The following is a 143810-nucleotide window of genomic DNA, read 5'->3' on the forward strand; positions in this document are numbered from 1 at the left end:
AAAGGACACCGCCTCATAAATTTACGGCGGTATCGAGGGAACGCTCTTACCTTGTCACCATGGCAACTGGAAACAGCCCCTTCCTTTTTCCTTAGCAACGGGGTAACAATTCCTCCACCCTAACTGATCACAGAAAGAACAACCATTTACACCTGATTCCATAGTAGCCAGATGACGAATTCTTTTTTTTTTTTTAACATCTTTATTGGAGTATAATTGCTTTACAATGGTGTGTTAGTTTCTGCTTTATAACAAAGTGAACCAACTATACATATACATATATCCCCATATCTCCTCCCTCTAGATGACGGATTCTTATCTGTCTCACGGCTACTGCAAAGGAGAAAAGGGAGAATATTTCTTCTTTTTTAGCAACAGGAGAGAGCTAAGGCTGGGTTTTCTCTCCTCTCTTGGTCTATGGCTTTCAATCGCAGCCTGTTACTCTAATCCCCAAATTCAATTTTCCTCTGCCTGTCTTAAGCATTCCTTTTTGTCTCCTGCCAGAAAGTCTATACCTTTACCTCTAAATGGAGCTAACAAAATCGTCTATACACGTCACGAATTTTTATCAATCTTATTGTCTCTGTCCCAGTGCATTTGTAAACGATGCCTGTTTCTTCATCTTGCCCACTAGCTGGTTTAAATTCTACCCTCTCATAACTAGCTCCCTCCTTGATATGTTCATTGGTGTTCCCGAATTCCCTGTTCTAGGTCAGCTTTTATGGATCTCCCCAGTTCTTCTAGATCTCTCTTCTTCCTGTCCACACCTACTGTCCTTGTCCTCCAGTGCTCCACCCAGGGCTCCACTATGCTCACCACTTCATGATTTCATTAGCTTGGTTCTCTTTGTGCAAACTACTTCTGGGTCTCCTTCCCTCAGCCCTGACTCCCGTGGATATCGTAAGGTCACCTCTGTACCCATCTTGTACATACCTCCTTTTGTATATCTCCATACATATCTTACAGTATTGTCCTTGGTTTGCATGCGTCTCTTCAATCAGACTACATGCCCCTTGTAGGCAGGAATTCTGTCTTATTCATCTGCTCCCTCAGCATCTAGCACCCAATATGAAACACAGTAGAGTTCCAATAAGTGTTTATGGAACTGGATCAAGTGAAGACAAAGATTTTCTTCAAAGAGTCTTCAAAGAAGAATCTTCTTTGACCCCAAAGAAATAAGTGAAAGGAGTCAAAAGGTTAAATTTTTTTTTTGTTCATCCTCACTTTCTCTGACCTAACTGCCTCAGAGTCTCCACTAATATTTTCCTTATGATCTTTGCACATATTTAATCTTTAAGTACCACTGATACTATTACATCTCTCTCACTCCCTTAGCTCTCCATCTTAATGCCAAAACTCTAGTCATCTATTAATTGAGACTCTGGCATTCTCTATTTCCTGACTCCTCACCTGTAGCTAGTCTCCCTTCTACACTGTCCCTAATGTTTCCACTAAATAAATTTTCTCACAAGGTACTGACCTCTTCAATGATTCCTGTCACCCTCTATAACCAGTACAAGCTCTTCATGCCTTACTCTCCTACCATCTCCTAACCCAGCTCAGATCCAGCGCTTTTGGTGAACATCACTGGATTCTGCTGGGTTTGTTGACATGCTGCATTCTCTTTGAATGACTCAGAAGTAAGAATTCATAGGCTAGCATTCTTTTCTGAGTCTCCTTGTATAGCTCCCAGAGATTCCACCCCAGGACTATGGGTGTCAAAGCACTCTGACTGAGCCCATTTTCTCAGGAGAGAAGGAGAAAGCAGCTGACTACAAATAGAGAAGGAAAAGAGAGGGACACAGCGTATGCTGAGTCAAGACGGTCTCCACCCATCCAAGGCAGTTCTCAGAAAGGAGAGGGTTTCTTGTAGAGGGTAATTCCCAGGGCAAATCAAGGGGTTAGGACAGTAAAAATGCAGGCTACACTTTTCCTAGCTACAGAGTTGGAGAACTGAAGCTGTTCCTAACTGTATCTATAGGGTGTCTGGGTGCCACAAGGACAAGGGAAAATTTTCAGACTCAGTTTATTTTGTTTCTCCATTCTGAAGTTCCAGCACATCTCCATGGTTGTAGGTGTGGATCTGGATGGTAGCTGGCATCAGAGGTAGCTGGCTGGTCCTGAGTAATCCCGAGAAGAGACTATGGTCCTTGTAGCCCCACCCATTTGTCACACATGGGATAAAGGACCATTCTACAAAGGGTTTCTGTACACCCTTCATCCAGATTCTCCACACGTTAACATTTTACCATGTGTCAGTTATCTATTGCTGCAAAACAAATCACTTCAATTTAGTGGTTTAAAACAACAACCATTTCATTATCTCTGTTTCTGTGGGATGGGAATTCAGGAAGAGCTCCGCTGGGTGGTTCTGACTCGGGGTTTCTCAAGTGGTTACAGTCAGATGGTGGCTGGAGCTTAAAAACAGCAGGGGGCTAACTAGACAACCCTCTCTCTTCATATTGTCTCAGGGCTAGCTTTCTCACTACATGGTGACTTTGGGGCAGTTGGAATACTTACATGGTAGTTGAAGGTTTCAAGGGTGAATATAATAGTAAGAGAAAAGCTGCATCTTTTTTTTTTTAAGATTTTTTTTGATGTGGACCATTTTTAAACTCTCTATTGAATTTGTTACAATATTGCTTCTGTTTTCTGTTTTGATTTTTTGGCTGTGAGACACGTGGGATCTTAGCTCCCCAACCAGGGATTGGAACCCACACCCCTGGCACTGGAAGGTGAAGTCTTAACCACTGGACCACCAGGGAAGTCCCTGCATCTCTTTTTATAACCTTGCCTCAGACATCACTTCTACCATATCCTATTGGTTGAACAACATCACAAAGTCTACCTAATATCAAAGGAAGGGAACATAGGCCACACCTCTCAAAGGGAGCAATGTCTAAGTCACGTAATAAGAGCATGTGGATGAGAGATATTGTTGAATCATCTTTGGAAAATGCTATCTGCTACACCCTACCACCTAATGACAAGAATTCACATGCCACTCAATGCAAAATACACTCACCCCCTCCCTCAAGACCCCCAAGTCTCATTCCATGTCAGCACCAACTTGAAGTCCAGGATCTCAACATCTAACTCAGGGCCCAGTGTGGATATGGCTTTTCAGGCCCAGTTCCTTGGATATAACTCCTTGAGTACCAGCCCTCTTGATCTGAAGACCTGTGAGGTAAAGAGACACATCATCTGCCTTATACATACCCAGCATACACTAGAGGCACAGGCATAGGATAATTTCTATGGACATTATCATTTCGAAAAGGAGAGAAAAAAGGCACACACAGCAGTTACTAGTTCATAGCGTTTCTGAAATCCAATGGGCACACATTGCCAGTTCCTGGTTTAGGGTTCAGACCCACTCCCATTTATTTATTTATATCAGTGTTGACAGGGATTTTTTCCCCCAGTGGGTTATAATCCTTTCTTCTTATTATTTGTTTTGATGTTCAGTGTGTCACAGATCTGGCCAGTGGAAGAAACTTCAAGTTGGCTCCTGTGTCCTTTGGATTTGTCCCATTCATTCTTTGAACTTTCCCTTGCTTTCTGGTAAAAGATGTTCCAGGCTCATCTTGTACTTTCCCTACCTCAGCCCTGGAATTGGCCATTCACCAAGAAGTGATGAGTCCTCTTGACTTTTTGACATTCCTTTTTCCATTCTCCCTTGCTTTCTAAATCTGCCCTTAAACATCCCCGGGATTCCCATCTCATTTCTCTCTCTCCCTCTATACATACTTCCTGAGTGGCCTCAGGTATTCCCATGACTTCTGAATCTGTATCTCCATCCCAATCAGCTCTTCCAACTGTCAGACCTGTATAGGTAATTGCCCTCTAGATATCTCCAACCCTATGTCCCACAGGCACCTCAAACTCAATAGGCTTAAATTAAACTTATTTACCCTTCCCCCCTCACAAACCTAACTTTCCTATATTCTCTATTATTGTTAATGACATCACTATCCAAGAAAAACTGGAGGGTGATCCTAACCCACATCTTCTCCCCAACTCCTTATACCAGAACAGTTTTCCAACACTATCAATTCCATTTTTAAATAGCTCTCAGTTCTGTTCTCCTTCTTTATCTCCATCACCTTTACCATCTCTTGCCTGGGCTATTGCAGAGCCCCCCACCTGGTCTCTCTTCCTCTAGTCTCTCCCACTTCTGACCCATCCTCAACACCAGCTAGGAGCCTCTTTCTAGAAGATAAATCTTATCAACATAACTCCTCTGCCTAAGTCCCTATGTCTGCCCTTCTCAAACTGGCTGGAACAACTTCTGGGCATGGGGGAGTCATGTAAGGAAACAGAGTGAGGACCTATAAAATAGTTATATCTTCCTCAAGCTTCCATTTTATTTAGAGATTCAGGAAAACATTTTAAAATATTTTTTAAAAACTCAGACATATGATGAAGTAGAATGCAAGAATCACATGATTTTTGTTTGTTTGTTTTTTTGTTTTTTGCGGTACGCGGGCCTCTCACTGTTGTGGCCTCTCCCGTTGCGGAGCACAGGTTCCGGACATGCAGGCTCAGTGGCCCAGCCGCTCCGCGGCATGTGGGATTCTCCCGGACCGGGGCACGAACCCGTGGCCCCTGCATCGGCAGGCGGACTCTCAACCAGTGCGCCACCAGGGAAGCCCAAGAATCACATGATTTTAAAGACAAGACGTTTAGAGGGTTTGAACTCAAGATACCTCCAGGCCTGAACTCTCCACACTGCCTCTTGGGGTACTTTAATGGAACGTTTGAGAAACACTGGCTTGAAGGAGAAAAGTTCAGACTCTTTCACATGGTACAGAAGCTCTGTTCTAATATGGCCCCTACTAACCATTTCCACTTCACCTTCCACTCCTCTTATGCCCCCAACCTCATTACCTCTCACCATATATGTCAGCCGCAAAGAGGAAGCACTTGTGGCTGGCCAAGAAACCCGTTCTGTTTCACAGCTGAGCCACCGTTACGGGGTTCACCCTGCTTGGAGTTCCCCTTTCCTCTCATTCTGCAAACTCCCACTTATTCTCCAAGACCAGCTTTAGTGTCATCTCCTCTGTGACACTGTCAGGGACCTCCTCCAGACAGTTGACACGTTCTCTTTGGTACCAGGTACGTTCTTGTCATGGCCTCACATCGCCTTGTGTTACGATACCGCGCTTATTCACATCTCTCCCCACCCGAGATCCTTACTCTCAGAGACCATATCTTATTTACCTTTGTACGCTTAGCACCGCACGTGGGACTGAAAATAGCCAAGCAAGTTAAAAACAACTTGACCTTTTGTGCTTTGCCCAGGGTGACTGGGGAAGCCAAGTGGTTGAGGGAGTCTGAGAGAGTGGGTCAACTCTGGCTGACAGGGGGCTAGACTTTAGATGGGCACTTGCAGGGCTGCCCTAGCTGTGAGGTGAGGGCAGGGAGGAGCTGCAGTGCTGGTCACTGTTACTGACAGTGTTCGTTATTCATTTGAAACTAGCTAAAAGTGGAACAGGACACTCAAATAGGACTGATTCCCACATATAGGAACCCTTGACATGGTTTTAAACTTTACAAGGGACCCATGGAAACAGTATGTCATTTCGCTGAGGAATAACTTTTAATCCCAAGACTTGAAGCAGGTGACCTTATCTAGAGAGCGAATCTAACACCATCACCCCTATCCCCGCTGGAGCTGCACAAGCCTTGGGTCCAATATTTCCTCTTTTATGTGACCTTGGGCTTTGGTTTTTCTCATTTGTTGTTGTGATGGTTAAGTGAGATAGTGTATGAAAAATGACTGGCAGTGCCTGACACACAGTAAATACCCAATAAATGGTAACTATCAATAGTGACCAAACTCTCATTAAGGTCAAGAGGTCACTTGATTCTCCCCCTCAGTTATACCCTGATACATTATATAGGAGCAAATATGCAAATCTAGAATTTGCAAACGTCTTAAGACAAACCTCCTGTGAACATTAATTACCTATTGTGTCCAGATTGAATAGCACCTTTAGACCAGCGGCTTAGATTGCAAGATGTTACCCTGCTTTTGGTGGAAAGTGCCCACTATGATGAGCAGGTGGGTGATAAAGGCTTGGATTAACTTGGATGAGTCTGAGGTGGCCTCCAGGCCCCAGGACTTTTTTTTTTTTTTTAATTGGCATATAGTTGATTTACAATGTTGTGTTAGTTTCAGGTGTACAGTAAAGTGACTCAATTATATGTATACGTATAGCCACTCTCTTTAGATTTTTTTTTTCTATATAGGCCATTACAGAGTATTGAGTAGAGCTCCCTGTGCTATACAGTCCTTATTAGTTATCTATTTTATATACAATAGTGTGTATATGCCAATCCCAATCTTCCAATTTATCCCTCCCCCTCCTTACCCCCTGGTAACCATAAGTTTGTTTTCTACATCTGTAACTCTATTTCTGTTTTGTAGATAAGTCACTGGAACCCTTTTTTAGATTCCACATATAAGTGATATCCTATGATATTTCTCTTTCTCTGACTTACTTCACTCAGTATGACAATCTCTAGGTCCATCCATGTTGCTGCAAATGACATTATTTCATTCTTTTTAATGGCTGAGTAATATTCCATTGTATATATGTAGCACATCTTCTTTATCCATTCCTCTGTTGATGGATATTTAGCTTGCTTCCACGTCCTGGCTATTGGAAATAGTGCTGCAATGAACACTGGGGTGCATGTATCTCCCAAGACTCTTCTCTTTCACCTGCCCCAGCTTTTGCATCAGCATCCGCTGTTCCTGCAGCTCAGTGGACACAAATCGTGCTTCTCTTTGTAGTGATCCCCACCTCAAATGTCAAGGGTCAATTCACGCGAAGACAGCATTAAACAGAGGTTAAGGCAAGGTTTGGGAGCTACGTGGACTTGAGTTGAAATACTAAATCTATCACTCCCAAACTCTATGGCAAGCTATTAAACCCAGTTTCTTCATCTGTAAAGTAGGGATAATAATAGTAAAAACCTCAGAGACTTAAGAATTAGGTGGGAGCTTGTTTATCAGGTGCTTAGGACAATGCTTGGCATGCTGTGGGCATTCAATAAACAGTATCAGTTGTTATTTTTATTTAAAAAGAGTTACATTCTTTATAGAGACCTTCTTAAAGCAGGTAAAGCTCTTTGCTACTCTGGCACTTTTATTTGTCTCTCTCTCATAGTATTTCTTGTTTACAAAGGGGAAATTAGCATTTATTTAGCTGCTACTATAGCCAGGCATGAAATACGTACCATTTCCTATAACTTCCCTGGTCACCTCCTGAGGTTGGTATCATGCCCATTTTCACAACAAACAGTAGAGGCCCAGAGAGGTTAAGTAAAATCACACAGCTAGTGCACATCAGGAGCAGGGTTGGAACCTAAAGCCAACACCAAAACCTAAACTGCCGGGCTTCCCTGGTGGCGCAGTGGTTGAGAGTTCGCCTACCGATGAAGGGGACGCGGGTTTGTGCCCTGGTCCGGGAAGATCCCACATGCCGCGGAGCGGCTGGGCCCGTGAGCCATGGCCGCTGGGCCTGCGCGTCCGGAGCTGTGCTCCGCAACGGGAGAGGCCACAACAGTGAGAGGCCCGCGTAAAAAAAACCTAAACTTCCACTATCCCATGCTTCCTATGCCTTCTGTACTACAATTATTTCTCAATACATACTTTCCCCAAACTAATCTCTAAATGCAGAAGCTGCACTTGATTCATTTTTGTAGTATCTAACACATGCTTGGCAGATATTCCATAAGCACGCATTACATGGAAGATGTAAAACTCCTGAATGTAAACCTAGAGTTGCCACATAAGATGCCTAGTTAAATTTGAATTTCAGGTAAACAACAAATAATTTTTCAGTATAAGTATGCCACAGACACTATTTGAGACATATCCACACTAAAAAATTCTAAAAATTACTTGTTATCTGAAAGTCAGATTTAACTGAGCATCCTGTATTTTTGTTTGTTAAATCTTGCAACTTTAGCTTAGACATTGGCCTTGAAAGGGACAACTTCCCCAGGGGTTCTCCTGGTAGCAGAAGGGCTGCTATGGCCCCGCACTTACACTCAAGGTTGCCCTGATCCCAAGCTGCTCCGGGGGCTGGGACTGAGGCCATGGTGACCTGGACATATTGGCCTTTCTTGGGCCTTACCAGTTCACCTAGGTTAGGTCAGCTTTGGCACCTTAAGCCAAAGAAGCAGGCACTGATAAGCTTAAAGCGCCATCTGGAGGCCTTTATGGGTAGTACTGTGGCCAGGGGCCATCTCATGTACCCAGGACTTTGGGGAGCAGCGGAAGGCTGAATAAGGCAGAGAGAGGATAGAAGAGGAGGCCAGCCCAACAGTGGAAAGGGGCAGGGGAAGATATACCTTCCTGGCATTTTCAGTGTAGAGCTGCTGCTCTGGCCCCTGCAGGAACTGAAGGCACTCACTCTCCAAAGGATGTCATTTCTCAGGGCTTTACTTCTCCAGGGCCCTCTGCCCCTCAGGCTGTTCCTTGCAGTCTCCAGGGAGTCATTGTGGGTTAAGACGGGAATAAAGACACAGACCTACTAGAGAATGGACTTGAGGATATGGAGTGGGGGAAGGGTAAGCTGGGACAAAGTGAGAGAGTGGCATGGACATATATACACTACCAAACGTAAAATAGATAGCTAGTGGGAAGCAGCCGCATAGCACAGGGAGGTCAGCTCGGTGCTTTGTGACCACCTAGAGGGGTGGGATAGGGAGGGTGGGAGGGAGGGAGATGCAAGAGGGAAGAGATATGGGAACATATGTATACGTATAACTGATTCACTTTGTTATAAAGCAGAAACTAACACACCATTGTAAAGCAATTATACTCCAATAAAGATGTTAAAATAAATAAATAAATAAAAATAATTTGGACCAAAAAAAAGAAACACCAGAACCTCCATTCTGGAGGCTCGGTGCCACATTTCAGGATGAGTGGCATGAAAACAATGCCACGGACCGACAGCTGACAGAAGGGGAGCTGTTTGCTTAGAGCAGTGGTTCCCAAAGTTGGGTTCTCAGCACACCTGAACTTGTAGAAATGTTTGGCCCGCAGCAGACCTACTGAGTCAGAAGCTCTTGGGGTGGGGCCCGGTGAGCTGTGTTTAAATAAGCCCTCCAGATGATTCTGATGCAAAGCCAGAGTTTGAGAACTACTGGCTTAGAGGAAACCTGAGTGGGGTGGGCAGGATGGAGCCCACAATGAAGTGCACCTATGGGAAGAGCTGTTACATGAATGGGGTGGCTAGTTGCTCTGTGCTCCTCCGGAGGGAACAGCTATAGGGCACACGGGCACGAGGTGCAGAGGGACAGAATTCCGTTTCAATTAGGGACGTAATATTGAACAAACAGAGCTCTGGGGGAGTGGGATAGTATGCCTGGGGAAGGCACTTCTCTGTCACTGGACTAAATGTCCTGGATCCTGGGGGCTAGACGATCTGTCAGGGATGTGGTAGAAATTTCTGCAGAGGTTAAATTAGATGTGTGTAAGGAAGCTCCAAACTCAGAGAATCCATAATTCATCCTTTTTGCAAATCATCTTTTCTTCTTCTATTCTCTTTTATCAAGAGTAGGGCGATACTTTTTGGTTGTTCTTAGCTCTTTCAGCTAAGTATTTATAGCACATTGTGACAAAAGGGCAAATACCGCACCAAATGGATTTTCTAGCCTCCTGGTCAGGGTTTTCTCAGGGCTGCTCCTTCCGGCCCCATTGTCTTCTAGGCTGCTGCCCAGCTGCGTTCCAGGGGTTTCCCTCTACACCATTTCGGATCCTCTTACCTACGCTGAATCTCCTATTCCCTTTATCCCATGTCTTTCTATTTTTTATTACAGTTTAATACGTTGGAGCACACCCTCAAATGGATTCCTAAGAAAGGGTGCAAGAAAGGTCAAACTTTTCAATCTTGCATGTCTAAAAATGACTTTTCACTGATACTTGGTTGACAGATTGGTTGGGTATAGAAATCTTGGTTGGAAATTATTGTCCCTTAAAATTTAGAAAACATACTCCGTGATCTTCCATCTTCTAGTATTTTTTTTTGACAAATCAGCTTTTAGTTTCCAATTCTTTGTATGCAGCTAGTGCCTTTCTCTTGCTAGCTCTTGATGCATTATTTCCATTAATTAGAAATGTCTTGATTATGTCTGGAAACTCATATACAGAATCACTGGGCTGTACACCTGAAACTAAAAGAACATTGTAAATCAGCTATACTTCAATTTAAAAAAAAAAAGAGAGAGAGAGAGAGAGGGTCTGAGCATATTTGGTAGTTTATGTCATACTTGTAAAAGAAATTTTGGCCTATTACGGTGAGCGCCCCAGAACTAATTTAAAATGTGTAACTTATGGGCTTCCCTGGTGGCGCAGTGGTTGAGAGTCCGCCTGCCGATGCAGAGGACATGGGTTCGTGCCCCCGTCCGGGAAGATCCCACATGCCTCAGAGCGGCTGAGCCCGTGAGCCATGGCCGCTAAGCCTGTGCTCCGCAACGGGAGAGGCCACAACAGTGAAAGGCCCGTGTACCGCAAAAAAAAAAAAAAAAAAAGTGTAACATGACTTTACGTCGAAAACTTACTAAATTTATGCTCAGCAGAGAAATATCTAATAAACCTCTAAGCTCACTATATTTCTAAGTTTGTCAGATTGGTAATAATTATTTAGTACTTGGGAAAGGTAGTTAAAAAGGAAATCGAATTTTAAATGTAATTTAAAATGTTGTAATGTGTTTAAGTTTATAAATTGAATCAAAGTCCCCTTAAAAGTAAATGATAAAATTTGGTAGGCTTACAACTTTTAATGGAATAATAAGGTCTATATGCTAAACTGAAAAGCTAGGAAAGTGCCCCCAGGCCTTTACCACTCTGCTGCATCCACAGCCGCCGAGACCTCACGAGGCCTCGGAGGGCTGTGCGGAGATTCAGGGCTCGTCACCAGAAACTCCAGTCCTCACCCATGAAAAAGGACCCATTTTCCTCGCCTCTCACCATGCCCTGCCCATCTTTCAGTGATGGAAAAACTTTTGACGCCTGACAAGCATATTAATAAACTCATGAATATATAGGCGTACCTAAGATGCCCAAAAAATTCATTGTCCAAACCAAGACACATTTGAAAGTGAAGGGGGCGCTATTAATAATTATCCTGGAGGGCAATAGACTTAAACCAGGACTGTCTGGGCAAACCCAGACAAGATACCTCTAGGTATAAATGTGTGGTTTGTAAATATATGAGGGGAAGCAGGTGAAGAACTCAGCTGCCACCATTAGAAGTTGGTATCAAGTATCAACAAATGTTAGATCCTTGAATGTTTTGCTGGAAAAGTACTAAGAGCCCTTTCAAATATATTATCAGCAACACGGTCAAATAGCCGTTTATTAATTTAGGACTAGAAGGTCTACGCTCCCTGTGTATCGTGAGGTTTCTTCTTTATACCTTGGGTGTCATGAGGCCCATCCTCCTCCACTGCAAGAACTGCAAGGCAATTCTTAGTGTTAGGTTGTACCTGTATATAAAAGTCAGCCTGTAATTGGAGTGAAGAAATTGAGGGTGATGGTTGCTTAGCTGCTGGCTGGTTCAGTTTCCGCAAATGCAGATTCTTACAAACGATCAAGTGTTACTTTTAAAGTCTGAGTCTGTGGTCTTTTGTTTTCCCACAACTACATACGTACAAAGGCAACCAGTGTCTTCCTGGGTATCTTATTTTCTATAAACCACCTGGTACCGTGCACATGACCTGCCAAATGAGTGGCCATGCCATTTTTTCATTCAAACACTTACAAAGGATTTTTGGCAGTTAATCAAATTCTGGTGTGCTCCCGTGCATGCTATGGGGAAACAGGGTAACACAGGCGCTTTGGCCCAGTATCATCCCAGGGACTTGGCATCCTTCACAAGCCCAATAATGGTGTTTCCATCTGGCTCCGAAACCCCAGTAGAACTTATACACACAGCTCATTTCACTACAGTGAAGGGCTCTGTCCTAACTGCAGTGTTCTGGGTATTTCTTTTGGTCATGGGCTGCCTTATTTGCAGGAGGGTTGCTTATTTGGTGAGAGCTCGGAAGGTTCTCCGGCTGCCAACTATTTCCCCATTCTACCTAAAATTCCCTCATTAAGGTTTTGTTTTTGGGGCTAAGAAGTACAAGTGACCCCATAGTACTGGTAGCAACAATTTCCCTCACTCTTTAGTGAAAGTGTTTGATCAGATAACCCCCCAACCTCTGGCTGAGATCTAAGAGAAGGTAGATTAGTCTTGATGCAGATGGAAGGGTTTGAAGGCACAGTGGGCCAATCCAAAAGGTGGGGTTCCGGAGAGCCAGAGAGCAGCCTACAGGTCCTTCAAAGACACACTGGCCTTGTACAGTCCTTTGAAATGTGATTTTGTGAGACCATGATTCCAGCAGCCAAGGGTTCCAGTGTGAAGACGGGGCTATGGGTTTCCAAAATGGTAACCAAGAGAATAGGTGAAAAAGGGTGGGTGGGGAAAGCCTAGTCCCATCCCCACTCCTGCCTGCCTTTTGTATCTGATGTTTTCCCCTAATTATTCCTTTTTCAGATAACTCAGCCCAAACTTGTCCTGGGATATTTGGCGCCAAAAACCTTGGTTTTGTTCCCACCAGGAGAGAGGACTGGCTACTAGCTGTTGGGCCACTGAGGCTCCCATCTCTTAACTTTTTTTTTTTTTGGCGGTATGTGGGTCTCTCACTGCTGTGTTCTCTCCCATGTGGCCTCTCCCATTGTGGAGCACAGGCTCCGGACGCACAGGCTCAGTGGCCATGGCTCACGGGCCCAGCCGCTCCGCGGCATGCGGGATCCTCCCGGACCGGGGCATGAACCCGTGTCCCCTGCATCGGCAGGTGGACTCTCAACCACTGCGCCACCAGGGAAGCCCCTAACATTTTTAATCTTCAGTCTCTGCTCAGGCCTCCCAGTGAGCTGTCACCTGCCACCTAACACAAGTGAAGACCCAAAGCTGACTTTTTTAGCAACTGAAGCCTCATCCCAGCCACTGTGGAAGAAGAGGTTCCCTTACCAAGCTTCCTCTTCTTTGAAGAAACACAACTGAGACCAAGTGAGAAGTAGCTACAGTTTAATACAAACCTGCACCAGAACACAACGAGTCGGGCTGTTTTGTTTTTGCCTCAGTCAGGTGGCCAAAGCACAGGACCACGTGTCATCTTGGGGTTGACACAATCTTAGCACCATGACATTTACAGAGGAGTGAGGAAGTCACTTGGGTGCTGGAGGCTCCATCCCGACCCCAGGCTGTGCCTGCCACCTGGGCAGCTGGAGGGGGTTTGGGTTTCCGAGTGGTTCTGTGGTTTCTGGGTCAGTATCGGAAAAGCCCTCATCACGGCATTGGCTTGACTGAGACCTACTGTGGACTCCTAGCACTACACACACGCGCACACACACACACACACAGTAGCACAATTTTCTGGTAACTTAACCCCACAAACCTAGAGAGCAGCTAAGGCAAGAACAACAGTATTTATTCAGCAAGTACAAGACCAGTTTGAGAGCTGCATTCAGTGCAACCAGAGACCCTTTTCATTCCAACCAAGAGCCAGTGGGGCTGGCGATGGGGCTGGCTGGAGCTCGGCACAGGGGCAGGGAATGGGTGGCAGGGGGTGACCTTTCATTTGGTTCCTTGAACCTCCTTCTGATTTTCATCTAGAAGCTCCTGGGCAAGGGTGGGTCTATGTAAGGGTCGGGGGTGAATGAAGTGGAAGGCCTTCGATGGACCACACCACCATGTGGTCTCCCAGAGCCATGGACCATGCATCTCTCGGGCGGAGGCACTCAGAGAAGGTAAAGCTTTCCTAGCCCAAGCAGGGATGCTCTGCCCCCTGGCCACCACCACTGCTTGGCTCTTTGGCATCTGCCCAAGGCCCATGACCCAGCAAGGGCTGAAAGGGATAAAGATGATGCGCACTGTACCACGGGGTCAGTGTCACACAATTTCCTAGGCTCAGATCCCCACCAACTGTCCCCATGGCCACTACCCTCCATGAGTGTCTTTGTTGCCTCTGCTTCCTGGGTTACTGTCTCAGTCCTCTCAGCCCCTAAGTGAGGAAGAGGGGCATGAGTGGAGAAGTGAGGATGTGGAGACAGCTCAAACCACAGGGCAGGCCTCCAACAAGTAACTGGCTCTGGCTCAAACAGTGATATGCGTCAGTTTGTTTACAAGAAAAATTTATCTACCTGTGCAAAACAAAGCAGAATGCCTACCGGGAGGGTAAGTCTTTTAGTTGGTTAAACTCTCAGGTGGGATCTGCAAGAGATGTCACTCCACTCCTCCTGTCCACAGCTAGGGTACACAGCCAAGCTCTTAAGGGCAGCCCTGGACATTTCTGGAGTCAGAAGGCCTAAGCTTTCTGGGCCACAGCTGTGGAATGGGGAGAATAATACACACTTTGTGGTCATGAGGAGCAATTGAGAGCTCATACATGAAAGGGCTTTGACAACGTGAAAAGCACTACAGAAATGTGCCGGGTATGACCACCGGCCCAAGAGACCAGGAGCCGCGTGTCAGCCCGGGTGCTCAGACCAAATGTGCAACATGATGTCGCTCCCCGAGGGGGAACAAGGCTTAGCAAGGGCAGCCTCTAGTGTTTCCATGGAAACCACCTGGAGCTTTGGAGGCAGGGAGGGCCCAACTGGGAGGAGATGGAGGCCACAGGCAGGTTAGGGTGAGGTGCTGACCACAGGAGACTGCAGCCCCTGAGCAGCGCTGTGGGCTACAGCCAGGTCCTGCTGGCCTGGCCTCCCACCTGGCATCTAGTCCCACCCCCATCTCTCTTAGCAGGCATAAGGCCTCTCACCAATCACACGGATGAGCGGCGGGGCCTCGGTCCAGTAGGCGGAAGCCTACAGGCGGCTGGATGTGTGTGTGGCGTTAGTGCTGGGAGTGACCAGGGCCAGAGATGGGAAAGGCCACCCTGCTCCCTGAAGGTCTGCAGGGCCAGCATCCCGGGCATCCTCTCAGGATGCAGGAAACTAGACCAGGAGGGGAGGGAGGGACAGGAAGACTCCAGGAAGGGAGAAAAAGGGCCTGCGAGTCCAGTAACCCCCTCTCACCCCTGTCATCGGTGCCCTAGGCTGTCTGGTTGGTGTAGATGCAGCATCTCCTAAGGTCCACATCTATTCCTGTTTCTATGCTATGCTAGTGACACGAAGCACCGTCATTTTTCACAGGATGCACAAACAAGTCAAACCAAACCACTGCGCAAACCAAACGTGCAAAACAAAATCATATACACGCGCCTGGCACCAGCCTCATGCCCGCCCAGCCAGCCCTTCTGGGCCTGGGACTCCTGGGGGGTGGCGGAGAGGAAGCAGCTGGCAAAGGGCGCAGAGTGTCCCAGCCACAACCAAACAGGGGCGGGAGATGAGTGGGGAAAAACCGGAGGTCCTGGGCATGGCTGGGATGCTAACACCTGTCTGACTTGGGGAAAGTGACCACTGGGCCGAAGGGGATAGGGGAGGGAGTCCTTTTCTTTTAAAACACATCTGCTAAAGTGCTCTGGACAGCTGGCGGGTCAGCCAGGGGCAGGGCACTAAGGTCGGGCTTTCCCAAGGCCAGCCCAGAGGCGGGTGTGAGAGGAGGGGCGGGGCCAGGCTCTATGCATTGGGCTCAGTGCATAGCATGGGCCCCTGGGAAGCCTGCCGAGGCCAAGGCAGGAAAGGACTGCAGCAGGTGGAACACATCTCAAAGTGCCTGTTAGGGTCGGCTCGAAGCACAGTGAATCACGTGTCAGACATGGGGAGGGCTCCCCATGTCCCGGGGCCCCCTCAGGTGGTGCGCTGCCCAGCCCGGCCTCTCCCGCCCCCTGCAGCTGTGGCCGGAGGGCGTGTGGGCTGGTGGCAGCGGTGCATCTTCACTTGGGGGGCTGGTCAGTGCCTTTACCAAATGCCACTTGACCTGCCTCCAGGGGGAGCGAGGATCCGAGCTGAGGCTCTCTTTGGAACATGGTCATCGATCTGAGAACCTGTAAGGTAGGAAGCAGAGGGTGAGCTCCCTTGGGTAATAAAACCAGGTCCTCCATGCTTAGGATCTAATTTAATTCTCAATTCAACTCCATCCCATTTTACAGGTGGGGAAACTGAGGCTCAGGGAAGTTAACTTGGCTAATGTCACACAGCGTATAAGTGGTAGAGCCTGGACTTGAACCCAGGTCTTCCTGGTTCAGAGCTTCCATGATTAACTGCCTTGCTACGCTGCCTTCACTGCTGCCAGCCCTGGGGGTATGGTCTCTTGCCACGCACATGGACCAGGGAGCTGCCTGTTAGCAAGTGGGCCTTTGCACATATGCCTCAGTGAGCAAGAGAGCGAGAAGAAAGGGTGCGCCACTGCTTTGGAAAATCAAAGAACAACACCCCAAAGGCCCCCACGTCTCAAAGTCCCGAGACTTAGAAAAGAAGGCCTGGGGACTTCCCTGGCAGTGCAATGGTTAAGACTCCATGCTTCCACTGCAGGGGGCATGGGTTCGATCCCTGGTCGGGGAAATAAGATTCCCGCATGCCCTGTGGTGCAGCCAAAAATAAATAAATAAATAAATAAATAAATAAATAAATAGAAAAAAAAGAAAAGAAGGCCTGTGCCCCAGGGAGTGTGGTGGGACATTCTTCAGCCGGTCCCATTTAGAACAGATGAGGTTTGGGGCGGAGGGAAGGTGAGAGGCTGTCTGATGTCTGCTGAACCTGAGAGCAGTTCCGCCCAGTCTTGGCTCTGCCCGAGACTTGGGTGGGAGCAGAAGCCAGGGGCCAGAGGGGGCTCGCGGCTCTGGGGGCCTTGCTGCTTCTCCCGGGGCTGGCGGCTGCAGGAAGGGGCGGGCCCAGGCAGCCGTGGGGAGCTGCACCTCCTGGACTGGCAAAGCCGGGGCTCCCACTGACACTCCACCCCGCAGATCCCTTTCTGACTCCCTGCACTCGGTCCCGTCGCTGGCGGGAGTAGCAGTGGCCCTCAGGGTGGGGAAGAAGTTATCTCCGTAATGAGATTGGCTCTGAGACGATGGGGAGGGTGGTGGAGAGGACCCCTCTCCACAGGTGGTCAGCTCCTCAGTCAAGAACCACCTGAGCTGCTGCCAGCACACGGCTGGGCACAGAGGAAGCTCAGCGGGCAGCGGGCCCCTCGGCTCCCCTCTGGTTTAGTTCTCGGCCTCTCATGTTAGGACAGTTTGCGGCTGCGTCTTACCTCCCCCAGGATCTTGCTCCTCCCACCTTCCGGCCCCAGCACGGCTCCGCTGCAGAGCGGAGGCTCGGTCTGCGCCAGGGCTAGTCGTGAAGGCCGTTCAGTGAGACCCGGCCCCTGCCCCTTTCAAGTAGGGATCATGGCTTCCAGCAAAGCTGCTTGCAGGACCAAGGCATCTTACAGTCTCTGCCTGCTCTCCCGTGAGGCTCGCCGTTTATGCCGCAATGACCCCCACCTTTAACTACGGCCGAGCACCTGGGACACACGCTGTCGACGATAAAGTCTCTAAGCATAGATACACCCCATGTATTCTATATTGTATTACATACAGTACAATTCCTGGCAGAAAAGAAGGTGGCAGAGGAGCAAACCTGAGGTTAAGATGAGGGAGGAAAGGGTATAAGGGAAACACCACGTCTTTCAGCGAGGCTGGTAAGGAGCGGGGTGGGAAACGGGGGTGCAGACCCACGTAGCACAGAGTTAACGCTTCTGCGCTCAGATCGTCTCTGGGGCATCCCTATGTGCAGGGCCCTCAAGGTGTCTCAAGGGATGAAACTATTTGAACTTAGAAACCATGCGGAAAGGCCCAAAAGGGCCACGGCCTGCTAGAGTGGCTGGTGCCCAGGGACTGGGAGAGCCCTCCTTCCCCGCCCGCCAATATTAGTGTGTCTATAACATGGGGCCCAGCAGTCATCACCGGGCAGGGGACCGGGGAGGGAGGGAGAAGATGGAGAGGAAAGCAGCATAAACCCCTCTGCGCGGGTGGGGTTCCTAGTCCCTCTGCCCTCCTCCTGTCCCCTCACTGGGGTGGAGATGCAGGTGCCAGGCCAAGTGGCCCTTGCTCTTACCAGAGAGGCTGAAGCTGGATTCATGAAGGTCCCTCATGCCTCCGTGTCGGGTAACAGGCCGGGTAGGGGTGTCTGCGAGTGGCGTTCCCATCTCTTTTTTCCCAGGATGCACAACGACAGCTACATCCCCCAGGTAGGGAGTGCGGTCCACTCCCCTCACCTTTAAGGTCTAGTGAAGGTGGAGAGCAGAAAAGGGGAAAAGATGATGCCGTCATCTTTTTTTTTTGTCTATGGATTTGCTTCTTCTGAACATTTCATACGAATGGAATCATATAATATGTGGTCTTTTGTGACGGGATTCTTTCACTTAGCATGATGTTTTTAGGGTCATGCATGTTGTATGTAGCATATATTAGCACTCATTCCCTTTTATGGCTGGATAATATTCCATTGTATGGATATACCACATTTTGTTTATTCAGTAGTTGATGGACATTTACATTGTTCCCACTTTTTGGCCTTTATGAATAATGCTGCTATGACATTCATGTACAAGATTTTGTGAAGACATATATTTTCATTTTTCTTGACTTTGTATATACCCAAGAGTGGAATTGCTGAGTTATTTTGGTGACTCTATATCTAACATTTTGGGAACTGCCAAACTGCTTTCCAAAGTGGCTGCACCACTTTACATTCATTTGACGATGAATGAGGGTTCCAATTTCTCCATATCCTCACTGACACTTGTTATTTTCCTTTTTCTTATTTTAAATCATTGCCACCCTTGGTCAGGTAGTCTTGTGTGTGAATGTGTCGCTCTTACAGTTCTTTGTGGCACGTCCCCCAGAGGTGGGGCTGAGGTCTCCTGCCATCGTCTACATCTGGGAAGCATACTGGAGATGGGACCATTCACCTACCCGAGAGATCCTGAGTTCGCTTTTGAATTGAATACTGGGATAACTAAAGTCATGCTTTTTTTTTAGGTAATCCAAGTCTTCTCCCTGATAGAAGACCTGCATTTGGGCTGGGGCTCCCAGGCCCTTGGTCATGATATTTCTAAGAACACCCACCCTTTCTAGACAGAATCTGGAAATAGCTAGGCAGGAGCATTTTGAACCATAATAATATTGCTTTAGGCCAGAGGAAGGGAAGGGGAAACCTCACGATGCTTTCACCTGTCAGTTTTGTCAGATTTGTTCTTTTCTGATGATTTGGGTTCTCCACCCAGAGGCCAGGGCTGCAGTTGGTTCCCAGCACCCGGAGTTGTCAGGAAGGACAGGATAGCTCTCAAAGATAAGGCTGGACAATCAATCCCCAAGCGACGAGGGAATAGCCAGTCTTCTCTTGGGTGAAACTCTACCCAGAGTTCGGTATCCCTGGGGATAAGGTGGAGCCCCAAGCTTAGTGAACACCCAGGGTGTTTATGGAATCCGAGGACTGGATGAAACTCTCACAATAAGACCTCAGGCCACCCCCGCACGGCAGTGAGCTAGACCTGGCTTGACCACTTCACTGGGGTGCCCAGACTCAGCAAAGCCCACCCAGCCTACTGCAGTTACAGGGCGGCTGTGGGGAGTTTGGGGAAAGAGCATCTCCAGGGCAAATAGGACAATCCAGGCCAAGCCAGGAGTCCCCTGCCCCTGAGGGACGACAAGAAGCCTGGATGTCAGGGAGAGCTATGAGCACCTCATAGTATCCCCGGGCTCTGAGGGAGTTGGGGACCCTTCCCAATAAACTTTACTTTGTTACAGGTGCTCCTTTTCTAGAATTTTGATTGTTCCCAAAGTGACTACTCAGGCAATAAGACTTGGTGGAAAGACAGAGTGAGAACATCTTTGAGATTTAAAAGTCATATAAGATGTCGCCGCCAGGGGCCTGCAACCTCTTCCCACGCGTCTTCTCCACGCACCCCCCCACCTTACCTTTTCTCTCTGGACCAGCTTCTTGTAGACAGTGTCTGGGAAGGACCTCAAGGGGCAGAATTTGCCGGTGCCCTCAGCGCACATGAAGACGCCGTTCTCGTACACGACCCGCCCCCGGCTGATGGTGACCAGTGGGACACCATGGCAGCGCATGTTCTCGTACAGGTTGAAGTCTCCTCCCTGCACCTGGGTGCTGGCTGAGATGGTCCTGGTGGGAAGGCAGTGGCAGGAGAGAACGCTCTGAGAGGAGGTAAAGATGTCACAGCTCAACAGAAGGGAAGGTACTTAGCGGGAAGGGATGCTGCTCAGTGGGAAGGGAAGATGCTCAGTGAGGAGGAATGACCCCCAAAGGCTAGGATGGGCTGTGTCCCCCACAAATTTATATGTTGAAGTCCTAGCCCCCAGTACCTCAGAATGTGACTGTATTTGGAGATAGGCCCTTTAAAGAACTAATTAAAGTGAAATGAAGTCATAGAGGTGGACCCTAATCCAATCAAGTGGGTGTCCTGAAAAGAAGAGGAAATTGAGACACCAGAAGTGCACACACAGAGGAAGTGCCATGTGAAGACAGAGGGAGAAGATGGCCATCTACAAACCAAGGAGAGAGGCCTCAGAATGAAATCAGCTCTGCTGACACCTTGATCTTGGACTTCTAGCCTCCAGAACTGTGAGAAAATAAATTTCTACTGTTTAAGCCTCCTATCTGTGGTATTTTGTTATGGCAGCCCTAGCTGACTAATACACTGGGCTACACTCTAGGGGTCTTTCTGCCAATAGCAATCACTAACAACCACACCTGCAACAGCAGCAGGGACCAGCCCCAGGCTGGATGCAGAACCCGGCTTCTCAAGTGCCCTAACGGAGAAGCAGTGTGGGAATCCCAGCAGGGAGGTGCGTTTCTTTGCAATTCAACTTTAAAAAAAATTTTTTTTTGCGGTACGCGGGCCTCTCACTGCTGTGGCCTCTCCCATTGAGGAGCATGGGCTCCGGATGCGCAGGCTCAGTGGCCATGGCTCACGGGCCCAGCCGCTCCACGGCATGCGGGATCTTCCCAGACCGGGGCACGAACCCGTGTCCCCTGGATCGGCAGGCGGACTCTCAACCACTGCGCCACCAGGGAAACCCACAATTCAACTTTTTATCTTCAAAATCCCAGCACATTTTTGTCTCTCTTGTTCACTGCTAGCTTGTGCACTTAGAAAAGTGCTCAGCAAATGGTGGCAGTTCTCTATTTGTTGAGTGATTGAATGAAATTTAACATTAAAAAACAATTCCCATTACCCTGCTCAAATCTCTGAGTAAAGATGATGCCCTGGGGCTTCCCTGGTGGCACAGTGGTTGGGAATCCACCTGCCAGTGCAGGGGACAGGGGTTCAAACCCTGATCCGGGAAGATCCCACATGTCACGGAGCAGCTAAGCCCGTGCACCACAACTACTGAGCCTGCGCTCTAGAGCCCGCGAGCCACAACGACTGAGCCAGTGTGCCACAACTACTGAAGCCTGTGCACCTAGAGCCCATGCTCTGCAACGAGAAGCCACCGCAGTGAGAGGCCAGCGCACTGCAAGGAAGAGTAGCCCCCGCTCGCCGGAACTAGAGAAAGCCTCCGTGCAGCAACGAAGACCCATCTCAGCCAAAAATAAATAAATTAAATAAATTAATAAAAAAAAAAAGATGATGCTCATAACAGATGAGTTATCCTGTGGCTTGATAACTCCTGATGCACTTCATTTACCCACTCAACTTGTGTTCATTAACGCCATGGGTGTCAAGCACTGTGTGCTCAAGGGGACCCACACCCTCAACGGGAGAAGCAGAGTGTTGGTGGAAGAGTCCGGAACTGAGTGTCAGGACAACTATCTGGTTCAGCCAATTATTAGCTATGTCATGTGGGGAGTCCCTCTACTCTCTGCTCTTAGTTTCTTCAACAGTAAAATGGAAATAAGAACTTTAGGCTTAAGTGCTTCCTGGGGCTATGTGAAAAGCAAACGAGATGGTTGATGTGACCTAGCTCTGAAAAACTGTAAAGTGCTGTCCACATTGAGCTGCACTATAGCAGATCTTCAGACCTTCTTGTTCACTCTTGCATTCCTAGTGCTTGGACCATGGCAAGCCCTCAAGTATTTGTTGAATTGAACACACCTTAGGGTCATCTTGCTCTATGCTATAAGTAGTGCAAAGATGATATGCTTTTGGAGTTCTGTAATATAAGGCCCTTAAAATCCCAAGTCCCTCTAGCCCTGGAGACTAGCAGCAGGTTTTACTTTGTAGCTTCTGGGTCCCACACAACCACGTCAGCATCGGCTCCAGGGATGATGCGGCCTTTGCGGGGATACAGGTTGAGAATCTTCGCTGCATTGGAACTGGTAACAGCCACAAAACGGTTCTCATCCATCTTTCCTCCAACCTGAAACATTGCAAAAGTGTTAGGTCAACTGAGGCCCTGTGTGTGTGCCTCAAACCCCGGGTCACGCTTGACCCTGGCCTGAGGGCTTTTAGTTGGTCAGAACAATGGTGCTGAGAAGGACAATGCCACGGGCATCATCTCAGATGAGCCAACCTGCTAGGCTTGGTTCCATGCTATTCCTCTCTCCTTCTTGCAGCAGTGGGGGAGGGTGGGCCCTTGTTCCAAAAGGTTGCTTTCCTGGTGCAAATCTACCTCCTGTTTGTAAAACCAGGTCTACTCGGTAGTCACTCTGGATAAATCAGGAGCTTCCCTGCATCCATGAAGGGACATATATTCTCTCCTGGAAAGGCATCTTATGGTCCCACCCGCGAAGGTACCGTGGACCCTTTTCAAAGGGGATTCCGGAGCTGCCCATGGGTCTTCCCTGAGCTGGTTGTTTAGGCTTGAGGATTTCAAATCTCTTTGGCCTCATACTCTACGCTGCATCTAATCTGTGATAGGTCAAGATCAAAACTACTTATTCTTCATGGGCAGAACAGGAGATATTCAAATGAAGTCCCAGTCTCTATCTTTATTATTGGACAAAAGATATCAAGATCTTTAAAAAGGTTCATATCCCTTGGCCCAGAAATCCGCTTCTAGGAATCTGTCCTCAGGAAATAATTAGAAATGCTGATGTACACTCATGAACAAAGAGATTCTCTGCAGCATTATTTCTAAGAGCAAAAATTTGAAACAGCTGAAAGTTCCAAACATCGTGGAAGGATTAATTAAAGTATGGCACTTCTTTTGGAGGGAATATTATTTAGCCATTAAAAATATGTTTTTGGGCTTCCCTGGTGGCTCAGTGGTTGAGAGTCTGCCTGCCAATGCAGGGGACATGGGTTCATGCCCCGGTCCAGGAAGATCCCACATGCCGCAGAGCGGCTGGGCCCATGAGCCATGGCTGCTGAGCCTGTGCGTTCGGAGCCTGTGCTCCACAATGGGGAGAGGCCACAACAGTGAGAGGCCCGCGTACCGCAAAAAAATAATAATAATAATAAAAATAAATAAATAAATATACGTTTTTAAAGAATTTTTACTGATATAGGAAGACACTCAAAATACACTGTTATATGAAAAGAAGATGAACCCAGTAATTAAAATAATGTACAGTACATGCATAGAGCTGGAAAGAAATATACCAAAATATTAATAATTTCTCAGTATGGAATTATGGGTTTTTTTCCTAATACTTTTGCGTATTTTCCAAATTTTTATGCTAGGCCTTATTACCTTTCCGGTCAGGAAAAAAAAAAGACGTTTTCTGTTTTCCTTTTGAGTGAAACAGGAGCTCTGGTTGACCCAGCCCTCCTAAGGGTGAAAATTCTTCCGAGGCCCAGAGTGGGGAGGGGTCCTGGGAACGTACCACGCCTCTCTCCCAGATGACGCTCATGCGGTCCTGTACGCCGCTCACGCCGTGTGGGATCTTGGTGAAGTCCTCCTTGCCCATGGCTTTCTGCTTCGTGGTGAAAGGCCGGTGATCTGACGCCACAATGTTCAACGTATCACTGGGTAGAGAGAAGGACATGACCAGTAAGGGGAGGGGAGGCCAGGGTCCCAGAGGGTGGGGACAGGGACAGGGAAAAAACCTTCACTTGGAAACCCGGCAAAGCTGGTTTCAATCTCGGCTCTGCCACTTCATAGCTGTATGACCTCCAGTGAGTTATCTGTGAGAACCTCAGTTTACACATCTGCAGAATGAGCATATGTGCCAACTGTGGCACAGAATGCCAGTGTCACGGGAGACCCTGAGAGTCTTTGGATGTTAAGAGAGCTAACGGGTGGAGAAAAATTGAACTTAAGAGTTTAGCTAAGGGCTTCCCTGGTGGCACAGTGGTTAAGAATCCACCTGCCAATGCAGGGGACATGGGTTCAAGCCCTGGTCTGGGAAGATCCCACATGCCGTGGGGCAACTAAGCCCATGCGCCACAACTACTGAGCCTGCGTGCCACAACTACTGAGCCGGTGTGCCACAACTACTGAAAACCACGTGCCTAGAGCCCATGCTCCACAAGAGTAGGCACCACAATGAAGCCCGCACACCGCAACGAAGAGTAGCCCCCGCTCGCCGCAACTAGAGAAAGCCTGCGTGCAGCAATGAAGACCCAACGCAGCCAAAAATAAATAAATTAAAAAAAAAAAAAAGTTTAACTAAAATGAGAGGGTGGAGGTAGTTTTACTTCCATAGAACCATATGCCGACTCCCTTTCATCTCCCTCCTCAACCCGCACCAGGCCCTGCTGGCAATAAGCATGTGCTTGGTAAAACACTCAAGTTCCATGTTAAGCTTTGCTTGGATGTGAGGGCCCTCCTGGCCCGGCAGGGAAGAGGAAGGACAAGACGGAAGAGAAGTCTGCCTTGATCAACCAGCAACGACATGCCAGTGGTTCATCACCGCTGCCATCCGTGAACATGGTCCTCAGATGGTTGCTGAGGCTATGGTGGGTAAGGCATGGCCAGGCTCTCGAGGGGTTCCCAGGCCAGCTCAGAACTCGGGGCAGAGACTTACATCGGTGAGAGTGCACATAGCATGCCACTCTGTGGCATGGGCTGGTAGCTCCCTGCGCCAAAGGTGCTGCTCTGGGCCCTCTCAGAGACTGCGGGAGGGGCTCTTCCACAGAGCAGAGGGTTTATTCTAGGGTCTCCTGGGGATCCCCACATCCCCCAGACCTGCAGAACCCACCAGAGATAAACAGAATCTTCAGGTTTTCACTTTCTCCTCAGGGATCCACCAGACACCCGGGTAGGGCTCAGATCAGAAGATGCCCATCAGAGTCATGGGTTGAGGGTCTGGGATCCCAGGACCCCATGTTTTAACTGACAAGTCTTACTGAGCACCCACTTTTCTAAAAAGGCCCCTACACAAATAAGTGCTCACTAGGCAAGAGTGAATGGGGGGGCACATTCCAGAAGGGCTTTTGGGGTCCCCTGATGCTGCCCTGAATCTGGGAGGTATGACAGACCCATCCCTACTCTTTAAAGTTTAAAACACCACTGCCTTTTGTTAAGTACTTTAAAAATATATATGTTCAAATGAAAAAATTTCTGATCCCTTTGAGAAGTCAGATTTTAAATAAAGGACAAATCCTTATATCTATAGATTGTACCTGGTATATTCGAAGAAACCACATCCTAAAGTAGGTCATTATGAAGCAGCTCATATTTTCTTATAGAAATATAATAATTTGTGTCTGGGTTTTCTATCAAGTATTTTGCATAATACCAATTATCACCAACAATGTCATAGAAGCAAAATTATAGTAATCATAAATTCCTAAAAATGTAAAAACTATGCTCCAAATTCTATAAAACTGCACACGTTTACAATATGCACTGATTTAAAAAGGGATTCGGGGACTTCCCTGGTGGCACAGTGGTTAAGACTCTGAGCTTCCAATGCAGGGGACCTGGGTTCGATTCCTGATCTGGGAACGAAACCCCACATGCTGCAACTAAGAGTTTGTGTGCTATAACTAAGGAGCCAGGGAGTCGCAACTAAGGAGCCCATGAGCTGCAACGAAGGAGCCCGCCTGCTGCAACTAAGACCCGATGCAACCAAATAAATAAATAATAAATAAAAAAATAAATATTAAAAAGTGGGATTCAAACTATTCTCCTAATAGTTCACATGAAATTATAATTCTATTTAAATGAGTAGAACTTAGTTAAATAATTTAAATAAATTTGACAAAATAGGCTAGATATAAAAACTTAAATTATTTGATTAATAATACTTTTCTTCCCCTGCCTATTTAAATTTGTGTGGGTTTGGGCACTGTAATTTGGGTGGGTTGGGGGTTTTACTACCTTTTTTTTCTTTCAGTAAATTTGCTTGTGGCAAGCAGAGGTATTTCAAAAGATTCTTTGACCTTAGAACTGAGCCCAAATTCTTATAGTGGGTTCTTGATACTTGTTTGTTTTTGTTGTGTTGATAATGATGAAAAGGAGGCTGGTTTTTCCCAACAAGAAGCATTTTTTTTTTTTTTTTGCAGTACGCGGGCCTCTCACTGTTGTGGCTTCTCCGGTTGCGGAGCACAGGTTCTGGACGCGCAGGCTCAGCGGCCGTCGCTCACGGGCCCAGTCGCTCCGCGGCATGTAGGATCTTCCTGGACCGGGGCACGAACCCGTGTCCCCTGCATCGGCAGGCGGACTCTCAACCACTGCGCCACCAGGGAAGCCCCCAACAAGAAGCATTTTTAAAAGAAAGAGCTGATTTAGCTTTTCTCCCTTTACTCTCTCAAATCGGTTAAGTCTGTCAGAGCTGCCACTGCTCAGAATCACAGCAAAACTATGGGGCAGGCTTTAATTACTGCCACTGTGCCACATCATATCCTGCCCCTCCAGGGGCCACCTTCGCCCCGGGACCCTGCTGCCTCACTCCAGGTGTATTTGGAAAGCCCCACACTGCTCTTTCGGTTGTTAACATAGCAGGATGTGGAGTGGAAATTTTCCAGTTGTTAGCCAACCAGGACTGAAAGCTAAGGACATGGATGAAATAAAAGCCCCATTATCTAACGAAAGCCACCTCCAACTGGGGCTGGTCACTTCCCTCAACACCCCCCCCCACCATCACCCTAACAGAGGTGTATCACCACCCCCAGGTCTTGTAAAAGCAGAAGACAGGGAGGGCGACTGAGGTGTTAGCAGAATGGTGAGTCCTGCAGTCTCTCCCTTCTTCCTCTTTTCATGGGTTGAATGGTGCTTTCCTCTCCCCCAACTAGTCTCCTCAAGAGGGGACATTTCAAGAGGTTCGCCTGTGGAGAACAGAGGTGACAGCAGCGGGCACCTGCCTGAGCCTCTGGGTGAGGAGAGCCAGGGGTGGGGGCCAGCCTGCCCTCCCACCGTAGGGAGTGGCAAAGCTGTGTGAGCTTGCTCTGGGCCCCAGATACTGTAGAAAATGGCCAGGCTTAAGCTGCTTGGCCAGATTCTTGTTCACAGGGAATTGCTAGTTCTGGAAGCCGGGAAGGTACGGGAAGAAGAGGTCAAGCTGCACTCTATCTCCTGTGTCAGAGGATTGCGTGAGGGTGACTCAAGAGAGCCTGTATCTGGGCACATGTCCCATACAAGGAGGGCCCCAAAGGCCAGTCACTTTCAGCCAGAGAAGCAGCAACAATTAGTGCAGGAGTTCAGATCGTGCTTGGGTATGGAGTGGAATTCCCCACCCTTTAATTCTACTAACACCCCTACTAATTCTCTGAGCTGGGGGTGGGGAGGAGAAGAGACTGACTTTTAAACTGAACTGGACTTCAATAACCAAAAGAGAAGAAAAAGCAATGGCCTTTACCATTATCACAGTGTCACTAGGGGCAAGAAAGAATTTGAAGCAAAACGAAACAAAATCTTTCCATGTTTGTGTCCCACCAGACTATTCATTAAAGCATCTTATTTAGACCTGGATTGAATGGGGAAAAGCAGTGTTAGAAAAAGAGGAGCCGGGGAAAGGGAGGTCTGGAGGAAGATGTTAAGGGGGAAGAGGGAGAAAGTGCAGAAGAAAAAGGGGAAGAGGAAAGAAAGGGGGGAGAAACACACAGAAGGAGGGAGGTACATACAACGAGAGAAAACCGCATGGGACACAGTGAGAAGAGGGAGAGGTGAAGACAAAAGAGAGATAGAAAGATGCCCAAATGTTCTAGGGTAAGTCAGAGGCCACGTCCTGTAGTTCCCCAGTGGTCTCCAGTGTAAGGTATCAATGTCCTTTGAAATTCTGAATAGCCACTGTTCACAGTTTTATATATGCTCTTTACTTGTCACCTCAGAAGCTCTCATCCAAATCAAGTGGTGATAGGAGCTGCATGGATGGCAATTCTCTGATGGGCTTTGGAGAAGCTAACAAAAGCAAAATCATCCTCTGGACACAACGAAATCAAACTTAGGTCAGGTTTGGGGCCTCTACGATATCACCTTAAAGATCTACAAATTCCCGGGATGGCGCGCATTGTGAGATAGTGCCATGCCGTGGTCCTGCTGAAACACCTTACTTGGCCAGCAGGCTCATGAGGTAGGTTGAGGTGTTGGTGTCCAGTCTCAGGGGAGGCACTGTGACGTAGGCGGCTGCATGGGACCAGTCCTGGTGGTAGTAGTGTAAGCCCGTCAGTGTGGCGTGCGCGGTGGTGGTCTCGGCCAGCACGACCTTCCCTGAAAGAAGAGGGTTCAAACCATCACCAGGAGGCCAGTGAACCTGGGAGATCATTGGTCTGAGCCTCTCATGGGGAAGGTGAAGGAGCTGAAGTCAGAAAGGAAGGGACTTGCCCGAGCTCAGCTGGGCATTTGAGCTCAGCTGGGGTCAAGGTCAGACTGCTCTCTGTCCCCGTGCTGACTGCAGGCAAGAACAGAAGGGTGAGGCGCTGAGGCGCGGCAGCACTGGTCTGTTTTCTGAGCAGGCGGCTGCTGGGAGCAGCTTCAGGAGAATACTGGGGGTGGCACCGTAGCAGGGGATGGAGGCAGGGAGACGGAGGTGGGAGGCTGGAACAACAGCGCAGGAGAGACAGCGAAGGGGGTCCCGCTAAGGAGAAGCAAGAGGCAGGATTTGGAGGGCAGTGTGGTGGGAAGGCTGAAAGCCCTTGCTCCTGATTTATATCCTCAGGTTTGTGACCGTGACCTGTTTCTCCTGTTACTGAGCCCTCACTGGCACCCCGAGCTGGACTGGGAGTACAAGCACGTACAAAGCCTTCAGGTGCTGCCAGGTGCTCCGACACACAGGTGCCCTGGGGCTGGTACACTGGGTTCCTGAAAGGGACATTGGGCCCTCACAGTGTCGTTTCTCCAGGGACTTCCCAGGCATTTCCCCCCTGAAATGTCCGTTGGAACTGGTCCAGGATTTCATGTTGGTTACCAATGCAACCACTAGCAAAACCCAAGAGACTGAAAAAAATACCAGTTAATGAGTTGATTGAAAACTTGGAAAATTTTACCAGACCCAGGAGACGTGATGGACACTTCTGTAAAGCTGTTATGCAAACAAATGTGCAGAGGAAAACACTGGTGCTAATGGACTGAACCCAGGCCAGTGCAGGGTGCTTGTGAGGAAGACAGCCAGAGAGAAAAGGGAAAGGCAGGCTCAGGGCCTGGCCCCAGGAGCTGGGCTGGGAAGTGCATGGGCCCCACCACACATGGGTGCTGCTCAGCCCAGCCTACGGACTCACCTTGCATCTTAGCAGCTGCTATAACGTCACCGGCCGAGATGCTGGACACGTTGACCAGGTAGATGGGACAGTGAGTCTAAGGACGGGAAACACGGTGGGAAGGAGAGAGCATCAACCCCATAACCTAACAAGGACCAAGGTGACTGGACCAGCCCAGTCCTGGCCCCAGCGCCGCCCCCTGCATCGCTTAGCACTCCCCTCAGGGTGGCGGTCTTCTGCCGGGAATGCAGGGCTGGTGGCTGCAGGCTGGGGAACCCCACGAAACAAGGAGGGGACAGGCAGTGCCCAGCACCAGAGCCCAGCAGGGGGACATCAGGGCAAGATGTCAAGTGGTGAACCTCACATTTTCTACCAGCCAACAACAAGACTATTTACAACTTGAAATGAGGGGCTCTTAATTTCCTATTCATGAACGTGATGACCTAGAGACAGTTGTGTATTATATCCCATATCTAAAATGATGATACCTGCCATCTGAGGGCTGCTTTATCAGTAGACAGAATGTACCCTGGAGAAGAAACAATACACAAGAGGTTCAGGGCTCACAGTCTACACCAGACAGGACCGGTCTTGCAAATGGACGCCTGGATTATAATACTGATCAGCTTTTCCTCTATCAAGCTGTGTGACCACGGTCCATGGCTTCACTTCTCTGGGCATGTGTTTGAACTAAGAAAATGAGGAGCTGCCCTTTTGTTATTCAGAACTTTCCTAATTCTGGGGTAAGTTTCCATCAGGAAGTAATTGATAGCATAACTATTGTTATGACACTAAATCAATGTCCTTGTCCAGCTCCTGGACTTATAAAGGGCTAATGGGAAACTGTTTTCCCAAATGTTATTCTAATGCCTTCTTTGTCTATCAAATTAGGAGGATAGAGAATTTAGGGGCTGGCCTGACATTTGAGGTGCTTGGCACAAGTTTCCTGGCTAATTCTGAGGCCAACTGGACCTCCAACCTCTGTGTTCCCCTGGTGTTCCTAACGCCACATCCTCAGCTCACAGCCTTCAGGGTAGCCTAGGTCTTTCCGGAGGAGGAGTTCTTAAGTGTTAGCGCCCATTAGGATCATTAGCGGGCTTGTTAAAACACAGATTGCTGGGCGTCACCCCCAGTTTCTGATTCAGCGGGTCTGAACAGGCCTGAGCATTTGCATTTCTGAGTTCCTATTTCTAACAAATGATGTTGATGCAGCTGGTCCAGAGACCACACTTAGAAAACTAGAGTTCAGATTCTCTGAGCACATAGAACACTTAATGATGGTTTAGGAGGAGGAAGGATCTTGGTACAGTGTTCTCCTGTTTTTAAAGTGCTTTTCCTTCCACGACTCCTTGGATCCTCAGAACCGTCCTGTGAGGAGTGGGTGATATTATCATTCCAATTTTAGATAATAAAATAGTCTCTCGGAGTGGTTGATTGACTTGCGTGTGGCTGGAAGCTTGTCTTTGGTCAAGGCCCCAAGGTGTGTGCTCGTTCCCACCACCACACTGCATCAGCGCCCCCCTACCCTGAACCATACCAAGGAAAAATCATGAATGGCCCAGAGGCGGAGATTTGAATCATGGTTCTCTAAGCAAACGTCTCTCTGCTCCTCTACAAGGAACAGATTCCAGCTGCCATGAGGCTCTGTGGTCCCCACCTTGCCCTGCCTCTGCTGGGAGGCATTTCCATTTGAGCAATGAACCAGGTCTCAGCAAGCTCAGCAGGGTAGAACGGAGAGCCGGTGGCAGGGAGGACTCCTGCCTGGTCTGTGGGAATAGCAACGTTCATTCAGCAAACGGTGTTCATTTGCGGTCCTGTGAGCCAGGCATGGGGCTGGCACCCAGAGCAGAATGGGATTCTACTGTACAGGCTGGGTTCTGACCCCAGAGTGGAGAATGGGCTGAGGGTGAGCTGGGGTCTACTTACTCTGTTTGCAATGGTGATAACTCGGTGAGTGGCTTCTGCTTCCAGCTGTTAGAAACAGAGAACAGGAAGAAAACAAGCTTCACCATCTCCCCAAGCAAGCTTATATCTCCCTGACACCCCACCTCGTACGCAGAAAGTGCTGGAATGTCTGACTCAGAGCTGGAGGGACAAACAGCACCCACAGGGGCTGGCTCGAGGGAAACCCTGGGCAGGGGCACCAAGCTCCAACCACCTCTGCTCACACTGAGAGAACCCCGGGACTTAGGATTCTAGGCATGTCTTTGCTGGATGCTACTCAGGGCTTAACTAAAAGACAAGAAAACAAGAGCAAACGAAAACCTGCAGTCACATCTCTCCCTGGTTTCTGGTGCATTCTCTCCATAGCCATCTCAGAACTGTAGCAAAGGAGCAATACTGATTGATTTCAAGCTGGAAACTAGCCTAGATCGGGATTTCTGAACCTCGGCACTAGTGGCATTTTGGGTGAGATAATTCTTTGTGGTAGGGGCTGAATGGACATTGCAGGCTCTTTGGCAGCATCCTTCACCTCTACCTAGTAGATGCCAGTAACATCCTCCCCCCAGGTTGGGATAACTCAAAATATCTCTGGACATTGCCAAATGTCCCTGGGGAGCAAAACCTCCTTAGATGCTCCCCTTTAATCAGTAGATGGTGAAGGTGGTATTCTTGCTGTTACTGCCACTACAGTCAGCACCGCACTCTTCCCCTCATAGACCTCCACAAAGTCCAGTTCTGTGCGCATCTCCCCACCCCTCTTCTCACAGGCACTCTCAGTGCCTTGTTGAAGCTGGTGTGTCTTTCTCTATCAACTCTGAGGTGCCCAAACAGGAGCTACATTCAAGGGCTCTGGCAGACAGAGACAAACCCACGGCAGGCGTAAGGTGGGACCCCCGCCCACACCAGGCTGACCCACTATAGGCTGACTTGGTTCCTGTCTGATGACAGAACTATCACATCCTGTCTCCAGCTCCTCGTCCCCCAAGGCCTCCCCATCAGTCCCTCATGGACATCCAACCACCACTCTGCATTTAAGGCTTTGAAGAAATGGAAAATAGCTCTCCCCTCACCACTGGTTAAGGCATGTCCGAACAGGGTCATAGGGCAAGAACACATTATTTATCTAATGTGATCCTCCAGAGCCGAATTTTTCAGCAAGAGGGACCTGGGGGCATTTGTGTCGACACCCTGCAAAACTGTGCAAGGATAAAACCAGAGGGCAGAGGGAGAGCAGGGCTTAGCCACCATCTCAGCAACGAATAGGAAAAGGGGGAAAGAGCACAGACACGCATGTGCCTCTCGTTTCTGGTGGGAAGAGTCCAAAGTTTTCCACAGATGCTCAAAGGGATCTCAGCCCCAAAATGCCAATTCACTGGCTTATAGTCTGGAATTTCTTCTAACATCTAAAGGCCCTTTCAGTCTGTCTTTTCTCTCCCGATTCAATTTTGGCCAAAGCAACCCCTGGCATGTTCACATGGCCTCCCTCAGACCCTTGAAATCAGCCCCCAATGAGGTGGGTCTGTTTCCCCAAAGTTGTCTTCCCCAAGGGAGCTCAAGGCCAGGTCGGCTGTAGCATGGAGGAAGCTGTTCCCTGGGAAGCTTCCAGATGGGAATTTCACCCATGAAGAAAGCAATACCATACAACTCGTATTTACTGATGACTCTTCTATCTTAAAGGTTCTGTGAATCTATAGGAAAGATGATGACAAAGAACACGGATATCTTCCTCACCTCCTCTGGACGGCTGATCTCAATTCCTTCTGGGCCTGTGATACCCAAATCTAGCGCCTCCTTTGCACCCTGAATAAGAGCAAAAGAAAGAAAATTGAGAGAATCATAGAGATACAAAAAATACTGAACCCAAGGGACAGTAGAATATGCTCAGCACAGCCCATTCCAATAGGCTTGCTGCTTTTCTCACTTCTGTGATACTCATCTTATAAAGAGGGCAGGATTAGTACAGGGATCCCCTGAGCCTCACTTCATAATGATTGAAAATATCTTTTCCTCTTAAAAATACAGTTCAGTCACCAGCCAACAGGCCTGGGACACTAAAGACAAACACTGTTTATTGATCTGCAAATCAGAATTTCCTCACTGGAAATCTGGTTAAATCTCCAGCTTCCACAGATGCCTAGATTAACCTTTACTCCAAGTATCCTACTTAAGACCCAGTAGTACAAAGGGGCTTGTCTCTCTTGGTACCAGTGAGAAGATCTCTATAATACCTCAGGTCCGCTGAGGAGGTACCAGAAAGTGGAATGTTGACCCTTATTTATTCTGTACCTCACATCTCATTAAAAATATTTCTTAGAGGTGCTCCAAATTCCTTTGTGATAGTGGGATTTAAGTGTCATATTTGAATGAAGACCTCATCATCCAAGACTTAGAAACCCTTTTGGACTATACGGAGAGATTTGTTTTTTACAGACACTAGAAGAGTTTGGATTTTTGGACAAAGATCTGTCATCTGGGCTGCTAACATTTCACACTTTCTTTTATAATTTGTTTTATCTGAACCCTGTAGGGAGGGTCATGGGTGGTCAGGAATCCCCCAGAGAATTGTCTCTATTGGTACTCCCCCAACTTCCCCCAACATTCTCTACTGCCTTGCCTCGGCCACGAGCTCCCCATTTTCAGCATGGACCCGGGCGATCGCCCCAATATCCTTGCAAGCGTGCAACACTTGGTACAGTTCGTTGTCCCGAAGCATATACAAGTCCTTGTAGGTCATGAACATCTGGAACGAGTTGACACCCTTCTCCCTCACCAGGGTCTCCATTTCTGCTTTCACCTGGAGAGCAGAATGCAAAGGCAATGCCACGTGAGTACAGAGGGCCAAGAGGCTGACTGGCAGACGCTGGCCCAGTGCGGAGGAGAGGTGGCTCCGTCGCCACATGACCACCCGCAACCTTGCAGTATCTCACTCTCCTCTCACTCCACAGGCTGCTGTGAGGTCACATGAGCAAATGGATGCGGAAGTGTTTTGAAAATTGTCCAGCGTGACACAAATATAGAAACGAGATGTGGGCATGTTTCTCCTATCACATAAGCTTGTCCTGTGTTTCTGCCTCCAAATCAGCCTTATTGGTAAATGCACTAATGCCTTTTACACCTGTGGTCAGTTCCCTCTGCCCCCATAACAGAAGGGGTGTTACAGAGAAGGCGTACTAATGCTAAAAATCCAGAGACCTGGGGAAAATCTAACTTAGGGACAAAGCCAAACATGAAGCAAAGCTATGTGAATAAGGAGATTCATCCCAACATTATTTATACTAGGAAAAAATGGAAGAAACTTTGGTCCAACAATAGGAAAATAAATTGTGATTCATCTACTTGACAGAACATGAGGTGGCCATGGCATTGATGGTCATGAAGACCGTGCAGCCAGATGGAAAATGCTCACACTTAAGCTAAAGAGTTACTATGTAAAAAGCAGGTATGAAAAAAGACCAGAAGGAAATAAGCTAAAATAACAATAGTGATTGTGTTGGGGTGACTGAATTATGTGCTTCCTTTCTTTTCTATTTTTAAAATCTGTAATTAGAAAAACAAATTTGGTTATTATAAAAAAGAATTAAAAATTCTAGATGCATGAAAATCCCCACAACCTTTGGGGACTTAGGGATAGCTGACTTGGCCTCAATGTTGCTGGAAATCTGAGCAGACGCTCTCTATTCCAGGCCACTGGAGGAGGGAAGGGAGAGAGGCTCAGGGTAGGGGTCGCCCATCCAGGAGGGTGTCCGAAGTGGACAAAACTTCCATCTGAGATAAAGGATGGCTAACATTCAGTGTGGTCTGCACCTTTTACCCGGTACCAGGAGGGGGATCTTCATGTGTGAGGTTGGGGGGTTCCAAGGCCTTTCATAAGCACCAGTTTGGATAGAATGGAAGAGACTGTGTAAGCCTCACGCTCAAGGCTGGTACCTGAGGGCAGAAGTACAGCCAGGCTTTTAGTCACTGTCTCAGAAGGGGGTCAGGCCCTTTAGATCAGGATCCACAGCTGGAGAACTTTGTAAACTCTCTTAATGTTTATTTATTTTTAAGATTCCAGGGCACCCACTCAAGTACTGGCACATGGTGATTAATGAGCACTTGATGAAAGAATGAATACCCAGGTTGCTTCCCTGGGGTAATAAGCAGTAAAACTCCAGAAGTGAAGCAAAATCTAAATGCCTGTATATCTGTATTCAGGAAGAACAAGGAAGAGGGAATCCGGGGAGCAGGGACTGGACTCTGGCCCTGGGGCCTGGGCAATGGGAGGCCAGGAAAGCCAGGGACACAGAGGCTGAACTGAGAAAGGGCCCAGTGGGAGCCACACACCAGGAGCAAACTCAGGGTGCCCAGAGCAGGAGCTGGGGCCAAGCAGGAAAGAAGCACCCCAATCCATTCTTACCAGGTGGCACTGAGCCAGGACGGGACCCTCCGTTCAGAGACCTCAGTGCTGTCACTCCAAGCACAAAATGATGTGACCCTCAGGGCTGACCCTTACTGAGCTTGCTACTCAGCAGCAACCCCTTAGGGCTTGCTACATAAGTGACACCTTAGGTAGAGCATCAGGACATGCTGAGCGCCTTGTGGTCAGAGCGCTGGAAAACTGGCTCTTTAAATTAAGCAAAACAGGCCTCCCCCCTTATAGAATCATAAGTATTTTTTCTTTTGGCATTTGGAGGAGTTAGGATGGTGGTGGGAGGGGTGTTCCACACTGCAGGACAGCATCACCCCCCCAGCTGGCTCTCACCAGATGGCCCCTCTGCCAAAAAGAGCACTGGTTCTTCTTTTTGGGGTTCCACCCAGTGCTGTTACCTTGGGTGCCCACCAGGGGATCCCCACATGGAGGGCGTAGTCACAGCAGACCTTGGGGTCAGCCAGACCCCGGCACTTCTCGTAGGCATCCACAAGGGAAGTCTCCTTGTCAGGCAGGACATGGCCGATGATCATGGTGGTACCTCCAACTAGTGCTGCCTGAGGGAGATGGGAAAAGCAATCTCGTCACATCTCTACCCACACCCAAGTCGCTGACGTGGGGACACTGGGTCCTCAGGGGGACCTTCAGGACAGCCACAGACTCTCCCACACAAGAGGCTGGGAGGTCCAAGTGCAGCAATGTTTGGGAACATGTCAGGAGCTGTCAACACAGGAGCCAGTGTGTAATCTTCATCATTACTGTGGATCCAGCACACAAACCTGCTTCTTCCTCATCTTGGGTTGCAGCTCAGTGCTTGGAAAAAAACCACTTAGTGTGTTACCAGTGCCTATATTTCCAAATGAGAAGATTCCCCCCAGACAATTTCTGACCAACTTGAATACATAGATGATGTAATCAAATGTCTACCATAATGTAATATAAGTCTGTTTATAATATTATTTTAGTTACACATATATATGTAAACCATAGTAAAATGTTAATTGACTCTATTGTTTTGTTTTATTCGCTCACATTTCATGAAACAATTCTATTCAAAGTTTTTATAGGCATCTTCACATCAGGGTCTTTGTCTTCAGTTTTTCCAAGAACATTAACTTCATTTCCATCTGTCTTGTTTGAGATAGAGCATTTTAGGTCCCCGTACAATCTATCAGTGAAAAAATGATCCTATCCACAATCTCCACCAGATACCACTTAAAAAGAAATCTTTAAAAGGTCTCATTTGCAAACACAAACAATGCTCCCAGGAATAATTACTAAATCTGTATTAAAGGTCTGCCCCCACGTACTTTTTTAAAAACCAGTTTGGTCAGGTGACCTCCATGAGCTTCCTAAGCTAGCATTGACCAAAGGCTATTCCAGGCTAATGGGTTGTTCTCCAAAAAAAACTTTATTAAAATAAAAATTGAGACAGGCCCCATAATATGTGAAACTTTGTGAGGGCTTTAATATAGGTGACTCTCTTTTCCTGATGAATTAAAATTTGGACAAAACCTACTCTTTTATTTGGATCCTAACAGTGACTGGAATCAGCTCCAAGTTCAAGTCCCTGCTATGCCACCTCCCAGTTGGATAACCTCAGCCCGGGTTACTTGACCTCTGTGATGCAAGAGGTCAAGTATGTTTTTTCTCTTTTTTCTTTAAAAATTTTTCATTTATTTATTTTTTAAATATTCTGTTACAGAGTCTTTACCTGTACCATGGGACCAGCTTCCTTGCTGGAGAGCTGTGAAAGTCAAGAGAATCATCACTTTGTAAAGTTTTGTCCTAATATGTGTGTTTAATTATTCAGAGTTTAGTTGTTTATCTCTGTTTTCTGTATGGGAGGAAAATAGCACAATGAAACTGTCTTGATGATTTCATGCTTCTCTATTCAGTTAAATCATTGATCACGAATCAGAAATATTGCTGGAGAATGAGGGACTGAAAAAAAAAAATTAGTTCAGTGGCCAAGCAACAATTACAATGAAAGCTCTTGCAACACTGATTCTCCATGCTGACCCTGGCTGGGCGGGTGAGACTAGTCCCCTTGTCCTGGGAAACCCAGGGGCCTGACTTCTTGCGTAGCTTAAAGCAACCAACAGAGGGTGCTAGTTCTGCGGCTCAAACGTAGGAATTGTGATGTGGGAGATGGAGAGAAGGGGGAAGAGCAGCAGATTGTAGCTTTACTAGCTGGCTTCTATTTCTGATTTTGCTGGATTGTGCCAGAATGATTCACCCTCGTAGCAGGTGGTTGTACTCTATTTTGTCCTAAAATGCATTTCTTGCTTTTATGTGTGGACACGGGGGTGTCTGGTATATTGGGATGTTACACACTAAATTGTCTTACTTCTGTGGTTCTAGATTGTTTTCCTTTGCACTCCCTCATCTGTCTGTAGACTTGCATAGAAAAGAAAAGGGAACATGGGGACAGCACAGTGCAATAAGAGAGCCAAGACCGTTCTTAGCATCTGTGGGCCTCTGAGAGTAGAAAAGGAGGCCTATCTGCTGAATCTCTAGTTAAAAGTTACAGGTCAAGCTAACAAATTGTTACACAGAGTATATTCTGTTCACCTACTCTAACAGATATATGTTCATAATGACTCAGAAGGCCAGGCTTGAGTTCAGAATTCTCAGAATGCTTGCAGTTCTGAGCTACACTCTAGGGGATGTTGGCCTTCAGCCTCTGCGTCTGCCTCTAGCCCATACTCTCCAACTCCGGTTATGTGTCCTGCAGCCCGTGGATCTAAGCTCTGCTCACTCCTGCAAGATGCCGCCCTGGGGCTAGGCGTGCACAGAGTGGTGGTCTGGCTCCCAGAAAGACAGATTCAGGCTAATGTAGGCCCTGGCAGTGCTCAGGCCCTTTGTCAGGGGATTCCAGGGCCCCAGAGTGTGGTCCAGGATTGGGACAGTGGGCTCTGGGCAGACGTGGGGGAGTTGCCTGTAGTCCAGAGCCCATGGCAGAGACTCCTCTTGCCTGGGTCCAAGGATAGAAACTGAAAAGCGTTCTGGATGGAGTCAGAAGCATCCGGCAGAGGTCTTGACTTTCCCAACTGCTGGTTGTAATCCTGTGTGCCTGCTCTCCTCTGCACCTCACTGCTGGGGGCCCACAGCAGCTCAGGTGGCAGTGGATGTAGGAACCTCTGTAAGCTGGGAAGGGGCATATAAACATCTGGAATAATCATTACTGCTGTTACCCTAGGCCTCAAAGCAAAAGTTTAATGGGATCAGTAAACACTTTCCCAGCTGCGGGTTCAGGATCCCAGACCAGATGCTGGATACACTAGTGCTGGTTTCCTCCCAGGCAAGATGCACACAGAGCTGGCTTCTAAAATATGCACAGTTCCCACCCACGGGATGAATGCCGACAAGCTCAGTCTTCGCAGGAATGTGATATCACAGATGTGACAGACCTTTTTACTGTCATTCCACACAAAACAGCCTTGTACAAATCAACAGCAGAGCGTGATGAAATCCTGTTCCGGAGGCTTTCAAAAGGATTATATTTACGATAATCAAGAGGAAAGGTGACTGTGTGACTGCTGAATGTTCATAACTGTCTTTATGCAAGAAAAGTAAGCTGTGAAAGATCTTAAGAATCAATAGAGGGCTTCCCTGGTGGCGCAGTGGTTGAGAGTCCGCCTGCCGATGCAGGGGACACGGGTTCGTGCCCCGGTCTGGGAAGATCCCACATGCCGCGGAGCGGCTGGGCCCGTGAGCCATGGCCACTGAGCCTGTGCTCCGGAGCCTGTGCTCCGCAAGGGGAGAGGCCACAACAGTGAGAGGCCCGCCTACCGCAAAAAAAAAAAAAAAAAAAAAGAATCAATAGAAATGATGCTCATGGAGGCTAAGTCTTCACATGGAACAAGGATGATGCTATAACGAGTAAAGAAGACAATTCAATAAGCGTACCCAAGATACTTAGAAGTATGTTTAAACACACACACACACACACACAAAGAAAAAAAAATAGAAGGAAATATACCAAAACATTAACAATGACTGTTTTTGGATGATGAGATTCTGAGTAATTTATTTTTTCTAATTTTCTGAAATTTATTTCATAGAATATATTACTTTCATAATATGTGTACATAAAAAATTAATTTGGAGGAAACTAAAACTACTTAAAATTTAGTTAATCATGTTTATGTATTTAAAATACTTTCTTTTAAAGTTATGTATGAAACATTTCAACCATACAGTAAAAGTACAGAACATAATACAACACATACCCATGAACCCACTACTCAAATTTAACAGATGTTAGCTTTTTACTGTATTTACCTTACATGTTTTTTAATTTAAAAAAATGAAAGAAAATATTTCCAATGCAACTGGAGCCCTCCATCCTATTCCCATCCCTTAACCCTGAGGTTGATATAAATTTCTCCCATCCATGTTTTTAAGCTTTTACTATATTTGTCTTGCAAATCTGAAAAATGTACACAAGTGGTATTATACTGTCCATGTCCTTTTGCAACTTGCTTTTTTTATTTGACAGAATTAAGATTCATTTATGGAGACAGACATGACCATGGAACAGCTAACACACTAGGGCCTACTGGAGCCTGGTGGCTGACTGAACTGTCCATTTATCAACCCAGGTCCTTGTTTTTTTGACATAAACTACTATCCAGCCAAGCATTCCCCACTGTGTATGTGGCATTCATTTCTATTGTGAATGTGAGACTTCACATCTCTCACTGTTAAGTTAACATGGACTTTAGGACCATTTGTCTAACCAACAGATGCAGCATCATCACACACATTTGGCAGGATATGAAACATAATTTTACTATTTCAAAGGGTTACCATTATTTTGTTTTTGATATTTGTGACATACCGCTGGGTAAATCTGGGTTTATTTGATGCCCAGTCATGTCACATCTACTTGTTCCCTAAGAAAAACCAGTATTCTTTTTTTTTAAAACATCTTTATTGGCGTATAATTGCTTTACAATGGTATGATAGTCTCTGCTGTATAATAAAGTGAACCAGCTATATGTATACATATATCCTCATATCCCTTCCATCTTGCGTCTCCCTCCCACCCTATCTCACCCCTCTAGGGGGACACAAAGCACCGAGCTGATCTCCCTATGCTATGCAGATGCTTCCCACTAGCTAGCTATTTTACATTTAAAACCAATATTCTTAATGGTAATCCATTTTATGTCACAGTTTCCAGGCATACGCTTGGCAGGAACTTGTACTGAACTCAACCTAAACCTGTTATTATAAATGTCATCTTTATGCTTCAGAAGTTATCAGACCACTGTGGGCACATGGGGGTCTCCGTATTGACCAGGGACCTGCTCAGCAAGTTGGAAAGAAATTTCAGATAGAATTTATTTGCTGACATCACAGCGTTGGAAAGCACAGTGCATTGGCCCTTCCTGGTTCTGTCAGGACAAAGATCTTTGGAGAGTCATTCTCTACCATCTTCTGTGTTGCTGTGGCTCTAATCACATTTTGCTGAGTTCCCAGTAGCGATGGTTTTTTCTCTACCCCTCCACCCTGCCCCCCAAAGGGAAAGGCTTTGTTCTCTGGCTCCAAGGCCAAGAACCAACAGGTCAAGGCACAAACTTTGTACCCTGTTGTTGAGAAGGCACTTGGGCCAGAGCTTATCTCTGGGGTTTTTCATTAGGGGTGGCATAGGGACTTCCTGTGAGCATACTTTCACACTAGTGCTCAGAAAATGGGTGTGTTTGGGGGGAGGTGATTGGAATCATAATAGCAGGGTCTGGAGTATCTAGATGTATAGATTATGGGTGACTCAATCTTCACAGAGGGAACAATCCTACACTGAGAATCAAATAACCAGTATTTGGATGTGCTTTGTAAACTAAGTGCAATGCAAATGTTTCGACATTTCTTAATGCAGTTGAGAAAGCATCACTTGTTCAGATGGATCTGCTTCTCTTGGAAATTGCTGAACCACTTCCTTTTCTTTTCACATCGAATGTATCTTCCATCTTTTATTCATACTCACTCGAAGTAGAAGAGAAAAAAAAAATAACCAGATCAGTGGTTTCTCTCTTGCTCTGAATAACTTCCTTGCCCTTCAGGGATCTTGTTGGCTGCTCCCTGGCCCTCAGGAAAGCCAGCTCTTAAGCAGTACCACTCCTTGGGATGTGAGAGACTCCCCAGAGAAGGGCCTGAGCATTTCGTCAAGTGAGATGATGTATGTATGGTACGTAGAACCATGCCTGGCACTCAGTAAACACCTCTCTCATCCTGAAACATACGCCCACCAGCCAACACCAGGTCCATGGTTATGTGGCTTGTGCAGTCCCACAGTGCCCTGTGTTCAGACTGGCTCTGTCCTGGTTTAATCTCTGCTGTCATCCTGAAATTCTTAATAGTATTGAAACAAGGAGTCCATTTTTATCAGCTACATTGACCTGATCTAGGGAGATCACGCTCTTAACAGGCTTACGCTGGCTTCACTGCCAATCATCCAGCTCACACTGGGGGCTCAGGACCCTGACCCTTTCTCCGATAATTCCCTTCAAGGCCGCTTGAATGCTGACCACTGCTCCAACCTCTTTTAGAGTCTCCCCAACACCTTTTATTAAATGCCCCTTTTCTCTGAAAAACAAACAAAACAACACAAACCCTCCCTGCAACCAGCTTTTCTCCAGGACACCAAGTGATACATGATTGTTCCTTGGGACCACCCACCATCCCTCTGGCTACATACAGCTCCCCAAGCCTTTTCTTGACCTGTTGAGCTCATTCTTCAGCTGACTGGTTTTCTCTAAATTGCACATTTATAATTAACTGCACTTCTCAATTTCCTTTTACTTTTCACTCCTACCTTCTGGGTGCCAGCCTCTATTACTTCATCTAGGGCATGGTCCCACTTCTGACCTTGCAATGCTCTCACTGTAAGCATTACCATATCTAAAACTCACCCTTCATTCTTTGAATTTTCAGCAGAGGAGACAGGCAACACTCAATCCGCAATATACCTTGGGAAAAGGACATTTTCCCACACTTAACCTGCTTGCCATTTTAAAAAAATTTATTTATTTTATTTATTTATTTTTGGCTGCGTTGGGTCTTCGTTGCTGCATGTGGGCTTTCTCTAGTTGCGGCGAGCAGGGGCTCCTCTTTGTTGTGGTGTGCGGGCTTCCCATTGCGGTGGCTTCTCTTGTTGCACAGCACGGGCTTTAGGCACGCAGGCTCAGTAGTTGTGGCTCATGGGCTCTAGAGAGCAGGCTCAGTAGTTGTGGCACGTGGGCTTAGTTGCTCCGCGGCATGTGGGATCTTCCTGGAACAGGGCTCGAGCCCATGTCCCCTGCATTGGCAGGTGGATTCTTAACCACTGCACCACCAGGGAAGTCCCCGGCTTGCCATTTTTAAAACACATTAATGCTATATTTAGAGGCAAAGTAGTAGAGTGACAAGAACCAGACTTTAAGGCAGGCAGATCTAGGTTTAAATCTTAGCTCCATCACTTACGGTTATAAGATCTTGGGCAAGTTATTTAATCTCTTTGAGCTTCATTTTCCCCATTTGTAAAATGGAGTAATAATACACCCCTTCTGGGGTTATCATGAGGATTAAATGAGATAATGCACGTAAAGCACCTGGGACAGCACCTGCACATAGTAGGAGCCCAATAAATACTAGTGATTTATACAACCATTTTTTTTTTTTTTGCGGTACGCGGGCCTCTCACTGTTGTGGCCTCTCCCGTTGCGGAGCACAGGCTCCGGACGTGCAGGCTCAGCGGCCATGGCTCACGGGCCTAGCTGCTCCACGGCATGTGGGATCTTCCAAGACCGGGGCACGAACCCGTGTCCCCTGCATCGGCAGGCGAACTCTCAACCACTGTGCCACCAGGGAAGCCCTATACTACTATTACAGCTATTATAGTTAATAAACAATAAGCATAATTTGTAGGTAGCATGAATGTGCACACCGTGTATGTGTATCAGATGCTCCAGAAGAAGTGAGAAATATAAGCACCTTAGAGTCTAGTTAGCAAACAGGACAAGAAAAAAGTTCATTTCGAATAGAAATGACTTCAAAATAATGAGAGTACAAAGCAGCACAAGATAACATTCCTCAGTGGTGACGGCAACATCAAGTTCAACAGACCAGGGGAGGGGAAGGACACAGTAGGATGGGCAGGCTGAGGGCTGGAAGGGGACAGGATGAGACACTCTGGGGTAGGAAATGCTGTGGGCAGAGCCGGGGACACAGCCAGAGGACAGAGAATAGATCTGTTTGGTCTTGGCTGAGGCCAACTGCGTGGACCTTGATGAACCTGGATTCCATCAGTCAGCAAAGTTTAGCAACTTGTGTGTGTGGAGGTGGTGGTGATGAGGGGGCTTCGGGAGTGTGGGGTGTAGGAGCACATTTACAGAGAGGACTCTGGTCACCCCCATCCCTGGACGTGTCTGTAGTCACAGCAGGCTTCTGGGCGGAGCAAGAACATGAAAATCAGACTCCAGAACATGGCCCTGACTGCTCAGTGCAAACTCGACTACAGTGCTGAGATGATGGACCTCAACCTGGGGACTGGGATGACTGACATATGTGAAACCTGTTTCGGGGAAGAAGTAGCAGCCAGGTTTGATGACAGAAGAGGAGAGGATGTAAATAACAGGAGAGGTTTTATGCCTGTGTGGCTGAGAAAATAGTATCAGGAGAGGAACAACCAAATTTAGGAGGGAAGGGAGTCTTTAGAAATCTTAATGCAGAGCTGATGGAGGGACAATGGAGCAGATGAAAATTGCTAATTATAACCAACATCCATTGAGCACATACTCTGTGGCTATTTAATTCTCACAACAGTCCTGTGAAATATGTATTATTGGGCTTCCCTGGTGGCGCAGTGGTTGAGAGTCTGCCTGCCAATGCGGGGGACGCGGGCTCGAGCCCTGGTCTGGGAGGATCCCACGTGCCACGGAGCAGTTGGGCCCGTGAGCCACAATTACTGAGCCTGCGCGCCTGGAGCCTGTGCTCCACAACAAGAGAGGCCGCGATAGTGAGAGCCTCGCGCACCGCGATGAAGAGTGGCCCCCGCTTGCCACAACTAGAGAAAGCCGTCGCACAGAAACAAAGACCCAACACAGCCATAAATAAATAAATAAATTTAAATCATATGGGCTTCTAAGAAGACCTCTGCTTAAAAAAAAAAAGAAAAAAGAAATATGTATTATTATCCCCATTATTCAGATGAGGAAACTGAGGGTTGATATTCATATCTATTAGGCTGGGAAGGACATCTCTTCCCATCCATTTAGGAGGGGGGTGGATAGAGGAGGAGATGAGCTGAGGTGACATGGAGGACAGCTGAGGGTGCCCAGGCCCTTGGTCCCAGACTTCTTAGCAAAACAGAAGAAAGGTTTTGGGAAAATTAGGAGTGTCAGTCTGAGCCAAGACGAGGTTTAAGAAAACTGTATGGGGGCTTTCCTGGTGGCGCAGTGGTTGAGAGTCCGCCTGCCGATGCAGGGGACGCGGGTTCGTGTCCCGGTCTGGGAAGATCCCACATGCCGCGGAGCGGCTGGGCCCGTGGGCCATGGCCCTGGGCCTGTGAGTCCGGAGCCCGTGCTCCGCAACGGGAGAGGCCCCAACAGTGAGAGGCCCGCATACCGCAAAAAAAAAAAAAAGAAAACTGTATGGGAAATGCACTACAGAATCAACGAGGGAGGGCTGAAGTAAACTTGCCATATTATAAGGGGTCAGTTCCATGACGCCAGGAGCTGGGACAGAGAAAGCAGGCTGGGATTGCTGAGGGAGTGGGGAGTCCAGGTACGGGCTGACAAAGGCATCCAGATGGAGGTCCAGCACAGCCAAAAATGGGGAGGGGTCCCACAGCAGAGTTTGTCTGGGGCTTAGAGTGACATCTGAATTTTTATGTTTGTTAGAAATACAGTTGGATTCTCCGATGGTACGTGAAGGCAGGGTGCTCTGGTGGGAGAGGCCTGAACTCTGGAGCCTGGCACACCTGGGTCCGAGGTCTGGCTTTATCGCTGAGGAGTCCTGTGGTCTTGAGCAAGTAAGCTCTGTCTTGGGAGGATGGGGGTGCCATTCCTGGAAGGGGGGGTCTCCGGGAGAGGAGTGGGGTTGTGGTGGATGTGTTGGGTTTGGGGCAGGTGCATGGAGGTGTCTAGGCTGTAGCTGTAAGCCTGGGAGTGATCAGTAACAGATCACCTGGGGAGAGAAGGTGGGGACGGGGAGAAGGCAATCTGGGATAGGATCCTGAGAAGCAACCACAGAGGAGAGGAGTAAGACGAAGACAAGACCATGGAAGGAGGCTGGGAAGGAGAGCCAAGAGGCAGGAGGAAGAGCAGGCTGGCATGGGGTTATGGAAGCCAAGAAAACCCTGTCACCAACGCAAGAATCTCCCTGGCTCACTGACTTCAGGAAGAGGTGAGCTGCCCTAGAAGTTAAGAAGCCTTTGAGGAAAACCCAAGCTCCCTTCCCAGACGTGAGCATACCAGGGTAGCCTTCCGGTCTCAGGGACAGTGAACACATCTGCTTGGGAAGCCCTGATTTAAGCCTGCCTGGCTCCTGCTCAACAGGTAGACCCTGGGCACACAGGACACAACCAGCTGCAAGCGCTGCTGAGAGAAAGGTATTCAGTGTGAAATCCCCATCTGCCCTCCTCCCTTCAGCGCCATCAATAAAGAACAGGGCTGACTGCTATGCTGTGAGGAGCAGCTGGGTCAGGCGCAGGTCAGACCAGGCTGTGCAAGGGCTCTTGCTCCCCCTTCCCTTCTGTTGCAAATTCCTGAAGACAAAGAGGTGCTGGCTGTCTCCAGGGCTGCTTGTGCAGTGACCTTGTGGCAGGAAAGCTGATTTCAAAGGACCCCGCAGGGAAAGATGGCTCCTCGGCTCTGGATTCTCAACCCTGGAGGGGCCCAGGGCAGCAGGGGAGTACCCCCACTATAGAAACTTTGGGGTGAAACTAGACCCAGAGAAAATCTCCTGAAGGGATGCAGACCGACACAGGGACCTGGTCCCCACGAGGTGCTCCAGGAGAGGGTCACCTGCACAGCAAAGTGCTGCCCTCACCTAATCTTCATGACCACTGCGTTGGACAGATGTTTTTACCATCTCAGTTTCTGAGACATAAGCCAAGACTGGGATCCAGGTATTTTTATTCCAAATCTCATACTCTTCCATAACCCTGAGAATACATTTGACACCAACAAATAGTAACTAAGCACAGAGCTTCATAGCCTGGGGCAATCCTAACTGCAGATTCAGGGTCTCCCACCTGGTATACTTAAAATAGACAACAGATAAGGAAGTATATACATCAGCCCTAACATTTTCTCATTTTAGAACTAGGAATACACGAATACCAAATGGTGGGAGAAATATAAAAAGCATGCATGGTTTTTATCATGAGACAATGCACATTTCTGTGGTTAAGGCATTTCCTTTAAATCTGGGAATAAATTGTGTTAATTTCCAGACACAACAGACTAGCATGTCCCAGGGACACAGAAGCTAGCAAAAAGTGACACCACTCCCGTGGAAGCCATTGGACCACTGTGGCAGTTAGCACCTAGGCTGAACTCACGTTCAGGAGAGAAATTAACATTTACTGACAGCCTGCTTTGTGCAATGTTCTTAATATTGTTAATACTTATTATCTTATTTGATCCTCAGAATGACTCTGTAATTTAAAGCAAGGACTCAAACAGATATCTGTATACCCGTGTGCATAGCAGCATTACTCATAATAGCCAAAATGTGGAAGCAACCAAGTGTCTATCGACAGATGAACGAATAAACATAATGTGGTACATACATAAAATGGATGTTATCCAACCTTAAAAAAGGAAAGAAATTATGACACATGCTCCAACATGGTTGAAACTTGAGGACATTATGCTCAGTGAAATAAGCCAGTCACAGATGGACAAAAAAAAATGTATGATTCCACTTCTATGAGGTATCTAGAATAGTCAACTTCATAGAGATGGAAAGTGTAATGGTGGTTGCCAGGGGCTGGGAGGAGTGGAGGATGGGAAAGTTAGTATTTACGGAGTACAGAATTTCAGCTGGGGAAGATGAGAAAGTTCTGGAAATGGATTATTGTGGTGACAACATTGTGAATGTACTTAATGTCACTGAACTGTACAGTTAAAAATGATTAAAATGATAAATTTTATGTTATATATATTTTATCACAATAGAAAAATTAAAAATATATGATTCTATAGGGTGGAGGTTATTCCTCTCGTCTTACAGATAAGAAAAATAGGTCTCAGAGGAAATCATGCAGCCAGACTGAATGAGGGTCTATCTGCCGCTAGCACCTTAGGTTTCCTTTACATTATGCCGCCCCTTCTAGAGCTCAGGATAGCCCTGGTCTGACTGCGGGGCTCCCTGGCTCCAAGATTCCTCTGTCAAAGGATGGAGAAAAGCCCAAGTGAAATTGGACCTAACTGCAGTTTAGAAACAGAGGGGTAGGTGTGGCTTGGGCTTGAATTACAGAGCTAAACCTGAGAATTGTGCCAACATCTAAAATTATGAAATGAGGATCTCCAGGCGTCTTTCTAATCCAGAATGATTATCTTCACTGCCGAGCATCCAATTTAAATCATTGTGTTTAATACAAAGCCACAGAACAGAGCAGGCTGTCTCCCGACATGCAGTTACCATGGAGACTGGAGATGATCCTCAGAGGGAGTTATGTGGCAGAGAGTACGTGGCTGCCAGCTTCTGAGAAGCCAGGGGGCCAGGGGAAACCGTTCTAAAATAGAGCCCGGAGACGCCCTTTGTCATCTTCCTCCTTAGCAAAGCCCCTTCTAATCCCAAAGCGGGAAAGTTTACAGGCAAGCAGGTCATGACCATCTTTATTAAAAGTCCAGGCTGCCCAAAGATGCCAGACAAGAGGGGTTTGTCAACAATCTAGAAATAAACCACATGTAACCCCATCTGCTCTCCTTCCCTCATCTACTCCGGTGTTGGCGAGTCTTCATTTTGGTCCCAAAGCTCAGCGATAATAGTGCCATCAAGCTGCCGAGGAAGGCTGTCCTGAGGCCGTGCTGGGTGCTGATGCTGGGGAATGCGGGCTGGCGTCTGCTCTGGAAGGCAGGGAGGCCTATGCCTGTACTTACTAGCTTGGAAAGGCATTTCACTCCCTGAGACTCAGCTTCTCCACCTGCAAAGGAAGGAAAATAAGGCCTGCCTGAGGGGGGCTTTAAAGATCACGATACGTGTATAAGGGATACAGAAATGCTAGGCCTGACGGCAGTGCAGCCCTCCTGGAGGGGACAGCGGCTGGAAGCTTAGCTGCAGGTCCTACGCAGAGTCATGCACTGCCAGATGCCACCTGGGGGTCTAGGAACCCAGAGCCTGTGAGAGGCTCCACATGCTCCAGGCTGAACACTGTATTTTCCACACAGCAGGAAAAGTAGACTCTTTGATGGGCCACTATGTCTGGGGCTTAGAGATTCAGAACAAGTGTGCTCGCCCAAATATAAGTCCTGGTTATCTTAAGCCTGGCAAAGTGAGAGTCAGGGCACCTAACTGGGAAAGAGCTACAGCCCAGGCCTGGTGGTAACAAAGGGTACCAAACAGAATGGAAACCTGACAGAGGGAAGGGGAGAGGGTGGAAACAGCTCAGTGGTTAGAATTTCAGTTCATGTAAGTTTTTTTTTTTTTTTTTTTTTTTTACGGTACGCGGACCTCTCACCGTTGTGGCCTCTCCCGTTGCGGAGCACAGGCTCCGGCCACGCAGGCTCAGTGGCCATGGCTCACGGGCCCAGCCGCTCCACGGCATGTGGGATCCTCCCAGACCGGGGCACGAGCCCGTGTCCCCTGCATCGGCAGGCGGACTCTCAACCACTGCGCCACCAGGGAAGCCCAGTTCATGTAAGTTTTATCCTAACCTAGTCCGCTCAGAACTCCCGGCCCACTTCTGTTCTCCACTGACTCTAACTGTAAGACAAAGAGGGAGCAAGAGGAAGCAGAATGAACTCTTCCCTATGACGTCATCACAATTTATTATACATAAAGATATGGATCATGTGAAGAAAATATATTGAGATCAATATGTAGCCAAGTATCATGGAACATCCTCATGGACGTCATCTGAACCCCCAGCACCCAGTTAAGTTCCTTTTAACACACACACATCACAGATTTCTCTCCAAATAAGTTTAGAAAATTCTAAAGAAAATTCTTAACTTTTGGCTAACAGAAAGGGACCATGCTAAGGGCTGAGAATGTTTATCAAGTGCTTGGTTAATGCACTCAGTTTACTGTTCTCTTAAGTTTTTGGTTTACAGCCTGCACTAAAAAAGTTTGCTTCCAAGGAGATAGAATGGCCAAAACAACTTTGAAAAAGAAGGACAAAGTTGGAAGACTTACACCACCGGCTTTCAGGACTTACTGTAAAGCTATCATAATCAAGACATTGTGGTATAGGTGTAAAGATAGATACATAGATCAAAAGAACAGAAAAGAGAGTGCAAAAATAGACCCACACATATATGGTCGACTGATTTTTGACAAGGGATGATCTTTTCAACAAATGGTGTTAGAACAATTGGATAGCCATATGTAAAAAAAACTGAACCTCAACCCTTACTGGATACCATATATAAAAACTAACTTAAAATGAATCATAGACCTAAATGTAAGAGCTAAGATTATAAAACTTCTAAAAGAAAACATAGGAGAAAATCTTAGTGACCTTGGATTTCACAAAAATTTCTCAATTACAGCATGAAAAACAAACTATGAAAGAAAAAGAATTAATAAATTGAACTTCAAAATGAAAGACTGTTGCTTTTCCAATGACATTGTTAAGAAAATGAAGAGGTAAGTCATAGCTTGGGAGAAAATATTTGCAAAACACGGACCCAACAAACGACTTGTAGCTAGAACATATAAATAACTCTGACAACCCAATAAAAAGAAGACAAACAGTGCTCACTTTGGCAACACTAAATTTGGAACAATATGGAGAAGATTAGCATGGTCCCTGCACAAGGATGACACACAGATTCCTGAAGCATTCCGTATTTTTCAGTTGTAAGGTAAATAAGTACTAGGGATGTAATGTATGACATGATAAATATAATTAACACTGCTGGATGTTATAGGTGACAGTCATTAAGAGAGTAAGTCCTAAGAGTTCTCATCACAAGGAAAAAATTTTTTGCTTTTTCTTAAAAAAATTTTATTTATTTATTTTGGCTGCACCAGGTCTTAGTTGTGGCACACAGGACCTTCATTGCGGCATGCGGGCTTCTTAGTTGTGGCATGCATGTGGGATCTAGTCCCCTGATCAGGGATCGAACCTGGGCCCCCTGCATTGGGAACGTGGAGTCTTACCCACTGGACCACCAGGGAAGTCCCTCTTTTTCTTTTATTTTGTATTTATATGGGATGATGGATGGTCACTAAACTTATTGTGGTAATCTTTTCATGAAGTATATAAGTCAAATCATTATGCTGTACATCTTAAACTTATACAGTGCTGTATATCAACTATATTTCCATAAAACTAGAAAGGAAAAAATAAAGATTTACCTATTCTTTACATTTCATAAAAAAAAAAAAAAAAGACCAATGACTCAAAACATAGGGAAAAGATGTGAACTCTTCACCAAAGATATACAGAGGGCAAATAAGCACATGTAGAGACATTCAACACTAGGGAAATGCAAATTAAAACCATAGTGAGCTACCACTGATACAACTGTTACCTGTCTAAAATTAAAAAGACTGACCATAACAAGTGATGGCAAAAATGTGGAGCCTGGAAGGAACAGAAAATGTTACAACCACTTTGGAAACCAGTTTGGCAATTTCTTAAAAAGCTACATGTACACCTACCATATATTCTAGGCCTCCCACTTCTAGGTAATTACACAGGGGAATGTAAGCATATGTCCACACAAACACTTGTACCAGATATTCATAGTCAGTTTATCTGTAGTTGCCAAAAACTTAATAATGCTAAGTCAGAAACCAGACCAAAAAAGAAATACATACTGTTTTTTCCATTATATAAAAATGTGAGAAAATGCAAATTAATCTATAGTGACAGAAAACAGATCAGTGGCTGCCAGCGCAGGGAAGGATTACAAGGGACACCAAGAAACTTTGGCGGGGGGGAGGTGGTGATGGATATGTTTATTATATTAATGGTGATGGCTTCACAGTATATACATATGTCAAAGTGTATCAAACCATACACTTTAAAAATGTGTGGCTTATTGTATGTCAATTATACCTTAATCAAGTTGTTTAAAAAAAAAGCGTACACATAGATTAAAAAAAAAAAAAGTGGCTTCCTGGGCTACCCAATCATGACCTTCTTCATTCTGTACATACTCTTCCCAAGAACAGAGTTCACCAACATTCATCAAGTTTAATTTTATTTTTAAATATTGAGAACACTGTAGAGAGTTTAAATCTAAAGAGGAAAGTTATTTATAGATGAGGGTTTGAATTCATTAATCTCCAGTGGCACTTCCAGCTCTAAAACTGTGTGCACGAGTGAGTGCACATGTGCGTATGTGAGAGTGCGTGTGTACGTGTGCGACTGTGAGAGTATGTGAAAGTGTCTAAGTGTGTGAGTGTGTGTGTAGTGTGAGAGATAAACATTTGTGAATGAGGGACTTCCCTGGTGGTGCAGTGGTTAAGAATCCACCTGCCAATGAGGGAGACATGGGTTCGATCACTGGTCCAGGAAGATCCCACATGCCACGGAGCAACTAAGCCCGTGCGCCACAACTACTGAGCCTGCGCTCTAGAGCCCGCGAGCCACAACTACTGAAGTCCGCGCGCCTAGAGTCCGTGCTCCGCAACAAGAGAAGCCACCACAATGAGAAGCCCGCGCACCACAACGAAGAGTAGCCCTGACTCGCCGCAACTAGAGAAAGCCTGCGCCCAGCAACAAAGATCCAACACAGCCAAAACAAACAAACAAACAAACAAACAAAAAAAGAACCACACTGGTGAATGAGAAAGTTCTTACCTATAGCTGGCCTACAGCTTTATCCTCACATAGTCACTAATTAGGGATCCTTACAGCTCCTAATTTTTAATTAACAAGAAATAAAAAAGGATCAGAAGGAGAGAAAAACATGGTTGGCTACAGGGATAACCTGAGGGAAGAGTGAGGCAGAAACCACTTAAGGGAGAAGATACAGCGTCTACACACATTTCTACCTGCCAGTGAACCATTCTAAGATGTGTACCTGACATTCAACACAGAAACATGGCCACTTCAGATAGGAGGCAACCTCAGTGCAGTTTCGGAGAAGAGATATTTTCAACTGAGATTTTTGAAGCCTTCCATAAGGCCATATTCAAATATTTCTTGAAATATTAAAAAGTATTCAGTCTTTAAGAAAAGAAATAGGATGGGGCTTCCCTGGTGGCGCAGTGGTTGCGAGTCCGCCTGCCGATGCAGGAGACGTGGGTTCGTGCCCCGGTCTGGGAAGATCCCACGTGCCGCGGGGCGGCTGGGCCCGTGAGCCATGGCCGCTGAGCCTGCGCATCCGGAGCCTGTGCTCCGCAACGGGAGAGGCCACAACAGTGAGAGGCCCGCGTACCGCAAAAAAAAAAAAAAAAAAAAAGAAAAGAAATAGGAGGAAGAAAAATACATCATTCAGGTACTATATGTATCACTGAAGTATACATACAATACACGATGTATTTTTCTTCTATCTTTTTTTTAAACCCCAGAGATGCTGGATGAGAGTATAAAAGCAGAGCTAGTATGAGGTATGAAAGGTTTCCAAGATGCTTGGGTTTAATCACAAAGGGTACATTTATCTCTATTCTTGAACCAAAGGTTTTAAAAAGCAATAATCTCTCTGTATAGATCAATTCTTTGCAAACACTCTTATTCTAGGAAATGGGGAGCTGCTTGGTCACCATAGGAGATTTTTTTCCAATGCTAGATGTAAAAATTTGTAAGAAATGATAGATCTCTCTTATGTTTGTTCTAAGAAGAGTCAACCTGGCCTACATGTTGGCCTGCCAATGAACATAGATGTACAGTGAAAGTTGCCAGCAAGGTTTTGTTATACGAGATACCTGATTTGAAGCAGGACATCTTTAAATAGCTCCTGCTACCTGCTGAGTTTATGACTGGATATTTCTGTTTTTAAGAGAAAGAAAGGAAAAAGAAAATTATCTAGAAGTCATCACCAGTACTATTTAGGCTCCATTTGAAATCTATAACACACACAGTCAACCCTGACAGTAGAGACAGAAACCAATTTTGTAATTCCTATTTGATGTCTAACACTTTAATACGTATGCCTGTGAGGAAACTTCACAAATGGATTTTTCAGGGGTTGGTCCTCAATCATCACGATCTATTTATTTAACAAACACTCATATAGTGCTTAGTAAGCACCAAGTACTTTTTTTTTCTTTTTTTTGCGGTACGCGGGCCTCTCACTGTTGTGGCCTCTCCCGTTGCGGAGCACAGGCTCCGGACGCACAGGCTCAGCGGCCATGGTTCACGGGCCTAGTTGCTCCGCGGCATGTGGGATCTTCCCAGACCAGGGCTCGAACCCATGTCCCCTGCATTGGCAGGCAGATTCTCAACCACTGCACCACCAGGGAAGCCCAAGTACTATTTTTTAAATATATTTTTTATTTTAAAATCTTTATTCATTTTTTATTTGTGGCCACGTGGCTTGTGGGATCTCAGTTGCCCAACCAGGGACTGAACCCTGGCCACGGCAGTGAAGGCTCTGAGTCCTAACCACTAGACTGCCAGGGAACTACCAAGTACTATTTTAAGTTCTTTACCAGTAGTATCTCAACACACATAAAGTATTATCATAATCTCCATTTTCCAGAGAAAGAAACTGAAACACAGAGAGAGATTAACTCATCCAAATCACACAACCAGTAAATGTGGAGCTGAATTCAAACTTTGGCCGTCCACCCCAGCCTGTGCTCATGACTGCCACCCTATGTAGACATTCCTCTATTTCTTGAGCATCTATTGTACTACATGTTTAAATCTTTGTGAGTCTGTGGTGAGTCACGAGTTAAATATAAATTGTCATCTCTGCCCCTCAAAGTTTTCAATCCAGTTGAGAGACAAACTTTACATAGGAAACAATTTGAAAGCCCCAGGATGACACTTTATTTCAGCTGAGGAGAAGAAAGTGGATCCTGGGCCTGAATTAGCTGGAGGAAGAATGTGACGTGAGCTTGGTAGGTTGTGAAGGCCTTCTGTGGACGGGTGGGAAGGGATGGCAGGAGGGAGCATGGGACATTCATAGCGAAGGGGGCTGAGAAAACCCCCTTCCTGATGGATGGGCACATGTGGGCAGTGAGGATTGGATGGAGAGGTCAAGGTCAGATGGGGAGCTGTCCAGGGTGAACATCTAGGACTCCAAACTAGACAACAGGGAGCCACTGCAAGTTCTCAAGCAGGACATGACCCTGCTGGCAAAGCCGGGGACATAGGCAGCACGGGCACTAGATGGACAGTAGAACAATCTCATTGCAAAGCCAAAGTGGGTGGATCAAGTAACCCAAGAAACCAGACAGAGTCAAGGCCAGGCCTAGGGTGGAAGCAGGTACTCACAGCCTGGGGACTAACAGTTATCATGCACGTACCCTGTGCCAGGCACTGTGTGAAGTCTTTTTCATGCATCAGCTCATTGAATCCCCGCAACAACCATTTGTAAATGGTAAAAACTGTCAGCTCTAAGGCACTGACATCAGTGTTATTCCTCTAGGGACAGTGGAGCGTTATAAAGCCGCCATCTTGGGGAGGCAGAGAGCTTACTCTGCTGTCTGCCTGATGCATCAGTTCCTTGATGCCTTTATCTGGTTCAGGCAAGTTTGGAGCCACACAGTGTCGAGTTAACTATTTGCATGCAGCCTACTGAGAGGTCATAGGCTGTCTGAAAGGGGTGACTGTCCAGAATCTGGGGTTTCAGGATCCTCTGAGTGGTGTGGTGAAAAGGGCCTCAGACTGAGAAACATACAGTCTGGTCCAGCTACCTCGGGGACTTGGGGCAACTCATTCACTCTCTCTCCCTATCAATGGGAGGGTGGGGCTATATTTCTAAGGTCCCTCCAGTTTTTTACCGGAATGAAGTGAACTTGGGAACATCAGTTAATAAGCAAGACTGTATGAGTCTGGATCCCGATAAGCAGGAAATGTTACTGCAGAGCAAAAAGACTGGAAAGACATTTTGGCTAGAATTAAACAGAAATGGACAGCATAACAGAGTCAAGAAAAAAGAAGAAAGGAAGTGAGCAGCATTGAAAGGTTTAAAGCCAAAAAAGCAAGTTTCAAAGGCAAAATAGCAAAAACAGTCTGCTCAATGGATAAATGGGCTCCTTGGTAAGAAGGCTGGCAGGCTGGACAACAAAGGGACTTTATTTATGTCCCAGCGGGTCATATCCCAGGACTTTGATAGGTTTAGTCCTCTTGCGGTGGGAGGAGGGAGGGAGGGTCAGGACCCTCCACCGGGGGCGGGAAGTGGCAGGCCACCTAGCCTGTACCACTGTACATCTGCTAGGCTGATCCTGTTCTAGACAAACACTCTTTGGGTTAGGATTTGGCTCCCCTTGTGGTTTGACTACAAGAATAGATGTCCTGCTGCTGATGGTTTTGAGTTAGTGGGAGGCTGTTTCAGTGACCAGATGGCCCTGGCATAGACAAGAGAGAGTCTCTGGGCCCTCAAAGAAGAGGGACAGACCCAGCCGGATTTCCATTTGATGACACCTTGACCATGGCCAATTCGCCGCTCATTGATGATGTCTATGCGGTACAGACAGGAGGGCAGAGCACAGCACCAGGGACACTTAGCAAGTACAGGGGTTCTAGGCCCCAGGCTGGGGCTTGGGAACCCAATAATGGGACCCTATAATGTAAATAGGAGGAGAGAAACAAATAAATAATACTGGCAAGGGTGAGGCAAGATAAGCCCAAGTTTTCAAAGGGGATTCGGATGTCATCCTGGCACATAAGGAGAGGGTCAGACAGGCAACAGGAGTAACAGCCAAGACAACGTGCCATTCAAAATAGCCGAGAAAGTTCCTTAATAATCCACAAGCTAGTGTTAGGATCATCAAGGATGCTTAAAAAAAAAATACATGGGCTTCCCTGGTGGCGCAGTGGACAAGAATCTGCCTGCCAAGGCAGGGGACACGGGTTCGATCCCTGGTCTGGGAAGATCCCACATGCCGCAGAGCAACTAAGCCCATGTAGGCTCTACCGAGCCTGTACTCTAGAGCCTGAGCTCTGCCACCACAATGAGAAGCCTGCGGACCGCAACTAGAGAAAGCCCGCGTGCAGCAGTGAAGACCCAACACAGCCCCAAAAAAAAATTAAAAAAAAAAAAATACAGATGAGGGAAGAGGCAGACCTAGAGACATTGATTTCATTAGTCTGGGGTGGAGGGTGCAGGCAGTAGAGAGGAGGGGTCTGGACATGTATTTCTAAAAAATTCCCCAAGTAGTTTTACTGTAATTTGCTTCCAAAGGTTGGAAACCATTGGCCTAGACAGTGGTTCTCAGTCTATTTTTGGAGGAGTGGGAGGCAGAAAAGGCATCTGGGAAGCATTTCCCCATTGTCCCTGCTGCCCCCTCTATCACCATCTTAGTGAAGGGGCTGTGCCTGTAGTTTAAAAAGCCTGATTCTGATATTCCCACCGGGCCACGGAGAGCCACTGGTGGGGTGGAGCTCAACAGCCTGCATTAACATTCTTATTAGGTAATATTAGATTCACACCAAAGAATAAGCATAACTTATGAGTAAGCTAAGTAGGATAATGATAAAAGACCCCCGTGACCCGAGTGAAATCCTAGACCTTTATTAACACAGTTGGCGTCACTGGCTCTCCTCCCTCCCCTCCTGCCCCTGCCATCCCACAGGAGATAACCCCCTTCCTCCATGGGGGCATCTTTAACAAGCAGGGCGTCCTGGCATCTCTGGAGACCAGGTTCTGGGCCTCTGGGAGGGAGGGGCCTGCAGGTTGGAGGTGTGGAGGAGGTGGGGAGGAGGATGGAGTGCCCGGGCTGTGAGCAAGGGGGCAGAGAGGCAGGGGAGGCAGGCAGAGCGTGCCCCGGCCTCTAACAGAAGCAGAGGCGGGCAAAGCATGTGTTAAAGAAGCGCTAGAGAAACCCCTTCAGACCCAGTACAATGGAGACCCAGATGCTCTCAGAAAAGCCAGGCTTTCAACGGTTTTGTTTTCCCAGTCGTGGCTGCTGCTGTCCAATTGACAGGCAGGCCATAGCTCAGGGGGTGCAGAGAGTTCAAGGCCCTTCGGATCTGTCAGACGAGAACAAAAAGGCGCAACTTGATCTCTCTTTCTCTATAGGCTAATCACAAGGGTGAGCTTTTCCTTGGGGTTATTATTCTATTATAAACCCAGATGCTTCAAGCAGATCAACTGTTACCTTTCTTAGAAGGTGCAAAATAGGCCAGCGGCAATCTATCAGGGTGCACAGCCTGGGCCTGAGTGCCACAGGCTGCGTGAATAATTAAATCCACACATCCCTGACATCAGCAGTGCATCAGGAGAGCATTTTCTCTCCCCAGGAGATTGTCAGGAATTAAAGATAAGAGGAAGCCAAAATATCCAGCTGTCGGAGCACCAACAGGGAGAAGCAACCCAGGAGTGGAGGGGAGGGGCGGTGGGGCAGGAAGCCAGTTCTCGGGAGGCTGGGATGTCTGAGGCAGGACTCTGGGCAGGGTCTCCCAGAGGGGTCTGGGGAGGACTGCGTCAGGGGCTGTGTTATGAAACAGACACTCAATACGTGCTGCGGCACAAGGGCAAGGTCTGATCTTACGTAGGGGGTGGATATAAAAAAAGGTCAGTTTAGGTGACACGGGCAGCCAGAGTGGCTTGGGGTTTATGGGCCTTAAATTTCCTATAACTTGGGCCTGGCGTGGATTGGGGGTGTCTGATCCTGCAGGAACTGGGAGAGGTGGGAGCCTTAATCACACAGGGGCTTTTTTGTATTTTTCCAGAGACAGCTGCTTCCATGGATGAGAAGCCTGGAAAAGATCAAAAGTTACCCCACCTTGCACAAAGATGCACGTGCAAAGGTCTTCATTTGTTATAAAGAGCTGAAGGCTCTCAGGGGAAAACTCGTCACTCCTGGCTAATGAGGCTCCGGCAGATGACAATGTGGAAAATAAAACAAAGAAAGGCCAGCCTCCTCTCCCAGAGGCTGGTAGGCAGCACAGTGACAGTGTGGCATCCGACCCTGGACTAAAGATCTCCCAAGTGGGGAGAGTAACCAGCAAGCTACAATTTTTGGTGCAACGCTGCACACAGCATACAATTTTTCGTGCACACTGCAAAATGGACCCCAGCATGGATTGGTGTGGTAATCAGAGTTATGTTGGTGGTAAATACTGGGTCCTCTCTTACTCTCTTGCTGGAAGTATAAACTGTTACAACCAAACTGGAAAACAATTTGGCAGTCTCTCCTAGAGCTAAACATGTGTGTCTTCCATGACCCAGCCATCCCACTCCCAGGAACATGCCCAGTAGAAATGTGCACACGCGTTTACTAAAAGACATGTATGAGAACATTCAACATTCACAGCAGCAGCATTTGTAATAGCCCCGAAGTAGCAACCACCCAAATGCCCGGTGATAGCAGAATGTCTAGGTACTCTGTGGGCTCTTGTACAGTAGAACACTATGAAGCAATGAAGTACAACATGCAACAACATGGCTGAATTTCACAAAAATAATGTTGAGCAAAGGAAGCCAACGCAAGGGTACAGGCTGCCTGATTTCATTTACATAAAGCAAACAGTCAAAACCCATGGTGAATATACTGAAAACCACCCACTTCTGCACTTTAAATAGGCAAATTGAATGGAGGGTGAATTACATCTCCATGAAGCTGTTAGTTTTTAAAAACTATGGTATTAGAAGTCAGGATAGTTGTTATCCTTGGTGAGAAGTAGTGACTAGGAGGGGGCACAAGGGGGGCTTCTGGGTGCTGACAATGTTTGGTTTCTCAATTTGGGAGCTGGTTACAAGGGTGTGTTCAGTTGTGATGATTCTGTGTACCTTAGAACCTGTGCGCTTCTCTGTATGTATGCTCTACTTCAATAAAAATAACCACAAATGAAGCAGGCCTGGCCTGGCAGGGCTCAAGTGCATGGGGATGGTGAGCTGGGTGTGCTCACTCTCTTCAGAAAGGCCCCGACTGCCACCAGAGTCCCCCCAAGAGGACCCTGCAAGAGTTTATGAGGATGGGGCTCCCCATTCATGAGTGAAGCATCACCTGCAGGGCCCTGGAGTAATTCTCAGAGGAGAAAGTAGGGCAGGTCCACCAATCACTTCTATTCCCAGGGCTTGGCTCAAGTGGGCAGGTGTGGCCTGGGATGCCAGAGTATTCAGTAGGCCTGGCGGCATCCTTGCCTCAGCAGAGGCTGGGCCATGGCTACTGAGACTCCTCACAGCTCAGCCTTCCGGGGGTCTGATCTGTTGCGTCTGGACTGGGAAGGAGGCATATCCTCAGGGAGACCTTAAGGAACATCTGCCTGAGGTGGGCCAGTCTCTGCCCGCCTGGCAGCCCCAGCCAGGCTCTTCAGGGTGGGTTTGGGGAGTCTTATCCGTTGCTGCCTAACAGCCGGAGCACTGGAGCCCCCAGGAAGATGGATCCCAGGGGGAGTGCATTGAGCACGGGAGAGGGGCTCCCTGAGAATCCCAAGTAGAACAGAGGTGAGATTTTAAGGTACAGGGCCAATGGGGATTTGAGGCAGTGGGCCAAAGTAGGACATAGGACTGCTGCCACTGGTGGACTCCTTTCACCCAGGGAGCATTAGAGGCCAAGTCCTTTATAAATCAGACAGTACAGAGGGCTGCTGCCAGGGTCAGGGACTTCTGACCCTCAAGATGCTGATTCAACACTGCATTTGAAAAAAAGTCTTCATAGATGAATCTGATGCACAGCTGGATGTAGAGACCGCATGGATAAGTATCAATCACTTATTCATTCAACAAACAATTGCTGGCCAGCTACTCTCATTCCAGGTCAAGGCCAGGCTCTGGGAAAGCAGAAGAATACAGTCAGGTCTTGCCCTTAAGGAGCCCATAGTCTGGTGTCCAGGGAGAGGCCTACGTATTACAGATAATTACAACACACAGGGATGACAGCAATGACAGGATTCTGGAGCACAGAGAAAGGGTGAAAGAACCTATTTGTGACTTTTTGGCGAAACATAATTTCCTCCTGATTCATTTGTTTCACAGGTCTGAATTTTTGTATTTTGCATTTAGGGACATAAAGTAGCTCAGGCCCAGCTCAGTAATTCTTAAATATTGTCCATGATAATTCACTCTGAAAAGAGGGCCTACCGCCAGTATCTTTCAAGCTGTTTTTAAAAAGAACAAGCTAGGAAAGATAATAAAAGATAGTTAACTATGTCTGTTTCATAATTCTACCATTAAAATCATCTAGAATAGGCATATCTATTTTTCACAATTTTGGGGAAATTAATTTAGCTTATCATACATAAAGCAGTCCCTCAGACCTACCCCCACACACACACACCTCCTGCCCCACACATGCACAATAACAAACTCCAGCTAATTCTCCTCTTCCTCTAGGTCTGTACTACATGACATAAAAATATAAAAATAAAATCAGTTCCTGGCCTGGGTACCTCAGTAAGTGATGTGATCAGCAAAATAGGCTTAAATGCCTCCTTTTCCATAATCATAGAAATCTATGACATTTAGCCTGAAATTTCCTATTTTAGTTGCCACAGTGGCCCCTTCAAGAGCACCCTTCTCCTTTGAGCAATACATACAGCAGGAGCACCCTGTTCATGTGGATCTAGTCCAGAGCAGCCCCAGAAACAGAGAAAACCACCGAGGAAGGCATCTTCCCCAAACAGAAGCATTACCTTGGTCCCGTGGTAGAAGTCGTCCACGCATGTGGCGTTCATGAAGGTCTGGTGGAAGTGGGTGCTGGTGTCGATGCCTCCAGGGATCACCAGTTTCCCAGTGGCATCAATCACCTTGGCACCTCCGGGGATCATGAGCTCACGGCCCACCTGCTGGATGATGCCATTCTCAATGTAGACGTCAGCCTCGTGGGTGCAGTCATCATTCACAACCTTGCCTCCCTTGATGAGAATCCGCACACTGGCTGAATTGGCAAGCATGTTCCTGTGAAAGGTGAGAGGGGGCGCTGGTCAAGGTCAAAATTCCTTTTCACTGTCACCAAGGTCCCACCCTTTCCTGTGAGAGCCCAAACTCCATGGGCAGAGTAAGTGAGCAGGGATGGGGAGGAAGTTTCTCCACAGCCTGAGGACACTGGTCCTATAGCCAGCTGGGGTCACAAGCCTCCTCCCACTGACCTCACAGCAGGACTCATCGGGAATCATGACACCACAGCAGTAAGGGTGAAGCTGGGGCCCAAAGAAACATCAATTTTCACCTTCTCAAAAAGTTGTGGTGGTTCTAAAGCATTTTCATATCTCTTGTCTCATTTTATTCCTAAAACAACCCAAGAAGTGGCATTTTTATAGACGAGAAAACTGAAATTGCTAATAAGGAATTTATGGCTATTAAGTAGCCAAGTCAAACCCAGATGTCTTGTATGACCAATGTCCCCACTATACCATATGGTCCTGAAGATATCAGAGGCTCCTGGGACGTGTCTCAGAGAGCCAAATTCTCCAAGCCTCACAGCTGCTTAATTCATGTCATTCTTCAGATGGATTCTGATTCAGTTCACCCTCCTATGTTTGTCTCAAGAAGTCCACGACCACACTGAAGCTCCACAGCTGGCTGCACATTGATAAGCTCATCTGATATGCTCAAGTCCCACCCCCAAGATTCAGCTTTATTTGGTCCAGACTGCATCCCCAGAATCAACTTTTCAAAAGCCATAGAACTCTACCATACACTTAGAGAATTAACCCCAATTTCTTCCAGAAAATAGAGAAGGAAACCTTCCCAAGTCAGTTTATGAAGTAAGTACTGCCCTGATACCAAAGATAGAGAGAGACAGTACAGAAAAAAGACAAACAAACAAACTATAAAGTAATATCCCTCATGAATGTAGATACAAAAATTTCTAACAAAATATCAGCAAATAGAATTCAGCAATATGTAAAAGAATTAAAGGATCCCACTATGCAAATGGAATTACTTCCAGGGATGCAAAGCTTGCTCAATATTTGAAAATCAACCAATGTAATCCACCATATTAACAGGCTAAAGAAGAAAAAAATCACATAATCACATAAATTGATGCAGAAAAAGCACTGGACAAAATTCAACACCCATTCGTGATAAAAAAAAAAAAAACGCTCAGGAAAGTAGGAAAAGAAGTTAACTTCCTCAAGTTGATAAAGAACATCACCAGGGACTTCCCTGGTGGTGCAGTGCTTAAGAATCCGCCTGCCAATGCAGGGGATATGGGTTCGATCTCCGGTCCGGGAAGATCCCACATGCCATGTGCTGCAACTACTGAAGCCTGTGCACCTAGAGCCCGTGCTCCCCAACAAGAGAAGCCACTGAAATGCAAAGCCTGTGCACTGTAACGAAGAGTAACCCTTGCTCAGTGCAACTAGAGAAAACCCACATGCAGCAACAAAGACCCAATACAGCCAAAAATAATAAAAAATTTAAAAAATTAAAGAACATCACCAAAAAACCTACAGCTAATATCAGAATTTATGAAAGACTGAATACTTTCCCCCTAAGCTGAGAATAAGGCAAGGATGTCTACTCTCACCACTGTTATTCAACAAAGGGAGTTCTAGCTAGCACTATAACAAAAGAAAATGAAATAAAAGGCATATAGACTGAAAAGGGAAAAATAAAACCATTCTTATTTGCAGGTGACGTGATGGGGGCTATGCAGAAAATCTCAAAGAATCTACAGAAAATCTCCTAGAACAAATGTCAGTTCAGCAAGGTCACAAGGTACAAGATCAACATACAAAAAGCTATTGCTGGGTTTCCCTGGTGGCGCAGTGGTTGAGAGTCCACCTGCCAATGCAAGGGACATGGGTTCGTGCCCCGGTCCGGGAAAATCCCACGTGCTGTGGAGCGGCTGGGCCCGTGAGCCATGGCCGCTGAGCCTGCGCGTCCAGAGCCTGTGCTCCGCAACAGGAGAGGCCACAACGGTGACAGGCCTGCGTACCACAAAAAAAAAAAAAAAGAAGGTTTTGTTTTGTTTTGTTTTTGTTCTTTTTAAGCTACAAAGAAGGCAGAAGGAGTCCAATGTGACCCTTCATTCAGGTCCAGTGAGCTCAGTCCCTCCCTCTGCCACTCGCCACGCAAGGAGATGAAAAAAGAACCTGCTACCACCAGCCATAACACTGAATTCTTCTCTAGAACACTTGGGCTGCCACCATGACTCACCCGGTCGTTTTCCACTTCCTTGTTGGAAATCCCTGAAAGCTAACCAGGCTCTGAAAAGGCTGGGCTCCCTCAGCAATACTGGGGAGTCCTGGAACCTCTCTGGTCTGGAGATCCCATTCACACAGCCTGACCTAGTCCTGGAAATCCAGGCTGGACTGGACTCCCAGGACTACCTTAGAGGGAACTCATTCTCAGAACTTGGAGGGTGCTGTTAATGATCTTAACAGTTAGTAAACATCTACTGTATACTGGGCCCCTCCGTAAGCCCATCAGATACATTATCTTATTTGATCTTTACAGTACCCTGAGATAGGTACCATTATTGTCCTCAGTTTCACCATGAGGAAGCTGATGCTTAGAAAAGTTAAAGGAACTTCCTCAAGGTCACGCAGCTAGTTTGTAATAGAGTTGGAATTGAAACCCAGATAGTCGTTTTCAGAGCAGCTATGAACTGAATGTTTGTGTCCTCCCAAAATTCATGTTGAAGTTCCAACCTCCAGAGTGGCTATATTTGAAGATGGGGCCTCTAAGGAAGTTTTTAAGGTTAAATGAGGTCATAAGGGTGGGGCCCTGACCAGATAGGATTAGTGTGCTCATAAGATGAGACAACAGAGAGCTTTCCCTGTCTCCCCTACCCCCTCTCACCCCTGGGCACCATGCTTATGTGCAGAGGAAAGGCCACGTGAGGACACAGTGAGAAGGTGGCCAGCTACCAGCCAGGAAGAGAGTCCTCACTGGAAACCAACTCTGTAAATAATGGCTTCAGTGTAAATAGTGGCCTGGCTGCTAGGTCTGATTAGGCACAATACTGTCAGCTCCCTCCAACCCTCTGGCAGACTATCACCTTCAGACTGGAGGTTGTTGTCATCATAGCTACCTGCAGGACTTCAGTCTTTTGGGGTTACCAAGGCCTTAGAACACTCCAGGCCTGGACAGGTGTGGTTAGATAATATCATAGCTCCCTGCCCAAGGTGCTTTTAGAGAATATCTTTTTAAAGTGAACATTTGTGTGCATGAAAATATTCTATAACTTCACTCCTTCTCAGTGTCAAGCACTGGAGACAATTCTGAAGGCACACAGGACTTGCTCTCAAGAAACTCAGTCTAGTGGCGAGAGAGACACAAATAATTGCATTACTAAGTGGCTAAAGTGTCCAGGGGGCACTGGGTGTCTCTCACCAGGTACCAGACACTACAACTGTGACTGGATGGGGCCAGCAGGTTGGTGATGGGAGGGGTGTCTTTTTACACAAGTATCCTCCCCACGTTTCTACATTTCCAGATTGTCTACGTCACCAAGATGTCTAATCCCTCCTGGTCCCCCCATGCTGTTGACTTGTGTGATGGTTGACATTCATTATGCTTCTCACCTCCCCCAGTGACCGCATTAGCACCTCATTCCTACAGCTTTCCCTGCTAGTCTTTGCTAAACGAAAGAAAGGAAAGACACACTGGCATCTTTTCCCACAGTGTGCCTGCTGTCTGTGAGTGTACTATGCATGTATGAACGTTACAGAGTGAGGGGGTGGGTGAGTGAGGAGATACTTTGGACTTCTTTGGAGCGTCCCCCAAAAAGGGAAAGGATTTGAGCACAGTTGTTGAAACACATGCTTAAGCAGTGCAAACGCCACTGGCTATGACTGTCTTTCCCTCTGCTCTGGTTGGGGCAGCACATTCAAAGAACATTCTTGTCAATGGTCATGGTCAAGAAGGTCAGGATCAGTTTTACTAATTTATGATTCTTTGAGTCACCGATTTTATCTCCAAACATCATAACTGTATAGATAGGGCCAATAGCCCGCCCACTGGCTTACTACATGCTATGGATTGAATGTTTAGGCTCCCCCTCCCCCAAATTCATATGTTGAAGCCTTAATCCCAATGTGATAATATTTGGAGATGGGATCTTTGGGAGATATTTAGGTCATGAGGGTCATATAGTGCCCTTATAAGAAGAGACACAAGATCTCTCTCTCTCTCTCCCTCTCTGCCATATGAAGACACAGAGAGAGGATGACTGTCTGCAAGCAAGCAAGTTCTCGTCAGGAGCGGAATTGGCTGGCACATTGATCTTGGACTTCCCAGCCTTCAGAGCTGTGAGGAGTGAGCTTCTGTTGTTTAAGCCACCCAGTCTATGGTATTCTTATTATAGCAGCTCAAGCTGACTAAGATACCACATTAGATAGAAATAAACATTATAATCAAATCATCCTTAAGTAACAACTGGGCCTTAAAATAAATACACCTCCTTTAAAGACTTCTGACTGTATCCCCACACTCCCATTTGTTTCACCAAAAACTTTGATCATCCACTTCTTCTGTTTATTCGAACAAAACGATTCAAACCACATATCTGTCCTCCCAGGAAGAAATGGGGAAAAACTGCCAGATAGTTCAATGCTATTATAAAAAATAAATCAGAGGAATGGAATTCTAGAGCTGCATAGATTCAAGTTCCCTCTGACTTTCCCTCCAGTCCTGGACTTTACCAACAGTGACCTTGAATCAAAGGGAACCAGTCCAGGACTAATGGGGTGGTGTTATGCTACAAATATTAAGGATCTTAAGCATTTTACAATTTATTCAGGGAATGACACCTTCCACAGCAAGATGGTGGATATCTCCAATATGCAAAGATTTATCCAAGTGTACCCAGCTCGTATCCCCCAATTTCCTGGTCCTTATGTTCCTAAACCAGTGGTGGGTCAGAGCTGAGGGGATGTGCAGGCTGGGGGAAACAGGGACTTCCGGATGGGAGGGACAGCGGAGTAAGCTGGGAGCTCAGTCTTTCATGAGAAAGCCTCTTCATGTTTAAAATAGTAGCAATTATTGCTATCTGCCCTCCAACAACTGTCTTTCTGGATGACAGTACATTTCCCGCACCGCCCACCCTCCTGCTCTTTTTCCCGCTGCTGAGCAGCTTCCAGGGCAGAAATGCACGGGGCCAGGGGTGCATCCTGCCAAGTGGACAGTCAAGGTTACGGGCAGCTCTGCTTCTCATTCACGTAATGCACACGCCCCACACTCCTAGAAGGTGCACAGTGTTCGTTCCGCCGACCCCAACACCGTGTTTGGAGCTGCCTGCTTCTGTCATCACCTTCCACACTTCCCCGAGCCTGCAGGGAGGCGTGAGACGAGAGCGGCACAGCTGCCTCCTGCCGGCAGCTCAGCAGGGAGGACGCCGGGTGGCTTCACGCTGGGCACAGACACACAAGCCAGAAGACTGCAAAGGGACACTTCGTACAGAAAGACCTTAAAACGAACCTGACAGTTATTGGTTTAAGATGTGTATTTCCTCTTAACAGGCGCTGGTTTAAGACTCATATTTCCTCTGTCAGTAGAATCCACAGGAAAATGTATGATTTTACACACACTTGGTCACTGTGATAGCCAGGAATATGCAAGAGCTACACACTGCCCCGTGACATGAAGGGTCTGTGGCATTTAAGCCGACCCTAATGGCAACCCGGCGTAGAAGCTGGAGGGGAGGTGAAGCCGCTCAGGTCACAGGGGAGACGCTAAATGAATGTCATGACTTGTCCCTTGCTCCAAGCAGATAACATTTGCTAAAGGATCAAAGGGCAATATATGTCACGGGTTTGGAAAAGAAAACAAAACCATGCAGCTGTTTTTCTTCTTCTGATCAGCACACAGGGAAGAGAGACGGAACAATGGGAGAGGGGTGTTTGCGCTTAGAGCACCCTGGGATGATTCCAGAAAGGGGTTCTCTTGGAGTTGAAAATGAGAATAAATTAAAGGTTCAGCAGAACACAAAAACCAAAAAAAAAAAAAAAGAGACGTTTGAGGTGAGTGGGAAACAGCTAAGTGTTTAAGTTAATAAATTTATTTTTTTTTAAAAGTAAATTGTTTTCTAAATAGTAAAGCACTAAACAGTTCTTAACTAATGCTAAAGCACAGTGTAATTTTATAACTAATTCTTAATTGGCTTTATCAACTCTTGAGTAGATTTTAAATAACATTTATAACCTACATGTAAGGTACAGAGAATAATGACGCAAACACGTGTGAACTCAGCGTTGTCACTACCGCGTTCAAGAGCCAGCACCTCCTTCATCCCAACCCACATTCCCCGCCTCGGAGGTAACTTCTCCCCTAGTCAATTTGTATGAATTAATGACTACTAACAATTAGGTGACAAGTCAGAAAAACAAAAGGACAAGGTCACAGCTGCTCCCACCCCATGACCACCTCTCCCCACATCCCATAGTCACACTTCACCTGCTCTATGACTGATTTCTTCACCACCTAGTTTTCTGCTTGCCAAGGTAAGAAGGAAGCTGGGAAACTCCACTATGCTAAGAACGAAGGAGTGGGGGAGTTTTACCATCATCCAAATGCCCACTGGACCACTCCACTGGGATGTCCTACAGGCAGCACCATTCACCTGGCCCAAAACCAACTGCACTGTCCCCATCACCCACCCAGAAATCCGGGACTTTTCCTGGATTCCTCTCCAACCCAGGCCAGTATCAGTGTCCAGGAGGGCTGGCACGCACCTGGGAGTTTTGTGCAAAAAGTTTTGAGGGGTTCTGGAAGTAGAAGTCAACCGTGGGAAGAGGAACTGGGGGAGGTAAAAGGGCAGGTCCTCCGTCTCTCATCTGGGGCTCTCCAAGGACTGGTGGGGACCTGGAGGCCAGGGACCTGGACAGGAAGAATGGCTGGTCAGGCCAAGGGGTGGCTAGCTCAGTGAGGGCAGAGGCTAGAGAGGCTGTGGCCGATGTTACACCCACCCTGAGACACACTGTATCCTTCATCTGCTAGCAACACACTGTTTCTGCATCTAACTGGCCAGCCAGGAAGCCTCTACCATCTCAGGGGCCCTGTTTCCTTTAACCCAGGGGCTGGGCAGGGTCAAGGCTATGGGTGGCAGGTGAGGGCTGGTCCAGGGTATTTGTAACTGGGGACCATCTGTACAAGACCATGAAGCATCTGCATCTGGAATATTGCCACCACCTTTGCTACCACATGGTACAGAAGGTAGAATTAGACCAGGTAGGACGGGAAAGGGCAAGACTACTGGTGAAAGCCAAGCACCGGGGCAGCCTCTTCAGGCAGTAACAGGAAAGGGGATGACCGCAGTCTGTCAATGTGATGGATGTGAATGTGGTGACCAAGGAAGGGCTTGCCCCTGAGAAAGTATAAAATACCAGCTTAGGACCAGGGAGTTGCTACAAGTAAAGTCCAAGAGGTGGGCATGGCTTCCGGGAAAGTGTATACAAATCCAACAGGGGTGAGTCCTTAACAGTCTAAGATCAAGTAAGTGGTTTTAATCCCATGGGTTCATCTGGCCTGGCCTGGCCCAGCAGGGTGCGGCTTACCAAGCGAGCACCATCAGTGCTCAAGAGAGCAAAAGCGAAATTCCAAAGGATTAGCTGTGAGAGGGTGGTAAGAAATGGAGCCGCAGGCCACTTGTTCGACAAGATTAGCTATGAGAGAAATTGGGCAGTTGTTAGAAGGCAAAGCTGAGCGTGCATGTGAGTGTGTGTGTTGCTGACCCGGAACAGGCTTCTCTGTGCGCTGACACACGTGTGTGTCTGTGTGGGCATCCCGGCCCAGCATGCCCAGTTTCTGGCATTTGGGCAGCAATGTAGCTCCTTTCAGGTGCCCACTTACTCACTGAGGTCAGGAGGGTCATTTGAGACCCGGAGAGGCTGAGCACCAGCAAACACCAGTAAGTATGAGTTAAATCCCCCTTCCGTGAGTCCAGCTGCTCCAGGGCCCTGGAAGGAGGGCAGAGGAAGGCGTGCACACACTGGAGACAAGGCTTCCTGACTCCTGACTGAGGCTTTAGCCGGAGAACACCTGGCTTTTCGTGCCCAGTAGTGTCACCACCACCACCAGAACCCTCCCGGTTCTGGCCAATCCTCTGGCAGATTCCTCAGCCCTGCTGTGCTTTCCATGCTCTCGCCAGCTGTCTCCAGGCCCCAGAAATAATTCCAGCAACTCCCTTGGAAGGACGGCAGCTGCAGCTCAAGGGTCTCCAGCGGCCCACAGAGTGGCTGCTTCCTAGAACGCCAGCCAAATGGCAGAGAGGGCCAGCGCCATGGCCAGAAAAAGAGGAATTGCTCTTCTCACTGAGAGCTACATTCTCAGGCAGGGGTTGGGGAAAGTCACAAGCAGGGGAAAGGAATGAGTTTTCCCGACTATAAAAGCATCACAAACCTGGGTTACGTGATAAAGTCTAGATTTGGGATAGAAACAGAGCAGGAAAATAAAACTACTCTTTTAAACTGAAAATGAGTATGAATTAACTACAGCCCTATACAATGTCTTGAAAACAATAACTGAAGGAAAGAAGCAAGACACAAAAAGTAAGTAAGGTATGATTCCATTCATATAATGTTCAAAAACAGGTAAAAGTGAATTATAGGCACATAGTGGTAGAACTATGAAGAAAAGGCCAAGGAAAAGGTTCTCAGAAAAGTCAGATTGGTGGTTCTCTCTGGGGGAGAGGGGTTGTGTTTGGGGAGGGCCACAAGCTTCTTGAGAGCTGCAAATACTCGAGTCTTTTACCTGGGTGGGAGTTAAAATAATTTAAATTATTCTTTAAACTGGCCATATATTTTCTGTGCTCTTCTGGATGTATCCCATAAAACATTTCACAATTAAAAAAAAAAAAAAAACAAACAGAACTGCATGCCAGTATACAAAAATGGTATGTCAAGTACTATTACAACCATGTGAAAATACGCATTCAAAAAATAGACCAGATGAAAATAAACAACAAGGTTTGTTATGGGATTGTAGGTGATTTCCCCTTCTGATTTTTCAAATTTTCTATATATTAATTTTATAATGAAAAGTAAATATGGTTATTTAAAATGACATAAATACTTCTATATTGTTTGAAAAAAATTGACATAAGGTGAAAGACGTTCTCTCTTCTTTTCAGTAGGTGTTACCATCACCCTGCCACCTTCTGGAAGATTTCCTAAAAGGACTGGGCTTTGAAACAAACCAATCTCCTTCCTTATATCGACTCTTAAGTAGATTTCAGAAGGACACAAACTTTTTTTTTCTGAGATATGACTCCTTTAAAGAGGTACCAGATATTTCAACTTGGGCTTAAAATGTGCTTCCAGGCCTCTCTCCCAAATGCAATGCTTTCACCTGCCATTGACTTAACACCACTAGTGCTTCCACTCAATCAGTGACCCTCTTCCTGTGCCTGCTTCTGCCAGCTGCCTTCTCATGGACCAGACTCACCTCCATCACTGAGGCAGATGGGTATTTTTACCGCAATCCAGAATTCCTGGAGCCTGAGAAGCAAACCTCATCAGTGCCCATGGACAGACATGACTAATGGAACCCAACTTTGGGGAGATGGACAGCAAGGCGGGTGAGCCACAGTGAGCTTATCAACTCCTTCCTAGAGACAAACTCACATGGGTGAGACAGCCGGGCACTTGCGGGAAGCACCTGGAGTGGCAGGCCAAGTGGGCACGCTTAGGAGGCTTAAAGAAAGGACTAGGGATGAAAATGACCAACTTCCCCTTGACTGGGGCAGTGATGCCATTAGCCTGATTGTGTCCGTATTTCAGAGACCTGTTTAAGGGAGCAGTGATTGAGAGTGAGTGGGACACAAAGGAAGCAAGGGGGGATATGAGGAGGAGATGGAGTGGGCGACGGGGTAGGGCCGTGCTACAAGCACCGAACTTGGCTTTGTCTCTCTAGCCGTGTGACTGTGGGCACATCCTTAACAGCTCCAAGCCCGTCTTCACAGCTGTAAAGTGGCCATCGGCACCATCCATCCACATCATTGCTATTAAGCTCTTTTTGTGTCACACACAACTTCATATAAATCTTACAACAACTCTGTGAGGTCATTAAACATTATCATCCCCATTTTATGGCCAAGGAAACTGTGGGTTGGAATTCGTACTTACTAGACTGGAGCTCCTAGAGAGCAAAGGTTATACCTTATTTTATCCTTCCCAGGGTTGGTATGCAGAGTGGACTCATTAAATGCCAGTTGAAGGAAAGCAGGAGGACTGATCATATGAGACAGCGGGGGGAAAGCGTTTTATGAGTACAAAGTGTTAGCCACAGTAATGGGCTGTTAGCAATGGCAAGGAAGGCATCTCAAAAGAGAGTTCTGTGCCAGTTGTGAGGGTGTTTGGTGCAAGCCTGGGGCAGAGGAACAAAGCAGGCATTCTGTGGGATGAAAAAAAGACAAGAGGCAGAAGTAAGCAAAGATGGGCTGGGAACGGCAAGCCGACCAACGGCCTTGGAGCAGAGAGGCTAGGCTGGGATGAGGAAGCAGCCTGGAGAGCCAGGGTGTGCAGAGCAAGAGGCTCAGGCTTCTGAATGAGATCCGCAGGGCCTGGGAAGCCCTGGAGCATTCAGAGCAGGATGCTGAGTATGGTCAGGGGATATAACCATGATTCGGGGGCTGGACTTCCTGCTTGTTTACCTGGCACAGGTTGAATGGAGGCTGGGAGAGCAGTGACTGCTGTGATCCCGGCATGAGGATGCAGTAGGTTAGTTACGTAGTGCTCACGGAATAGAAAAGGAAGGAGAGCTTGGAAAGGACTGAATGCTGGGAGGGTCTCTGGAGGAAAAGGAAAACAGACTGGGGATGACAGTAAGAATGGCAGCATGGGCAAACAGAGCGAGCAGAGAGCTGTGGACAGATGGAGAGCAGCTGTCAGGGCACGCCTGTGCTTTGTGGAAACGCAATAACAAACGCTGATTTCAGCTTCTCTCTCTAGGAATCCCTTAGGTCAGTCAGAAGATGGCAACTGACCCAATCACCCAAGGTAAGCAGGTGGCGGAGGCCAGACTGTTAACATTTACTGAGTGCTACTATGTTAGGGGCTGTGAAGGCTCATAACACATGGCATTTAATTGAAACAACCTCACAATTGCCCTTGGAGGTGATAGGCTATCTCCACTCGACAGATGATGACTGGAGGTGATGACTAGCCAACATCACACAGCTTCACGGAAAGGAATAGGAGTTGGGGTAATTCTAAACACCAAATACCAGAAGCAAAAGGTCTGGACGGTGCTAATAGGCTAACATTTTTATTTACTCGTTTGTTGAACATTTAGGAGACACTTCAAACAAAACACTCTACTCAAGCACTGTCCATTCTACCCACTAAATCTGTTTCTTAAACTCCTTTCTCCAAACCCACCACCTCAGTCCAGGTCCTTGTCAGCTACCTGGATGAGGACATCACTATTACCTGGATAATTCTAATTGGTCTCCCAGCCTCCACACTGTTAGCGCATTGAGCTTGCTAAGATGCAAATCAGATCACAGGGGCAGGCTTAGCACCTGCTAAATGGTGCTGTACCAAGTGCCAGATGCTGCACACCCCCACCCCCCAGCCCCGGAGCTCACAAGTTTGTAGTGGAAAGAAATGCATAAAGAAAAATTCCAACATGAGTTAAGAGAATAGCTGTGTCAGTCCCAGGAGGCGCAGGAAGCACTTAACATTGACTGGGATGAAAGGCTGCTTCGCAGAGGAAGTGCCCTTGAGGTGATTCTTGATAATTGCTTAGGAGTTCACCAGACAGTGGGGGAGAAGACAAGCATGGGCGTTGCAAACAGAAGCAGAGCAGTGCTCTTGGGATGGTTGATATATTTGATTTATGAGCATGGAGTACAGGCAGAGCCCAGATCATCCAAGGCCCAGTGGGCTAGGCCAAGAGTATGGCCTAGCCACACTAAGTGCTACGGAAGTGCATCAGGAAGGCTCGCTTATATGGCAAAGAAGGAAGTGACATCATTAGATTTACATTTTACATAAAAAATAAAAGTATAAAGTACTAGAAGGAAACATAGATATTTTTATAAATTTTGGATGGGTTACGATTTTCTTAGCATAATCTAAAGCCAGAAACTATAAAACATAAGATTGATGTAGAAATGACTAAAATAACAATGAAAAACTGTGATGCAGCAAAAGATACCACAAACTATACTTTTAACAAAGACAAATAAAAACTAGCTATGACATGTTTGCACCATATAACTAACCCTAAGGATAACTGTAATACGTAAGTGCACTTATAAATCTTAAGAGAAAGACAAACACTCCAGTACAAAAAATAGGCAAAGGATATGAATAGGTAACCCACAGGGGTAGGGGGAATATAGACAGCTAAGAAGCAAATGAAATAATGTGCATCTTTATTAATAATCAAAGATATGTGAATGAAAACAATGAAATTACATTTTTCACTTATCATAATGGCATAGATAAAAGGGAACAAAGCCCAGAGCAAGTGAGAAAAGCATGTACTCACTCTCAGACACCATTAGTAGTTCAAATTAGTACAATCTCATCAGAAGGAAATCTGTATGAAATCTGTCTGTATGAAAACTTAAAATGTGCATTCCACATCTAAAAACTTCTTCTAAGAAAATAGTTGGACCATTGCACAAAAATGTGTTATTTATGTGGGTATTTTGTTGCATTGCTGTTTAAAATAACAAATATTTTGAGAACAAGCTGAATGTCTATCAATCTGAGGACTGTTTAAATAAATAATGGCATATTCACACAATAGAAGGCTATGCAGCCATTGAAAAGGATTGTTTAGATCTCTAAGTACTGACATGGGAGGCTGTCTGTGATTCAGAGCTAAGTTAAGAAAAGCAGGTTACAGAACAGGACCTGTGGTGTGTGTATCTACTTGTGTATTTACATATAAGTGAGATTTCATATATATATGAATATTAAATCTCATTTGTATGTAAATCTCATTTATAAATATTCATCTATATACATAAAATAACACATAAATGAGCTTTCTGCGTAAAACACTATTAACTGCAGTTGTCCCAGAGAAAGGGAATTGCAGCAGGACTCAATCTCTCGGTACTATTTGATTACATAAATATTTTTATAACAAACTAGCTGTGGAATTGACGATAGCCCTGGTCAAGCGAGCAGCAGCCCTGGAGTACACTCTAAGGAAGTCTGTGCCAGCACAGGCAATCTACTAGCAAGTCAACATCTCTTGTACATTTATTCAACTACCATTCATCAGTACATCTCATGGCTTATGGCATCGCTCTGCTCTGATGTCTCACTGGCCCTTCAAACTCATCACATCTAAAACTAAGCTCATCATACTCTTTCTGCACCTGGCTCCTCTTCCAGTGTCCCCTATCTCAGTGAAAGACACTCCACCTCCCACCTTGGGACCAAGCCAGCACAAGGGGCATCATCTTCAATGAAGAGAGCAAATGGGGGCCACCTCCACAGGCAATAGCGAATGGCCCCCTTCCTCCACTCCGTTCACCGGGGCCCCAGACAAGGCAGAGTCTTTTCAAATGGCTGCAAAATAGGCGCTGAACACCCTCTCTAACCCTGCCCATCTGGCTACTGCCTTCCTTGAATGAACAGTTGGAGAGAGGGTGCAATGGATTGTTCGGGGTCCAAAGGCTTTTCCTGGTGGTTGAGTCTGAAAAAGCAGAGATACCTTCATTCACTTAAACAAAAAGAGCTAATGAGCCTTTCCTTCAGCCCTTGCTGGGCTGTGGAGCACCTGCTGTGTAACTGCCAACAAAAGGGATGAATAAGTCTACATCTCTTGAAAGCAAGTAAATGGGAGTAATGGGAAGTCTGGTTGTCTGCCCATCTAATTCACCCTGAATGCCAGCATTTCCTCTTTTTCTTGTTCATCTGCTCATACTAGAAAAGGGGAGGGGTTGGATCTGATGACAGACTCCCAATTACCTTTATAAACACAATTTATTTCCCTTTCCTTCGCAGAAGGGCTGGCCAGATTCCCTAGGTTCCTAGTCCCTGGCAGCCTCCTCTCCAGCCCCAGCCCAGGCCAAGGACCAATCCCTGAAGACAAGTCTAAAGACTAGAGTCCAGCATGCTAAGACACCCAGTTAGGACACCTGGCTCTGGACAAGCCCTGAATGTGCGCTCTACGTCTTCTGCTGTAGAGGGTCAGACCCCAGATTCCACATCAGGTACCAGATACCTTGCGCCCAAGCCCTGCTTGGTAAAGTGTCCTCTATCTCATGCCTGGTAGGCTGGCATGCTCTTCCTTCTTGTTGCTTATTGCCTTTTCTGGGAGTCAAGTCCTGCCCATCTGTGTCTGAGGCCCCTCCACCTGTTGGCACACTCTTCTGACACCAACTGCTTCCTCTCACCACCTGTGCCCACACTTCCATCACTGTGCTCTACCTGCTGTTTTCAGACACATGACTGGGTTCCTACCAGCTGTGGTCTCTACCATCATGGGTATGCTGAGCAGTGGAATGAAGGTGCTCCAGTGTCTGTGGCTAGTTGTTCCCTCACCCCACCCCCACCCATTCCAGTTCTAGTCCTTCCCAATTTGCCTGCTTCTGTTGAGGGTCATCAACTGATCCACAGAATGAGGCAGCTTACATGATTAAAACATTTATCTCATTTACAATAGCACCAAAAGCATGATGAATTTGAAAAAAGGTGAGCAAAACTTGTACAACGAAAACTACACAACATTGTTAACAGAAACTAGAGAAGAACTAAGTAAATGAAATATTTACTTTTTTGTTTGTGGATTGGAAGACTCAACATTGTTAAGATGACAGTTCTCCCCAATTTGATTTAGAGATTCAACACAACCTCAATCAAAATCCTAATAGACCTTTTTATGGATATTGATAAGCTGATTCTAAAGTTATATAAAAATGTGTACAACCTAGAATAGGCAAACTTATTTTGAAAAAGAACAAAACTGGAAGACTTACATTACCTGATTTCAAGACTTACTATAAAGCTACAGTAATCAAGACAGTGTGGTACTCGTTTAAGAATAGACAAATATATGGATAGTGCAGAATGGAGCATCCAGAAATAGGCCTACATATATGTATGGTCAATTGATTTTTGACAAAGTAATTCAATGGAGGAAAAGGTAGTCTTTTCAACAAATGAAGCTAAGCAAATGTACTTCCATGTGGGGAAAAAATGAATTCAAAATGGGTAATAGACCTAATCATAAATACTAAACTATAAACCTCTAAAAGAAAACACAGGATAAAGTCTTTAGGATCTTGGGTTAGGACAAAAAAAAGCATGAACCCTAAAAGATAAAATGATAAATGGAACTTAATCAAAATTTAAAACTTTTACTCTTCAAAAGATACTGTTAAGAAAGTGAAAAGTCATAGACCGGGACAAACTATTTGCAAAACATATACCTGCAAAGGACATATCCAGAACATGAAGAGAATTTCTTTACTCAATAAGAAGACAAACAATACAATAAAAAATGAGCAAAAGATTTGAAAAGACACTTCACAAAAAAGATACAAATGGCAAATAAGCACATGAAAAGATGTCAACATCGTTGATTACCAGGGAAATGCAAATTAAAACCATAATGATATATCACTGCCCATTAGAATGGCTAAACTTAAAAAGACCAATAATATCAAGGTTAGAATGGGTGTGGAACAACTGGAACTCTTGTGCATTCCTGGTAGGAATGTAAAATGGTGCAATCATTTTTGAAAATATTTTGGCAATTTCTCATAAAGTTAGACATACACTTACCATACTACTCAGTAGTCCCACTCTATAGATACTTGCCAGAGAGATATAAAGATATGTGCACACAAAGAATTATCCTTGTAATAACTTTTTTCATAATAACCCCAAACTGGAAACAACCCTAGCATCTACCAGCAAGTGAATGGATAAACAAATTGTGAGTACAGTACTAATTCCAAATAAAGAAGGGAATAATACTCATTAATAAAAAGGAACTAACTCCCAGAGAATGGGAAGAAGATTTGCAAATCAGATATCTGACAAGGGACTTATATCTAGAATATATAAAGAATTTCTACAACTCTGTAATAAAAAGACATAACCCAATTTAAAAATGGGCAAAGGATCTGAATCAACATTCCTCTGAAGAATATATATGAATGACCAATAAACACATGAAAAGATGCTCATTTAGCAATCCGTGGGATGCAAATCAAAACCACAGTGGGATACCACCTCACACCCACTAGGATGGTTATAATAAAAAAGACAGATAATAACAAATGTTGGCGGGGATGTGGAGAGAAACTGGAACCTTCATGTACTGCAGTAGAAGTGTAAAATGATGCACCTGCTTTAGAAAACAGTCTGGCAATTCCTCAAAAAGTTATCACTGTATGACCCAGAAGTTCCACTCTTAAGTATATTGTATACCCAAAAGAAATGAAAACATATGTCCACACAAAAACTTACACAAGAATGTTCATAGCAGCATTATTTATAATAGCCAAAAAGTTGAAACAATCCAAACCTCCATTAACTGATGAAAGATAAACAAATGTGTCAAATCCATGCAATGGAATATTATTCAGCAATAAAAAGAGAAGAGGTATTGAGTCACGCTACAACATGGGTGAACATCATGCTAAGTGAAAGAAGCCAGTCATGCTGGAGTACATATTGAACCCATTCCTAACTTATGGGCTGCACAAAACCAGGCAATGAGGCTGGATTTGAGCCGTAGGATACCATTTGCTTGCCCAATCTATCGCTAGAGTAGGGTTTCCTAGTCTTGGCACGACTGAAATTTTGGGTTGGTTAATTCTTTGTTGCAGGGACTATCCTGTGCATTGTAGCATATTTAGCAGTATTCTTGGCCTCGACCCACTGACGCCAGTAGCACCTGCACAGTTGTGACAACAAAAATGTCTCGAGACATTGCCATATTGGCCCCTAAGGGGCAAACTCTCCCCTGGTAGAGAAACACTGATCTACAGTGATAGCAAATCACTGACTGGGGAGGGAGGAGGAAAGGGGATGGAACAGAAGGAGGCACAAGGGAACTCCGGGTGGTAATAAAAATATTCCATATTTCAATTGTGGTAGTGATTACTCAGGTATATAAATATGTCAAAACTCTTAAATGAACACTGAAAATGGTTATGTCTATTTTATGTAAATTACACCTCAGCAAAGTTGACTTAAAAGCAACAAAAACCCATTAAAAAGAGGACTGCTAGGGCTTCCCTGATGGCGCAGTGGTTGAACGTCCGCCTGCGATGCAGGGGACACGGGTTCCTGCCCCGGTCCGGGAAGATCCCACATGCCGCGGAGCGGCTTGGCCCGTGAGTCATGGCCGCTGAGCTTGCGCGTCCGGAGCCTGTGTTCCGCAACGGGAGAGGCCCCAACAGTGAGAGGCCCGCATACCGCAAAAAAAAAAAAAAAAAAAAAAAAAAAAAAAAAAAGAGGACTGCTAAATGGAACTCAGAAAAAGAAGAGATATAATTTAGTAGGAATTATATTTAATGTCAAGCTTCCCGGCAGTTAGAGCAAAGGGGGAAATGGTTTGGGAAGGAAGGGGAAAACTCTTCTTATTATTGGATAAAAGGGAAGCTCCGATTCACCCAAAGGAAAGGCATTTTGAATCCCAAATAATTCCCTGCTCTCCTCTACCTAAACGAACATTCAAAAGAAGGTCTTAGAATGTTTTCGAGAAAGCAGGTCTGCTCTCTATGCAGATAATTCTAGAAGGAATTTATTGGATTACTCTTTAAGGAAAATAAGAAACAGATCTATATATTTTTTGTTTGTTTTTGTTTTTGTTTTGTGGTACGCGGGCCTCTAACTGCTGTGGCCTCTCCCCTTGCGGGGCACAGGCTCTGAACGCGCAGGCTCAGCGGCCATGGCTCACGGGCCCAGCCGCTCCGCGGCATGTGGGATCTTCCCGGACCGGGGCACGAACCCGCGTCCCCTGCATCGGCAGGCGGACTCTCAACCACTGCGCCACCTGGGAAGCCCGAAACAGATATATTTTATTGCAGTTTTGCAGAAGGAGCAGAAATATTTTCCCAGTGGTCATTTTTAATATAGAGCAAACATCAATAAAAGGCTGAGGAAATATCATTAAATTTTAACTCAGCAATGACATTTCTGTGGAGGTTAAAGTGATATGGTCCAATTATAAATTTACATCTGGTGCTCTAACCTAGAGTAAAAAGTGACACAAATGTATCTTGTACACCCTTAAACTGGTAATGGTAAGGAAGGTGTCTAAATATTGCTCCTCTAGTTAGGCCACCCCAACTCCAGCCATCGCCTATGCCAAGTTCATGCTCCCTACCTACTCTCCCCTCAGCCTAGTGTTCCAAAATTGAGGAACACCACAGGTGATTCCAGAAGGTACGTGTCCCTCCATCCCCCATCGGAAAGTAGAGCATTCCTATGAAAACCTTCTAAGCAAAGTGGCCTAAAGCAAAGAAGCAATTACCTTAGGACACATCTTGCTAATGGATGCACAAAATAAATCTAGATAAAGCGCAGATGCTCACAGACACAGTTCAAAGCTCTGGCAGCCTGATGCTGAGATGCCGAGTGTAGTTCCCGGGGAAGGAGCTTGGCGGCGCCACTCCTATCTTGAGGTGCGCGTTGCCTCTGGAAAGGGTCTCAGCAAAACAAAAGCTGAACACTGTTTTCGCTTTTTGCCTTTGTTCCTAAAAGCAGAAATCCTCTTTCTGTCGGTTAGCGAAAACAGATACTCATGCAGGTCTTTCGTAAAACTGAAGCAGCCGTAAAATGAGCTTTTGAAGCGGGAGACACCTGTACACGTCCCCGGACATAAGTGACCTTGAATCATGAGTGAGGCGGCGGTTTCTTTTTCAGTTCTCTTTTTCTACTTCTGATTACATCATGGAACACCTCTCAAGTGGTGGATGTGTCTCGTCTAATACTTAGCACTTGCTAATTTCTCTTTTTTAACAAAAGAAAGAGCAAAGTCTAGTTTCTTATTGGAATTTAATAACATCGGGTGGCTTTCATTCTATTTATTTTTCTAGTTATTTATTTATGGCAAACATTTCCATTTACGGTATTGATATAATGTTTCTTTTTTTAAAAAGTCAAGTTTTTTAAAGAAAAATATTAAGCATCTATCTCATAGATGATATTGTAATAAGAAAAATGGAAAGAAGGTATATAAAAATGACTCAGTTGGAGAGACAATACTCTCGACCAGGGGTCTCCAAACTTTTTCTGTAAAAGGCCTTTGGACCAATTTGGGTTCTGTCACATATTCTGTTTTGTTTTAAGTAATCCCTTAAAACTGTAACCACCACTCGAAGCTGGTGGTGGTTTGCCCACCCAGGGTCTAAGAACTGTGCTGTCCAATGAGGTAGCCACGAGCCACGTGTGGTTACTGAGCACTTGAAACGTGGCACTTGAAACTGAGGAACTGAAATTTTAGTTGTATTTATTTTTAAGTGGCTAAGGCACTATGCAGTGCAGCTAATGATTAAGGAAACATATAACTATTTCATACCAGCCTTAACAGAAATGGCAATGGAAAGGTAACTCCCTCTCAACCTTCTTTTGACTTTCCCTGCCTCTGCAGTTCATCAATAGTTGTCAATAAATTACATTTTAATGGCAATTCATAGTCATTACAATCAGGAATAAAGCAGGGATGCCTTCTCTGACTACGATTATTAAATGATGTTTGCAATTTGCTTAAAAATGCAATAAGAAAATTAAATCCTCAAGATAAAATGGAAAAAAAGAGATAAATTATGTTACGATTGTATACCTAGAAAACCTATGAAAATTGGTAAGACAACAGATTGTAAGATAAATAAAATCAAAATATTTTTTTCCTATGCTAGCAGTCAGCCAGCTTGAAATAGAAACAGGAAAAGATATTGTGTTCACAATCGTGAAGAACACTGGAAAACACTTAAGCATAAAAAAATAAAACACTAAGAATAGTCCAGAAAAGGCAAATCTAAATATAAAGTATTTTCTCTATTTGGATCTATTTTGTTTAGAGGCTGCCCAAGGTGGGGGGTGGAAATGGGAATAAATGCAAATGGGCTTGAGTTTTCTTTTGGGGGTGATAGAAATTTTCTAAAAGTAAATTGCATGATGGTGGCATAACCCTTTAAATATACTAATAATCAGTGAATTGTACACTTAAAGTGGGTGAATTTTATTGTATATAAGTTATATCTCAATACAACTTCACACAAAAAGAGACCAAAAACAAAAAACTAAGACAGGCACAGACTCCTATAGAACTTCTCAAAGTACATAAAATAGGATGTAAACACAATGAAACAAATATATTCAGACAGGAAAAGCTAATATCATAAAATGTCAATTATCCCAAAATTAATAGATAAATGTCATGAAATTCCTATTAGAATTCCCAAAGGGTTTATTTTGAAACAGATAATAATGGAATTGAGAAGAGTCAAGAAAATTATGGAAAGGAATACTATGGGGTAGGTAAAGGACTTCCTTAGAAATAATAAAAGATACTATATGAAATTACTGTAATTAAATCTGTACAGTATCAGCATATGATTAGACAGAGAAGTGGAAAAGAGTACGGCAATTGGTAGCAGATTTCAATTAAATCCAACAAAAGAGATATTTCAGTTCAGCAGGGGGAAAAATGATTTACTTAATAATAGATGGTGCTGGCATCACTGGCTATTTGTCTGGAAGAAAATTAAGCTGGCTCCCTACCTTACAGCATATACCCAAATCTGTAATCCACCTGGAATTTATTTACATGTAAAACATAAAACAGTTAAAAATATTAGAAGAAAGCCCAGGAAAATACATGTATAACCTAGAAGCAGGGGAGAACTTTTATGTCAATCTAGAAACCCAGAAGCCATAAAAGTCACATTTCTGACCTTATAAAAATTTTTAAATGTGATATTACAGAAGATGATCTCATTTGATATAAAAATGATATCATAGAAATAAAGTCAATAAGCAATAAATAGCCTGAGAAAACATGTGCAGTGCATATGACAGCTATGAACTCTTACAAATTGATAAGAAAAATACAACCAAGAGAAAGATGGGCACAGGATATGGATAAGTGATACGTAGAAGAGCAAATCTAAATGAACCACAGCATATAGAAAGGTGTTCAACCTCGCCGGTAATCAAGGAGATGCAAATAAAAGTCATGATGAGGTGCCACTTCATATCCATCAGAAATGGCAAAAATTCCAGAGTGATACCTGATGTTGGCAGGACTTGGGGGAGGAGGGGTGGGGGTTGTGAGAGGTTGTGTAAGCGTTGCTGATGGAAATGTAAATTATTACACACTTTTGGGAAATAGTCTGAAAGCCTCTATTAAAATTTTAAAAAGCTCTCTGGCTCAGCAACTCCACTTGTAGGGCTCCATCCATAGAAATAAAAGCATGAGAACATAAGGAGACATGTACAGAGAGTCTACTGCAGCACTGCTGGTAGGGCAAAAAACCCAGAAAACTGGAAGCAAATTGAATGCCCATCAACGGGGAATGGCTGAAAACCTGTGGTACTATCCAAAGGAAAACTGTTTCTCTATTCACAACACTTCTGACACTAACCACCGGAAGTTAGTGCAGACTCTGGAAGCTAAGGGCTCAGTCCCACAAGATTGTCCCCAGCTGCAGATGCAAGTTGTCACCGGTACTTCTGACCATCCAACTATAAGTCTGGGGTTCCCACAATGCCCTCTTGGAGTTTGCTAATTCGCTAGAACAGCTCACAAACCTCAGAGAAACACTTTACTTACTATTACTGGATACAACTCAGGAACAGCCAGATGGAAGACATGCACAGGGCAAGGTATGGGGAAGGGACTTGGAGCTTCCATACCCCCTCTGGTGCACCACCCTCCCTGCACCTTGATGTGTTCACCAATGTGGAAGCTCTCTAAACTCCTTTGGGCTTTATGAAGGTTCCATTACACAGGCATGAGTGATTAAATCACTGGGCCTTGGTGATTAACCCAGTCTCCAGCTCCTTTTCTCTCCCTGGAGGTGGGGTGAGGGGTGAGGGGTGGGGCTGAAAGTTCCAAACCTCCATCACCTAGTTGGTTCCCTTGACAACCAGCTCCATCCTCAGAGTCACCTTATTAGCATAAACTCAGGGAAGGTGGAAAGGGGCTTATTATGAATAACAAGACACTCCTCTCACACCAATCACTCAGAAAATTAAGAGTTTTACGAGCTCTGTGCCAGGAATTGGGAATGACGACCAAATATATATTTCTTTATTTTATATCAAAACAAAAAAGGGTAGATTGTGGACTAGGGTGCAGATATTGCATTTTTAAAAAAAACTTTTGGCTGTGCATATGGGATCTTAGTTCCCTGACCAGGGAATGAACCTGCATCCCCTGCACTGGAAGCATGGAGTATTAACCACTGGTCCGCCAGGGAAGTTCCTGCATTATTATTATTTTTTTTTTCTTTTTTTTGCGGTACGCGGGCCTCTCACTGTTGTGGCCTCTTCCGTTGCGGAGCACAGGCTCCGGACGCGCAGGCTCAGCAGCCATGGTTCACGGGCCTAGCCGCTCCGCGCGGCATGTGGGATCTTCCCGGACCGGGGCACGAACCCGTGTCCCCTGCATCGGCAGGCGGACTCTCAACCACTGCGCCACCAGGGAAGCCCCTATTTTTTTAAGATTAAAAAAAATGAAGCTTCAACAGTCACAAAAGGTCTTCTCTGTTGGTGCAGTGGTTAAAAATCCGCCTGCCAATGCAGGAGACACGGGTTCGAGCCCTGGTCCGGGAAGATCCCACATACCGCGGAACAACTAAGCCCGTGCACCACAACTACTGAGCCTGTGCTCTAGAGCCTGCGAGCCACAACGACTGAGCCCGCGTGCCACAACTACTGAAGCCTGTGTGCCTAGAGCCCATGCTCCGCAACAAGAGAAGCCACCGCAATGAGAAGCCCGCGCACCACAACGAAGAGTAGCCCCCGCTCGCTGCAACTAGAGAAAGCCCGCGCGCAACAAGGAAGACCCGTCGCAGCCAATAAATAAATAAAATTAAAAAACAAAACAAAACAAAAAACGGTCACAAAAGGCCACATTTGATTCCATTTATATGAAATGTCCAGAATAGGCAAAGCTATAGAGATAGAAGGTAGATTTAGTGGTTGCCAGGAGCTGGGGTCGGGGAGGGGAATGGGAAGTGATTTAGGGGTAAAGGGTTTCCTTTTGGATGATGGAAATGTTCAAAAATTAGAGAATGGTGAAATCATTGAATTGTACACATTACATGGGTGAACTTTATGGTATTTACATTGCGTCTCATTAATGCTGTTAAAAAAGCTTCAAAGCTATTTCAAACTTGCATCAGGTGCTTCAAGCTAAGGCTACAGGGCCAGCTTTAAGAAGCAGTAATAGGAAAGAATGGACACTTCAGCCTGACTCATAAGTCGAGAAACAGGTCGGAGTGGATGTGCCAGATGTTCCAAAAAAGGGACTGAAATGGGAGAATGCCCTCAACAAGCACCCTCTCCACCACCAAAACAAAACACAACAAAAACAATGGAGGACAGACTGAAACAACTTCTGGAATAGGTTACATACATTGAAAAGGGCCACAAAATGGAGTGTTGACCACCTCCACGACTGCTTTCTAGTATATTCCCAGGCAGAGCTCTATCCCAGTCACCCCTCCCCACCAACTTGGGCAAAGTGCTCTCTCCCACTCTGCTGGACCTCCACCACAGGGGCCAGAAGTGCCCACTAGCCTGATGACTTCCATCAGCCCTGTCAGGGTCAGAGCACAACTCCTCTCCACCTCTATCCCCCAGAAGTCAGGAGTCAGGGGGCGGGGGAGGGCGAGCAAAGACTCAGAAAGAGAATGATGAACAAATGAAGCAGTGGGTTCATGGGGTAAAACGCGTGAAGAAAACATGGACTAGAACAGTGATGCAGGAGAGGTGTGAATTAGTTTTCTATGCTGTTTAACAAATTACTACAAACTTAGTGGCTTAAACTGTGCATATTCATTACCTCCCCTTCTGTGGGCCAGGAGGCCTAAGGTCTCTGCTTTAGAGCCTCACAGGCTGCAATCAAGGTGTTGGACAGGCTGTGTTCTCATCTGGAGGTCTGACTGGGAAGAACCCACTTCCAAGCTCGCTCAGGTTGTTGACAAAATTCATTTCCTTAGGGTCATAGGCTTCTAGCTAGAGGCCACCCAGCTTCTAGAGGCCACCCAATCTCCTGCCAAGTGGGCTTTCCCAGCACAGCCACTAGCTCATCAAACTGCGCGTCTAGAGAAAGTTTGCTAGCAAGACGACAGGGTCTTTCATCACATAACAGTCATGGGAATGACATCCCCATCATCTTTGTCATCTTCTATTGGTTAAAAGCAAGTCACAGGAAGAGATCACACAAAGGTATGAACCCAGGAGTTTGTCTTCACAGCCCTTACAGAGAAAACATGCCCCAAAAGTAACCAGAATGCAAAACAGAATGGAACCAACACTCTACTCTACATGAGGGAACTAATTCTCCAGGAGGATCCAGAGGTCTCTTAACCTTCTCCAGTTTTCTCGAGTCTCTAAGAGGTGAGCCAGAACCAACCAGGGCTGCCAAGTTATTGTTATTGTTTAAACAGGTAAAATATACACATGATAAACATTTAAAACTACAGAAAGAGTGAAACGTTCCCCAGTCCCCTCCTCCAGAGACAAGCACCATCATGGATTTTCTTGTGTTTCTTTCCAAGGACAGTCTGTGCATATTTAAGCGTATATGTATATATTTTATATCACATAAATGGCAAACATGCATTAAATATTGGTCTGCCTGCTTTCCTTTCTATTCACTGATATATACTGGATGTTGTTCTTTATCAGATCAGAAATTATCTGCCTTATTTTTTTCAAATGGCTACATAATATTTCTTTGTAAGGATGGATCATAATGTATTTAACTAGCTCACCAATGCTGAGAATTTAGGTTGGGTCTAATTTTTTTGCTAGTACAAATAATGCTACAATAATATCCCTTCCTATTTTTCGTCGTGCACATATACTTGTACATCTTTAGGATAAATTCCCAGAAGTGGTACTGCTCGGTTAAAGGGTGTGTGCAGTTTTCGTTTTGATAGATGGTGCCAAACTGCAAGTCTGCTGGTTTGAGCTGGGAAGGAATTGTGACAGCCTCAGCAGCAACATAGCACGGCTGTCACAGATCAGAGCTGCCGATAGAATCTAGTCTCCATCTCCTCACTGTACGGAGGAGGGACCTGAACCATTGTGACTGAACTTCTCAGGTGCTCTCTATTCCCTCTGCACCAGCTATCCTATTGTCCAGCCTGTTCATTTGACAATCATGTACTTTGACAATACTGTTCTATACCGTCATGTAGCTCAAAGCACCTAACTTTAGCACCTAGAGAATACCATTAGCTCCACTTACTGAGTGCTTACGACGTACACACCAGGCTCCCTGCATGTTTTTCCTTAAGTCCTCCTTATAAACCTATGAGAAAGATATTAACAATCCTTTAAATCACAAGGAAACCGAGGCTTGGGAAGATTAGGTGACTTTGTCCAAGATCTCTCACGTCTAGAAAGTAGCAGAGTCAGGATTCAAACCCCATCTCTCTCCCACGTGCAAGCTCCTTCCTGGAAATTGCACTGTTCCTTGCAGGCACTCAGGAAATATGTGAGAGGAGGTTTGAGCCCATCTCAAATAACAGCTCAGTGCAACTTAAGTCCAGTTACTGGATGGTTAGCAAACCTCTCTCACTTGCTAGGCTGCTCCAACAGTCATTTCTGGTCCTGGCTATTTGCATTCTACTGGCAGATATTTAGAATTTAACTAAGTATTGGATGCTTCTCATAACTGTTTCATCTCTTTGCAACTTTCATTTTTTTTCACTATGGCCAACTTTTGGTGCTACCTGCTATTGAGACAACACAATTTTATAGAATTTATTGGTAAAATTGGCTTAGCTTGGAGTCCTTTGTGCTCCAAATTATTATTACATGTCCTGCTTGTAAAATGATTGATTATCTCAGACAATATTATTCCTACATTTACAAAAGTTCTTTGATAAACAACTTGCCAGCTAAGACTGATTAGAAGGCATTCTCTGATCAGGGAACTTTGTGACACATACTATGCATTTCAAGGAATTAACACATATTTATGCATTTCTCTTTATGTGAGAACTATCAGGTATTATGAGTAAAACTGCATCCCCCACATCAAAAGCTTTTTTTAAGGGAATCTCAATTTTCAAAAACATATTATCAGCTGGGTAATAAAATCATGTACGTGATTTTCACAAAGATGTAAACACTATCTAAAATTTTAAAAATCGGGGACTTCCCTGGTGGGGCAGTGGTTGGGAATCTGCCTGCCAATGCAGGGGACACAGGTTCGAGCCCTGATCCGGGAAGACCCCACATGCTGCGGAGCAACTAAGCCTGTGCACCACAACTACTGAGCCTGTGCTCTAGAGCCCACGTGCCACAACTACTGAAGCCCACGTGCCTAGAGTCCGTGCTCCGCAACAAGAGAAGCCACTGCCTTGAGAAGCTCGTGCACCACAGCGAAGAGTAGCCCCTGCTCTCGGCAACTATGGAAAGCCCATGCATAGCAGCAAAGACCCAACGCAGCCATAAATAAATAAATAAATGTATTAAAAAATAAAAATCGAACATAATTTAAATGTTCATCAGTAAGTAAATGTTTAAATATAGTACATTCCAATGAAATGATAGGCAGTCAATTAAAAGTTTACATTTCTAAATTAGGTAGAGACACAGAAAAGTTTTTTTTCTAATGTCAGATGACAGAACAAAATACAAAATAGTATCCATGTTGTGGTTACAACTCTGTAAAAATTACATTGAGTGTATGGACAAGGATTTGATGAAATGCAAACATTACACTAGCTGTATTAGCAAAATGGTCTATAAGTGGTTTTATAATTGATTAAATATTGGAATATACATTTTAAAGTACAAAATTAAATCCTATATTAAAAGAGATATGAAATATCTAAGTGCTTAAGGGACTCAGAGTTCAAGCAGTAAATCTAGGTTTTAAAGCAGTGATAAATCTGATCTCACTCACTTGCTTATATGAGGACCAATACCAAACATGAAAGGCCACATGACAGGAAAATATTCTTTATCAGGAACAACTTGGGCTGTGAATGGGTCTCATAAGCAAAAACCAGCCAAGTTAGGAATTCATGACTGCCTTGTTATGCTCCACCTAAATCTCTGATCTTGATCTATACTGGCCAAATTTATCACTGCTATCTCTTCTGGGCCAACAATGAAGACCAGCTATGGAGAGGAGATGGGTTTGCCTATATCCACAATCTGGATAGAGGCTACTGCACATATCTTTGTGCCTCATCTTTATCGTTTTTCAGTAGTTGCAGGGGTTTTTCCGTTATAATCACATTGTAATGGGAACTATACTCAATATTTTATAATAACCTATAAGGGGAAAGAATCTGGTTGGTTTTTTTTTGGGAGGGGGCACCGTACCACATGGCATATGGGACCTTAGTTCCCTGACCAGGTATGGAACCCACACCCCCTGCAGTGGAAGCGCAGCACTGGACCACCAGGGAAGTCCCAGGGAAAGAATTTGAAAAAAGAATGTGTGTGTGTGTGTGTGTGTGTGTGTGTGTATATATATATATATATATATATATGAATCAGTTTGCTGTACACCTGAAACAACATTGTAAATCAACTATACTTCAATTATAAAAAGAGAGAAAAATAAATAAATAAATAAATAAGATTAACACCCCCCATAACATGTGCATTTTAAGTCTTTTTAGAAAAACCCACAAAAAATGAGATACAGGCTATACTTCTAATTCCCAAATAAGAAATATGAACTTTGCGATTACAAGCTGACAGTTTAGAGGCGTTTTTTAAGCCACAGAAATCACACAATTCAAAACTGCTGTCTGGGGCTTCCCTGGTGGCGCAGTGGTTGAGAGTCCGCCTGTCGATGCAGGGGACACGGGTTCGTGCCCCGGTCCGGGAAGATCCCACATGCCGCGGAGCGGCTGGGCCCGTGAGCCATGGCTGCTGAGCCTGCGCGTCCAGAGCCTGTGCTCCAGAACGCGAGAGGCCACAACAGTGAGAGGCCCGCGTACGGCAAAAAAAAAAACCCAAAAAAAACCCTGCTATCTGACTCAATACAAGAAATCCCAAATAGTTAACCGAATAAATATCACTTGTTAATCTTGTTTAAGGCTGACACGACATCTCTGGAATGATCTTTGGACCCATGTTGCAATTATAATCTGATTCTCAGCTTTTCCTTAAGAAACAGGAGTAAGGAAATTGCTGTAGCAAGACCAAGGCTGAAGCACATCCTTGGTCTTTAGTTTAGAAATGTTCACTTCAGCTACTGTAGAGTCAGACACAGCTAAAGTTCTATTTTTTTGCTGAAGAATAAGAGTTGAAAACCAACCTCTGATCAAGCCACTAAATTATGCCAGCATTTAGGGCGTCTAAAAAAAGTTTAATCACAGCATTGCATGCCTTGGGATTGACTTTTTTTTTTAAAAATTCACCAGTAATCTTACTATTTGGTGTGGTCTACTAAAACACAACATATGCACATCCTTGACCTGAATTCTACTCCTAACTATATACCCAAGAGAAACACACATTTGTTCACAAAAGACAGGTACTAGAATGGTCACAACAGCACTATTCATGATAGCACCAAACTAGAAACTAGCCAAATACCCAATAACAACATAATGGATAAACAAATTGTGGTACATTTACACAATGGAATGCTATATAGCAATGAAAATGAGCATATAAAATGCAACAAACGTAACATTGAGCAAAAGAACCTACTTTTTGAAAGAGTACCCACTATATGATTCCATCTATAAAAAGTTCAAAAATAGGCAAATCTGATCTATGCTGATAGGGGTTAGAGAACTTGGAGGAAGAGTAGTGACTGGGAGGGGACTTAAGGGGGGTTTTGGGATATGCACTGGTAATCTGTTTCTTCATCAGTTGCTGATTACATGGCCATGTTTAGTTTGTGAAAATTCAGTAAGCTATACACTTACGATTCGTATACTTTTCTGTATATCTGTTATACTTTACTAAAAAGTTTAAAAAATAAAAATATTTTAAAAATACACTCTCAATCCCCAATGTTACTGTTTTATGTATGTGTGTGGCCCAAATATTTGGCAATATGCCAAACTTAAAACATTCCGAGCAACTTTCTTAGAGTTGAGTTTCACGTCTGTTGGAAACAGGAGCAAAAAGGCATTAAATGAAAAAATTGGGGGCTACATTTGAATTTTATAACAGAATGAATATATTGATCTACAAAGACGAAAATCTGGTTGAAGCACTAAAAATGGGAAAGGAGGCGACTTCTCCATCAACAGTGGTCATGCTCTGGGGAAGGACAAAGGGAAGGACAGGACCGGACAAAAGCAGGGAGAATAAAGACCGGAGGCTTGAGAAATTAGAGGGAGCCCATGGCGGATTTGAAATCAACAAAGGGAATGCTTGTCCGTGGACAACAAAGGGACACAAATATGGTGTGACTGAGTCCTGGGCACTGCTAGTGTGTACAGGACACATTCACAAGGAGTTGAGGCAGTGACAGATCCAAAAATCTTTGCTAAAGCCAATGAAAATGGACAGCTGTCGGGGGGTGGGGAGCTCAATCCAGAATGCAGATATTCTCCTGTCTTTTTTTTTTTGGCTGCACTGAACGGCACGCAGGATCTTAGTTCCTGACCAGGGATCGATCATGTGCCCCCTGCCTTGGAGGCGTGGAGTCTTATCCACTGGGCCACCAGGGAAGTACCTCTCCTGTTTTGATTCAACAGAGTCTAGCCATTCATAAAACCTCAACCTCACTTGGGCCAAATGATTTTAAATTTAAATGGGGAGTTAGAGGTCTCAATGGCTGGAAAATCCTGTAAAATATCATCTCAATCTTTCAGTTGGTCATTCTTTCAATATTATCTATTGAGTGCTTGCTCTGAGCATTATTTTGTGCTAGAAGCTACATGGATGAAAAAAGAGGTCCAAATTCTATTTTTCAACAAGGTAAGGAGCACCATATTGTAGCGGGATAAATAGCCCATTGCTAAATTCTTTAGTTTATTGTAAATCTTATACCCAACAAGTAAGGTTCTTATCTTGGGGTAGTGTTTAAAAGCACGGACCCTGTGATAGTTTTTTGTGTCAACTTGGCTAGGTTTTAGTAGTCAGTTATTCAATCAAACACACATCTATATGTGTTGCTGGGAAGGTATTTTATAGATGTGGTTAACATCCACAGTCAGTTGACTTTAGGGTTTTCCCCAATAATGTAGGTGGGCCTCATACAATCAATTGAAAGACCTTAAGAGAAAAACTAAGGTTTCCCAGAGGAAGAAGAAATTCTGCCGTAAGACTAACCGTTATGGGGCCCACGCAACCTCAGCTCCCACATGAAAGCTTCCAGCCCGCTGGCCTGCACTACACACATCAGACGCACCAGCCCCCACAACCACAGAAGCCAGTCCTTATTGGTTCTGTTTCTCTGGAGAGCCCCGACTTCTACAGACTCTGAGCAGGCCCTTTGGGTTCGCAGCTTGGCTCCACCACTTCTCTAGCTGGCTGCTTTCTGTACCTCCGTTGCTTCATCTGTAAAATGGGAATAATGACAGTACTGTACTTGACTCACAGGAACTAGAACAACCCCTAACACAGAGTTAAGTGTTTTGAAAATGTTTGTTAAATAAGCAATTCTGTGCTGCCAAATTTATTTCTTAGCTGGAAAACTTGAGCTAAGAAATAAACTCAACAATTTTTATTCCCAACAACTTGCCACCAACAAAACATGATCGCTCTTTCCCACACCAAGAACAGAACATCCTCAGAACAACAGCATCTCACCAGTTCTGGATGCCTGATTGTTCTTTAGACGGTGTAGGAGCAGGGTGAGTTGCCAGGCCAACTCTATACACAGGGACAATTTGGCAAAGCTGGGGTCACAGCACTTCTGGAACATTCTTAACTCTGCAAGTTCTCAGCTGCTCAAAACAGCTGTGCTTAAAGAGGCTCAGACTCAGCCCAGAGCTATTCCTACTATTTATAAGGGTGGGAGCTTCAGAAAGGTGTCCTAATCATTCTTTCTGTTCCCCCTATCGATACCCTACAGCAGCTTGCCCCAGACCCTGGTGATATCCACACCAGCTTGCCCCGGATGAAAGATTAAATGGGGAATCAAAATGTTTTTATGGGCACACATTCTGGGGTAAGGGTATGACGATGGTGTTGATGTTGATAACTAACATGTATTGAGCACTTACTAGGTGCCAGACTCTGGTCTCAGTGCTATACGTATATTAACTCATATAAACTTCCTTGTACAGAAGAAGAAACTGAGTCCCTGAGAGAAAAATAACTCATCTAAGGATAGACGGACAGAAAGTGGCAGGGCTTGGATTTGACCCCAGGCTTCCTGGCTCAGACCAAGGCTCTCCCTCCTGTGTACATTGTCTCTGAGTCTGGATTGTGAGGAGGGAGTCGAGGTGGGAGGAGACAAGGGAACGAGCACAAAACTGGGCTGTGATTGATGGGAGGGTATGAGAGGGTCAGGGGATGCTATGGTTAAGTCCATTTATTTTAAATGGAAGAAATTTCGAAGATTGAGACAGAACAAATCATATACAATATTGTTTCACAAATTTTTTTTGTTAAAGTATATAATGTGTCTGCTTTTATGCATATATATCAAAGTTCATTAAAGATTCATGCCACAGTATTTGAACCTTTCATCTTCATATAAAAAATTTAAGACAGTGATTTTAAAATTATTTCTTATTTATTCACTAGCAGTGCAGGAAAATCAAACACCTTCTTGTTATTCTCATTTGACTTTATTTTATACCAACTTCTCCCTACAGGTTCTCACACTGATAAAGATTTCTTATATTATTATTCTTCTATAAGCTCCTGTCAACTAAGTCTTAGAAGACTTTTCTGAAAAAATGTTCTTATAGCTCAGAAAACAAAAATGTATGAACAGGATCAGATTCTATCAGAATTTGTTTACTTTTGACACCAGAAAGATATCTTACATACTCTTTTCTAATAATACCAACTTCTCTGGCTCTCAATATTTATCTAAATCCTAATTTACCCCAGAGATTTGTCCACAGTTGTGATGGCCTTTGGCCTACAGGGAGAATTCTTAGATATCCATGGCAGGACAAGGAGAGGTGGAGGTACCACAGATGAAGTCAAACCAAGTCCTCAAACCAAATTTTGGCCAGTTGTGCAGACTTGCCTTGCTGGGTAACTGTTTCCAGAGGTGGAAACGTGCAGTGTATTGAGAATACTGAAACTACTCTGGCTTACATCTACATCTTGGAGAGGCTATGCTGAAAACAGCCAGTTGTTCATGTCCCATGAACATCTTTTCTATACCTAGCTGAGCTCCCCAAGGGCACCCTGGAATTCTGGGTACATAAAGTCCTTCTCTGGAGCCACTTGTCTCTCCCCTCTGTCTGCCAGGCATTTTCACAGGAGGTGGGAGGGGGGAGTGCTGCTTTCTCTCTGTCTTCCCTATAGAAATGGGCTGGTCATACTGGCATCCCTCATCTATGAACTGACTCCCCATGGGGAAAAAATTGGGTTGGATATTCACACAGTGCTTTAACAGGATTACACCCTTAAACAAATCCATAAGTTCCTTCAAGAAGAATAAACCAACAAAACATTCCCTCCTGAAACTTTTCCTTTGGGAAATGACATGAAAACACACTTCCCATTTGAGTTTTTTCATAAGAAAAAACTTTCAGCATCAGATTTTGGGTGTTCTAATACTGAGAGTCCTGGTTTTCACTTACTCTGGAGACAGATAGGTCTGTTAATTTAATTAAACACATCCAATGAACAACATTCCAGCTAGTCCTTTGTAAATTCTGAGAGGCACCTCCTCAAAGCACCATCCTTTAAAAGCAGCAGGATATAGCCTACTGCTGCTGCCACTGGGTACAGCCCAGATAGGAGGACTTCACGTTGGCAGCAACCATACGTTTTGGGCAAGAGCCAACAGTCACATCACAGTCCCTCACCTTGTGCATCAACCCGAGTAAAACCCTGAGGTTTCAAGGCTAGGCTAAGAGAGCCAAAAGGCTCATCGGTCAACTTCATGCCAAATATGTCATATCGATTTGTCCTATGATGCTCTGACCGTCATTTAGCCAAGCTTCCTCCACTCCTGGAACAAAAATGCTTCTGCCTTGCTTTTTTTTTTTTCTTTTCATTTTTTTAAATGAATGACCATTTAAAAGTATAAATCTATGCTAAAGAGTCACCTTTAATATCAGCTAAACAATTATCAAAGAAAACCTATAAAACAGAATGCTAGTTTCTGGCTGTCATTTCACATGTCGAGATGCTGCACGTGGCGTGAAAGATGCTTAGACAGCAAGCAAGACTATGAGTGCATGGAAAGCTCTGTTGAACCCCTTTTTGTGTTTCCATTTCTGTCCATTTGCTTTCCCATGGGCAAGGAGATGCCTCCTATCACAGAGCCATCCCTGTCTTAGGTCAGCAGACAATACCAGCGAAAACTGCAGGATGGATACGCTGGCTTGGGTGTGGTCACTGGTAAAGGGAAGCACTGGTCCCCTGGCTGCCGGCTCTAAGGCCAGGAGTGGCACCCGTGGCAGGTAATCTCCACGACAGCTTCTCCCCATTTTACCACAGTCCGCACCAGCCCTGACTACTCCCTCTAGGAACACATCGCAGACCTTCGATGTGGGCCGCCTCGCCAGACAAAGCCGGGTACTCAGGGAGCCCGCTCAGTACCGAGGCAACCTCCACAGGTCGCCCCAGACTGTCTCGGTGGTTGGTCAACAGCAAGGGGCAGGGGGCGGTGCCGCAGCCAGAAGGTACCAAAGCCAGGGGCGGCGACTGTCTGCCGGTGCCACAGTCTAGGAGGATGCGCGACTCACACCAGGGAATTAACGGCGGGGCTCGGTTCCCCAACACAAACCCCAAGAGACGAGCACGTGCCCTGTGATTTCTCCGGGAGCATTTTCTGCACCAGAAAACTGCGCACTTCAGTTCTGGTGGGGGGGTGGCCCTAGTTCGCTGTCGGGCGGATACCAGTGTCGGCTATTGTTCTCCGGGTCTCCCGGGCGGGAGGCGTCCCCCATTCCGCCTCCCTGGCAGCATCTGCCGCTGGACCAAGCCTTTCAGCTCTGCGAAGAAAAGGGTGTGCCTGCGGCGCTGCGGATTATCACAAAACCCTAAACGAGTCCCTACGGGCTGGTGTCAAGGCGGGAGACAAAGCTCCTCGCGGGGACAGCCAGTTCGGTCCCGGATCCGCCATCCTGGGTCCGTCGCCCAGTGCAAGAGCCACGCCCAGCCAGCCACAGGACAGCCAGGCCCATCGCCAGAGCTGAGGGTCTTCAGGTCCGAGACCCGCGACCCCAGCTGCCTGCCCCTCCCTTCCCCGGAGACCTCCCTCCCCAGGGAGACCCCTCCTCCTCACCGCGCTGGTCTCCTCCTCCCCAGCGTCTACCCGCCTCAAACCCAGGCAGTCTCCACCCTCCAGCATCCCTCCTCCCCTCCACATTCTTCGTCAGCCCCAGCCTCGCCTCGCGCCACCTGCTCCAAGCTCCGTCCCTCCCTCCTCAGACCCTTCTCTTTCCTCCTCAAACCCTAGTCTCCAGTTTACCCCTCTTCCCAGATCCAGTCACCTGTCCCCCCACCCAGCTTCCCTATCTCCCATTTCCCCCCATCTCTGCTCAAACGCAGGCCTCGCCTCCGCCTCTCTCCATCCCAGCTTCTCTCCAGCTCGGACCCCTGCCTCCTCCCCGGGCCTGGGGCGTCGACGTCTCTCGCTCGCCAAGATCGATGCAGCCAGAAGGACTCCCGCGCTGGGCTCAAGCGAAGGGACCCAGCTTGGCGCCCGCCGAGAGGGCCGGGCCGCAAAAAGCGGCCTTTGTGGTTCAGACAGGTGCCTCGGAGGCGGCTGGCGAATCGTCCTCAGGCGTCCGCTCCGTTAGCCGGACGGGTGGACGGGCCGCCGGGTCCGGTTCAGGCTGGGAGAACCCCAACCCGGAGGGGAGAGGGACAGAGGGTGTCTGCGGATGGGGGTGGGGGCAGAGGACGGAGCCGATCTAGAACTGGGGCCGGACGGGCCCACGGCCAGCAAGCCCCCACCCAGCCTTCCAGCTATTCACTGCGCCTCGACGAGTGAGGCTGGGCGTCTACTGTGTGCTAGGAGTGAACCCCCTTCAACCAAGCCGCCTCCTCACCCCAGTTCTTTGCAATCCCACGAGCACCTATTAAACGCCTACTATGAGCAAGGCACCGCTCGGCGCTCTGGGAGCTCTGTGGGCTTACAAAGAGGAACCGATTCGGGCCCCAGTTTAGCCCGGGAAGGCTGCCGCCATTCCCAAACCACACTTCCCGCCGCGTCCCCCGCAGCCGGCCCCCTAGGCGCACCCGGACCCCGGCCCTATTGTGCGCCTCCCAGAGAAACAGAGACTGTGTGAGATGGATGTCCCAGCCCGGGGAGAATAAGCCCACCGCCCACCCTGCCATCACCCACTCCTCCGGGATGCCGCGGCTGCGAGGGTCCGTCGGTCGGTGGGTTCTCCTCCGGTCTCGCCGCGGCGCCGGAGCTGCGGGTGCTCGGGGCGGCGGCGGCTGCACGCTCGCTCGCTCGATCGCCGCCTTGGCGCGCCGGGCGCTGGAGTCAGAAGCCGCGAGCAGGGGAGGGGTCTTGGGTGGAGGCTGGAGGCGTCCTCGGCCAATCACCGAAGCGACGGCTCCTCCCCAGCGCTCCCCACCTCTCGCTAGCAGGTTAGGGAGAGGCGGGGACCGGCGGCGCCTGGCATCCTCGGCGCCTCTCGCGGCCGCCGCTTTGGGACTACAACTCCCGACAGGCCCTGCCGCAGGGCCAGGGTCCGAGAGGGGACGGAGGGCGCGGCCTGAGAACCCGCCGACCTCCTGGCGCCCTTCTCCGCGTTCCTTTGGATTTCCATGGTGACTCAAGACATTTCACAAAGCCCGAGCGCTTGGACGTGCTGATGCACGGGTCCCCTGGGAGGGCTACCGCGTCCCCTCCCCCTGCAGGACCCCACCCGAGGGGCTGAACAATGCCCCAGTCGCCTCTCCTGGGCTGCTGCCGGGCTTCCCCTTCCCTGCAGGCCGGGCTAAGGCCGCCTGGTTCCCGCCAAGACCCAGTCCGACGCCTTCGAAATGGGCGCCCGGCTAAATTACAGGATGGAGAGGGCGGGGGTGTAGTTGTAAAAAAATGTTCTCACGTACAACGTGGACGGCCACTCGGGGCCACCTAAGTTCGCATCTGCACCCTCTGGGGCCTGGAACTCGGAGTTCATAATCTCGGCCGGCGCTTCTCCACCCGGAGCTCTCAGGTCTAGCTGCCTGTCCTATTTCTGACACCGCCTTTCAGGGCGTGGTGAAGCCTCCGTAAATGTTTTTTATAATTCAATTTACATTAGCTTCACCTTTTTTCTTCACGTTTTGAATACACACAGAATTTAACAAAATCAACAAGTCCAAAAAAGAGAGAGGATCACCATGGCTTTACAACCTCCCTGATTCCCTCTCAGTCCTTCACCGTTTATCTGTTATTTCAGTAGTTGTAATAATAGCTTAGATATGGTTTAGTAATTTGCCTCTTTTCACTTATTGTCACTCCAAAAGCGTTGCTATTGATACGGTGTTAAAATGCAGCATTGAGTCATCACTCCAACCCCATACCGGGGTCCCTGGGGAACCCCAAGGGGCTGCTGTAGAAGGCCCTCCCCTGCCGGGCTCCTGGGAAGGGGTGAAGGTGAGGGAGTTCCCTGGCTGTAGCCGCACAACCATGGCCCCGAGAGATGTTTCTCTCTGCAGGATATATTCAAACAAAATGATGCTTCACTACTCTGGAGGGTCCCTCCTCCCCGTCTCAGCAAAATCTACCCGGGCCCCGGGCCCCCGCAGAGCCCACCGAAGTGAGATCGCCTTAGGCCACTTGCTCAGTACTTCTCTGCGGTGGGCTCAGAGCCTGGAGCAGGCCAGGCTGGCATTTGGGCCTCACTTCTGGATTACCACCATAGAATCTCCACTTCTCCTGGGAGGAAAGTTTACTTCTTTGCCCCCTCTCACATCATAAGCTTATTCAGGGAGCCCCCAAATGAGCCTAGGGACTACCTCAAAGCATCCCCAACTCAGAGGAGCATGGGGATGTGCCTGTGAAAACCAGGGGGACGTGGCTCCTCCTTCCCACACTGCTCCAGCTTGGGGCACTGCCATAGGGATTCCCCCAGGCTGGCCAACTTCTGCGCTGACCCAGGGATTTAGGTTAAATGGGTTGAGGTGGAGGGAGGTGGAGTGGAGCCCAGAGGCGGCTCACCGCAGCTGGGTCTGCTGGAAAGTTCCAGGCCGCACATATTGCCTAAAGGGAGAGGACGCCCTCTAGTGGCAGTAAGCTTTTTCTGCAGCATTTAGTGGACCTCATGTTTGGATTCCTGCTTCTTGGCTTTACTGGGCCTACCTCCCTTGGTCAGAAAAGAAATGCCTGGAGGTTATTTGCAGGCTTGGGACATTGCTGAAAGTCGCACCCAAACCTGAGGTTGTAAATAGCCCCGGTAGTTGATTTTAATTGTATTTATTTATTTTTAATTTAGGCTCTCTCTTGGGAAGTAGAAGGAACGCAGGGCTTGGGGGGGTCACACATCCCTAGGTTGGAATCCTTGCTCTTCTTTCTGGACACTTGACCTTGGGAAAGTTACTTAGTCCATCTGAACCTTAGCTCCCCACAGAGCGTGGGGACCATAATATGTTCTTTTAACCTTGCTGAGATAATTACATGAGGAAATGCATATAAAAAGGCATAGCAAAAAAAAAAAACAGGCATAGCACACTACCTGACATATAGCATGTACTCAACAAATGTAGCTATTATTATTCATTTATTCAGCAATAGTTGTTGAACAGTGTGAGGGATATAAGAATATGACACTCCCATTATAACAGCCACAAAAGGCAGTATGCTGTCACTTTTATTGTAAAGCTCCTATGACCAACTGAGGTGAAGTGGAATGTCAATTCAGACAAGAGAAAAATCAGTTCTGAACAGCTCGTCAGAGAATGGAGGCACTGGATTTGGATTTCACCTGGATATTGATTTCCTGAAGGGTTCTAAGCGGAGGTCTGAGATTCCAGGATGAAGGAGTAAAAGTTTGTGGATAGAGAAGCTGAGGGGTGTTTGGAAGACAGCTGAAGATCCCACCATGTCTTGAAAGTCCAGACCATGAATGGGAGTGGTGGGAAGAGAAGGAGGACGGCAAGGTAGGCTGGAGTCGGGGCCAGGCTTCACACAGCTCAGGGCTACTGGTTTTTATGAGAAAATGTGTTTGAGGTTCCAAATTGCCTTAACAGCAAGCTTCTGAATAATGGGCAAGTGAAGGGCTACCATAAAAGGGGTAGGAGGAAAGAGTAGTAGGTGTTTTTAGAACACATTTGACCCTTCCCCCTGCACGTGGCAGGTAGCACTGCTCATCTCTTGCAGATGAGGAGATCCAGGTCTGGAGAGTCACGCCCTCTAAGTAGCAGAACCATGGTTCCCAGCCCCATCTGCCTGATGCAAAGCTGAACCCTTCCTGCTCCAGCACGCTCTCCCCTTCGATCCACCAGAAGGTGACAGACTGTGGTGACCATGAATGACCAGCTCTCAAGGGGAGGCAAGCCAAGTCATTGGCACCCAGATGTTCCTCCTGCAGTTTCAACCTGTTCCTCCTCAGGTGCCCTGTGAGAAGGGGTGTTCTCCAACATTCCTGAGGACCTTTGTGTTAAATTTCTCCCTTGGCTTTGTCTTTTCACCTCTTTTCCCCCTCATACTTCTCCATAACAACCCTACTCTGGAGTTCACGTTGTGAAGTCTACTTAGCCGTTAAAAGAATTGTGATCCAGCAGTCAAACCTCTATGTTTAGGGCTTCCCTGGTGGCGCAGTGGTTGAGAGTCCGCCTGCCGATGCAGGGGACGCGAGTTCGTGCTCCGGTCCGGGAAGATCCCACATGCCGCGGAGCGGCTGGGCCCGTGAGCCATGGCCGCTGAGCCTGTGCGTCTGGAGCCTGTGCTCCGCAACGGGAGAGGCCTCAACAGTGAGAGGCCCGCGTACCGCAAAAAAAAAAAAAAAAAAAAAAGCTCGCCCCTTACAGATGACTCCTGAGGGGGCATGCCCTTCCTGAGGCAGAGAGGTTTCCATGGTGGCGTGGGGTGTGAGGAGGTGGGCAGATGTGGGTCTGGGGTGTATTTTGGTCTCCAGTAAAGAAATCAGTCGCCACTTGTTGAGTAAGGTGCCAGGGGTAGGCTGAGTGCTTTACAAACAGAACCCCATTTAATCTTTCCAACAGCTTGATTAAATTTTAGATGAGAGAATTGAAGCTCAGAGAGGTTAAGTTACCAACCTAACGGTCACAGCGCAAGTGAGTGGGAGAGCTAGGTTTCAGGCTGACGTCTGTCTGACTTTGAACCCTGTGCCTCCTCTGTAGAGGGATTCAGTGGGGCATCGCTGGGTGTGGTGTCCAGGTGGTGGAAGTGGAGTTATTTCAGGAGGTCAGGACTGAGGAGTGGAGTCCTTACGACCCTCCACCCCAAGGAAGGCCAATCCCAGGGCACGTGCAGGAGACTTGAGGGGTCCAGGGCTGGGGTCTTACAGAGACAGGAAAGGCCAGCGGGAAGGTGGCAGTAGATCAGCTGTAAGGAGATGAGGTGAGGAAGGAAGCAATGAGTTTGAGAGGACCAGGGAGAAGAATTGTGTGTTGGTGACTGGCTGGGAGGTGGAAAGGCCAGGCTTACAGAAAAGCCCAAGGTGACTGAGAATTGGAGCATGGTGGGCAGAAGCCCAGCCCCTGCAAGATGGAGGTTGCTTTGTGGAGTCTGGCTTTAGAAACTTATGTTGCAAGACCCCAGGATGTTGAGCAGCCAAGAGGATTTGGAGATATAGAATCCAAATCCGGAGGAGGCTGCAGCCAGAGGGTGGATTTGGGGGCCATCTGGAGAGAAGTCCCAGCTGAAGCCTGGGGAGAGTGCAGGAATGCCATGCAGAGGGACAGAGGAAGGACCTTGGGAAACTCCTGTCCAGGAGGGCAGACGAAGGGGAGCTGCTGGGGGGTTGGGTGGGCGATGAGGGCCTGCCCTGCACCAGGCACATAAAGCAGCACAGCAAGAGGGATTGTGGAGAAGCAGGAGAGGCACTGGCTTTAGAATCAGGCTGCTATAAACTTGAACCAGATGCTGTGAGCCTCTGTTACCGCGTCTGTAACCTGGGCTAACAGTACCCATCTCTCAAGGTCTTTTAAGGATGGATGGCACAGCACCTGCTGCAGTAGACCCTCAGTGTATGGTGGTTATTATTATTCAGGATATTGAGAACAGTGCCTGGTGAGCAGTTGCAATGTAAGGGGTGAAGGTGAAAGTCCGCCTGTGCGCACAGGAGTATGTGGTAAAAAACAGAAGCAGGGCTTCCCTGGCGGCACAGTGGTTGAGAGTCCGCCTGCCAATGCAGGGGACACGGGTTCATGCCCCGGTCCGGGAGGATCCCACATGCCGCGGAGCGGCTGGGCCCGTGAGCCATGGCCACTGAGCCTGCGTGTCTGGAGCCTGTGCTCCGCAACGGGAGAGGCCACAAGAGTGGGAGGCCTGTGTACCGCAAAAAAAAAAAAAAAAAAAAACCAGAAGCAACCACGGTTGATAGTCAGGGGAAACTTGCCAGGGAGAGGAAGGGCCAGAGCTGGGATGGCTAAGAGGAGGGGCAACAGGGTACGGGGGAAGGTTTTTCCAGCTGCAGGTGCATAGCCATATGGAGCTCTGCACGGGAGACAGAGGTGTAGAAGGGTCGAAGAAGGTGAGTCCTGGGACAAAGAGAGAGGGCAAGGGATTGAGAACATAGGAGGAATTTGGGGGAGCCCTGGGAAGGAGAAAATAGCAAACATGACAACGCATGGAGGTACCAATGTGCAGCAGTGCATGATGGGAAAGTCCTCAGTTGGGAAAGGCACTCAGGCTCCCGGGGCTCCCATTTACCCATCTGTAAAATGGGGTCAACCCCACCTGTCAGTTTACTTCCCAGAGTGCCACTGAGGATAGGTGCCAAAGCCTTTTGCTAGAACATACAGAATTATAAAGTCTCAGAGACGGACTGATGTCAAGTGGAGCTCATAGGTGAAATGTGCTTTTCCCCTACCGGCTTCTTTCTCAGAAAAGTTCAGAGGAAATTATTTTCAAGTGCTTTGATCTCCTTGGCAGAAAGACACCAAATAAATTCGAGATGTTATGGTACATTAGTCCCTCTGCTTGGGAACTGAGGGTGACCAATTTTATTCAATAGCTAATGACAACCTTTCAGAATTGCTTAAACCACTTAAGCCCCCCACCAAGTCCTAGCGCCTAAGATGGCTGCCCTCTGAGCCCTCGTCATGTGACAGTCCTGAAATAGGGCTCCTGTGAAGGCGATTTGAGGGCCAACAGCCAGTTTATGTGGCCGTACTCCTTGCTTGGTACCAGGTTGTCCAAGTCTGTGAATTTGGCCCAAAGACTGTTCAAGCTTCTGCCACATGGCCGCTCAGCCTCCCTGAAGGCATTGCTATGGAACCGTGATAACAATAGCAGCTGCTGCCATTTATGAGGAGGCAGGCGCTGCCAGACCCCGCAACGGGGCTGACAGGGAATGAGCAGCTTGCCCGGGTTACAGAGCCACAGTCAGAGTCGGGCTTCAGACATGCGGCTGCCCGTGCCAGGCCCAGATTCCTTGCTACTCTGGTTGTTTCACTACCTCATGTGGAACGTGAGGTCCCAACAGTCCCCTCAGGGTTGTCAGGAAGGACAGGTGAGTCTCAGCCACGTGAAAGCCTCTGGAACAGGAAGCTTCTTTACCAATGTGTTCCATCTCTCTTTTTACAGTTATTTTCTAATTTAAATACCTGCACAGATGTTATGATCTAATCGGGTTTCTTTTCCTTCAGGTTTCTCCCTGGGCCTGTGGCCTGTGGTTCTTGCCCCACTGGACGTTAGAGGTGAGCCTGGGGCCTGCAGAGCTCTCTTCCCACCATGAGTTCTACAGTTCTCCTTCTGACTCAACATCCTCTGCCCCAGGGTGCTGGTGGAAAAGGCCAAGTGAGTCTTGGACTCCCTCCCAAGCACATAGGGACCGGTCTCTTCTACTGGGCATGTTCACTTGCACAGACCCGAGCCCTGCTGCCCTGAACAGCCCACGCCCTGTGTCTGCCGGGGTGACGTTTCACCTCCTCTCCCCACACCACCACACCCGCTCTCTGTGATGGACCCAGTGTCCACTTCCACCGTCACACAGCCTGCTGTCTTGTGGATGCTGCAGTAACAGTGAGATCTGGCTGATAGACAAGGGCTGTATTCATTTGCAGAAATACAAAGTACCACGTGGGGTGGGGGGCTTAAACAACAGACACTTATTTTCTCATAGTTCTGGAGGCTGGAAGTCCAAGTTCAAGGTGCCAGTGGGGTTGTTTCTTCTGAGGTCTCTCTCCGTGGCTGGTAGATGGCCATCTTCTCCCTGTTTCTCCACACGGTCTTCCCTCAATACACATCTGTGTCCAAATTTCCTCTTCTTATAAGGAGACGAGTCACACTGGATTGGGACCCACCCTAATGACCTTGTTCTACCCTAATTACTTCTCCAAGGACTCTGTTTCCAAGTACAGGCACATTCTGAGGTACTGGCCGTTAGGACTTCAACAAAGGAATTTGCGGGGGACACAATTCAGCCCATAACGAGGGCCAAGGGGACATTTTAGAGGGGTCTCCAGAGTCAGAATCCTGTACCAGTGAGGGCAGTGGCAGCAGGGAGGGAGGGAACAGGAAGTGTCCCTGACGTCCTGCCACGTCTGTCGTACCTGGCCATGGTGGTCACTAGGGCTCCCACCCTTTCTCTCCTGACGGAAAGGTGAGGGCTGGAGAGTTTCCTGGGGCCCCAGAGGAGCTGGACTCTGCTTTTTGTAGGAATGGGTTTGGGGAGAACAGAGATCCTGGGGCCCCTTGGGATCCTGGGGGTGACTCAGCTGACTGCTGCCACAGTCTAACGCTGTGTCTCTTTTCTTTGTCCCTTCTCTCCCTATGGTGGTCTCCCTGGCTGGTCGTCCGTCCCCATCTCTGCGGCAGAACTAAGAACCATCCTCCACCTCATGCCTGCAAAGTCCCCTTGACCTCAGTCAGGGGAGCTTCTTTGCTCAAGAATTTACTCAACCTCTCTGGGTTTCCATTTCCTTGGCTGTGGAAGGGGGAGGCTGGGAGGGACCCCAGGGAGAGAGCCCCATGGGACCCCAGACCTATGAGAGCCCCTGGAAATCTTTTTTTGTTGTTGAAATTTTATTTATTTATTTTTGGCTGTGTTGGGTCTTTGTTGCTGCACGCAGGCTTTCTCTAGTTGCGGCAAGTGGGGGGCTACTCTTCGTTGCGGTGCGCGGGATTCTTCTTGCAGTGGCTTCTCTTGTTGCAGAGCACGGGCTCTAGGCGCTCGGGCTGCAGTAGTTGTGGCTCGCAGGCTCAGCAGTTGTGGTGCACGGGCTTAGTTGCTCTGCAGTATGTGGGATCTTCCTGGACCAGGGCTCGAACCCGTGTCCCCTGCATTGGCAGACGGATTCTTAACCACTGTGCCACCAGGGAAGTCCCCCTGGAAATCTTTTGTGTGGTATTGCAGGACTGTCTTATCCTGATCTCTTGGCTCCAGGAGAGGACGAGAGGCGCCTGGTTACTGCTAATCCCTCGGGCTGAGTGTGCAGACCTGTCATCATAGCTGCTCCACTTCCCCCCAACACAGCTTCAGGGGTTGGTGACCTTGGATTTCGTGTGCCATGATCTTGGTCCCAGTGACCATCGGTTAGCACGTACGGCCTTCTAATCACCACACCTAACTACCAGGCCGTCTCCTCACTGTCATTCATATATTAATGTGCCTGGTAAGTTTTAGTTGAATTGTTTTTCTATACTCAGTCTTCCAAGTTTGTAGTTTACAGAGTAAATTTATCTACTCAACTTTTTAAAATTTTGTAAAAAATACTGGTTCAGTTGCAGGGGAGAAAGGAGGACATCAGGCAGGGGGAGAGTTGTGATGGTGAGGAGAGCCTTGTGGTGCCCAGCATGGGAGGGTCAGAGACGAGCTGAAGACACAGCAGTGCAGGAAATGAAGGCACCGCCTCTCAGCTGGCCCATGCCTCTTCCTCGAGACTGTAAGCAGCCTGGCTTTAGACATAGATTGTGAACAGATGGGTGCATATAATGCTCCTTAGAGAATCAGAAAGCCCAGGGTGGTCCTGGGAAGCCAGCCCCCTCCACCCCTACGATGCCCCTGTCCTACTTTCTCCCCCAGGAGACCTGAGAGTGAGCAACAAAGGCCTGGGGGCAAGAGACTCCCCTGGGGGAGGGGGAGGTGCTCTGAGAGGGCCTTTGTCTGGTCCTGGAACCTTCCCTTTCCTCCTTGATTTGAATGGCAAAACCAAATTTTAATAACCTCCAAGCCAAGGAGCTGGAGTCTCTGATTTAGTAGTCATGACAGTCCAGTGGTGACTTTGGAGCTGTCACTGGACTGTCTTCTTGCAGGAAAGCCTGTCATTTTTGGGAGGAGTGAGGTATGATCTATATGGGCCCCAAGAAGGGGAACTGGAAATAGTAGGAGGAAATTACTGATTCTTCTGGAGTCGGAGTATCAGGGTATGGAATAGGCTGCCTAGGGAAGTAATGAGCTCCCTGTCAGTAGAGGAGTCCAAGGAGAGAACAGCCAGCTGCTTTGCAGGGAGGTGTGGGGAGGACATTGTTAGAAAGGAGATTCAGGCATAGGTGTGTGTATACACTGGCTGGTTATTACCATTATTCCCAAACCTATGAGTCTGATTCCACGAAAGGGCTTGAAAAAAACTAATTTTATCTCAAGTGTACTAACTACGCTGTCTCTTGCGCCTTGTGGTGGAATCTGGGTCTAATCTGATGTTGGCTGCCTCCTGTTCTTTGCTGCTGTTTCTGTGGAAGAGTTGCAGGTGAGTCATGCTATTATTAACAGCAGAGTTAGGGTTTCAGTTCTCTGGGTGTCTGAGTGTGATCTGATAAAAGGGAATAGAGTGAGATTTGACCCTGTGTGCGCACTGGTAAACCAAGGAAATCTAACACTGAAGAGGCTTGGAGAGACACTTGTTAGGCAAAGGGATGGTTTCGTATTTTTTGGACAGAGTGACAGTTCTCTTTCTCTCCACAACCTTCGCTGGCATCTGGTATCTGGCCTTCTGCCATCTACTCTGAAGACCCTGTTCTGTGCAAGTTGATGGTCAGAGCAGAGAGGGTGTCCACACCGACTCGGTTGGCTGGGGTGGAGTGGGGACCATCCAGAACTTAGCAAACACCCAGAGAGAGGCACCTTGCCAGTTCTCTTCAGCTCACTTAGAGACTCTGAAACGCAAGTCTCTTGTTTCTCTCCTGGATCAAGCTGCATTTGATACTCTCTGGGTGCCATTTCTTGGAATCCTCTACAGGCGGGGGATTTGGAACTAACTGTACATTTTCATCAGACAGTTTAGCCAATAATGAAAATAGCTATTATCAACTGGGATTTAAACATAAACATTCAGGAATGAGTCTCATTTTTTTCCCCATTGGGAAGATATATTATAAAATTTGAAAAAAAATGTTATTGAATGTTTAGAGTTACAAAACTAACATTCTTTTTGCAAATATTCCTCTATTCAAGTCCTTTGCTCATTTTTAAAATAGATTTATTTATTTATTTATTTATGGCTGCGTTGGGTCTTCGTTGCTGCCCGCGGGCTTTCTCTAGTTGCAGCGAGCGGGGGCTGCTCTTCGTTGCAATGCGCGGGCTTCTCATTGCAGTGGTCTCTCTTGTTGCGGAGCACGGGCTCTAGGCGCGCGGGCTTCAATAGTTGTGGTGCGTGGGCTCAGTAGTTGGTGGCTTGTGGGCTCTAGAGCGCAGGCTAAGTAGTTGTGGCACATGGGCTTAGTTGCTCCGTGGCATGTGGGATCTTCCCGGACCAGGGCTCAAACCCGTGTCCCCTGCATTGGCAGGCGGATTCTTAACCACTGCACCACCAGGGAAGCCCCCTTTGCTCATTTTTGAATCAAGTTTTTGTTGCTGTTTTTAGTTCTCTATATATTCTGATATTAATCTCTTAACAGATATGATTTGCAAATTTTTCTCATTCTGTGATATTTGTCTCATTATCTCATTATACATCATTATATGTTATGTATATGTCATCATATATCATATATATCTCATTATATATCTCACAAATACTTGTCTCATTCTGCCTTTTCACTCTGTGGATAGTGTCCTTTGATGCACAGAAATTTTTAATTTTCATGAACTCAAATTTGTCTATTTTTTCTTTTACTGCCTGTGCTTTTGGTGTCATATCCAAGAAATCATTGCCAAATCCAATGTTGTGAAGTATTTGCCTTATGTTTTCCTCTAAGAGTTTTATAATTGTCATTTTTACATTTAGGTTTTTGGTCCATTTTGAGTTGATTTTTCTATATGGTATTAGGTAAGGTTCCAACTTCATTCTTTTGCATGGGGATATCTGGTTTTCCCAGAAACATTTGTTGGAAAGACTGTCTTTTCCCCATTGAGTGGCCTTGGCACCCTTGTCAAAAATCATTTGACCATATATGCGAGGGTTTATTTCTAGGCTCCCTATTCTATGCTATTCTGTTCTGTTCTATTCTATTCTATTCCATTGGTCTATCTGTCTTTATGCCAGTAGTCACTTGGACCATTCTCCTACTGAAGACAACTAAAAAAAGTTGGACAACTATATTTTTTCTTCCTTAAAAGCATTAAACTGCTAACAAGATAGTGACTACTTATTAGTAATTACTGATCCAAGATCAAAGAGAGGACAGAAATCTAGAGGTGAGTTTAACAGCAGATTAGGCCTAATGCTTTCTCATGGGGATGTTTGCCAGTCCTAAAAAAGTAGCTGAGGAATGAGGTATGCTTTTGCTAACCTTGTGGGGTTAGGGAGACAAAGGTTGAAGTGCAGGCCTGCCAATGTAAGCATGATAAGCTGACCTTGCAGGGCAGGTTGTACCTTAGGAATAAAGTGAATGAGAAACAATTCCAACCTGACACTGTACCTTGGCTTTTTTTTTTTTTTTTTTGCTGTACGTGGGCCTCTCACTGTTGTGGCCTCCCCTGTTGCGGAGCACAGGCTCCGGACATGCAGGCTCAGTGGCCATGGCTCACGGGCCCAGCCGCTCCGCAGCATGTGGGATCTTCCCGGACCGAGGCACGAACCTGTGTCCCCTGCATCGGCAGGTGGACTCTCAACCACTGTACCACCAGGGAAGCACTGTACCTTGGCTTTGAAACATCTGGGTGGCTCAGAAAATCTCAAGCTCTAAAACTGAATTAAGGTGGTTCTGAATGTTTAGTGCCTCCAAGTACATGGCAGAGAAAATGCCAATCCTCTCTAGAGGAAAGTACCATTCTAGGCCTCAAATTATTTCCTCATATAGATGTGTCGGGCATACTATCAAATGTAATCAACACCAAAGAGAAAAAAACATGAGTGAGAATCAACAGAAACCACAAATAGAAACAGACCCAGAGGGAGTCTAAATATGAATGTTATCAGACAGTCTGTAAAGCAACTATGCTTACTATGTTAAAGGATATAAAAGCCAAGCTTGACATTTTAAGCAGGGAACTAGAAACTATAAAAAGTGACAGGACAATTTTGAAAAGAATCAAAAATTCTAGAACTAAAAATACAATAACTGAAATTAAGAAAATGATCTGGCTTAAAACTAGATTAGACATAGCTGAAAGAAAATCAATTAATTACAGGGTAGAAGAAAGAAGATATGCAGAAGAAAGAAGATATGCAGCACCAATAGAAAAAAGATGAAAAATAGAAGAGGGGAAGAAACATTAAGGATACAGTGAGAAGAAGGCCCAGCAAGCAGATAATTGGCATCCCAGAATGAGGGGAGAGAGAATGCAAAGGGGCAGTGTTTGATGAGAGAATTTTCCAAAATTGATAAAAAGACATCAATCCATATCCAAGAAGCCCTATGAATGCCAAGCAAGACAAATAAAAAGAAATGCACACTTAGACACATCAGAATGACACTGCAGAACACCAAAAACAAAGAAAAATCTTCTAGGAAGCGAAAGTCAGAGATAACATTAGCTTCCAAGGAGCATCTGTTGGACTGAGAGCTGACTTCTCAACAGCAAGAACAGAACCCAGAAAATAGTGGAACAGCTTTCTCATGTAAAGAGAGAAAATAACTGCCAATCTACAATGCTATATATGATAGGAAGCTCAACATAAATTCATAAGGATGGGGAAGACAGGACAGGAAAAAACAGTAACAAAAATCCTGAAACTTAGAAAGCAGATGGATGAGTAGAAACTGACTTCACAGACCCAAGACAGTGGAATCCTAACTAGCAGTGGGGGAAGTTAAGAACCATCACAACCTACAAGGCAAAATCTTTCTAAGGCTCAGGAACAAAAGAGTATCAATTACTTCCACAACTGGGTGTGAGTGAGGGTTGGCTAAAATAGAGGATTGGTTAGATGCTGCTTAGGAAACAAGTCCCTAAATGTTCCTCTCCTACCACTCAATCACTGGTGACTCTCTTTCCCCCATCCCAGCAGAAGCTTGGAGGCTGATTCTCAAGAGAAGAGAAAATCGAGTCTCTGGACTTCAGGAGGCCAAAGCCAGGGAGATTAAGGAAGCTTATGCACAGTGAACTTTGCATATGGATATCCTCAGCACTCCGCCACTCAGCTCCTAGAACCAGCTGGGCCTTTGCTGTCCAAGTGGTAAGGGCTGGATGATTCTGCCCTGGGGATCTGGCTGGCCTAAGAGAGCAGGGTGTCCCCAACAAAAGACCCACCTGACCATTCTACAGTAAAGCTCCAAGTCAACAAGCCCCACCAACATGCCCAGAACTACCTATTAGCTTTTCTGTCTCCCACTTTTAAACGTAAAGATTGTTAAACATCAAAGGAAAACCTTATAAGTGAAAGGGAAACTAGAACAGGAAAAACAAAAACAACTTAGAGGAAACAGGATGATGCAGCAGAAAGAAAACAAAAACCAGTAGCAAAACTATAATAAATATCCTTAAAATGGTATTGCATCTATGAAACAAGATTGGGATTGGGTGCTGAGAGCACACGTCCTGCAGACTGTGTCTATTGGCCCTCAAAGCTCCATTCTCACCCATTCAAGTTCTCGTCCCTAACACAAGGGGGTTAGAAGGCAACAGTTGGGTTCTCAGACTCCCTTGCAGCTGCTCTGGCTAGGTTCTGCCAATGGAAAATGCTGGTGGGGCCTGGCAGGTGGGAGTTGAGACATTTCTCTGTTGTTTTGGTAGTGCCTTTGGCAGCAGAAGCAGCAGCAGATGACAGGAGCTTCCTCGGTGTCAGTGGTGGCTGCACAGCATTGGCTGGAGCGGGGGCTCCTTATTCCTGCTCAGTAGCATTGGTGTGGTTCTAACACAGTGGTGGCGGGGGCCGTGCTTCCAGCCGAGCAGCAGTGAGTGTGGGCTTTGAGCATTGGAAGCTTCCTGATCCTGGGGTAGCATCCTCTCTTCCCTTTAGCTCTTCCGGCCCTCTTGACATCATTTAACCAATCCCTTCCATTAAATTCCACTTGGCTTGAAATATCTAGATTGGTTTTTTTTTTTTTTTTTTTGAGTAAATACTGATTGGGATGCTATAAAAAAGAAACATTCAAAAAATAAGAGAGTTCTTGGATATTAAAAAATGTGAAAGCAGAAATAAAAAACTCAATGGAAAGGTTAGAACATCATGTTGGTGAAATCACCCAGAAAGTAGTCAAAAACAAAAACAAAACTCCAACAACATCAGCAATGTAAGTGCTCAAAGTTTACAGTAAATTGTAATGATCTCATATAACAGTATCATGGTGTAAATTACTTATTCTCACGTTACTGTATAAATACTCTGTGGTGCTGAGCACACATCCTGCCTGGCATTTGCGTGTGACATGTGACCATGTGTTACAGTGGGGTCCTGGTTAGTACAATTTTAAGAGAGCAGAGAAGTGTCAATTTAAAGAAAACTAGAGGAAGAGTATAATCTTCTGATTAATAACATACTGACAAGAACTTTAAATATAGTCATAGATAGGTAAGCTTTATTCCAATGTCTACATAAAAATGAGTTGATGTCGAACAAACAGGAAACGGTTTTTCCAAAGGGTTAAAGTCTATCACACAACAGAACTTGGTCCTTTCCCCTTTAGTTTGTCTCTCAGTTCAGTTGGCCGACACATCATTATTAGCGTCCGCCCTCACTAATCATTTTCACCACATACAATATCTAAAAGTCTTCGGGGGGCACTTCCCATTTCTCTGGAAATCTCTTAAACTGCTCTCAGTTACAAGAGATGGGCAAGGTTTTTATCTGCTCACGCTCCACTCCACTGGAGACAAAAACACATCCCTGAATTCTCGTTTAAACTGTGGCTGTTGGCAAAGTGTCCAAATGAAGAACTTAACGCTAACACACAAAGGACACAGGATAATCTCTGTATAATAGTGACTTCGCTTCAACTTTTTCTCATTAAAGAATTATTTTTATTATCTCTCCACAAGGGAGTTATAAAAAATACCTGTAAAAACATTGAAAAGGCTCTTAAAAGTCCTGGAATGAAAAATCCTGCAGTATAAATTACGATACATCGTCTATGACTTGCAAATAAGAATAAAATAAATTCTACAAGCTAAAATTTCTGAATGATTTTGATAGGAATTTACCAGACGGAGCCAGAACATCAAACCTTAACGATTTCCTGTGTTCATCCCAATTGAGTTTTTGAAAAGCTATATAATCTGTTGACAGGCACAATCCACACAGGAACTTGCTGCTGCCACTAATGATGAAATCAATCTGAAGACAGAGATTTGTATGCTGGACGCGCCAGGCTCTCCCATGCAACTGGTTGAAGTGGTCTTCTCTTATTTTTTCCCTTATGTTTTAAATAAAAGTAAATATACATATGGTAAAAAATTTAAATGGTACAGAAAGATCTAAAATAATCAGTAAATATCCTTTTCTCTCATAACCTAGAAAATCTGATGTCTTCCAAATCATCAGGTGTGTGAATAATTTGCAAAGTGAAGTCAAACTTGGAGTCTCTTCATCTGAAAATTATTGTCAGGACTTTTGGAATGTGTTGATTCTGTCACGTATTACCTCTGTTACAGAGGAAAGCCATGCAGTCTTCTCCTTCTTAAAAAAACCTAATTACAAAAGCAACACACACACTCTGCTCAGAGACAGCAAGTCCAGGCAGCACCTTGTATGCCATGATCTGGTCCTAGTTACGGGCAGAGTCCCTGGTATCATCCCTGAAATACAGGAATCACAATTACTAACAAGGCATTTTCAAAAATAAGAACTTTGTTTTAATCAAAATGAGGTCATCTGGTCCTTGTAAAATGGAGAGGATTAACTCTGTCAGAGATTCAGGTTGTCTGATCATTACTTAATTGAAAAATATCTTTATTTAACATTGTACAAAAGGGCATGAGCCACAGAATCCCAAGCATTCACGTTAAAACTAGGTCAAACCTGTCCTAGAGAACAAAGGGAAGGCGAGGCAGCAAAGGACTAAGGATGGAGAAGGAAGATTCCTTCACAGAAACTCCCACCACAGTGATGAGAAGCTAGGTGTTTTTCCCCCAAAGTGCACTCACTCTCTGGTGAGCAGGAAAAGCTTACAGAGTCACGGGCGGCAGGAGCTCAGCCGAGCCCTTCCTGAATGCCTCGGATCCTCCTGGCCAGCTGCACGTCCTTCGGGAAGAGAGTGACGCGGCCGGCATGTAAGGAGAGGAGATAGGCATCCTCAAAGAGATGAACTAGAAACGCTTCTGCTGCCTGCGGACAGAAAGAAAAGCAGAAAGACTGACACAGACGAGGGGGCACGGGCTGCTTTTTGCTGAGAGACCTGCTAAACTCAGTCTCTAAGGGCTCAAAGGACTGCGGGGAAGGATTATTCACAGAATGAGACTGAACTTTGCCTGGGAATTTCACTACCACCAAATGAGAACCTAGCCTCCAAACCCTGGGTGTTCCTTGATCTTTTCAAGGAGGTGAGATTTAGCCTTGCCTTTCTCCCATACTCAGCCCTCACCCAACTGTACCTTGGCCCCTTCTTACCTCTTGTAGGGCCAACAGGGCCTGGGCTTGCCAATTGAAGTCCACACCACGAGTGAATATGACACATATTTCTCTTGCCTGCGAAGGAGTGGGGATGGGGAGCAAGGGAGAAGGGGAGTGGGGAGGAGTGGAGAGTAAAAGGAGATTCAAGAGAAGACAGACTCTCTCCATGAGTCTCCATGAATCTTCATTTCCGTTATCCCTTCCCTTAATCATAGAACCGAACTAGTAGCTGGTGTCAACTCCAGGGAGCTTAGAGATTGGCCCGTCTCGCCTCATTGGTGGTGGGGAGAGAAGGAGACAATCTCTCAGGGCAAGACAAGGGATGAAAGGGTGGTTGGATGAGAGAGTTCCTTGTACGTAATCAAAGAACACTGTTCAAAGGTGGTAGGGGTTAGAAATTAATTCCATAAAGAATTAGAAGGTGCCCTTGGTGGGCTCATGTTTTCAGGAGATGAAGAGTCCCCAACCAGGCTAGAGAAGAGGTCCCTTGCCATTTGGGCAAGAGGCGATAGGGGCCCAATACCTGGGAAATTTAAAGAAAGGAGGCAGCATGGGGGTTGGCGGGAAGCTCCCTGGAGCTCACCAGGCGGCTGAAGGGGCTCTTCCTTAACAACAGGTGTGTGCTCTTCTGAAGAGTTCGGATCTCCTTCAGAACCCGATATCTCCGGCGAGCAAGGGGACGGGAAGCGCCTGAGCAAAAGAGTTGGGTCACAGAGCAAAATGCAGTGGAAAACGGGTGGTGCATTGCAACCTGGCTGTCAAACTACCAAATCGTAGACTGTATATAATAGGCACCCCCCAAAAGCAGGGCTTTTTGTCTATTGTAGTCATTGCGGTTATCTTCAGCAACCGGAGGACAGTGGTTGGTGCTAAATAAATTTTTGTTAAATGAATGAATAAGTGATCCTTTGAGGGTCCTACTGACCCTCAGTGATGATCCTCTGAGGGTCTTATTTTAAATGCCAACTCTTCCATGCAGCCTTTCCTGACTCCCAATCCCTTCCAAACCGATGGGTCACTTCCCTCCTCTGGGCCCACAGTACTCTGTGCATCTCCTCTATCTTTCCCACCTGGATTGGAAACCCAGTTTCCAATTTTGTTTTTAGGGTTTTTTTGGCCCTGCCGCGCAGCACGTGGGATCTTAGTTCCCCAACAAGGGATCGAACAGGCACCCGCTGCATTGGAAGCATGGAGTCTTAACCACTGGACCACCAGGGAAGTCCAATTGTTAGGTATTTTTTAAGAGCTGGAAGGAATCTGAGAGATTATCTAGTACAATTCCCTTGTCTCTGTTATCCTGAGGCCCAGAGAGGTTAAGACAGTTGGCCAGAGCACGTTAGCGGCCAAGGTGGGAGCTCAGAAGTGGCATAACTCAGTGCCAGTGTCGGGCCTTTGGGCTATGAAGTCAGAGCCTTTGGCTCAAAGCCTAGTTTCAACAACAACAACAAAAGACCAAAAAATCTTAAAAGCATTCCTAAAAGTAGAAATCCAAAAAGTCAAACTCTGATCAGAAATTAAAAACACAAGAATATAAAAAATAAAAATTCTTCTAACTCTCTTGTTAAAGAGGAAAATTCACTGAAATTAGACTATTTAGAAATGAATAAAAATAAAAAGTCTACACCTTAAAACTTAAGCGATATAGCCAAATAGTCCTAAAGGAAAATGTACAGCCTCAAGATCTATCTACGAGAAAACAAGAACATTAAAAGATAATTCCGCTAATTGTTCAACTCACGTGTTAGGAAGAGAATTATTAAAGTAAATCAAAAGAAGGTAGAGCAAAAGAAATATTAAAGATAATAAACTAACTTAATGAAAAAGAGTGTAAAACAAAAACAGTACAGCTGGCTCCATAAATTAAACCAAGGACCAATAAAAACAAATGAACCTCTGAGAAGTTGAACAAATTAAAAAAAAGAAAAAAAACCCCATGAAAACTAACATTTTGAAGAAATGTTATTCATGGTCCAGCCAAGAAGAGAGAATCCACACCAAGTAGTTGCATAGAAGGGATTTAATATGGTGAACTAATTGCCAAGTGTTAGACAAGCTGCCAAGAGCAAATGGGGACAGAGGGGCAATGCAGAGATGCGCTGGCAGTGGAGACTTTATCCCAGGGGCCAAAGAAACAGGGGACTTTTTAGAAAGAGAGAGGCCCTACACCCAGGAGATGAGCTACTGGCACCTGCCTCCCTCCTCACCACCAGTCCCCCAATCCAGTTGCTGGAAGCAGCCTTTAATAATCAGACACAGCAGTCACAGAATGGAAAGATGAACACAACTAAAGATCACCAAGCAATGTAAAAAGGCCAACACCATGAAAGGAAGGGACCAAACTCAGCAAACAAAATAACCAATACCAGAGGGACTTGAGTTATTACAGAAAAGAGAGAAAGAAAAATACACATAATAACCTCAGAGGGGTAAGGGAAGATGTGAAGTCTATGACTCAGGAACAAGTGTTTGTGAAAAGTAACCAATTAGAGAGATCACGGGAAAGAACTGGGATTAAACATTCAATAGTTGGGTCTTAAAATCCGACATAAGGAGTTGGGATTTAATCCTAAGGTAATGGGAAGCCACGGAAGAGCTTTAAGCAGGACGGAGAGATGATCCACTTACATTTAAAGATCATTCCAGTTGTTGTGTAAGGAGAGAACCGAAAAGGGACAAGAGTGGAAGGGAAGTCGTAGCCAGGTTAGGGTGCTGGGGGCTTGGACTAGGCTGGTGGGAGTGGAGAAGGCAACGAGTGGCATGATTAGGATGCGCCGTGGAGGTGGAAGTGCCTGAGCTTACATTTGGATTGGATGGACATGGGGGCAAGATGAAAATCTCTCCCGGGTTTCTGGCTTAAACAATCCTGTGAGTGGCTATGCCATTTCCTGAAATGGGGGAAACCGGGGATGAAGCGGCAGGAAGGGAGTAACCAAAAGTGTGCTTTTAGATGTGTTTAGTGTGACATACCCAAGAGTCTTCGAGTAGAAAGGCCGTTGGATGTAGGTGTGCGGGGTCAGAGGAGAGATGTGGGCTGGAGCTATAAATGTGAGAGCTGTCAGTGTATGAATGGTACTGGAGCCACGGGGAGGGATGAGCCCACCTGGGGAAGGGAAAGAAGGGAAAAGTAGACCATGGAAGTCCAGCATCAACATGCTGAAGAGAGGTGGCACAGGCAGTAAAAACCACTGAGCAGGAACTGCAGAGTGTGTGTATCACAGAGCCAGGGGGATGGAGTGTTTTGAAGAAGAAATGACCCACTGTGTCAAATGCTTCTGAGAGGATAAAAGAAGGACACAGGCATGTCTAATAAAGTTGGCAACATGAAAGTAGCTGGTGACCTTCACAACAGCAGTTCAAGGGTACTGGAAGTAAGGGTAGTGGTTGTGGGGAGTCAGACTGGAATGGGTTGAAGGGTGTCTGGGAAGAGGGGAAACAAACACGTGTGTAGACTTAAGTCTGGCTGTTTTAAAAAGCTGTGGGGCTTCCCTGGTGGCGCAGGGGTTGGGAGTCCGCCTGCCAATGCAGGGGACAGGGGTTCGGGCCCTGGTCCGGGAGGTTCCCACACGCCGCGGAGCAACAGAGCCCGTGCGCCACAACTACTGAGCCTGCGCTCTAGAGTCCGCGAACCACAACTACGGAGGCCCGCGTGCCTGGAGCCCGCGCTCCGCAACGGGAGAGGCCGCTGTGAGAGGCCGCTGTGATGAGAAGCCCGCGCACCGCAACGAGGAGTAGCCCCCTCCGCGACTAGAGAGAGCACGCATGCAGCGGGGAAGACCCAACGCAGCCAAAAATAAATAAATAAAATAAATTAAAAAATAATAATAGGGGCTTCCCTGGTGGCGCAGTGGTTTAGAGTCCGCCTGCCAATGCAGGGGATGAGGGTTCGTGTCTCGGTCCGGGAAGATCGCACATGCCGCGGAGCGGCTGGGCCCCATGGCGGCTGAGCCTGCGCGTCTGGAGCCTGTGCTCCGCAACGGGAGAGGCCACAACAGTGAGAGGCCCGCGTACCTCAAAAAAAAAAAAAAAATAATAATAATAATAAAATAAAAAGGGTAGCTGTGAAGGGCAGAAATGAGAAATGGGGAGTGTGAGGGAGCCAGGGATGTGGGGTGCCCTTTTCTTTAGAACAGAAATAGCAGAGCACATTTGCCAAATGCCAATGTAAGGAGTATGAATTTACTTCCAAGTGCCGGTGGTAAGGATAACAGAAGCCCCTGGGAAGGTGACAGAAGAATATGACCAAGAGCTCATGTAGGAGGAGTGGCTTTTGATGGAAAGGGGTCACCTAGGTTCTCTGTTGTGAGAAGATAAAGGGGAATCCAGTCTGGAGGCTTCTATTTCCTCAATGAAGCATGCGGCAAGGTCATCCTGAGCTGAGAGTGAATCAGGGGACTGGAGTTGTAAGGATGCTTCTACATCCGGAAGCAACAGTGAACATCATATGTAACAATATTCTGTTAAAATTACAAATGAGACAAAGATGACCAAAACATTGCTCTTATTTCAACACTAGTCTCAGGGCCTCACTAACAATAAAATAAGAAATAAAATGTATAAAAATGAAAAGAAGACTCAAAAGTCATTATTTGCAAACAGTATAATGGTCCACTTAAAATTTTCAATTAAAGCAGCTGAAAGACTATTAGGATTAACAAGAGAATTCAGCAAGTTAGCTAGATGCAAAGGTTATTTATGTTAAGGAAAGAAAAATAAAAACCCATTCACAATAGCAACATCTATAAATAACCAATAATACTTTCTTCACCCTCCTCTTAGCTATGGAGCAGAAGACAAGTAAAGCAGTTGCTGCCACAGTTCTTGTTTGTGGGTATCCCATCCACCAGACCACAGCACAGAAACTAAGGACCACAGACCAGCCTTCTTTCCGGGCATGCTACCTCTGGAAGGGAACAAGGTGGGAGCACCGGCTGAGTTAAGGCACTTTGGTTAAGGACCAATACAGCCACTCACTGGAGGAAAAAAACAAAACAAAACAAAAAACCCCCCAAAAACCTGGAAAGGCACCTTCTAAAATTAGAACTGTTGTTTGAAATTGTCACAAAAAGCAGCCAGTACTTTTGCATTTGAAAAAAGCACAAACACCGATTTTTTAAAATCCCGTGTCTGCGGGAACAAGCTGGGTGACCTTGTTTAAATTATCAGGTCTGTCTGCGCTTCAGTTGCCTCATCTGTAAAATGGGCACAATATAAAATTGAGTTAATTCATATAAAGAGTCTAACACAATGCCTAGTTAGTGGTAAGCACTCAATACACGTTAGTATTATTAAGAATACCGTCTGCGCCAGTCCTTTCTCCTCCTCAGAGCTGCCTTCCCCAGTCCCTCCCCGGTCTTGGACCTTGGGCCGTCCCGGAACGGATACTGGACGGCAGAACCGTTTTGCCCCCCTGCAGAGGAAGGCCAGCGGACCGGGGGTCGGGAGACTGGGCTGGACCCCAGGCTCAGCAAGCGAGCATAGGTTTTTTTTGTCTGTGAAATGGGCACGCGGACCCGGCCGTACCCACCTCACAGACAGGCTGCAGGGAGGCCGGCTCGGAGGGAAAGGGATCACGACGGGTTACCTAAGGGTGGGCCCGGCCGGGGCGGGGCGGGAGCCGGGCTCGCGGCTCGCCTCCTTGGGGCCTCGGGCTTGCGGATCCGGCGGCGCGGGCCCATGGTTGGCGCTCAGGGTTGCGGACCGCGGCTCCTTCTCGGCCTTCCGGGTCCGGAGGCAGAGGCTGGGGTTCAGGGGAGGGCCAGCAGCGCCCCGGCCGCATGCCCCGGCTGGGTGGCGTTCAAATTGCCCGCTCCGCCGCGGATTCACTGCCGGCGTTTTTTAAAAACCGAATCCAGCGACTCCCAGTGGCTGCCTCTGGAACGCTCTTGGCGCAGAGCGATTGCGGGGAGGACCAATGAGAGCACAGGATGAGAGCTAACGGCGGCGGTGATAGGAGAAGACAGCGGGGACAAGGCGGATCGATGGTAGGAATCAGCCAATGGGGACTTGGAAAAGTGAAGTGAGGCGGGAACTGCCCCAGTCCTCCGCTCCCTGGGGCAGGACCGCATCTTTGATGGATCAGACCCAGGTCCTCCGGTGCTCTCTGGTCGAGAAATGAAAGCTCGATTATGAAGATGTAGCTGGTGCGTGTGTAGAACGCGTTTCTCTCTAGACGAATCACCTTGCGCAAACATTTTATGTTTTGCTCTATCAATCTTGAGGTGGGTTTTAAAGATGAGGAGACGGGCCCACGGAGAATGTGACCATCCCATGTCTCGCCTGAGACCAGGAGCAGCCCATGAATATGACTCAGAAGTCAGCTTAACTGCATGAAACTTATTGATGATTAGGGTCCTGGGACAGCCAGGATGGGGCCTCTCACCATGAGGTCAAGCAGGGCAGGCCTCAGCTCTATTTTTGGATCACGGTCTCCAGCATTTTCGTAACAGGGAAATGACCCCTTCCCTGGGTTGGGGATAATATGTATTGAGGTCAAATGTAGAACTAGGTAGTGAGAATAAAGGGGATTTTATATTCTACACTTTGTTTTTTTACATTATCTAGATGTTCTACAGTTAAAATGCACTGTAATCAGGAAATATGTTATTACAAAATCAGTGATTTTGGGCTTCCCTGGTGGCGCAGTGGTTGAGAGTCCGCCTGCCGATGCAGGGGACACGGGTTCGTGCCCCGGTCTGGGAGGATCCCACATGCCGCGGAGCGGCTGGGCCCGTGAGCCATGGCCACTGAGCCTGTGCTCCGGAGCCTGTGCTCCGCAAGGGGAGAGGCCACAACAGTGAGAGGCCCGCCTAACCGCAAAAAAAAAAAAAAAAAAAAAAAAAAAAAAAAAAAAAAAAAAAAAAAAAAAATCAGTGATTTTATGGAACCCTTGTTCACTGCTGGTGGGAATGCAAAATGGTGCGGCTACAGTGGAAAACAGTATGGCAATTGGTCAAAAAATTAAACACAGAATTACCATATGATCCAGCAAGTCCACTTCTGGGTATATATTCAATTAAAAGCAGGGGCTTGAACAGGTATTTGTACACTAAGGCTCATAGCAGTGTTATTCACAATAGCCAAAAATGTCCAAGCGAATGAATAGATAAATAAAATGTGGTATATACATACAATGGAATATTATTCAGCCTTATGAAGAAAGTAAATTTTGATATATATTACAACATGGATGAGTCTTGAAGGTATTATGTTAAGCAAAATAAATGAGATACAAAAGGACAAATATTGTATGATTCCACTTACATGAGGTGCCTAGAGTAGTCAAATTCATAGAGACAGAAAGGTAGGATGGTGGTTGCTAGGGGCTGGGGGAAGGGAGGAAAGGGGAATTATTGTTTACTGGGTACAGAGTTTCAGTTTGGGAAGATGAAAAAGTTCTGGAGATGGATGATGATTGCACAACAAATGTGAATGTTCTTAATGCCACTGAATTGTACACTTAATAATGGTCAATACGGTGAGTTTTATGTTGTGTATATTTCACCACAATAAGAAAGAAAGAGAAAGAAAGAAAGAAAGAAAGAAAGGGAGAAAGAAAGAGTAGAGGAGGGGGGAAGGGAAGAGGAGGAAGGAAGGGAAAGGAATGTTTGGTTGAACCCATTGAGATGCAGTCAAATCACAGGATAGTTGTTTTTCAGTGACACAGAGGCAAGAAGTCCTACTACACCAGTCCTCAGGACCCATTAATCAGACAAAGCAAATCTTCACTCATTAATTCTGCTTTAGACCTAGAGTGCCTTCTTTGCTCCCTTAGAAATAACTAGAAAACAAAGGTAGAAAATAGAGGGTTTTTTTTTTTTTAAGATTCCACATATAAGTGAGATCATACAGTATTGTCTTTCTCTGACTGACTTATTTCACTTAGCATAATGCCCTTGAGGTTCATCCATGTTGTTGCAGATGACAAGATTTCTTTCTTTTTTTGCCTGAATAATATTCCATTGTGAATATATATATATATATATATATATATATATATATATATATACACATACCACAATTTCTTTATCCGTTCATCCATTGATGAACACTTAGGTGTTTCCAAATCTTGGTTATTGTAAAAAATGCTGCAATGAACACAAAGGTGCATGTATCTTTTCAGGTTAGTGTTTTTGTTTCCTTTGAATACCCAGAAGTAGAATTGCTGAATCACATGGTCGTTCTATTTTTAATTTTTCCAGGAACCTCCATATAATTTTCCACAGTGGCTGCACTAATTTACTCCCACCAATAGCGCACAAGTCGTCCCTTTTCTTCACATCCTCCCCCAAACTTGTTATTTCTTGTCTTTTTGATAATAGCCATTCTAACAGATGTGAGGTGATATCTCACTGTGGTTTTGATTTGCATTTTCCTGATTAATGATGTTGAGCATCTTTTCATGTCCCTGTTGGGCATCTGTACGTCTTCTTCGGAACAATGTCTATTCAGATCATTTGGCCATTTTTATTTTATTTTATTTTTGGCCACACTGCAGGACATGTGGGATCTTAGTTTCCTGACCAGGGATCGAACCCGTGCCCTCTGAATGGAAGTGCGGAGTCTTAACCACTGGACCGCCAGGGAAGTCCCCATTTGCCCATTTATAAATCAAATTGTTTATTTGTTCTCACCATTGAGTTGTATGCATTCTTTATATATTTTGGATATTAATCCATGATCAGATATATAATTTGCAAGTGTTTTCTCCCATTCAGTAGGTTGCCTTTTTATTTTGTTGACGGCTCCCTTTGCTGTGCTGAAGCTTTTTAGTTTGAAGTGATCCTACTTATTTATTTTTGCTTTTGGTGTCAGATTCCAAAAACCATTGTCAAGACCTATGTCAAGGAACTTGTTCTTTTCCTCTAGCAGTTGTATGCTTTCAGGCCTTATGTTCAAGTCTTTAATCCATATTCAGTTAATTTTTGTGTATAGTGTAAGAGAGTGGTCCAGTTTCATTCTTTTGCATGTTGCTGTCCAGTTTTCCCAACACCATTTACTAAAGAGATGGTTCTTTTCTCCATTGTATAGTCTTGGCTCCTTTGTCATAAATTAATTGACCATGTATGTGCAGGTTTATTTCTGGGCTCTCTATTCTGTTCCATTAATCTATGTGTCTGTTTTTAGGCCAATACCATACTGTTTTAATTATTATAGCTTTGTAGTCTAGTTTGAAATCAGGGAATGTGATGCCTTCAGTTTTGTTCTTCTCTCTCAAGATAGCATTGGCTATTTGGGGTCTTTTGTAGTTCTGTACAAATTTTGGATTTTTTGTTCTATTTCTGTGAAGAATGCCATTGGAGTTCTGTAGAATTGAATCTGATAGGCATTGAATCTGTAGATTGCTTTGGATGGTATGAACATTTTAACAATATTAATTCTTCCAATCCATGAATGTGGAATATCTTTCCATTTATTTGTGTCTTCAATTTCTTTCATTAATGTCTTGTAGTTTTCAGTATACAGGTCTTTCGCCTCCTTGGTTAAATTTATTCCTGGGTATTTTATCTTTCTGATGCAATTGTAAATGGGATTGTTTTCTTAATTTCTCTTTCTGATAGTTTGTTAGTGTACATAAATGCAGCAGATTTTTGTGTATTGATTTTGTATCCTGCAACTTTACTGAATTTGTTTTTTAGTTCTAACAGTTTTTTGATGGTGTCTTTAAGGTTTTCTATATATAATATGTCATTTGCAAATCGTGACAGTTTTTCTTCCTCCTTTCCAACTTGGATCCTTTCCTTTCTTTCTCTTGCCTAATTGCTTTATCTAGGGCTTCCAATACTATGTTGAATAAAAGTGGCAAGAGTGGGAAAAACTGTCTCATTCCCAATCTTAGAGTTAAAGCTTTCAGCTTTTTTCATCATTCAGTGTGATGTTAGCTGTGGGCTTGTAATATATGGCCTTTATTATGTTGAGATACATTCCCTCTATACCCACTTTGTTGAGAATTTTTATCATAAATGGATGTTGAATTTTGTCAAATGCTTTTTCTGCATCTATGAGATGATCATATGATTTTTATCCTTTATTTTGTAAATGTGATGTATCACACTGACTGATTTGCAGATGTGGAAACATCCTTGCATCTCTGGAATAAATCCCACTTGGTCATGGTGAGAGGTAACATCACTTGTCCAAAGCCACCCAGTGAAGGGAGAGACAGAGCTGAGGACACATCTCTGGGTCCCCCTAAACCACATGGCTGTTTGCTCCAATCCTCCTACCGTCCTCTGATCTCCTTGAGTGCTGTTTGCTTGTTAAAGTACAGAGACCTTTGGACAGAGCAAAGGCAAATGGAACCACCTGGCATGGTCCTAAACCTCTTGTGGGCAGCAAGCCTGAGGGCTACTCCAGGACCTGGATGGCAGTCCTGGAGGACACCCCAGCCCCAGGGTCCCCCAGGACCACTATGAGTGGGGCAGGAACTGGTCAGTTCACTACAGTGCAGATGGTCTGAATTACACCGTATTTGAACTGATGTTTACAGAAGTCTGTTATCAGTCAATTCTAATTTGGGGTCCAGGGCCCTATTATTCCACTCGGAGCAGTAGGCCACAGCTACAGACATTCCTCACAACCCTCTAGACTCAGCAGGAGAGTAGAGACTCTTTCTCCCTCCACCCCCATTACCAGCATGACACAGCATGGCCTCTCAAACTCATCCTCCGAAGCACTCCAGACACTAGGATAGAGAGGACGCACCTCCAGGGTCTGGAAGGGTACTTAGGGTCAACATAAAAATTTTACGAGGCATCCTGTTTTATCTTATAATCGATGCGAAGTTTACACTCTACTCCACGATGGTATGTTTTAACAAAACATTTCTCCCTCTCCGAGCAAAACCGATGCTCCACACCATGGCTCTGCTGGGACTTCAATGCCTGACAGACCGCCCTAGTGGGCAGTGCCGCCTTACAGGACACTCCACTGTACGTTGGCATTTACAGCCACCTTCCATTTATATTTTAGGTAATATTCACAGCCATCCTGTGAGATGCAGGCTTCCCCATTTTAGAGATGTGAAGACCCAAAGCTCCAGGAGATAAAACAAGTTGCCTGAGTGGGTGGCAGGCCTGACCCTAAGCCCCCTCCCCATCCTCTGCCACCTCTCACCACTGAAGTCCCATTATAATCCCCCCAACCCTTCAATGCTAAAATCCACACGTGATTTCTATGCTTTGGTACTTTACAGCTTTTCCATCCAACGTTCTAGACGTTACCTCCAGGAATGTCCTAACCCTCGTGCTCCTTCCCTCTTATCAAAGAAAAAAGTCCACACTGCCAACTCCCCTCTTCTTTTTAAAAATAAAAAGCCTGAAACAACACTGTAAGGCCCCAGTTTTTTGGACAAAGCAGCTACAGCACCCACCACCCTCGATCTCCATTTCCTTCTTCCTGTGACACACACCACGGCCCAGAGGAGCTCAGGGCCCCGAGACTCGGAGCTGGTGGGATGGAGAGGCCTTTCTCTCCTGACGGTAAGAACCTGCTGGATTCCCACTGCCCAAGGGCTTTGCTTGTCAGAGATCCCTTCTTCCAGGATCTAGTTTAAGGAAGGCATTCGGTATTTGTTTCACGATTGAGCTGCCCAGGAAAGTGATCTGCCACAGAGTGAGGACCACTGGAATGAAGGGCCGCTCAGCTCCCTGGGGTCCCTGCTGCCAGTCCCCTCTCTTCAGGGTGGGGTTACTGGGAGGATAACAGCACAGGATGCCTCTCTCCCAGCCACAGGAACTACCCCCAAAGATCTCTGAGACTCTTATGGTAAGTGGGCCCACAGGTTTGGAATCAGGCAAACCCAGCTTGAAATACCGGCTCCACGAGGAAGTCACTTGACCTTCTCTGGGCCACACTTTTCCCACCTGCATCCACCTGTGCAGGCTGTTATGCAAGAGAATGAAAGCTAAGCACTGAACATAACGCCTGGGATACCAGCATCACTCTCAATGGTAGACTCCCAGTAAACCCATCACCTTGGAGGGTTCTCCATGGTGTCTGTCAGGTTGCTGGGGGTGAGGCAGAACCCCAGACGTGCTCTACAACCCAGCCGACTGCCTGGTCGTGTGGCAGCACGGCCAGAGCCCATGGCAGGAGAGCCCTTTTGCCAAACAACTTAGAACTCTGGGACTCAAGTTTCCTCATCTTTAAAATGGAAGGTGAAGAGTTCATAAAAGCTATTACCAAGGGCTGCCTGGAAATCCCCCCTGTAACTTCTCCCAGGTGGGGAGGACTTCAAGGTGTGAGCAAGGATGCCAGAGCAGGGGTGGAGAGGAGTGCCGTGGGCAGGGGGCATCTTCAATAAACGGGCTGTCATCTGAGTGGGCAAAACTCAGGAGACACGAGGACGTTGCCTCATACCTTCGTGAAACATCTGTAATGGGAGTCATGACAAATATACTTTTAGACTTAATGGTTATTAAATCTAAAACCATAATTTAGTTATATATGAAAATAAGTATATATATGACTTTAAATCAATAGAAAGTTCTTTATGAGTGACATGGGTTGTACACTAAAAACCATGGATAAGCTAAAGGATTATATTTCTTTGAATAAAAAGTTTTTAAATTGGGAAAAATAAATAAATAAACGGGCTGTCACTCCTTCCCCAGGTTGGTCAAAACCACAGGTCTGCAGAATGGGCCCAGTTGGGCCGGAAGGCATGGAAGCCACACCGTGGACACCTTCTGCAGAGCAGGGTGCCAAGGCCCAGAGTGACCAGGTCAGGGCTGGGGAGCACACACTGAGTTTGCGGCAAGGCCCTGGCTGAAACCCCGGTTCCCAGACAGGGTTAGGGAGTATCTTACAAGTTTTAGAAACTGTGGTGCTTAGTTCTATCAGAATTTGCTCAGTGACCTCTCTTCTTGGGAGAACCACATTTAGCTTATGATTTAGGAGGAAACCCTAGGGCTGCTGGTTCCTGCAATTCTACTCCGTGATGTAGCTCGAGTGTTGCAGGAAGGGCTGGGGAAGCCTGCTGGGGGTCGGGCACTGCACTCAGGCCTGAATGGGGTGGTGACAAAGGAGGACCTGGGTGTTGTGTCATCTTCTGTGGCAGCAGCTGCCCTGGGCAGGGGGTCTGTGGGGAGGGGGCAGGGCACTTGAGGTTCACCAGCCACGTGGCCTCAGCCTCAGGGTGAACAAGGAGCGTCCAGGTGGCAGTAGAGCAGGAGGCTCAGCTGGCATCGTTGATGGCAGTCCGAGGGCCCCCCAGCAGTCTCTCACGCTCGCCCTCCTCTGCCGGGGGCTGGCCCCTGGACAGGCGGCTCAGTAGCAGGCAGTGCAGCCCGTTGTAGAGGGCTGTGCCCGTCAGGAGGATGAGGAAGCCAAGGATCTGCAGCGGGTGGAAGGCCTCCCAGCCCAGCGTCAGGCTCAGTGCCCAGATGACAATGGTACGCAGGGTGTCCAGCACCATTCGGGTGGTGGCGCTCAGTTCCTTGGTGACACTGATGCCTGCAAAGTTGAAGAAGGCGATGCTGCTGATGTTGCCCAGCAGCGCAAGTGCGATGAGTGGCTGCCGGCCCACCTGGCAGAAGGCGTCCAGTGCGTCCTCCAGCGTCCCGCGAGGGTTTCCACTGAAGGAACCGGCGGGGATGTAGTACATGGGCACCAGCAGCAGGAAGAGGATCACGAAGCCAAAGAGGCCTGCGGGAGTGGAGGGAGCACGTCACGCTCTCCGCTGGGCCCCCCGCCCCGGCAGCGTGCCCCGGCCCACCCAGCCGGGCTCTGCTGACCTCCCAGCCACCCCTCCGAGCCGCCCTCGCACCAGCTCCTTCCTTCCAGCTCCTGGAGCCGTTCTGCTCACTAGGAACTACAACGGCCTACTGAACGGGCTCTGACGGTCCCTTCTCCACTTGAATCCGCGTCTTCTGACCGGACAAGAATAGGAAATACATCTTATATCGTGACCAGTGCACAGACATGTACACATACTTTCACAAAACGACAGCTACCCTGACAATGTACAATGCTCTCTGACACTTTTTAAACTCAGTTCTATTCATTGACGAAAGGATTGCTGGCTGCAAGCACGACACTGCTCTCACAAGTGTGGAAAAACAGAGCTAACTCAGCGCTGTTGGTGTGTGACAAGGAGCTGGGCCAGGATGTAAATCAAGGCACCGCTTCACTCAGAAAGTCTTGCTAGGAAAAAAAAGCGAGTGGAAGCAATCAGTATGCTTGATAACACAGTTGATTAACGTATAGGTGGTTAACGTTCTGCCGTAGGCCCTCAGCTCACAGTGGACCAGGCACCAACAGCTCCCTGACAAGCCCGTAGGTCACACTTCGGTAGCACTGCTCTAATCCACCCTGCTAGTTCCATAATTTTAAAGCATCATTTTGACTTACTTCCCTGCTCAAAAACCTTTGGTGGCTCTTCCCTGCCTGCCATTTAAAGTCTAAAGCCACTTGCCTGATGTCCCAAGGCTCTCCAAGATATGACCCTGACATATTCAATTCCTGATCATTTCCCCTACATCAAACCTGTACCTCCTCCAAACTATTCCTCACTGGTTTCCAAACTCATATCTAGCTCCCCATGTCTCCACTCTGCCTGGAGTTCCCTCCTGTCCATTCTTGCTTCCTGAAATCTGTAGGGCAAATGCCACCTTCCCTGGGCCATGACACTCAGATATGCTTGGCAAGTGAAGCATCACTTGAGTAAAAGCGGTCCGAGCTAAAACGCACTGCCTGCTCCTTTCTTGCGGGTTGGCTCCTCTAGGGCGGGGCTTGCGTCTCATTCATCTTCGTCCCTGTCCTCCCTTAGCTCCTGGCCGAGTGCACGGCAGCTGTCAGGGTATTTGTCAACATGAACATGGTGAAGGGAGCGAGGAAGGAGGGCGGGAGGCTCGCCCTTCCCAGAGGCCCCCGGCACCTTGCCAGGTGCCCTACACTGCCTTCCCTCCACGTGCCGCCCCGCAGGGCGCGCCCCACCCAGCGCCCTCCTGCCAGCCTGTGTTCACACGCACCCTCAGTGCCGACTGCCCGCAGTGGGTGCACGTTGTGCTTGTAGACAAACTTCTCCTCCAGCACCATCTGGATGGAGATGACGATCTGGGCCATGATGATCAGCAGGTCCCCTGTGGGAAAGGAGGGGCCCAGGGTGAGGCCAGGCTGAGGCAGACATCTCAGCCCACGGAAACCTAAGAGCCCCTACAGCCCCTGACTCCGCAGGGCACTGTACAGTCCACGAGGTCTGGCCACGACAGCCCCCGCACCTGACCTCCTGGCCCCTGAGGGGTGAGGCAGGCCACCAGGGAAGGCACTGTCAGCCCCTCTGGGCTAAGGCTCCAGAAGGTCCAGGGGTCTGCCTGGGCCTGAGGGCTGCACAACTGGGGTAAGCAGGTCTTTTGAGAAGCGACAGGCTCTGAGATGGACATTTCTGGTTTAATCCTGTCATGCGTGAGCAGGGTGGCCACTTCACTGTAAAATGGGCTGCAGTGCTTCCTTTCCGGGACCGTGAGGACGGCAGTGACGACGAGCACAGTGCGAAGCACTGGTTGTGCGCTCGCTCCGTGCTCAGTCAGCATGAATTCCTTTCCTCCTCCGGATCCTGCAGTCTGCGCGGCTGTACGCAGATCGCAGAACTAGCCCCCTCCTTCCTCGGACCTCCCCCTCCTCACCCACCTCTCCCTCATGCTTGTCCGTTGCTGGTCTTCCCTACACTGTTCCCATCACCTCGGGAGCAGGTGCATGTCCACATCAGCTGGTGTCCCACATGCCCTCCCCCAGGGCTTGGTGGACAGCAGAGCTTGTAAAATGCTTTGTCAAGTGACTCTGTGACGGGCAGCCCCGGGATGCCCACCCCGGCCACACCTGTGATCACTTCGCTGAGCTTGTGCTGACTGTCGTGCTTGTTCAGGAGGTCAGCCAGGCCCACGACCACCAGCCCTGCGATGGTTGCGAAGATACCCAGCCACTGGCTCAGTGCCAGCCTCCGTCCCAGGAAGGCCACCGAAAACAGGCCTGTGAATATGATCACTGCTCCCCGCAGCATCTGGAAGCTGGAAGCACTGGTCATGTTCAGGGCTAGGAGAGGAGAGACATATGACGTTAGCTCCTAAGGGCCCAGCTTGTCTGTTCACTGAGGTGTCCTCAGGGCTGACAGGGCTGGCACGTGGTAAGTACTCAGTAAACCTTGGTTGCGGGCGTGTGTGTAAAGGTCGGTGGGAGAAGGGTCGGGGGAGCTGAAGATGAGTTGGGGGTGGCTCTTTCCCAGCAGCCCCCTTGGGCCACAGGCTTCGCTGAGCCCTTGGCAGCCTGGCTTGGCTACTCACCCACATACATGATGTTGGTCCCGGTCATGTCGCAGAGAGCTGGGGGCAGGAATAGAAGGGGGTTAAAGGGCTGCTGGGGATCCGTGCTGGTGTCTGGGTGCCCTGCAGCTCTGCACCGGAGTAGGTAGAAGACAGCCAGGCAGAAGAACTCCCCCAGGAACATGCCGACTGCCTGTAGGGACATAACCAGGACTTCAGAGCTGGAAGGAAGACCACCTATAACAAGAGTTTTTTTTTTTTTTTTTTTTTTTTTTGGCTGTGCTGCATGGCTTGTGGGATCTTAGTTCCCCAACCAGGGATCAAACCTGTGCCCTTGGCAGTGAAAGCATGGAGTTCTAACCACTGGACTGCCAGGGGATTCTCTGTAACAAAATTTTTTAAACATAACCTTTCTTCACACAAGAGTTTACCTATAACCCCAACATGTAAAACAGACAAAAGCAGAACTGCTCTGTGTGGGAGGCCAGAGCCTGCCTCCTAGGTCTACCCCTAAGCTCTTCAAACACCTCGATGGAAACTCTAAGGCCATGTAGAGCCTGATCTGAAAACCCACCAATCTAGACCAATCCCTGGTCATGTTCCAGATGGAGAAACTGAGGCCCTGAGAGGCTTGAGAACTTATATAAGGTCACAAAGCAAGTTGCTGGCAGAGCTGGACTAAACTTTTAAGTCTCCTGCTTCCCAGTCTAGCAATAAGGTACCTTCCATTGATGGTGTCTGCCCTGCCCCAGTGGGGTCTGGGCTCCCCGTGGTTGGGGAGCAGGTTTTACGACAGGGCTGGATTTTTCCAAATGTGTCCTGACTTGGCCATGGTGAGGGCTGGCCTCAAGGAGTCCAGGGCATGACCGCTCACCAGGACTTGTGCAGGCTTCCTACAGGGGACTGTGCCTTCTGACCCCTTCCAGGGACACCTCACACCCTGGCCTCTGTTCTGGGAGGGAGGGAGAGAAGCAACTGGCTCTCCTGAGAGCAAGGGAGGACGCCCCCAACCCAGGTCAGGAAACAACAGCATGGCCTCGTGGGGGCCCCTGACCTGAGGCCTGGGAGACGGAGATGGGTGAGGACAGGCACAGATACCTGGAGGAAGGGATGCTGGAAGCTGTGCTCCTGGCTCCCTCCGCAGCCTGGGGCCACGAAGTTGTCCGCCCACCTGCAGCAGACAGAGAGAAGGTCAAACCCTGCAGTGTGGCAGCAGGCTCTCCCACCCGGTCCTGTGGCCTGCAGAGAGCTCACACCACCTGAAGCCAAGAGACCAGACTTAGCGGACTCGGCCCAGAGCGGGGCTCCCTCTCAAAGGGACCAGTCTCCACGGCAAGAAGTCTTCCCCTGGGATGGCAGACAGAACGCGGGGGCCTGGGACCCTTTAGCTGAAATTTCATGAACCTCTAACAGAAATTTAGCATTTCCTCCATTTATGAGTGTAGTATTGCAGTACCTGCGACTTTGTCACACACGGAAATCACACCTCTTCTCATTATCACATTCGAGTCACTGCAGATATTGTGAAGTATTATTTACAATCATCGCTGCTCCAAAATTACAGTAATTAGACCCACTGCTTACTCTTTCATGTGTTAAGAAATGCATGCACACATGTACATTACTCTATCACAAACTGGCTTGTTTAATGTCTTGATAACTTTATTTCAATACAATTAGCTTTTTCTGTAATCCTTTCTGTAATCTACAAAGAGATCTGAACCAATCCCAGGGCAAGTGAACAAAACAGGACTATGGCAAACTTATCTCAAGGTAGGAGACCCCACCCATTCCCACAGATGTGAGGAGGGAAGGTAGGAGGGCTTCTGGTGCTTGGGAATGGTGGTCAAAGGACAGCTGATGGGCAGCTAGAAGTTCTGATATGCCTTGTTGGGAAGGCAGAGGAAATCTGGGTCAGGGGATCAGGCTGGAACCAGACCCAGTACCAAAGGGGCAAAGATAATCCCCATCAAGGACAGAAACCACCTGTTCTCTGGGGTCTCATTTCTGCCCGATCTGCTGTAGGTTGCGACTCTGGGATCCCCAGGCAGGGAAGGACAGGACATGGGATGTGGGTGTGGGACACATACCACCTGTATGGCTCGCCCAGCCTGCCTGGCCTGCTCTCCAGGCAGCTTCACAGAGCCCTCTGGGAGGGCCTGGGTGGGGCAGCTGAGCAAAAGAGAGAAGCGAAGGAGAGCCAAGAGGTCAAGCTTTACCAAGGGCGCAGAAACAACTGCCCTGGAGCGAGGGAGCAGGTCAGAGAGTTCCCAGGGCTCCTTCAGGAGGGACAAGGGAGGTCCTGCCAAGTTCATGGTCAACCAGAAGCCTAGGGCAAGGGCTGGTATGGAAGCCCCTTCCCCATCCTGGGGCCACATCCAGAGCACAGACTGGCAGGCTCAAGGCCCCCCAATCTAGCAGTGGGGCCACCTCCTGGAACTCCCCCTGGGCTACTGCCTGTGCACCTTACAGTCATGACAACTCGTATCTGCATCACTTTCTGGTTCCATAGTCCTTGTCACTTGAGAGGCTGTGAGCTCAGCAACTTCCACAGCTTTCAATCCCCTGCTCCTGGCACATTATTATACAGAAGTTCAAACATTTTTTTGTTGTTGTTGAATGAGTGGGACTTCCAGACACCGCTAGACAAATAGGCAGGTACTACAGTCCAAAGGCAATGTATCCATGACTGCTAATTTGCCATCCGGTCCAAGGTGTCCCCTGCTGGTGGGACCAGCTGGGCCTGCCCTTCCCCTGGGAGGGGCCCTGCACGGGGAGCAGGCTGTAGGGCTGGTGCTAAGCCTCCTCCCCTCCCCCTGCGCTGTCTGCTTTCTCCAAGGGGTGGGTCTGCCTGAACAGGCTGGGGCTGGCAGGTTCCCAGCAGGGGAAATGCAATCTTTTTGTATCTGAGTGCCTGAGGCAGGTTTACACCCCAAGGGTTTGGGTGTCAGGACAGGCTGCCTGCCCTGCCCAGACTCTTGGGGCCAGGCAGTTCAGGCCTGCAGTCACTTTGGGATAGAGTCAGCCTTCTCATCTTGGCCCTGGGAAAGGTCTGGCTCACAGAAGGACCCCAGGTAGCACAGAACAAGAGCCAAAAGCCAGACCCGGTTCATCTGGGGGTGAAAGCAATCACTCCCCAGTGGGATAGCACTTACCTCTTTGCAAAACGCTTCACTAACATGTTTTTATGAATGTACAATTCACTGTGTACTGACCTTGTACCAGGCCTGTACTTCTCCCTGAGGAGGCTGAGCACTTCATGTGGGCTGTGTGGTTTAGGCCTCACAAGGAGGATCCTCATTTTACAGATGGGGACTTCAGACCTTGGGGTGGAGAGAGCCGTGATCAGGCTCATACAGTTAACAATGGGCGGATCTAGGGCCAAACCCATCAGCTTGAACTTATTTTCAGAAAAGGCAGCAGGATACGCGGAAAGCTCAGACTTTTGTCTCTCACAGGTTGGATGAGTTATAGATTTCTCACGTATAAGTTGGGGATAATAATGCCAACACTGAAGAACTGGCAAAAGTACTAAGACGTGTAAGACCTGGCATATGGCAGGTGGTCACTAAACGTTCTTTGCTGTCCCTCTTCCCCCTCTTTCTCCTCTGCTGAGAGGAGCCACTTCCCCTTGTGTTGGGTGGGTGTGGCTCCAGCCTGAAAGCTTCCGGGGAGAGTATCCATCCTCTGGGACCCAGCCTGCAGGCTGACGCAGAGGCACCTGGAGGGCCACGAAGTGCTGAAAGAGGAGAACAAACTCAGCCATCATCTCGGGAAGCTCCTTGTTTGAGAGATGAGAAACCCAGGGACCAGACAGGGCTTGAGGGACACAGGGAAGCACCAGTACCCAGGAGCACCACCCCCTGTTCTGTGCTCCTTCCTCAACACCCATCACCTTCTTACTCAAGATTCTTCCCACCCTCCTGGCTGAGGTGGGGAAAAGGTCAGCCCTGCAGATGGGCCCTCCATTCTCTCTGGACACTATATCCTGGGGAAAGCTGTGGTCTCTAGGGCAGGAGGCCTTGGGGACCCACCAGGCTCAGGCTGAGGCCACATGAGGAAGTGCCCTCCACTGGCAGAGGCGGGCTTCCTTTAGAGTTCCCTGGGCCTCGGGAGGGCTCCGGGTGGGCTACCCTTACTAGGGGTGAGTCATTCTGGCGTGGCCTTGCTCAGTAAACTCAAAGCTCAGCGTTCCGAGAGGTGTACGCGTCTGTGTGGGACCAGGGGTGGCAGTCAGAAGCTGAGGAAGTGGTTAATGTGGCTGCCTCGGACCGATTAGCTGTGTATCCATATTCGCCACAGAATCTGTGCCATTTCCGCTCTCATCCTGGGCCTCTTAAGCCCAGTGAGTCAGCTTCTTTCTCTGGCTTGGGATCTTCAGAAGGGCCCCAGGGCTTCTCCACTCTCTGGGGTGTCATAGCAGGTGGCCCTGGCTCACGTGGTGATAAATGATGACAGCACCCCCTCTCTTAAGTATTAGATAACTCTCCTCAGTAGATCTTACAAGGAGTCTGGGAAGAAGGTGGGGCAGGGATTATCATGCCCATATAGATGAAACTGAGGCTTGGAGACGCCCAGTGACTCATCTAATCCCATAGCTTCCAAGCCTCATGCTCTTTTCACTGCTACGCTGCCCTGCTGATTTAAGGCTTTCTGCAGCTGGCCTGAACCCCTCTGAAGCGATTATCCCGTGCCCACTTTTGGAACCTATGGGTGGGGGGAGGGGCAGCTGCCAAGGCAAAACTTAGTCACACACACACACGAAACTTTTCTTGGGACCTTGACTGTAAACTGTGGGGATGAGAATGGATCATTTCTGTGTTTCTAACAACTTTAAACGCCCCTAAGAATGACTAGAGAAGTCCCCAGCCTCATCCATAGTGGAGGTTAAGAGCATGGATTCTAGAGCCAGACTACTTAGGCTCAAATATAAACTTTGCCACTTAATAGCTGAGTTGAACTTGGGTAAGCAAGCCCCTCTTTCCAGAACCTCAGTTTCCTTCTCCAGGGACAAGGAATTTATCTACCTCATAGGGTGGTTATGAGAATTCATTAACTTAACTCATGAAAGGCGGCCAGGGCAGGACGTGGCACGTGGAGCTCTCTGTGTATTAGCTGGTTAGCGCTTGCTGTGGTCACATTCTCGTCTGTCTGTCCCTGCTAGAAACTGCAGGTCAGCGTGTGATTTCAAATCAATAATCTCTGTCAGGATGTACACAGCTGCTCTCCCACGTTCTTTCTCTGAGAGCGTCCTTCTCACAGTCTGGTCTTAGGACGCTGTTTAGGGTCCAATACTGGGGCCCATCACAGGTAGGGAGGCTCCTAAGAGGCCCCACATCAGGCCACAGGGCAGGGGACAGGACCAAAGGTTGGGACCCCACCTGGGAACCTCTTTCTGGCCTCTCAGGCAGCCTCCAAGGGCAAGGCGTCCTGGGGCTGAGGATCCCCTGGCTTCTTACCTGACAGGGCTGGAGCTTTTTACGGAAGGAGCTGAGTCAGCACAGTTTACCTCAGTAGGTGATTCAGCTCTCCTTGTGGACAGCGGCCCTGGCAGACCACAGCCACCCTATAAGCACCAGACTGAGGCCTTGGCTTGTGGGACAGATGGACAGATGACTTGTTCTGCTGCAGTCAGATCCTGAGATGGGAGCCCTCAGGTTGAGTTTCCTTTATAGCTAAGGGCTCAGCAAAAGGAGTACCCTTCAGGAGGCCTCAGGGCCCAGGAGCCCAGCACAAGACACAGACACAGCCGGCCAGAGCCCAACCAGAGAGACAGGTGGGCCTCACCCAGAGGTCCACCTCCTGCGGAGAAGGGAGGACACTGTGATTGCCAAGCGTGTACACATCTGTCTCCTCTGCTGCAGATTCTAAGCATCTCAAAGCCTGGGACCTTCTCTCGGTCACTTCTGTCTCCTTCCCTAGGTCTAGGCAGTGCGTCACACACTGTAAGGACCTTATACATGCCTGATGAATCGAACAGGATACTTCTCTCCCAGACCTCTCTTCTGGGGCATTTCTCACATCACTGATGGAGTACGCTGGGAAGAAACACCCCCCAAAACGAATAAGATACGACTATCCCCACCACCCTCAGGGGGCCTGGAGCGCAGCCCAGAGGGTGACTGGGGTGACTCCCCTTTGCTCTGGAGCCTGGCACGGCTCAGGTGGAAGGGAGGTCTGACTGGGAGAGGGTTGCTGTCTACTGTCCTCCACGTGCACCTTGGAATTGGTTCAGAGAAAGGGCAGGCTCTGGGTACTGGGGCTCTTAGATGGTGGGCAGAGGGGCAGGAGGGCCCCGCCCCGAGGTGGGAGCAGAGAAAGGGACGAAGGGCCGCCAAGAGAAGGGGCTGCTTCCTGGGCTTCCCGCTTGTTACAGAGAGGAGGCTGTGCTCGGTCCCTTAGCCTCATGACAGCCCCAGGTCCTCAATCCCCAACCTCCTGAGGACTGTCCTCACCGTCCCACGAGCACCACACCCTCTTACATCAGAGCTGAACTGCACCCCTGCCCACCCTGCCTGGGTTAATGCCACTTCTGTTCCCCCAGGCAGAAGCCCAGGAGTGATTATTGGATCCTGTGGGTCAGGCCCTGTGGCTTCACTCTGCACCGGGTCTCTCCCACCTGACCCTTCCCTTCCCACCTCACTGCCTCCTCCCAGTTGCCCGTATCTGCTATGCAGCAGCCTTGGAGTGGTCTTCCCTGCAGCCAACTACTTTTCACCTTGACCACCAGGTTCATCGTATCACTTTTAATATGTCACTCCCCATCTCAAAAGCCCCTCTTCGATTATGGGATAAAATCCAGCCTGGGCATGTGGTGCTAGTTACAATCCACTTGGATCTGGCCTTGCTGTTCCTGCCTCGATGTCCCCACCACATGTAGAAATCCTACCAAAGCTTCGAGGTCCAGCTGTAACCCTTCCTCCAAGAGGGGCCCATGGTGCACCCCCTTCTCTGTCATCGCAGCCCGCCACGCTCCCTGGTCACTCGGTCCGCATGATGTTTATGGTAGCCCTCCCTGGCCCACAGCTCCTGGAGGGCGGGGCCCCTGATGCCAGCTTGGAAGGGGCAGGGGAGAGAAACTCCCTCCCATTTAAAGATGAGGAAACTGAGGCGCTGAGTTAGAAAGTGACTCGCTGAGATCAAGCACACAGCGAATCAAAGCCGGGGCTCGGATCCTCCAGCCGGGGACACGGCCCTGCCCCGCATTTCCCTGGGCCTCGTACCCCTTGGGTGGTCCATAAACCGCATGAACGGATCAGAGCAACTGAGCTGGCTGGTGAAGCCAGGAAAGGAGAGCCGCGAAGGGAGGGCGCGGAGTCCCCTCCCCTCCCGGCCAGGCCCGGACTCACTTTGCCGACAGCGTGTTGATGGAGCCGGTGACGAGCATGAGCCCGGTCAGGAACACCTGGTACTTGGTCCAGGCCATGGCGGCGGATGCTGGGAGCGCGAAACAGGAACGCGACCTCCGCGCTCGCTGCAGGTGGCAGCCCCCAACCTGGTCACCCCGGGGTCTGGGGCGCGAGTACTTCCGGGCCGGGAGTCATATGACCTGAAAGGCCCCGCCCCGCGCCTGCTCACTCCGCCCCCAGGGAGGGCGCGGGGGCCGGGCGTCTGCGTTCTCCAGAGCCGGAGCTGGGGGCGCTGGTCCTCACAGAGTGACAGTGTCAAGTCACGGGCCCAGGTCTCCCCATCTGCAAAAGGGGCTGATGGGATGATGAAGTGAGAATGCATCGTGGATATTAGAGCGTTCTGGAAACCCTTTAGAGAGATTGAGCTGAACAATGTCAGAGGCAAACCACGAACTAGAAACGTCCAGCGTGGGAATCTCCTCTCTACTGGATACCCAGGGAACTCCCAGGAGGCCTGAGACATGTCCCTAGAGATCCCAACCCGCGGTGTTGCTCACATCTTACAGAAAAGTGGCGTAAGAATCTAGTTCCTGCTCCCTGGGAGACTGTTTTATAGCAAAAGAAACTAAATTAAGAAAAGCCGGGCTTCGCCGGTTGCACAGTGGTTAAGAATCCGCCCGCCAATGCAGGAGACACAGGTTCGAGCCCTGGTCCGGGAAGATCCCACATGCCGCGGAGCAACTAAGCTTGTGCGCCACAACTACTGAGCCTGCGCTCTAGAGCCTGCTAGCCACAACGACTGAGCCCGTGTGCCACAACTACTGAAGCCCGCGTGTCTAGAGCCCGTGCTCTGCAACAAGAGAAGCCACCACAATGAGAAGCCTGTGCACCACAACGACGAGTAGCCCCTGCTCGCCGCATCCAGAGAAAAGCCCGCGTGCAGCAACGAAGACACAACACAGCCAAAAATAAAATAAATAAAAGAAAATAAAATTAAAAAAAGAAAAGCCGAGTGATTTGCTTGTGATCAACGCTGGTGAGTGACGGAGTGGGGGTTTGCATGCACCTTCTTCAGTCTCCGCCAAATCCGTGCCTTCCGCTCAGCGCCTCCACGAATCTCACCCCGTTGCTCCTTTCTGCATTCCCCGGATGCTGCTCAGAGCATGGAAGGCGGGAAGACCTCGGTTTGTGCGCAGAGGTTTCCAGCTTTTAAAATCCTGCTCCTAGTTTTCAGCCCCCAGCTGCCCTCAGTCCTCACCTCCAGGTCTCTGTCTGCACGCCATGCCATGCCCAGTCACACCACAGGCTGGAGCACAAGGCCTTCGAGGATCTGCTTCAGAGCACATTTCCCCGTTATTACAGATCTTGCTGCTGGAGGTGCAGGGGTAGGGCCTGCCTGCCACCTCCTCCTGCTTGCCCTAAGACTGCCTTGACCTTATGAAAATGACCAGTGTTGAATCACAAAAACTCGCAAGGGGCTGGACCAGGAAGACCTGAGAGAAAAGGTGTAGAAGGGGGGTTCTGGACAGAAGTAGGATAGAAGGGGAGGGGCTCTCCCAGAGGAGGGAATGGCGGTGCGATGGCACCGAGGTATGAGTGGGCGTGGAGTGTGTCTGGGAGCCGCAGACCATCCGGGAACTTTCCTACACTGTAGTCTGTTCTTTTCAGTCAGTGGGGGAGCTGAGAGACGCAGAAAAAGGTTTCTTCTGAGCTTCTTGTCTTCAACACTAGTTTCATGTAAAGGAATTACTTCAGTTATCCAAAAATATTGACTTAGACGTTAAGGCCTGTAGAGATGAATGAAACACAGCTTCTGTCCCAAGGGGTAGACCAGCTCGGTCCACAGCAGCTGCATAGCCCCATCCCTGTCGGAGCCAGTTCCTACAGCACAGTGACACACTCAGCGGGGCTCTGAACTGTTTTCCCCACGTGTCCAAGCCAAGGACACTGTCTTGAAATAAACATTACTAATGATTAGTGGTGTCACCTGCCTGACATGATGTCACAGTCTTTGTGTGTCTCCATAGCCACATCATAAAATGAATTTTAGTTTATCACGATGTTCTGACCATTCATCCAACTGCTATCTTCGGAGCCCAGGAGACAGAAGGATTTATTGGCAAATACACATGGAGTCCACTAAGTGCCAGGCCCAGAGCCAGGTATGGAAGCCCAAAGACAAGCAGGACACGGTCTCTGCCCTCAAGGAGTTTGGGATTTTATGGAGGAGAGGAGTGAGCTCACCGGCAACCATGCGGCAGCATGAGGATGTGTAAGAGGCAGAGGGAGTTGGGAAGGGGACAGATTCCTCAAGAGGGGTGGGAGTAAGGGCATGACAGTGACAGTCAGAGCTGTCCTGGATCAGCCACCCCGTCTGTGCCCGCCTGTGGAGAAGGCGGTTGCTCCAGGCAGAGACAACCCTGCTGGACACACGGGAGGTGGTGCCAGAACCCGCACTGGGGAGTGACCTACACCGAGGTTCCAGGCGTCTGCCAGCCTGGCTAGACTACACTTTCCAGGTGGAAAGTAAGGTTGACATTAGTGTCCCCAGGTAGCAGCAAGGCATGGGGCCTCAGGAGATTGGAATTCTGAGAAAAGTAGAGAGGAATCAGGGTGGATATTGTAGACAGAGAATGTCACTTGCCATTTCAGTAAACAAAGGGTGATGGTCATAAAGCCCTCAGCCACCGCAGCCCCCAGCGGTGCGCCCTGAGGGGATTCAGGATGGAGAAAGCAGGATAGGTAGTTAAGGTGCATATCAAAGGAATAACTTTAATAAGTCCAGATTCTTGCATTGCCCCATACAAAGTAAAGCGCTAAAATCATTACTTTGAGATGTCTGTTTGTGTGTGTGTGATTAGCAGTAATCTTTTTTTTTTTTTTGCGGTATGTGGGCCTCTCACTGTTGTGGCCTCTCCCGTTGCGGAGCACAGGCTCCGGACGCGCAGGCTCAGCAGCCACGGCTCACGAGCCCAGCTGCTCCGCGGCATGTGGGATCCTCCCGGACCGGGGCACGAACCCGTGTCCTCTGCATCGGCAGGCGGACTCTGAACCACTGTGCCACCAGGGAAGCCCAGCAGTAATCTTTTGATGTTCAACCACAGGGTTTTTTTCCAGGAAAAACTCCTCTATATCCTGGCTTCTCCCGTACCTCTTCGGAACAATTCCTCAGAGCTATCTGAGAAGCTGATTCCCGGGCTATAGTCCTCAGTAAGATCATCGAATAAAACATAACTCAGTTTTTAGGTTTCGTGTGTTATGTTTTGTTTTTTCAGTCGACAATATGTTCATACACTGGCTTTGCAAAATCCTTCAGATTGTTATTTGATGAAATTCAGGGGTAGAGCTTGAGGTATATTTTGGTACAAATTTGCCTCATAATTTTGGAAGTGCTGATTTCCTGGGATAAATAACATGTTCCCAAACATATGTTGTTAATACTTTGTACTTGGCCTGGATCTCTGCCCTTCTAAATTTCTGGGGAGATCTGGTGTCCTTGAGGATGCTGCCCAGGGAAGCCACTGAAGACTTTGGTGGCTGGGGACAGCGGAGACAATGGGTAAGGTGAAGTGGGGCAGGGAGATTTGGGGGCCTCCGGAGCCTCCTCTCTCCCTCTCCGAAACTTTACAGAGTCAAAGGTGGGCCAGCCTTCTTTGGGTGGTGATCTTGTCCATCAGAGGAGCAGTTGTCTTCTAATTGCTCAGTTTTTATTGTCCTGACTAAAGACTATAGCTTGCCCAAAGATCACTTGGAGTTATATGAAAGGGAACAAATTTTCAGCAAAGGGAGGAAATTTAGGGGTGCCAGAGCCACAGAGTCCTCATGTGTGGATGGGGCAGTAGGTGGAGATAGGAATTTTTTCATGTACCCTAAGAGGGCAGAATCTCCAGAAGTGGAATGACATCTGTGCAAGTTGTCCCAGGCTAGGGAAGAGAGGGAGGCTGGGTCTGCCACTTAGAGCAAAGTGACTGGGTTCAGTCACTTAACCATTCAGAGCCCTACTTTCCTATCTATAAAATGGGAACAATACAGTCTCAGCTTTTTGTGCAGAGGGAAGGAGGGCAGATGTGGGAGTGCAGCAGAGGCGTGGGGAGAGTTATTATAGCTGCTCTGAGGTCAGGGCAGGTCTAGCTGAGCGGTGCCAAGAAGGATCTCAGGCTGTGTGTTAAAAAGCACTTCTCAGGATTTTCATAAAAGCATGATACAGGCTTTGGGTCTTTTCTCTCAAAGTCTGGGACACTTTGAACAAAATTGTGTGCTACCTTCAAAGAGCCTCTAATTTCCAGAATCAAATAAAGTGCGTCCCTGCAAACTCCTGCATTCGTACTCAAAGCTTACTGCCTGCCTGTGGCTTGTCTGAAAGACTGAACATTCTCTAATCAATTTAATCACATTTTGGATTAGAAGAGTTATTTTACCCTGGGAAGGACAGTGATACATTGAGAGACAGGCCAGGTCAGACATGTTTTGGTCTGAACAAGAAGTTTTTTGCTGTAGATCCTTGGGCCATTTCCCTCCTGTGTAGACTGCTCCCCTGCTAGAAGGTGCCCTCCTGATGGGCAGGTAACCAAACCTTAGTCAGGCTCCTGAACCTTCTCCTAGGCCCATCTGTGCACTTTCTTATAAAATCCAGTTTTATCAAGAACCCTGCTAAGTCAGTTTAACCAGAACCTGCCCCCCACCTCCATATCTGACCATCTTTGTTATCTGATGGAGTTCCTCACCTTCCACCATCCCTCAGGGGATGTCTGATTACCCTGGCCTGTCTTCAGCAAGAATCCTATTATGTCGGTTTAGCCAAATGCCCCTTACCCCGATGTATCCTCTTAGTAATTCTCCATCCTCTGACTACTCCCCACCCCCACCCCCCTGACCTCTTACTAGGCTATAAATTCCCATTGCCCATGCTGTATTTGGAATTGAGCCTTGTTCTAGGCTGAGGTGTCTTTCCCCCTATTGTAATTCTCCTGAATAAAATCTGTTTTTATCACTCTAACTAGTGTCCGGCTCTGTTTTTTCTTTGACACAGGGCTGGGTATCTAGTTGCCCATCTCTCCCGACAGGGTGGGCATTGCAGGGCAGCCATCTGAGACTGTGGCTGGAAAGAGGAGGGAGGGGTTTGGGAGGAGGAGGGCAGGGTCAAGATCCGGCTCTCTCCTGGGGGAGACCCAGGAGACGACAGAACCGAGCCTGACAGGACCTAACAGGGAAGGGAATGTGAATGGTCCATACCGGTGCAGACGGGGTAGATGTTGTTCGTGAGCTCTTTCCGGCTGACTTTACAGCTGGTTTCTATGGTGACCAGAGATGATTAGATTAGGCAGCACCTGCTCCTTCCAGCTTCAGGCCCTCATAAGGTCATTCTCAAATCTTTCCTCTTTGCCTTTATTTCATAACATCATCTTTGGCCTGAAGTATTTAAGCTCTTATTATATTGGGTTTGCTGGTGTATGAGACCAAAATGAATCACAGCTGATAATTCCAGCAATGTCATTTCCAGGGGTTTATTCTAAAGGATTTTCCGTATGAGTTTGTTAAAGCAGTGGATCGGGAACCACCTAAATGTCCATCGAAAGTATAGTAATTAAATGGTACCTCCATATACACCCCCACAGGGAATGCAGGGTGGCTTTACAAAGGGACAAGGATGCTATTTATATGCTGATGTACAGCGATCTTCAAGATGCCTTTTTTGTTTTTTTTTTTTGTTTTTTTTTTAAATACTTATTCATTTGGTTGTGCCGGGTTAGTTATGGCACACAGGATGTTCGTTGCTGCCTGTGGGATCTTCGTTGTGGCGTGCAGATCTTTAGTTGCAGCATGGAGAATCTTTTAGTTGCTGCATGCAGGCTCTTAGCTACGGCATGTGTGATCTAGTTCCCTGACCAGGGATCGAATGCCACCCCCTGCACTGGGAGTGCCGTGTCTTAACCGCTGGACCACCAGGGAAGTCCCCAAGATGCCTTGTTAAGTGCCCTGTGCAGGAAAAGCTATCATTTGTATAAAAAAGTTAAAAAG

General features: G+C 47.1%; 3 protein-coding genes across 4 annotated transcripts; all 3 read right to left on the bottom strand.

Annotated features, from left to right (window-relative positions):
- Window positions 1–13080: 13080 nt before the first annotated feature.
- On the bottom strand, window positions 13081–61957 carry DPYSL5 (dihydropyrimidinase like 5; the record flags this gene model as incomplete). Its single annotated transcript, XM_079721532.1, has 13 exons — window positions 13081–13340; window positions 15918–15999; window positions 18050–18218; window positions 19915–20122; window positions 22178–22320; window positions 23729–23870; window positions 28341–28497; window positions 29505–29580; window positions 31410–31454; window positions 33159–33227; window positions 34042–34221; window positions 36234–36392; window positions 61697–61957. 13 exons carry the CDS (start codon window positions 61955–61957, stop codon window positions 13238–13240), a joined length of 1794 nt encoding a protein of 597 aa, XP_079577658.1. The 3' UTR covers window positions 13081–13237.
- Window positions 61958–113686: 51729 nt separating this feature from the next.
- On the bottom strand, window positions 113687–119948 carry CENPA (centromere protein A). Of its 2 annotated transcripts, XM_079720582.1 has the most exons (4): window positions 119769–119948; window positions 114771–114877; window positions 114185–114262; window positions 113687–113902 (listed from the first exon to the last, which is right to left on the bottom strand). In XM_079720582.1, the coding sequence occupies exons 1-4, from the start codon at window positions 119860–119862 to the stop codon at window positions 113768–113770; spliced, it is 414 nt and encodes a 137-aa protein (XP_079576708.1). In that variant the 5' UTR covers window positions 119863–119948; the 3' UTR covers window positions 113687–113767. The 2 variants fall into 2 exon arrangements, with proteins under 2 accessions (XP_079576708.1, XP_079576709.1); XM_079720583.1 differs by lacking the exon at window positions 114185–114262.
- A 6706-nt stretch (window positions 119949–126654) lies between these two features.
- SLC35F6 (solute carrier family 35 member F6) lies at window positions 126655–131583 on the bottom strand. Its single transcript, XM_079721133.1, has 4 exons — window positions 130465–131583; window positions 130004–130216; window positions 129157–129267; window positions 126655–127831 (listed from the first exon to the last, which is right to left on the bottom strand). The coding sequence occupies exons 1-4, from the start codon at window positions 130646–130648 to the stop codon at window positions 127362–127364; spliced, it is 978 nt and encodes a 325-aa protein (XP_079577259.1). The 5' UTR covers window positions 130649–131583; the 3' UTR covers window positions 126655–127361.
- Between the last annotated feature and the right edge of the window lie 12227 nt (window positions 131584–143810).

This window comes from Hyperoodon ampullatus (genome assembly GCF_949752795.1).
Source record: "Hyperoodon ampullatus genome assembly, chromosome: 15".
Taxonomy (NCBI): domain Eukaryota; kingdom Metazoa; phylum Chordata; class Mammalia; order Artiodactyla; family Ziphiidae; genus Hyperoodon; species Hyperoodon ampullatus.

Coding starts and splice junctions, on each gene's coding strand:
- SLC35F6 (XM_079721133.1), bottom strand. CDS start 130,648: ATGTCCCTACAGGCAGTCGGCATGTTCCTGGGGGAGTTCTTCTGCCTG. Junction 130,217..130,464: donor GACCAACATCATGTATGTGG/GTGAGTAGCCAA, acceptor CTCCTCTCCTAG/CCCTGAACATGACCAGTGCT. Junction 129,268..130,003: donor GCTCAGCGAAGTGATCACAG/GTGTGGCCGGGG, acceptor CCTTTCCCACAG/GGGACCTGCTGATCATCATG.
- CENPA (XM_079720582.1), bottom strand. CDS start 119,862: ATGGGCCCGCGCCGCCGGATCCGCAAGCCCGAGGCCCCAAGGAGGCGA. Junction 114,878..119,768: donor CCGGCCGGGCCCACCCTTAG/GTAACCCGTCGT, acceptor TCTTTTGCTCAG/GCGCTTCCCGTCCCCTTGCT. Junction 114,263..114,770: donor AGAGCCCCTTCAGCCGCCTG/GTGAGCTCCAGG, acceptor ACTCCTTCGCAG/GCAAGAGAAATATGTGTCAT.